The sequence below is a fragment of the Pseudorasbora parva genome, chromosome 23 (genome assembly GCF_024679245.1).
Source record: "Pseudorasbora parva isolate DD20220531a chromosome 23, ASM2467924v1, whole genome shotgun sequence".
In the NCBI taxonomy this organism is placed as follows: domain Eukaryota; kingdom Metazoa; phylum Chordata; class Actinopteri; order Cypriniformes; family Gobionidae; genus Pseudorasbora; species Pseudorasbora parva.
In genome coordinates this window covers 18832330-18976508 of record NC_090194.1, presented here as the reverse complement: position 1 = coordinate 18976508, position 144179 = coordinate 18832330, and the positions used below count along the sequence as shown (strand labels likewise).

The 144179-nt window shown below is 44.2% G+C and overlaps 2 protein-coding genes and 1 long non-coding RNA gene across 4 annotated transcripts; 1 reads left to right on the top strand and 2 right to left on the bottom strand.

Annotated features, from left to right (window-relative positions):
• Positions 1-31057: 31057 nt before the first annotated feature.
• LOC137062308 (interferon-induced protein 44-like) lies at positions 31058-91408 on the bottom strand. 2 transcript variants are annotated; one of them, XM_067433171.1, is made up of 8 exons: positions 91277-91408; positions 89664-89796; positions 89505-89538; positions 53364-53571; positions 52903-53049; positions 52626-52797; positions 31936-32036; positions 31058-31832 (listed from the first exon to the last, which is right to left on the bottom strand). In XM_067433171.1, exons 2-8 carry the CDS (start codon positions 89725-89727, stop codon positions 31662-31664), a joined length of 897 nt encoding a protein of 298 aa, XP_067289272.1. In that variant the 5' UTR covers positions 89728-89796; positions 91277-91408; the 3' UTR covers positions 31058-31661. The 2 variants fall into 2 exon arrangements, with proteins under 2 accessions (XP_067289272.1, XP_067289273.1); XM_067433172.1 differs by having other exon boundaries at positions 53532-53571.
• LOC137062309 (uncharacterized) lies at positions 45313-46107 on the bottom strand. The gene is made up of 4 exons (XR_010901222.1): positions 45990-46107; positions 45718-45877; positions 45486-45621; positions 45313-45403 (listed from the first exon to the last, which is right to left on the bottom strand). It is a non-coding gene; the product is annotated as an uncharacterized lncRNA (long non-coding RNA).
• Positions 91409-124226: 32818 nt separating the features above from the next.
• On the top strand, positions 124227-126140 carry LOC137061895 (uncharacterized). Its single transcript, XM_067432558.1, has 5 exons — positions 124227-124278; positions 124426-124571; positions 124792-124887; positions 125103-125247; positions 125678-126140. Exons 1-5 carry the CDS (start codon positions 124269-124271, stop codon positions 125917-125919), a joined length of 639 nt encoding a protein of 212 aa, XP_067288659.1. The 5' UTR covers positions 124227-124268; the 3' UTR covers positions 125920-126140.
• Positions 126141-144179: the final 18039 nt, after the last annotated feature.

Below are 144179 nucleotides of genomic sequence, written 5' to 3'. Positions count from 1 at the left end.
GCAAATTTGGACAAATATAGATTTAGCTGCCGAGTGATAGACAGCGCGGATCGTCACGGCAACCCAGCGCGCGTCGCTCTGTGCTTCAGATGCGCGGTCGAGACTAGCCTCCAACCCCTTCGATTTTACCCCGATCTAGAATTACACATCTCTGTCGCATCTCATGTTGGGTGGTTCACGTTCTCTTATCACGTCGGCGCGTTGTTCATCTTGCCAAACAGCGTGCATATTTGGACAAATATAGTTTTATCACGTTTGCTAAATATTTCGTCATGCAGAATAACATTTATTTTCATTTCTCACTGAATTATGCTGGTTTGAACTTTGAAGAGCTGAATGATTTGCGATCTCCGCTGCACGCCACTCATAGCTCTCTCATTCGCTGTACTCATCCCTCATTTAATCTCACTGTGGTAAACAATGGCAACGGGAACCAAGAACATGTCTCAGAACCGCTGTAACTGCTGCTGTTGGTATCGCTGCTGTTGGTATGCACCTAATGACACTCCCCTATTTATGCGAACATTCCCTCTTTCCACACAATACCATCCCACCTTTTCACAGTCGACCACTCCCCTTTTAACAAGCTTTTTAAAATCGAAGGTGTGAAAAAACACCGCTGCAGCAGGGGGGTTTCATGACCCTTTAAGTATATAGTGACTAATTACGTGCTTAGTGATATTAAATGTGCTTTATTTGTATTATAAGTATATTTTATTTGTATTATAAGTATACTTTATTCGTGTTATAGTACACTTTATTTATATTATAAGTACACTTTGTTATAGCATACTTTATTTGTGTTTTAATAAATTACAAATTAATTACCAGTATATTCAGAACACACAAGCAATATACTATGAACATAATATATATTTTATTTACCTTGACTCATTCAAATGACTAAAAATATACACTTTGTAGTCAATAACAATACAATGTGTTATTTTTTAGCTATACATTGTACAATATACTTTGAATTACATAATGTCACACAATATAGTATTTTAAATGTGCTACATTACATTTTAATGAATTACTTACTGACTTACTTTCCCAATGTTGAATGCATTTGTTTTCAAGGACATTACAATAAATTAAATCAAATCTAACACACATAACTAATCGCCGTGGTACAACGAGCACACTCGGGCCCTTAAAACAGCAGCCAGAAAAATGGAGCGCAGCTGGAAGAAAACAAAACTAGAGGTTTTTCGCAATTTGTGGAAAGAGAGCATGATTGCATACAGAAAGGCCATAAAAACTGCTAGATCTGCTTATTTCTCATCTCTTTTAGAAGAAAACAAACACAACCCTAAGTATTTATTCGATACAGTGGCTAAATTATCAAAAAATAAAGCTTCAGCTTCTGATGTTTGTAAACAACACAGCAGTAATGACTTTATGAACTTCTTTACTAGTAAGATTGATAATATTAGGAATAAAATTATAACCATGCAGCCGTCTATTACAGTATCACTTCAGACAGAGCACTGCAGGGTCACTGAGGAAAAATTACACTCATTCACTGCTATAGGAGGAGAAGAACTGGCTAAACTTGTAAAATCATCAAAATCAACAACATGTATGCTTGACCCTATACCGACTAGGCTATTAAAAGAGATACTTCCAGAGGTCATAGAGCCTATGCTTAATATCATTAATTCATCTTTGACATTAGGATATGTACCGAAAACTTTTAAGTTGGCTATAATTAAACCACTTATTAAAAAAACACAACTTGATCCTAAAGAATTAGTCAATTACAGGCCAATCTCGAATCTACCGTTTCTATCAAAAATACTAGAAAAGGCCGTGTCTTCACAATTATGTTCTTTTTTAGAAAGAAATGGTATATGTGAGGATTTCCAGTCAGGATTTAGACCGTATCATAGCACTGAGACTGCTCTAATTAGAGTTACAAATGATTTACTCTTATCATCTGATCGTGGTTGTATCTCTCTATTAGTGTTACTCGATCTTAGCGCTGCATTTGATACTATCGATCACAATATTCTTCTGAATAGAATCGAAAATTATGTTGGCGTTAGTGGAACTGCTTTGGCATGGTTTAAATCGTACTTATCTGACCGTTATCAGTTTGTAGCAGTAAATGAAGAGATGTCACACCGATCACAAGTTCAGTATGGGGTACCGCAAGGCTCAGTGTTAGGACCGTTGCTTTTCACCCTGTATATGCTACCACTGGGAGATATCATTAGGAAACATGGCGTTAGTTTTCATTGTTATGCTGACGATACTCAGCTCTATATTTCCTCACGCCCGGATGAAACCTACCAATTCACAAGATTAACAGAATGCATAGCTGATATAAAAAATTGGATGAATAGTAATTTTCTGCAACTTAATTCAGATAAAACTGAATTTTTAATTATTGGACAGAAAAGCTCCACAAGTGGTAACCGAGAATACTGTCTAACACTTGATGAGTGCTCTGTCAAGCCCTCGTCGTCAGTGAGGAACCTGGGTGTGCTCTTTGATACCAATCTTTCATTTGAAAGCCACGTTTCTAGCATCTGTAAAACCGCATTCTATCATCTTAAAAATATATCTAAATTACGGCACATGCTTTCAATGCAAAATGCTGAACAGTTAGTACATGCGTTCATGAGCTCAAGGCTAGATTATTGTAATGCTCTACTGGGTGGTTGCCCTGCTCGCTTAATAAACAAACTCCAGCTAGTCCAAAATGCAGCAGCTAGAGTTCTTACTAGAACCAGGAAGTATGATCATATTAGTCCAGTTCTGTCAACACTGCACTGGCTCCCTATTAAACATCGCATACATTTTAAAATCTTGCTTATTACTTACAAAGCACTAAATAGTTTAGCTCCCCGGTACTTAAGCGAGCTCTTAACGCATTATACCCCATCACGTCGATTGCGGTCTCAAAACTCTGGCCAGTTGATAATACCTAGAATATCTAAATCAACTGCAGGCGGTCGATCATTTTCCTATTTAGCTCCTAAATTGTGGAATAGTCTTCCTAGCATTGTTCGGGAAGCAGACACACTCTGTCAGTTTAAATCTAGACTAAAAACACATCTCTTTACTATGGCATACACATAGAACATTTTTAACTTTCATTATTCAGATCAATTGACTGATTGTTAGGCTGCATTAACTAGGTCAGCCGGAACCGGGAACACTTCCCATAACACCTGATGTACTAGTTACATCATAAAAAGAGTGACATCTACGCTAATGTTAGTCTCTCTGTTTATCCCGAGGTTTATCCCGGATCTGGGCCCTGTCCGGATCGGATGGTGGACCTGCCTGGACATGACCAACGCATCCTGGAGTGTCTGCTGAGCCGTGTCAAATGGTGTCTCCTCCGAATTTGCCTCACTGGCACGACATGCTCAAAACCCGTCTTCGGCGCAATAATTCCGATCTTTCATGTATTCATACTCTTGTGTAATTGACGCCCCATCCTAAATAAATCTGTCTCTTCCGTGATACCCTGAAAATTTTGAATAATCCGATCTAATATGATTTCCGACCTGTAAGGTTGCCAGAATAATAATCTTACACGGTGTGTTAATAGGCCAGAGGAGAACTGGCACCCCGACTGAGTCTGGTTTCTCCCAAGGTTTATTTTTCTCCATCATGCCCCGATGGAGTTTTGGTTCCTTGCCACTGTCGCCTTTGGCTTGGCTTGCTCAGTTGGGGACACTAAAAATATGATTAAAGTTATTCAACTTATTATACAAATAAAATATATGAATTAGGTCTTATTTAATTCTATAAACTATAATACTGATCTGCCAACATTGTCGCTATATGATAAATTAAAATAAGCTGATAACATCACTGTTTTCTCCAGTACGGCTGTACAGCCAAATCTAATTTTGTCGCAATATTACCCTGTTTGACACTGTGAAGCTGCTTTGACACAATCGTGATTGTAAAAGCGCTATATAAATAAAGTTGATTGATTGATTGAACTAATGAAGAGACATTTCATTAAACAAGCCCAACGATTTTTATAAATGGTTTCACATGGTTTCAGCAAAGCTAAACAAAATTACCTTACTATGTTATTCATTAAATTAACACCGGAAGATGTTGGAAAACATATAATTGAACTAGTTCCACTGACCATCTCTATACATAAATATAAATTACACATTATATTCAATTTTCTGGTGAGCTGCTCATTACACTTGCGTCTGATGGCCGCTTACACATAATCTGGGACAGTTGACAGCAAACACTCGTGAAGAACGCAATCTGTTAACAGAATATACAAGAGATAAAGTCAGGTGCATGTTCATTCAACTTTTTATTCACGTTTAGAGACATTACATATTAACTTACTTAGCTCCAAACAGAAGGACTTTTTCAGGTGCTTTTCGGGATCCCGTAACGTTTGGCCATTTTATTCCAAAACAGTTTATCGTCACCATCAAGGTCAGGCAGCGATGTGACGTAATTGAACTGGTCCGAAGAATGAGGAATGTATGTTTCCGCTCTCAGTGTTTTATTAAATAAATAATGTAACGCAACATTGTACTTCACCTGCAAGGCTGCAAACCTCCCGCGAGTGAGCATCATATACAGACGAGTACCGTCAGCAGCTCTACCTCTGATTGGCTGCAGACATTGGGCAACACAATCTGATTGGTCACAGATCAATGAAGAGACATTTGAATTCCGATAAGAAACAACTAGCCTATTTAACTCATATTTTCTTGCGTTGTATTTTAAGTGTGCTGTTGGATTCTTCTTTGCCAGTGTAAACTTATTAAACATATTTATACTTAAATCACAACTAAAGTAGGGCTTATAGCATACACTGCATATATTTAAAAATGGGGCGTTTAGTCCATATAATAATTTACTTATTTAATAATAATGTATTATCACTTATTTATTCATGATTAAGCTTGAACAGTTAAGCATGAATAAATATTCTTAAACAGTATTTATAACTTTTTATACAGCTTAATGATATTAATTATGTATTTTTAAAATATGCTTTTAGTGCATTGTTAACAATGCCAATTTTGAGCATAAGTTTAAAATATATAAAAAAAATATTTTAAAGTAATGTTCAGATAAGTACACTTTACAAAAGTACACTGAACGTCCCCGGTTACGTATGTAACCTTAGTTCCCTGAGAACAGGGAACGAGACGCTGCGTCAGCTGACGCTACGGGGAACGCCTTCAGCGTGACAGGTGTCTGAAATCGCTATCAAATCACAATCCTACTGACCGTCGGCAGCTGGTGATGTCATCACCGTGCGACCAGGAAGTATAAAAAGGCACCGTGCCAACATGACAACATCCGCTTCGTCTGAAGGGACTGTGGGCAGGCACACCTTGAAGCATGGCCATGTGACGCAGCGTCTCGTTCCCTGTTCTCAGGGAACTAAGGTTACATACGTAACCGGGGACGTTCCCTTTCGAAAGGGAACTCGCGCTGCGTCAGCTGACACTACGGGGAACGATATACCCACGCCGCCATGCTGAGGGGAGTGCACGCCCCTTACTAGCAGTGAGAACTGCCTGGACGAGTGTTCGCGGAAAGTCTGAACCACTCCCCCTCTAGCCACACAGGCTGCCAGTGACATCATTCCCTACGGTCATAGCCCAAGCTATATGCCTAAGAGAGAACCTAAACAAGTTTTAACTGAGGTTTCCTACTCTCGGCTTGCTCGAGGGCCTGGGACCCACTACTTTCGAAGGAAGGAGTCCCTTAAGAGAATGTGGCTAGGGGACCCGAGGGCGCCACCAGCCGTCACTAATTCGGGAAAAACCTTCACTGAATGCCACCAGGGAGGCCTCACCTGGCATCACTTCTGTGGGACACCCCAGCTTGGCCAACCCTGTCTGTCAAAACAGAGTCTCCGGACATCGCTCTTACTTATGAGCATCCAGACTGAGGGACTGCAAACTGGCAATGTCCTCCTCAGACCGGAACTCGGAGACGGGAATCCTGGAGAGCAGTACTCAGCTTAGTGCTTCTTACCCTTGCCATCGAGGGGAGTCTCTTCTGCTCGATCCTAGGATCTACTGAGCACATTTATTACAGGGGTGCTCAGGAGGCCTAAAAAAGGCCTATGGACTGATCTACCCGGGAGGCCCCGAGGGGGGCCTGCCCGTCTGATCAGACTCAAGCGGCCGTAAGCTCGCAGACGACCCTCAATGAGGGGAGCTCTTTAGCCAGCTTGGTAGGTAAACCATGCTGTAGGCTAGCCAGTCCCTGTCCTGAAGGGACTGCGCAGCAGAAACGGAGTCTCGTTGTGCTAGGGCACGAGCCCGCCACTGAGTTATACCGGCCCAGGCCGGGACCCAATGGCAGGCAGCCGCTAGCTGTCAGCCCAAAGCCAGTTCTACCTTCCCGCTTAGGGGAACCGTTTCCCCTCCAGGGAGGCCAGGAGGCGCCTCTACCTGGCAACGTTAGTGCTAGCTGTTAAGAGCCGCAGGAAGGTGGCTTTACTGGTTCCTCAGGGGCTCATGAGGCTATAACGCCAGAAGCCACCTATGCTAATGGCTAGCTTGTCACCGAGACCTGGTCCGGGAATCCCCTCCCAAAAAGGCCCGAAGAGGCCTGACAGTCCGATACACTGGCCTACCGAGCGTCCCAGCTCGGGGGCTCACCCTCAGGCGGCCTAGAGCGGCCTACTTCCTGCCAGCCAACGAGCAAACTGTCGGGAGCTGTTGTGTTCCCGGGGCTCGCCTCCAGGGAGGCCTGTTTGATGCCTACGTACAGTCCGGTCTTTTTTTAGGGCGGCCTGGAGAGGCCTATTGCCGAATGGCAGTTCCCTATTAGATTGTTGACAGACGTTGCTTATCCGATGGCAAATCCCACCGGAAACCCCGCAGGGCCGGGAAACGACCATAGGACGGCCTGAAGCGGCCCGTCCCTGATAGCAGACCATGCTAGCCGCCTGGCTAGCACCCACGCACACTGTTGCAAGACCTGGGAACCGGGGCTCACCCTACAGGAGGCCTAAAGCGGCCTAGATCCTGCCAACCAATGGTCGGAACCCTAGGTCACCCCCTCAGGGGAAGCCATGTGAGGCGTGCTGAAACTCAGCGAGCCCTCAAAGTCGGGCTGACAGTGGCTATCTGCTGGCTGATAAGGACTGGGTATCCAGTCACTACCTGGGGACTCATCCCCAGGGCGGCCGTTAGGGGCCTACTTATGACGAGGTTTCAGCCGACATCGTTGGGGGACGGGAACTCACCCGCAGGGAGGCCTACTGAGGCCTACCACCTGACCCAGAGTTAACTGCCCAGACTGCCTCGGCTGGCGTCTCCCGCCAGCCAGCCTTCTATAGTCGGTCCGCCCCAGCGGCCCATAGCAGCCTTCTGCGACGGCGCAGTCTCTCAGGCAGCGCCTACCAGCGTGGACCTAAAACACAATGCCCACAGCAGTGCTCTCAGCATAAAACGCCTTGAACCCTCTAAAGCGAGGGGAGTACAACTTACGCCACCTGCCTCCAGGGCGGCCGTCTGGTCGTCCAGCGGTCCGCCGTCCGCGCAAGGGCGTCAGCCGTGACAGTGTTTCGACTCCAGGGGAGCATCCTACCAACCGATGCTTTCAGATGGTTGCGAAGTACAGCTCGACCCGAGCCTAAAAGGTGAAGCAGAAGACACAGAGCAAAAAGTGAAAGATATTGAACACACACAACCGGCCATTTCCTGAACCAAGCCGGGGGGCCGCCCAGAAGTGGCGGCCGCACTAGCTCTGGGGGGCGGGGCTAGCAAAACCAGTCTAACTGCGCACCGCAAAGAGACGCCTACCCCGTCCCCACGACCACTGGCTGAGTCGCGATTCATTCTGCTATACACCTTTTTGCATTAATAACAACCCCCAAATGCAGAAGGGGGGTGGGCATTGGCCGGACGACCCTACTGCGGGGAGGCCGGGTAGGGATACAAAGCTCCTGCGGGGATACCGACAGGAGCCCGGGGCAACTGCCAGGGCGATATGCCACCGCGAGACGCCACCGTCATCCCATCAACAGCCTAGGCCAACTTGATGCACTTAGCATCGGTCTGATAACCCCACAACAACGGCCCTAAAAAGGACTGGGACAGACCTTACTGCAGTTCATGCGCTAGCCTAACCTCACAAATTCATCTAGGTATTTCACTAGCAGAGGTGCCACCGCTACCCAGAGGTGGCTACAGCTAAAAAAGTTCGCCAGGAGAACATACGTCAGTTTATATCGCCACTGCATGCCCGCGGCATGTGCGGTGGCCTCAACTGCTCATATTACACATATCCAGAAGAGAAAACAGCCTTATAAACTACTGTTGCTACACTAGCAAACATAAGCCTACATAAACACACTGTGTTTATACAAACATCGTTCTAGCCACCTTTACTGGGGAACTACAGGCCCACTTCTCCAACTGTTACACTTTTCTTCATCTTTTGTAGACAAAATATCCCTCAGGGAAGCATAGAGTCCAAACATACGGCATTGAAAAGAAGAATGTTTGCCCTAAAAGGGGACTCACCCGCTGTCTTCAGTGCCTCATCGCTTCATGTAACATGCATGCTTCGGCGCACTAACCTGAGGGTGGGGCGCTTTATTCTCACATGTAAGGCCGAGGAGGCGGCCGCGAAATCCCGCTTTTCCCAGAGACGATGCACTGTGTGCGGGCAGAGCACACACCGGCCTGGCAGGCTTTCGTCAGCGTCTCACCTCCGCTCATCATCAGCCCGCGTGGCCTGGTGTAAAGCGCGCCCGGGGAGAAAAAAGAAAAAAAACAGAACAACAAAGGAGGGGACACAACATCACTTCCGTGCCCTCGGGGGCGGAGACTCACCACCTCGCTTTGGGCGCTGGAAGCGGTTCTTCTCCCCGATGTCCCTCCTCCTGTTGCGGGTGTCCCGCCTCTTCCACGTCCTACTCCTCCACGGAGGGGGCGCACGAGAGGCCACGCTACTGCGTTGGCCCATTTTTTTTTTTTTTTTGATGATCCTCGGATCTTGATGGGCCAGGGACACCCTCCTGCCTGGGCGCCGCCCCAGACCTCAGCGAAATACACGTTCTATACGCCGCTGAGCGCGCCCTCGCCTCTCTGAACTTTCCCACCACCGCCTCGACGGAGGTGCCGAAAAGCCCAGAGGGCGAGACCGGGGCATCGAGGAGAAAAGCCTTTTCTTTCACCCCGATGCCCACCAAGTTTAGCCACATATGCTTCTCCGTGGCGACCATAGCCGCCATCGACCGTCCGATGGCGACTGCTATGTGTTTGGCCGCCTGGAGAGAGAGATCCGTGGTGCGCCACTCAGCCATCGCATCAGGGGGTAGGCCCTCCCCCCGATCGAGGTCCCTCAGCAGGCCAGCTTGATAAACCTGCAACAAGGCCGCCGCCACCTGACCCGCCGATGTGTATGCCCTGCCATTAAGACGTGAAGTCGTCTTTAATGGTTTCGATGGCAGGGCTGGAGCTTCACATCCAGCAGCTCCCCATACATGGGGCAGGATGGCTGGGAGGATTTGGCCTCAGCCTCGGCCCATCCTCTGATCGACTGGAAAAGCACGGGCTGACGAAGAGGAGGAGTCTACATCAGACTCCTCCTCCGTCCGCCTGCTCTCGCGACCTGGCTGATCGTCCATGAGCACTGTGTTCCCCAGACGATGAGCCAGATCCATCTGGGAGCCCCAGGACAAACGGCGCCGCTCAGCCTCGGCATGAGCGGGACCGCTCCCAGATGCTGGCTCTTCTTCCCTCGAGAAGAAGGCCAAGCGAGAGCGGAGCGTCCTCAGTCGGAAAAACGCTCGCAGTTTGCGCAGGAAGCCCCCTTGAGAACCTCCCGCGCGTGCTCTTCCCCCAGGCAGAGCACACAAAGGGTGTGCGTGTCCCCACGCGTGAGAAACCTGGGACACGGATCAGCGCACTTCCTGTACGCTCCCTTGGATTTACGTGTGCACTTCGGAAAGACTTTCTAGCGAACCAGACAAAACAGTCCCTGAAGACGAAAGGATGTTGTCATGTTGGCACGGTGCCTTTTTATACTTCCTGGTCGCACGGTGATGACATCACCAGCTGCCGACGGTCAGTAGGATTGTGATTTGATAGCGATTTCAGACTCCTGTCACGCTGAAGGCGTTCCCCATAGCGTCAGCTGACGCAGCGCGAGTTCCCTTTCGAAAGGGAACTTTCATTTAAAGTATATTTTTCTAAAATATATTTTTAGAAAATATACTAAAATACAATTATTTTAAAGTGTGTTAAAAGTTGTATTGTGAAATATGATGCTAATATATTTTTTATATATTTAGAAATTGTACATTTTTGTAAGTATATTTCTAATATACTATCGGAAAAGAGAATATATTTGAAATACAATAAAGCATACTTTTTTTTTCACTAGGGGTTCTTCAGCTCCGCCGACTCCAATGGCTCGAAGGGGGCCTCAGCCAGCCCTCTGAGAACCACTGCTAGATCCCAGGTTGGAACTCTGGACCGAGCCACAGGCCTCATCCTCTGAGCCCCATGAAGGAACTGTACAACCAGCTGGTGCCTACCCAAAGGCCCATCACCCATAGGAGTGTGGAAAGCTGCAATGGCAGCTACATACATCTTGAGTGTGGACGGGGTTAGACCGGCTGAGAAGCGATCTTGGAGGAACTCCAGCACTGAAGCCACTGGGCAGTTAACTGGGTCAACCTCACGTTCCCTGCACCAAGTGGAAAATACATTCCACTTGAGGCTGTACAGTCTCCTCGTAGACGGAGCCGTGGAACTGAGTAAGGTCTCTACCACCTCTGCTGACAGGCCAGTCTCTAGGTACCTGTCCCCTTCAGGGGCCAGACCCAAAGTTTCCAAATCTCCGGCCGGGGGTGAAATATTGTGCCCGCCGCCTGAGACAGGAGATCCCTCCTCAGAGGAATCTGCCACGGATGACCTGCCAGCAGAGCTATGATATCGGAGAACCAAACTCGAGTTGGCCAACGTGGTGCCACCAGAAGTAGGCTGACCCCCTGTCGACGAATAACAGAATAACAGAATAACAGAGCAATCGGGGGAATGCGTACAGACCCAGCCTTGGCCACGTCTGAACCATGGCATCCAACCCCAGCGGGGCTGGATACGTGAGGGAAAACCACAGTGGACAGTGGGACGTCTCTTGAGACGCAAACAGGTCCACTTCCACTGGGCCGAACCTCTCGCACATGGCCTCCACCACCTCAGGGTGGAGTCGCCACTCCCCGGGCCTCAGCCCCTGCCTTGACAGGATGTCTGCTCCCTGATTTTGGACCCCCGGGACGTACATTGCCCTGATGGACAACAGTTTCCCTTGGGACCACAGGAGGATTAGATGCGCCAATCTGCACAGAGGACGCGACCTCAACCCTCCCTGATGATTGAGGTACGCTACGACAGCCATATTGTCTGTCCGTACCAGGACATGTTGGCCGCGGAGCTCTGGAAAAAAGCTCCTGAAAGCTTTGTAGACCGCCATCATCTCCAGGCAATTTATGTCCCAGGAGGAATGATGGCCCTCCCGCGGGGCCCTTCGCAAAGCGGCTGTCCATGACTGCGTCCCAACCAGTGAGGGAGGCATCTGTTGAAACGGACTTCCGGCAACAGGACGCTCCCAACACTGGCCCCTGGGACAGAAACCAAGGTTTCTTCCATATGCCTAGGGAACGAAGGCATCTGCACGTTACCCTGATCATACGGAAGGGATTCCCCTTCGGGGAAAACCCCTTGGTCTTCAGCCACCACTGTAGGGGTCTCATGTGGAGCAGGCCGAATGGAATCACGCTGGACACTGCTGCCCTTAGACCCAGGAGTCTCTGGAACTGCTTAACAGTGAGGCTGCAGCCTAGCTTTACTCTGGAGACCTCCGCCAGTATGGACTTGATACGTGCGGGGAACTTTGTGTCCGCATCGTTGTCAAGTCCCAAAGGGAAGAACACGATATTGGTACGCTTCGCCACCGAAAGCGAACCTCAGGCCTCCTGTGTGCAGGAAGGATGGAGATATGGAATATGCGTCTTTAGATACATTGTGACGAACCAGTCCTCGAACTGGTTCTGACTCACGATGGGATACCCAGATAGCAGACAAACAGTGAATCAGCGTTAAATCAATGTTAATGCATCAACTAATATATCATTGAATCAATGTTGAGATGTCAATGTTGAGAATGTTGATTTTTCATCAGGTTTGCACCCTGAAATAATGTTATTTCAACGATGAAAATTAGATCAAGATGGGCTTAAAATCAATAGTTTTCCAACTAAAATTAAACCACTTATTTAAGTGAATCAATGTTGAATCAATGATAATGCATCAATCAAAATATCATTGAATCAGTATTGAAATATAACATTGATTTTTCATCAGGTTTGCACCGTGAAATAATGTTATTTCAACGATGAAAAATAGATCAATCTTGCTTTATTTACAGCAGGATTCTATGCCAGTTAATTTGTCTCTTTTTTTTATTCATTTTAATCAGAGACCATGTGTGGCTGCAGTCGAGATGATTTTGCATCAAAAAGTCACTCAAAGTAAACGGCATCCTTCAGTTTACATGCAAATGTCTTTATTTATGCCCCCACAGTTACAACAGGAAATCTCACATTGACTTAAAACAATTACATCTGAATTTATAACACAAATGAGAAGAGCCTGGAAAAACATGACAACTTGCATCTGCAAAATGGAAGTAAATACAAACGTAAACTTGCCAATAAATACAGAAATGAGAGAGTACAACTGTAAGAAAGAAGGTAGAAGGGTTTCCACCATGAGCAATGCCCCGAAGCCTTTCAGGGGTGTAACAGAGCCAGTTCTGCACCGTCCCAGCAAAGATGCCTCTTTTTATCAGCATTCACGGCATCTAAACAACAAGAAGTTAGTAAATATTTGGAAATGTGATTAATTATACATTACAAATATAGCCTACTACAAAATGAAGTGAAACTTGAAATTTTATCAAAATCTTGATATCCCAGTTAAAACACGGTAACATTAAATTCAGGACTATTTAATGCATTTTAGTATAGACTTTAAAGGACCTGCAGACGCACAATGAATGAAAAAGCAAAGTGACTATATTCAATGTCATGTTCAATCAATGTCACCATGCTATCTGGGTAGTGAGCATCTTGAACCTGAATCTCCTCAGAGAATGGATAAAGTACCTCCGATTTAATAATAGACGCACCCCTCCATCCTCTTTGGAAACCATGAAGTAGCGACCGTAAAGCCGGACTCCCTGTCTGGCGAAGGGATACACTATAGCCTCCTTTACCATCAGGGAGCTCACTTCCTGTTCTATAACCTGCCACTGGGCTGGGCACACCACTATTCAGACCACATCGATGAACCTCAGTGGTGGAACGCTGAACTGCAGTCTGTACCCTTTGCCCACGGTACACAGGGCCCCAGCAGATATATTCGGGAGCATAACCATGCGCCCAGATATTCTACTAGGGGAACCAGCCTCTCAAGGCTGGTCTCTGGTACCCACCGAAACTCCTGCCCGACTCCCTGAAGTGGCCACCCGGCAGAGCTTAGTCGGGAAGGATTTTTGGTGTGTGAACGCGTTTGCTGCCCAGATGCAGTCTTTCTAGGGTGGCAAGAGCAGCATGCATTCGCTGAAAGTCAATGTGGCCCGAACGTCGTAGACGGCGGTTTGCAGCGTCGACTTCCAGAAAACTCCACAGAGGAGGCAACCTCAATCGCTCCCCGGGAGAGGGGGCTGGCCAGCAGGCCACTAGGTTGGGCACACCACTATTCAGACCACACCGATGAACCTCGGTATTGGAACAATGAACTGCAGTCTGTACCCTTTGCCCACGGTACACAGGGCCCAAGCCGATATATTGGGGAGGATAACTATGCGCCGAGATATTCTACTAGGGGAACCAGCCTCTCAAGGCTGGTCTCTGGTACCCACCGAGCCTTCTGCCCGACCCCCTGAAGCGGCCACCTGGCAGAGATTAGTCGGGGAGGATTTTCGGTGTGCTAATACGTTTGTTGCCCAGCTGCCGTTTTTTTTTTTTTTTTTGAGGCAGCTGGAGCAGCATGGGTGCAGCGTTTGCTGGAAATCAATGTGGCCCGAGTGTCGCAGACGGCGGATCGCAGCATCGACTTCCAAAAGACTCCACAGGGGAGGCGACCTCGATCGCTCCCCGGGAGAGGGGGCTTCATCTGACTCGACAGGGCCGCTTAGGGTGGCCACTGTGAATCCTTAGATGAGAAAGCCTAGTGAACACAATTTGGATGATAGGCTGATAATCTAACTCCTCAAAGTTAGATAAATCCCATTTAATTCCTCAGAATTCAATGCCACCATAACCAACCCTCAAGTGAACATGGTCTAAATGATAGGCTGAATAGACATATCTAACTCCTTAAAGTCAGATAATGTTTAATTTAAATTCCTCAGAATTAAATGCAGCCCTTACCACCAGACGATAGTGTTTAAATGAACCTTCGATGCGATTTGTTTAAATTAACCAAAGATTCGATTCGTTTCCAACATATTTGGCTTTCATCCCTCGATATGAAAGACCACAGACGCGAACACTTGAAAACGCACGTTTCTGTACGATGCGAGATATTTTTCGACGACCACAGCCAGCACCTCAGGAGCTGACTGCATGCCTCGCGCCAAACAGTATCACATGTACACAGACCGCGAGTGTTCACTCTTGTTGCAGACCCGTAATCCACGCGCTGCCTCGGCAATGCAAGATTGAGCCTTGCATTATGAGGTGGCGAGCTCTCGTTTACTTCACTCCATCGACGCTGAGCACATCTAATTCCTCGGAATCAGATTGCTCAAGCATCTGGTTCTCCATCCCGGGGAAGAGCCGCATCGCAGGCTTCCGCACAGGAACGGAGAACACCGGGTTACTACAGGCAGCCCCCTCAGGGACTGCCCGAGCACCCTATTTTATGAATGAAGCAGTGTGTTTGGTGCTTTAACGTCACCCGCCTCGATGCTGAGCACATCTAATCCCTCAGAATCAGATGGCTCAAGCATCGGACCCTCCAACCCGGGGGAAGATGCCACCAAGTGGGCTTCCACACGGGGAGGAAGATCGTCGGAACTGTCAGAGGAGGATTGGGAAAGTGCTGCAGCAGTCCCAAAACACTCTGTGAGTCCCGCTGTGAACCCCATGATCTGCGACGCCGAGCCGCCTCAGCGACCACGGGTCCAGAACCATGGGGCTCACGAGGCTGGCCGGCCTCATCGAACACGGCCAGCCGAGAGCAGAGCAGCCTGAGTGTCAGCCTCTCGTAATGCTCACAGGCGGCTCCCTCGAGAGCCGCCCGAGAATGCTGAACATCCAAACACTGCACACAAGCAGGTGTGTATCCGAGCCTGAAATGTAGCGGGGACACGGATGCAAACACTGCCTAAACCACTGCCTAAACTCTCTTTCCATATTTATTACTTTTTTATCTGGACAGACAACAGTAAATAGACAGACAATCACAGAGAGTGCTATGCTGAAGAGCAATAACTGCCGCCATTATGCGCTGGCTCCCCTTTTATACTTCCGGTTATGCCATCACCATGACGTCATCACGCACAGCAATTGGATTGGACTAGTGTCTATTCAGACTTCAGATTCGCTGATGCTTAGGGAGCATCCCCAAATTTGTCGTTCCGACGCAGTGGGAGTTCCCTCGATAAGGGAACTAAACAGATCACATCAGTTTGTTAACATCAAATTACAATATCTACGATTGCACAATTTCAGTGAATTTATACCATTTTGTTAATAATATTATGTTTCAAAATGTTCAATATTTGTAATATAATATTTAAGTATGCATTTATGCAGGCCAAATGTTCTAAATGAGGGTTAAAGAGTTTTACAAATGTGTATTGAGAATAATACACATTGTTGTATTTTCCATCTCTCTTGTACTGTGGAATTTACAGTATAATGTCTACAGTCAAGATAATGTTATTTGATTATTTTATCAAATAAAATAATTGAAATGCATCAGTATATTTTATTGATGTTTCCAGATGCAGTGTTCATATATTTAACATATGGAAGTAATGATCTTTAGGCCTAATTGATGTTATGTTAACAAATGTGTTACAGAAGTCCCGCACACGGCACGCCTGAGGAAGTTCGAAAGATTGTAACGTTGCAATGAAAAAATAAATCATTTTTAATTGCAAGTTGATAGTGTGCAGGACTTCTCTTTTTCATTTGTTGATAATTTGATTTTTTTTGTGCTGCTCTCCTACGCACCTATCACACACAGGTGTGCAACGTTTATGTAATTAACAAATGTGTTACAGTCACCTGTTTTGTAAATGCAGGTCGGGTCTTTTCGTAATGGGGAAAACTCTGTTTGTTGATCAGTGAGGAGTGTGATACCCTAGATGGCGAGCCACCCAACTAGATTTCTTGGAGTCTCTGTGAACTTGAACTTGAAAACCTGAGAAATATTATGCGGTAGGACTGTTACCAACCAGGGATTTAACAGTCATCGGAGAGCACTTTTTGACACTTCACTACGTTTCAGAGTCTGCCGAAATGGTTGCTGATACACGTACACTGATAAACGCATGCACGCACAAACACTTGTTTAAAAAAGGGGTTTTGTTAATTTTATTTGTAAGCTGACTACATTGTATTGTGACTTTGTACGGTATATTTTTCTCTACTAAAGTTACATTGAAACTGTTACTGTGGTTCCGTACATTAATCTAGACTGGCATCCAGGCTAACAATAAGCCACAACTGAATGTGACCAAAAGTGCATTTCTAAATACTTTGCAGCTTTGTGATGTACTGATTTGAAGATGGAGGTAATTCACTCTGAGCCTAATTCTGTTATTGTCAGTGGGTTGAGCGGCACTAAAGTCGATGAGGAGGTTTTTGAGCATCTCAGGCAGTTTGGATCAATTTCAAGTTCAATTGTGATAACATCTAAATTCAGAATATAGTAATCAAGTCATCATAGAATATACATATGGTGACGCAGTCGAATCCCTTGAGCATAGCTTGCCTTTAGATAGGCCATGCATTGATAATCCTAACGTAATTCACCACATTGCAAACCTATCCAATGTCTACAGTAGCGAGAAAAATTCATCGGCCACAAATTCTTTCCTTTCCGAGGATGTCGCTTGGTAGAATCACAGATTCTATCGGGAAGTGTGAGTCCTCTATAGGATCAAAGATAGTTGAAGGATTCGTTCAATCCTCACCACTCAAAGAGACAGTTGAAATGTCTTCACCAGCTCATGAACCTCTGAACTCTGCAGGTTCAGCACGAGAACCTGACTATTGCCCTGAGCCAAACTCATCCCCTTATGAACAGTCGCATGTGGAGCCAAAAGTTCAGTTTTCATCTGCAGAGAGGACTGTGCATTCTTTTCAGTCATTCCCTGACCATTTGAGTGCACCTGAAGTGCAGTGTGTAGTTGTAGAACATATAGTGAAGAGCACGGAGATAGCTACACAGCTTAAGTCTGCTGTCCGGCTAAAGCCCTTCTATGGTAGAGTTACCTGCCCTAACCACGAAATTGATTATGATGCGTGGCGCAGCAGGAGTTTTACATGACTGATGCCAGTCTATCAGATGTGATGCTGGTGAGAAGGATTGTACCCCCTGCAGCTAATGTGGTCAAACCACTAGGCCTCAAAGCTACTCCAAAGGCTTACCTGGATTTGCTTGACTCAGCTTATGCAACGATTGAGGATGGGGTTGAGCTTTTCGTAAAGTTCCTAAAAACCAGAATTTCGGTGAAAAACCATCTAGTTATCTGCAGCGTCTACAAATAGCTCTAAACACCGTCTTGAACCGTCCCAGGCAGTGATGCAGAAAGACAGCTCCTAAAACAATTGTGTAGGGGATGCTGGAACAATAATATAATCGCCACACTGCAGCTTGAGCAAAAGAAGGATAACCCCCCTACCTTTACCCAGCTCCTGTTGTTGCTTAGGACAGAAGAAGACAGAATAACAGCTAAAGACAGCAGGATGAAGCAGCATCTGGGACTTGCGAAACACTGTCCAATGCTCAAGTCACATTCACTTCAGAAGCAGATTGTTTTGATGTGAGTAAGCCAGATGATAGTTTTTCTTCAACAGCAAAAACAGATCCAAAAACAAATAGCTAATCTTTAAGCCCAGCTTGCAGCTCTCACCACATCTATAAGAGAAGTGTCAGGAAAGGTTAAACTGACAAAGGAGAAGAAACCTAAATCAAGCAAGAATCCTACACCCAATAAACAAGCAACTGTCGGATTAAGCAAAAGACCAAAGCCTTGGTATTGCTTCCAGTGTGGTGAGGATGGTCATATTACTAATGGCTGTGATAATCCCCGCAACCCAGCACTCGTTTCAGCAAAAAGAAAAGAGCTGCAGAAAAAACGACCAGTCTGGGAGAAGGAAGTACATGTGGCTAAACAGAAATCATTCTCTCCTTTTAACTAGGAGAAGTTCTTGTCGAGAAGTTCTTGACAGGAACTTGACCAAAGACAGCTCCAATCAAAAGCTTAAAGTTAATGTAGTACTTAATGAGCATCATGTTCTTCACACTGTACTACAAAAAGGATTGATCAGAAGTAAAGTCACAGCAAATGTGAAACTGGAAGGAGTTGACTGCAACATTTCTACGTTTCGTCATTCTACGATCAGCATCTCTCAGAACATTCTATTAAGCCTGTGAGTGAAGTTCTGGAAATTGAAGGAGTCAACGGGCAAAATGTTCCTTATACTGGTTATGTGCAGGTCAATATCCAGTTCCCTAAAGAGTTTGTAAGCTCAGAACCTCAGATGAATACGTTGGCTTTGATTGTACCAGATACACGATCCAATGGCAGTGTACCGGTTATAATAGGAAAAAAACACTCTTGATTCCCTATATAACCAGCAATGTAATATGAACTCTCCCAGAAGCACTCCCTTTTATGGCTATGTTCAAATTCTTAAAACTCTACAGTTGAGGCATCAACAAATCTCAAGTGGTAAAATTGGAATAGCAAGGCTAAAGATCCATGAACCAAATGTTGTTCCTGCTGGTCAGAAAGTGATCCTGGAGGGCTGTGTAAACAGAAAAACTGCCAGTTATGAACTGGTTGCATTAATTGAGTGGCCAACAATGTCATTCTTACCTGGTGGAATTTTCATTGAAAGCTGTTTAATTTCCTTACCTGAGACATTTCCTTTTAAAATTCCTGTTTATGTAAGAAACGAAACAGACCTTGACATAACCATCCCTATTAACTGTGTTATTGCTGAATTGACTGTACCACAAAACCTAATCCAGAATATCGACCCTTTTCAAGAGAAGACAGCCACTTGCAATTCAAGCCAGCAAAACATTGACATGGATGTAAATTTGAAGTTTGACTTTGGAAATTCTCTTTCAGAGGAGTGGAGGACAAGGATAACTGCCAAACTAAACAGTTATTTTGATGTTTTTGCACAACATGACCTGGATTATGGTCATGCGACAAAGGTCACGCATTGGATCAGACCGTCCGAGAATCCGAGTCTCCATTTTCATCACCTATCGTGGTGGTAAGTAAAAAAGAATGATGATGTGAGGCTATGTGCTGATTATAGGACGCTTAATTTACAAACAATTAAGGATGCCCATGCATTGCCTAACCTTAAATAATCTTTCTCTGCACTCAATGGGTCTCAGTAGTTCTCGGTGATGGATCTCAAGTCAGGATTTTACCAGATAGAAATGGAGAAGAGTGACAAACAAAAAACGTCTCAGGTTACAACTGTACCCTTGGTTCCCTGAGAACAGGGAACGAGATGCTGCGTCAGCTGACACTACGAGGTAGCGCCTTCAGTGTGACAGGTGTCTGAAATCGCTATCAAATCACAATCCTACTGTCCGGCGGCAGCCAGTAAAGTCATCACCATGCGACCAGTAAGTATAAAAGGGTGCCGTGCAAACATGACGCTATCCACCAAGGGACTGTTGGCAGGCAAGCCTTGAAGCATGGCACCATGACGCAGTGTCTCATTCCCTTTCAAAAGGGAACTCGTGCTGCATCAGCTGATGCTATGGGAAACGATATACCAGGTCTCTCAGGTGAAAATTTGATCACCTCAGCATTCCCTACGGTCATAGCCCAAGTTATATGCCTAAAATCACAAAATAAAGTCACACACAAAATAAAAATAATAAACGCAAGTCAAATGTTTAAACAAGTTTAAAATTATATTGCCTAAACTGAATCACGAATTCAAAATTATCTGAATCGCACACAAAATCATGTTTTCTGCTCTTATTTTCGTTTTAAGTGTCACAGACTGACTGTGACTCCAGACATTTATAATGAAGGGACTGAACATGGGTATGTGCATACACCGGACTGTTTCCACCATTACACATACACACAAACTAAATGGCGGCTAAATATACAAGCTTATGTTGTGTGTTTGTAAGCTAATGTTGGTTTTGTAATATCCCTTATTCGTCCCAAGTTATCACTTTCCTTGTTTTGTTTGTTTAATGCTGAAATTTTTTGAAATGTTTAATGTGCAGTGATGCATGCTATTATAATATCATTACACACAAAAAAAGAACAACATACTTTACAACATAAGAGTTTATTTAATTTAATTCAGTATCAGTTTAACTTCAATACATTTCAAACTGCAACACATACCTTCGGGTGCTACCTCTCACTTGCCAAACCAGAACACATGGAAAGTAGCCATTTTTAAGCTAGCATTTGCTCATCAAAGGTTACTTCATCTAGTTCTGACCTCATGGGGGAGTGAGAGAACCTGGGATGTAAGTGTTTTCTTATATGTTTTGTCTTTATTGTTTTAAGCTCTGTACATGTTAGTAGATGTAAATAATATATGTTGTAAAGTTGAAATGTTGTGAAGGTTTTTTTGTTTATGTCTTGTCATCTGTTTGTAACCTATAGGTTTTCCCCTAAAATAGTATGCTCCAGAAATAGGAGGAGCCAAAGCCTATAAAAGAGGCAGCCATTGTAGGGAAAAAGAAAATAGTGTGGAGAGATTAAAATGCGTTTGTATTTTTGGGCCTGTACATTGGCATAGCTAGTGGTGGCGAAATGAAGCTTTGAAGCATTCCAGCCTGATGTGTTGAAAAGTGGTTCATTTCTTGAGGCTTCGAATGCACACTAGACACCTGCTGGTCAATGCAAAAATTGATTTATATATATATATATATATATATATATATATATATATATATATATATATATATGACCCACCCACTTTTTACGACCAACGATGTTGTACCACTCACTTTTATCGTCTCTAAATCACTACATGTCTGTTTAACTACCCCTAACCAAAAAAAAACACTTATTATTAAACACATGTTAGATGCTTTATTTCCACTTTTCTAATATTTTCTCCATTCTTATTAAAAACAAATGCCTTTCCGATCTGTTATGTGAAAAGGGAGTAGAACAAGTGTGGCTACAGGCGGATTAGAACCCCTGATTATTTTGCGTCAGATCTTTTTGTCATGCATTTTACCGCTACACTACAGTCACAGTTAAAAATTTGGTGATTTCCGTAATTTTGTCTGCTCCAATCAGTCGTTTAGTAAACGGCAGTATATTTGTATTTAATGTAAATATGGTGTCAAACGTTAAACGGTAGTAAAAAATAAATTAAATTTGGCTGGCTTCTCAGCCCAACAACTATAAAAAGTGTTCACTTAAACCTATTTAAACCTTTAAATAAAAGGGTTGTTGAGCTGTTTACACTGTTATACAATAAACGAGTATGCACAGTGACAGGAAATAAAAATGAACACAAAAAGTGAGAAAAGAGTGAGAAAATTAAGTGAAACCAAATTTTTAATTTTGACAAAATTTTAATTTTGATATACACATTTAAGGCTACATTAATATTCCAGTTTCTTATTATGCACTGAAATTACATATAGTCATTACTCAAAAATTCATTACAAAAATTATATGAATTTGTGAAATTTGTTTGTGAAATTTTTATTCATGGAAAGCCCCTTGAGATGCAACATCTCGTTTTCAAGGGGGACCAAGAACATACAACAGATACAGTACACTCAATACAATACAAAACAAACAAAACATTACAAGACAAATCTGCTCAAAAATCCCCCCTACCCTCCCGGAACCATTTCAGAGTCTGCAGGGGAGTTTAGGATTTTGATTGTGGATTTTTGTTAATTTTTCCCTGTAATGCAATGTTTTAATGACAGAGAATCAGTACTTGCTCCACCAGTGGTATTAGAGAATGCGTTATAGAGGCTACTCGTAAACAACAGCTTGTTGGACTGAGCAGCCAGCCAAGCATCGGTAAGCACCCAGTCGTGATCACGTTCATTTGACTGCTTTAATTGAGAGAACCCCCCTAAAACATCTATCATACAAAAGATTAGATTCCTAAGATTATATTCATAACAGTAAAATAATGTATTTCCTTGCCGATACAGTGATAGAGAGCGTGTTATACTCATAGCTCGAGTCTACAGCAGCTGGCTGAACTGAGCGGTGTGAGTGGCTTTGTGACATCAACTTCCCTCTTCGATTGATTGGTTACGGGATGAGCTGTCCATCTAGAACTAGTGGACCAATGGTGATGCTAAGACCCGCCCCTGATATACATGAAACTCAAACTGCAACATTTGGAAACGCAAGCACAGAATGTGGAAACAAGAGAAAAGGAGAAAAGGCACACAATTTTTTTTTAAAATAAGAGCAGAAAACTTGATTTTGTGTGCGATTCAGATCATTTTGAATTCATGATTCAGTTTTGAGACAGAAGGTTGAAGATCCAAACGCAGTATTTATTGAAGGGTAATCCAAAGTCGTAGTCCATAAAACACGCAAATGTCATACACATGCAAGCAGTCCGAAAAGGCAAACAAAACAGAAGGAACAGGCAAAAGGGTAATCCACAGAGAAGGCAAGAAATCAAAGACCAAGATACATGAAAACAGGGAAACGCTCAGAAATGAAAGCTCTAGCATAAGTTCTGCTGGGAAGACTCAATTACTACGTCACTTAATGCCTTCACTCTAATCCAATGATATTCTCATGCTCACGGTATAAAGGCTCTGTACTTACACATGTTTGAGTTCGCAGATACTGAAGTGACGATTCGTCTTGCTCGCCTGCAAATCGTCACGTCCACTGACACGCCGCGTTCGTCATTTTCCTGTTACTGACGACGAAGTTTGCCACTTCCTCCCATCCACATGCGCAGCTCGCACATTCAGTGCCGCGGGTTGACCGGAAAAAGGGCCTTCGGAGGACATTATCAAGCCATGAATGCTTACCGGTATCCCATCAGCCGAAGTTATCCAGCGCGTACCTACTGCACCTGGCCTTAATACTCTGACTAATCCACCAGAACCTGCTTCTCACAGCCAGTAACCGCTCCTTCACCCGGCAGACGCAACAAGTCGGCAGGAAGAGAAAGTCTACGCACCACCCTCAAGCTTCTACTTCACTGGATTTATCCGAGCCCGCCGGAGTTTAAACCACACCGCGTATTAATTCCCCCAACAAGCGGCGGAAATGCATATGACCAACCGGGAATATTTAGTTCTGTTCCTCTCAATTCCGATTCGTTTAACTCTGCGGTGGCCGATTTAATCTAAGATCAACACGGCAATCCCCCTCCTTACATTCGACACGGTGCATCGAGCGTTTAAACGCGAAAGGCGAAGCTTATTTACGGGTATGTCCCTCCTAGACTAATGTACTCAGATGGAGGGCCAACATGGCGATTACGTAATTATGCATTTACAATGGCATTTTATAAACTTACAAGAATACCTTATTACTTGAATAAGTAAATATGCATCATCGAGCACATATTCTGAAGAACTAAGCTAGAGATAAGAATAATTATAAAAGTTACACAGCTTGTAGCTTTAATGCTTAATTCTCCAAGACATCCAAAGCCTCTTTCAAGCAGTCAAGACCCTGGAATCAAAGACGTCGAGTTTGAACATTCTTTTAATAACTCCGAGCTCGGTCCCAGCCACTAACGTATTGCAACCCACCAGCTTCCTCCCCCAGCCATCGGATTAAGCATTACATTGGACGTGCCTTCTACTTCAGCCATCTAAACGTTCTTCAACCGGAGGAGTCAACATTTCAGGATGCTTTGCCACACCCGAAACTCCTCCTTTTAACTTTCTTCAGCTCAGCTCAGTCTCCGGTAGGCATCTTGTCTCCAGCTGCAGTGTCCCCTCTTATTAGATTGAACATTGTCTAAGGTAAGGATATTAACTTGGCTTCACTTCTGCTTCCATCGGCTGCCGTTGACAGAAAATGGTAGAACGTGGTGACGTGGCAGTGCTTCTCATAATTTACGATCCCAGATAACCGGAATAGTTAAGTCGGCGATTCGCCATCGCATTCAGCTTTACATAGCCACATTGGGCCAGGTTCCTGATCGGAGGGAAGAGTTAGATCTGAATTAGCTTTAATGGCTGACTCTAACCGAAGGTACAGGAGAAACTTGTTCTACGAATATCACAAACCTTCTCAGCCAAATCTACTCCTCTCGCTCTACAACTCCAGTTTAGTCTGGTCCGTTACCGTCACGGAATTGCTCGTTCGCCTTTCGGTGGTTCAATAAAAAAAAAAAAAAAAAAAACTGGCATGTTCCATTCACAGTGCTCATCATCATGACATCAAGCAGGCTAGTCAGATGCAAGGCCGTCCAAGGAGCTGAACACATTAAGCTTGTTCATACTTTGCTGGCTTCGCAGCGTGAGCCTCCGAGACTGCGCGCGCTCCTCCCCAATCGGACGAGACGTTACTTGACGCGCTCGCCGTCGTGCTATTCTTAAAACGACTGAGGGTGAATCCGAGTACTTGTCTATAAACCACCAGGAAACGTCGAGAAGAGTGGGCTAAGGTACACAGGTGATGACAATTATTTAGTTATACTTGATATTATTACTTGTGACGCGAACAAAATATGTAAGCAACTACAAAAAATAAAATAAAAAAAATAAAACAGCTTCACTCCGCGGTGACCGCTCTCCACTGAATATAAACCATGCTTAGATTCCTAAACAGAGCAGTAAAATGCTACACGCAGTCAATTAGCAATGCTTTCCTTGTGCTATCTTAACGAATCCGTTCGTCTTTTCATAAAGAAAATTGACCACATTTGCAGTTTTGCAACTTCCTCACCCGAATTGGTCTGCTCTCGCTCTACGACATTTACCCCATAGCCGTCGCTAGCACGATCTGGGGCCATTCATAGTCTCGTCCACGCATCTCGATGTTCTGCGAAAACAATGCACGGTTGCCCTCACTAACAAGGCAGATCATCTCGCCTTTCCAGTAAGCTTTAGTGAGACGGTTTATCTGGCAATCCGTCGTCGTAATCCTAACATTGAAAATCGAAATATATTCATGGCACTGCCATGTTATTGCTGATGCGCTCTATCGATCGATTCCAGTTAGACGGAATCTAAAACTACCTAATCCGTTCCCAACACCCTGTCCTCTCCTAGCAGAGATTAATTAAATTAAACGATATGCTACTTCGGCTAGACAATATGTCTTAAGGTGTCGCTCCTACAACTTCAAGCTTACATGTCCGCATTTCCAGCTTTTCTATGTTCTGTTTAGCCTTCCAAATTCCAGTATTTCCCATTTTAATTTCGTCCGTGTTCCTTTCTCGTTCCAAAAAAAAAAAAAAAAAAAAAAAACAACTTCCATCCGCCGGCTCCTCGCAGGTATTCAATTCTAAGCAAAAATAAATAATCCTAATTTTCCAATTCTCTTCTCCGAACTTCATTCGTTTACTCCTTAAGGCCTAGCTAAATCCTCTATTAAACAGATCGATAAATGTCTGCCCATTACTCTGCCGTCGTTGCATAAATTCCGTCCGCAACGGTTCCTTTCCCTTAACATCAATATCTTGCTAGTAGCAGTGTACTAGCTGCTTTTTACGGTTCATGCGTCCAGGTGAATTCTCTTATGATCCTAATATTTTCGATCCTTCTCGCGGCATTTCCTTTTCTGATATTGTTTCTCTCCCAATTGCTTCACTCTAATTCTTTAACATTCAAAACGACGCTCAAGCTCCGGCGTCACCTTATCTTTCCCTTAAATCAATAATAATTTTTGCCATTTACATCTATGGTTAAAATTCTTAAAATCCGCCCTAAAACTTATAACGTTGCCCCTCTCATCATTTTACCTAACGGTGCACCTCTTTCAAAGGCTGGTCAGAACCATTTAAACTCTGTCGTTAAAAGCTGTAGTCTATCCCCCTCTCTCTACACCGGCCCTCATTCAGAATTGGGGCAGCTACTACAGCAGCTGAACGAGGAATCCCCATGTCAGCCATCAAGCATCTGGGTAGGTGATCTTCCTCGGCCTTCAAATCATACAGAAGATCAGATCCTATCACCATTCTTCAAGCTCAGCAAGCTCTACAGTACTATAAGGTAAATTTCTATGCAACTACTGGTGGTGGTGTCGTTATTATTCATCCCGTTATATTACTCTAGCCAGCACTCCTCAACGACTCTCTAGTCATCTAATGTGTGGCCTAACGGCTCTGTTCAATGTGGCCTTGTCTCTATGTGGCTGTAGCAGCCGTTGTGCCTTCGTTACATGTTCGTTTATATAAAGTAAATAAATAAGTAAATAAATTAAAATAAATAAATAATAATAATAATAATAAAATAAAAATAATAAAAATAAATATAAATAAATATAAATAAATAAATAAATAAAAATAAATTAATAAATAAATTCATATATTTAATGCGATATTCACGTTATATGTGGTCTACTGTGACCGTGTAGCCTAATGTGGCCTTGTCTCGTGGTCTTGTGGCCTTCATGGCATCGTTAAATGTGGCCTAGCGGCTTTTGTCTCGTTGGCCTCATTCAGTGTGGCTTAGTAGCCTCGTGGCCCAGTAAAGAAAAGGGGCCTAGTCTCTATGTCAGTCTCATGGTACATATTGCCTCGTGCCACGTCCGGCCTTCATGACCATGTTCTGTGTGGCTTAAAAGCCGTCGTCTGTACGTCTTGTCTAAATGTGGAATCATGGCCGAGGAAACGGTCTATGTTCTGTGTGGTCTACTGTGACCGTGTAGCCTAATGTGGCCTTGTCTCATGGTCTTGTGGCCTTCATGGCATGGTTAAATGTGGCCTAGTAGCCTTGTCTTAAGTATGTCTGTCTATGTGTGGCATTAGTGGCCTTGTGGCCACGTGGGCCTCGTGTTTATGTGGGGCTTGGCGCCTTGTGGCATATGTTTGCCTCGTCCATCAAAAAGATGCCTAATCGGCCAGTGGCCCTCTGGGGCATATGTTCAATGTGGCTTAGATGACGGTGTTTTGCGTGGTCTGTCTATGTGTTGCCCTAGTGGCTCAGTCTCGTCCTTAAAAGATGCCAAGTTGGCCAGTCGCCCCTCGGGGCATAGGTTATGTGTGGTCTTAGACCCGTAGCATTTTGCTTTATTAAGGAAGCTCCTGTTTTCATCTAGCCAAGTGGCTTCGTTCATGTACTGTCCAGTCCACCTCGTCTCTATGTGGCATTAGCAGCCATTGTGGCTTAGACGCCTCGTCTCTGTGGTCTGTTGAGGCCGTGTGGCTCATCAGAGCCTCGTCTCTGTGGTCTATAAAGGCTATGTGGTCCAATGAGGCCAGAATTTGTGTTGTACGGCCCTAGGTGGCCTGCTATATGTGGTCCAATGTGACCTGTTTATTACTTTTGCCAAAGCGGCTGTTCAAATGGTCCAATGAGGCCTTGTCTCTGTGTTTGTGGTCCAATGCGGCCTGTTTATTATTTTTGCCAAAGCGGCAGTACAGATGGTCCAATGAGGCCTCATCTCTGTGTTCAATGGTCCAATGAGGCCTTGTTCTGTGTTTTCCTAGGAGTGAACTGGCAAATTTAAAAAAAAAAAAAAAAAAAAAAAAAAAAAAAAAAAAATGCAGCTTGTCTGCGTGGTGAAATGCGGCCCGTTTATTATTTTGCCAAAACGGCTGTACAGATGGTCCAATGAGGCCTCATCTCTGTGTTCAAATGTTCCAATGAGGCCTTGTGTTCAAATGGTCCAATGAGGCCTTGTCTTTGTGTTTTCCTAGGAGTAACTGGTAAATGTTATATAATAATAATAATAATAAAAAAAAAAAAATGCAGCTCGTCTGCGTGGTGAAATGAGGCCTGATTATTATTCCGCCAAGGTGGCCGTTCGGATGATCCAGTAAGACCTTGTCTCTGCGTTCCTATGAGTGAACTGGCAAACGTCTTATATGTATAAAAAAAAAATAAAAAAAAAAAATAAAAACATTCTAAGCCATAGGCATGCTGTATCTTTTCTCCTTTTACTTCTATTATATAATAACTTCATTCTCTATTTCAGGAATCCCAAGATTTTAGACCGGTGGGTATAATCATTTACCAACTTTTGGGGGTTGGCGGGCCCCGTCCCGGTGGATTTACACTCCACCCATTTTTGGGGGTCGGCTGCGCCCCTGCCCTCGTCTTCAGGCAGGAATTGCAGATCCGAGACCCTCGGATTATGCTCTTCGGACGGGGCCTACGCCAAAATGACTCTGTACACTATCAGCTTGCTGAGCTGTTAATAAATGCACTATTGTTAATATATTTCTCCCCGAGTCTTTCTGGTAGAAATGAAAGCTCTAGCATAAATTCTGCTGGGAAGACTCAATTACTACGTCACTTAATGCCTTCACTCTAATCCAATGATATTCTCATGCTCACGGTATAAAGGCTCTGTACTTACACATGTTTGAGTTCACAGATAATGAGGTGACGATTACCCCCATCCTCCCCACCACCACCAGGATGACCCTGTCCATACCCTACCGGGGGGTCGGCTGCGCCCCTGCCCTCGTCTTCAGGCAGGAATTGCAGATCCGAGACCCTCGGATTATGCTCTTCGGACGGGGCCTACGCCAAAATGACTCTGTACACTATCAGCTTGCTGAGCTGTTAATGAATGCACTATTGTTAATATATTTCTCCCCGAGTCTTTCTGGTAGAAATGCAGTTGTGACACTAAAGAAGACGTCGCAATGAATGACAGAGTGAACAAGGTATATATAGGCAGAGGTAATGAGGTGATGAGACACAGGTGTAAACAGTGAGTGCTAATGAGTCCAAGGATTATGGGTAATGTAGTTTGTGATGGAGTGACAGTCCGGGGTTGAGTGCCCTCTGGTGGTGATCAGGGGCACTCACACTGGTGAATTGTGACATAGCCCCCCCCCTCAAAGGAGCGGCTTCCAGATGCTCCTAAAATTGTCCAGGAGGGAGGTGGAGGCGGACCTGGGGGCGGGATGGAGGGCCAGGGCCATGTAGTGGAAGACAGCCTGGAGATTCAGGCAGAGCAGGAGGCCAGAATGGAGCTGGCTGGGCAGATGACCAGGGTGGCGCAGATCGGAGCGGAGCCGGCGGTCTTGAAGACCCCCACGGTGGAGCAGACGACTTCCACAGCAAGGCAGACGGTCTTGAAGACCCCCAAGGTGGAGCAGACGACCACCACAGCAGCGCAGGTGAGGTTGAGGACCCCCACGGCGGGGCAGGCAGAGCAGGTGGTCCAGCCAGAGTCCCCTCTGGACTCGGGGCAGGAGGCGGAGCCCTCTCTGGACTGGGCGCACGGGGCTCCGGAAGGTCTGCTGAGACGGCACGAGGCTCCGGAAGGTCTGCTGAGACGGCACGAGGCTCCGGAAGGTCTGCTGAGACGGCACGAGGCTCCGGAAGGTCTGCTGAGACGGCACGAGGCTCCGGAAGGTCTGCTGAGACGGCACGAGGCTCCGGAAGGTCTGCTGAGACGGCGCGAGGCTCCGGAAGGTCTGCTGAGACGGCGCGAGGCTCCGGAAGGTCTGCTGAGACGGCGCGAGGCTCCGGAAGGTCTGGTGAGACGGCGCGAGGCTCCGGAAGGTCTGCTGAGATGGCACAAGGCTCCGGAAGTCTCCGGAAGGTCTGCTGAGATGGCACGAGGCTCCGGAAGGTCTGGTGAGACGACACGAGGCTCTGGAAGGTCTGCTGAGACGACACGACACATGATCTAGGGATGCCACTTGCACGCACTGACATCAGCGATGAGTCCTCCAGGCTGGATGCCAGTCTCACTTGCATTGGGACCACCTTACTGGTTTCATGTGTGCCGTTTATGACAACCCGGAACTCTGCATTGATGTCCATGATGACTGAAGGTTCTGGAGTGGTGTCCATCTTGTCCAAAGACACAGCTTCGGCTGCCATTTTGTCAGGGGACACTGGCTCGGCGGCCATCTTGTCAGAGGACACAGGCTCAGCAGCCATCTTGTCCAAAGACACAGGTTCGGTGGCCATTTTGTCAGAGGACACTGGTTCGGCGGCCATCTTGCCCGAGGACACAGGCACGGCAGGTGCAGTGGAATTGTCAAAATCCTTCTCCATGACACCCACTGTGAAAGCAGAGCCGCTTACCTGAAGGGCATAATCAAGGAACTCACTCAGGGACCCTCGAGGACCATCACGGACGAGTTTGCTTTGTAACTGTTTGTTGAGTCCATGGCCAAAAAAGTCAATCAACATAAAGTCCAGGAGGTTGGTGAAGTTTTCAGTGTTCAGAAAGTCTATGATGTGGTCCTCGAGTGATTGAGTTCCCTGGCATAGATGGACGAGACATACTGCTGGATCCATGTGGGCGAAGTCTTCTGTATTGATACTGCTCTGAGACAGAAGGTTGAAGATCCAAATGCAGTATTTATTGAAGGGTAATCCAAAGTCGTAGTCCATAAAACACCCAAATGTCATACACAGGAAAGCAGTCCAAAAAGGCAAACAAAACAGAAGGAACAGGCAAAAGGCTAATCCCCAGAGAAGGCAAGAAATCAAAGACCAAGATACATGAAAACAGGGAAATGCTCAGAAATGCAGTTGTGACACTAAAGAAGACTTCGCAATGAATGACAGAGTGAACAAGGTATATATAGGCAGAGGTAATGAGGTCATGAGACACAGGTGTAAACAGCGAGTGCTAATGAGTCCAAGGATTATGGGTAATGTAGATTGTGATGGAGTGACAGTCCGGGGTGGAGTGCCCTCTGGTGGTGATCACGGGCACTCACACTGGTGAATTGTGACAGTCAGAGTGGCGTAGTCGGTTTCTTTAAAGTTGCATTATCCCAATCTAAGTAATTGTGCCCTTAGTGCTCCTACCCATAGTTTCCCCTACTACCACACTTGTATATCAATAACAACTCAAGTAATTCACTTAGAACAAACAGCATGCAAGCAGAACCTCTGAGATATAGGGAGAAACAAACACTTGTATTTATTTTAGCATTTCAAGGTTACACAAGCATGCACTTATTATAATAGTTATCATTATATCATATGCTCTTATGGAACTAATTGAATATCTTTAATGGCAAATAACTGGTACTTGTCCAGTATTTGAGTATTTCTACTATTGTATTAATGTCCTTAAAGCTGAATCTGCCGTATATATTAAAATAATTGTACTTTTTTTAACTTAATTGCAATATACAGTGAAGCATATTTTCAGTAATGATGAACAGTATTACCTGCAAAGAACCTGACAAACATTTCTGTGCATGTGCAAAATGCCTTGAAAGACTTGATTACATACATGTAAAGTGCTCATTTATTCATAAATGCATGCATATGCTTATTGAGTTGACTGCATTCCCAGTATGTATAAACTTTGCATTAGTTGGAAGCAGCATCTCTCAGTCTATTATTAGCAAGGTTCACAATTTGATCTAATGCCTTCAGAATGAGAACGTCAACATCATCATTTATGTTGATCTCATCATTGTAGTTCTTCACTGGAAAGATGTGGTTCACTGGCACACCGATCTTGTTACTACACATTTGCACCTGAAAAAAATAATAATATTATGATTCAACAAATATCAGGAAAATCCTATATTGAAAAATGTCACTTCCACAAAGTAAATCACATATAGCACGTTCAATTCACCTTCTCATTGATCTTCCTGCTGTTGTAGATCTTCTTTAGGTCTTTTTTCACCAGTGGACATGCTTCATCCACTTTAGTCATGATGATCACTTGAGGAATCCCTACAATGATAGTATTAGTGGTTTATTTTTTTATTTTTTTAGAAAATATGATATATAATAAATATTTTCCATTGTTTACAAATTATACAGGACCAATTATTCTGGGAAGGTATCAATTAAGTTCCAATCTATTTAGCATAATGTTTCTTTTACATCCAGCGATCAGTACAGCCCCTTTTTCATATTTGCTGTCCAGTATAAATATAATTTCTTGTTTATAATTAAGCTATTGGAAAATAATTTTGTTATTTTAGGAAAAAAAAAACAAAAAAAACTACTAATGTAAACCTTCCTAATGACACAATTGGACAACTTTGTGTTTGGAGGACATGAGCAGTGCTCAGAAATGTCATTTTCCTGAGGAACATGTATTGGAGAGTGGAATTTGCATGCCGAGCCACTTCCCTGAATAGGTATATAAGATTACGGCACACTTCCACCCATTCAGGTCTATTCTGAGGAGCTGAGATGCTGTCCTGGCCATTCAGGGTTGTAGCAGGGTTGTACCATTTGTCAGTTGACATAATGTCTCCATTCCCTCCATCAAGGAACAAGGGTTACATCAGTAACCAAGAGGTTCCCCATCTGTCAGTCACTATGACATTATGTCGACTGACAAATGGGGTCCCTATGGCACCACAACCAATGAACTGTGTTACATACCTAGTCCACTATAGAGGCCACAATCATAGAGACGAGCATCTGGAAATAAACATATGTGGGGCGGTGCTACATATGGAAAGATATGCAGTAGGTCCTGCTTAGACAGGGGTGGTACTACCAAAGAGACGCAGAGATGGAGCAGAGCAGAATCTGCCCATGGAAAGACACAGGTTCCAAGTGGGGAAAATGACCTGATGATCAAAGGCCCATGCCCACCTTTGAACAGAATGGTGCTGATAGTAGTGAGAAACAGTTCCTGGTGCTTCACGTCTTATTGCCTGTATCTGCTTTTGTCACTTTTGTTTTGTCAGTTTTTTTGTTTGTTTGTTGTTGTTTTTTTTTTGTTTGTTTGTTTTTTGTTTTTTTTTTTGGGGGGGGGGGGTCGACAGCTTATAAAAACTTTGTTGTGTTTTTTAGCTTGTTTGTTGTACATCTTGTCACATATAAGCTTTTAGACATTGTTCTAAAACAATACACAGTCAATGGAGACCGTTGGATTGTTTTCCACCCCGGTGTGGGCATGGCCTGAATGCACTCTTTCTCTATGGTCAAACAAACAAACAAACAAACAAACAAACAAATAAATACATAAATAAATAAATAAATAAATAAATACATTAATAAATAAATAATATGTTACAATATGGAATTAATTGACCAGCAGCCATATCATCCCTGTAGTTCAAGACTGGTTTCCCACTGAAGCTCCCTTCTTTCAATCCCTTCTATCCTCATTCGATCTCAAACTCCTTACTACCTCACACACCCACAAATCTGGCAACCAACTTGACCTCGTCTACATACGCAACTGCACTACAGAAAACATTTTGTTCAAACCCTTACACTTCTCTGATCATTACTTCATCACATTTAATCTACATCTTACTACTCATACACTTACACTTCCTCTACCCGTTAGTTACAGACGAAACCTGCGTTCTCTTTCTCCCTCTCACCTCTCCTCCGTTGTGTCATCCTCTCTTCCGTCACCTACACAATTCTCCTCTATGGATGTCAACTCTGCAACAGACACTTTATGTTCCACTTTAACCTCTTGTCTAGATAGTATCTGCCCTCTGTCTTCTAGGCCAGCTCGCGCTACTCCCTCTAACCCTTGGTCATCTGATGTTCTTCGTGAACACCTGACCAAACGTAGGGCAGCAGAGAGAAAATGGCGCAAATCAAACGACCCATCTGACTTCAGTAAGTATAAATCTCTGCTCATTTCCTTCTCACAGGCCATCCATACAGCTAAATCCTCATATTTCCACAACAAAATCAACAGCACCTCAGACACACGCACACTTTTCAGAGCTTTCAACTCTCTGCTCTGTCCCCCTCCACCAACTCCCACCACCTCTCTATCTGCAGACGATCTTGCCCATTTTTTCACAGATAAAACCACACTCATCAGCTGTCAGTTCACACTTCCACACACACACAATTTTAAATCGGCCACATCCACAGCCAAACATCTTCTCTCCTCCTTCTCTTCACTCACTGAGGATGAAGTATCTAAACTTCTCCTCTCCAGCCATCCCACTACCTGCCCTCTAGATCCCATCCCCTCACATCTCATACAAGCCCCCCTACACACTTACCAGCACTCACACACATCATCAACACAACTCTCTGCACGGCATCTTCCCTACCACATTCAAGCAGGCTCGGGTAACCCAGCTGCTTAAAAAACCCACATTAGACACATCACTTGTAGAGAATTACAGACCTGTTTCTCTCCTACCAATCATTGCGAAAACACTTGAAAGAGTTGTGTTCAACCAGGTCTCATCTTTCCTCTCACAGTCTAATCAACTGGATGTAAACCAGTCATGTTTTAAAAAGGGCCACTCAACTGAGACTCACTAGTCTCATAAAAGGGACACCCTAATCTCACTACGAAAACGAATAAAGAAAAACAACCCGATTGCCCTCCGAGAGGCGGGGTGGAAGAAGGGCAAAAATGGACGGATTTCCCGGAAACGACTGGAACGGACACGGACAAAGGTTCTAGGATCATGAGAAGATGCAGGTGTGGGTGGGAAAAAGTGACCACCTTCAGAGGGTTGCGGATCCACCAGGGAAGGAAGAAGTGTGAAGAGGGGGGCCAACAGCAACATTGCACTGCAACCGCAGGTCAGACAAGAGGAACCCAAGGCCAGGTCGCAAACCACAGTGCCGAGGGATCCACCGTTGCTGTTGAAAGGCAAGTGGAGGACACAGGAGGGCCCGCGATGGATGCCAATGCCTCTGAGAGTGGCACTGATGAAGACACACACAGAACACAAAGCAACCCCAACAACCGCAAGCAAAGCCATAGGACAGAGAGGAGAGAACCCGGAAGGAGACAGATGGTGAAATGGCCAAAAGCCAACGAAGGCGTGGTCTGGCAGAAGCTGGACAGGGACCTCAGCCTTATCCTGGAGCACTCATTGCGTGGCCAAGTGGAAACCAAGCTGAACCGTATCGGAGACATCCTGTATGATGAATGCATAGGCATCTTCGGAGCAACTGCTGGAAAGCGGAGAGCTTGTCCAGTGCAGAAGGGGAGGAGGGAGAGGGAGATCGAGCAGTTGGTGAAGAGGCGGCGCCAGCTCCGAAAACAGTGGAGGAAGGCAAGCAGAGAGGAGAAGGAGGGCCTGAAACCACTGTGGGACGAGGTGAGAAAAGAGCTTGCCGGCCTACGGAGGGCAGAGCGCATCCGCAAGCGCAGAAGGCGGAAGGAGAAAGAGAGGAGTAACTTCTTTAAAAATCCCTTCAAGCATGCCAGACAGCTGCTAGAGGATAAGAGAAGCGGAAAGCTTGAGATCACCAAATCTGAGCTGGAGAGCTACATAAAGGAGCAGTACAGTGACCCAGCGAAGTCAACTCCGCTGGGATCCCCTGGGTATGTCCCTCGCCCAGCTCCTCCAACCTCCCTCTTTGATGCTGCCCTCCCCAAACTCAGCGAGGTAACAGAGGTGGTCCGGAAGGCAAGATCAGCCTCAGCCCCAGGCCCGAACGGGATACCTTACAAGCTTTACAAGTACTGCCCAGGGGTCTTGAGACACCTCTGGAATCTGCTGAGAGTGGCCTGGAAAAACCAAGTTATCCCGTCAGAGTGGCAGAGAGCTGTCACAGTTTTCATTCCAAAGGAGCAGAACTCCAGAACGATCGGCCAGTTTAGGAGTATCGCCCTCCTGAATGTCGAAGGGAAGATTTTCTTCTCCATCCTGGCCAAGAGGTTGACCAGCTACCTCACAGGAAATGGGTACATCGATACCAGCTGCCAGAAGGCAGGTGTGCCAGGCTTCCCAGGGTGCGTGGAACACTCTGCAGTAATATGGGAGCAGATCCAAAGGGCGAAAAGAGAGAGAGGTGACCTGCACGTAGTGTGGCTTGACCTTGCTAACGCATATGGGTCAGTCCCTCACCAACTCATCGAGTTCGCCTTGGACTTCTTCCATGTCCCAATCGGTATAAGAGCCTTGGTGGCCAAGTACTTTGGAGACCTCCAGATGTGCTGCACCCACCAGGACTTCACAACAGGCTGGCAACAGCTGGAAGTAGGCATTGCCATGGGATGCTCAATCTCGCCCATCTTGTTCGTCACAGCCTTCGAGATCATCCTCATAGGGGCTAGGAAGATGGTCGGAGGAGTGAAACTGCCATCAGGAATAAGGCTACCAGCAGTTAGAGGTTACATGGATGATATCACCACCATGCTCCGGACAGCAGCATGTACAACAAGACTGCTGAAGAGGATCGACGAGCTTGTGGGCTGGGCGAGGATGAAGATCAAACCACCCAAGTCACGCAGTTTGTCGATCAGGAAGGGAGTCAGAAATGACGACACCATCTTTGTCGCAGGTGGTGAGAATATCCCACTGCTGGCAGATCAACCGGTTCGTAGCCTGGGTCGTACCTATACAGCAGAGCTCTCAGACAGGCAGATGGGGGAGACAGTGAGGAAGCAGCTCGCAGATGGCCTGTTCAAGATCAACCAAAGCCAACTCCCCGGAAAGTACAAAGTTTGGTGTTACCAGACAATACTGTACCAAAGGGTGATGTGGCCACTGAAGATGAGCGAAATCCCCTCGTCAGTGGTAAACAAGATGGACGGGCTGGCAAACTCGTTTATCAGGAAGTGGCTGGGACTACCAAGATGCTTCTCGGAGGTAGGCCTCTTCGGGAGGAACACGCTACAGCTACCACTTCGATCCATCATCGTGGGATACAAGCAAGAGAAGGCTCGACTGGTGCTGGAGCTGAGGGAAACCACTGACCAGCTGGTGAGAGCAGCGGGCACCCAGATAAGAACGGGAAGAAAGTGGAAAGCCCAAGAAGAGGTCGATGTGGCAATCGGCAGGTTGAAGCACCGCGAGGTGGTCGGCAGAGTCCAGGAGGGCCGGGCAGGCCTTGGGAGGGGCGATTTTCCCTTGTTCTGGTCAAAGGCTTCCAAAGAAGACCGAAAAGCCATGGTGGTGGCGGAAGTGGCAAAAGCAGAGCACGAACGCCTTAACATCAAAGCGGTGTCCCAGGGCCAACAAGGACGTTGGACGGCATGGGAAGGTCTTATTGACAGGTCCATGTCATGGTCCGACCTATGGAAGATCCCCCAAGCTAGGCTCAGCTTCCTGATCAGAGCAACTTATGACTCCTTGCCTTGTCCCCGAAACCTCCACCAATGGTTTGGTGCCGAAGAGACCTGTTCCCTTTGTAACACCAGCAACACAAGCCTCCAGCACATTCTGTCGGGCTGCACAACAGCATTGTCCCAAGGCCGCTACAGGTGGCGACATGACCAAGTACTGAAGAAGCTGGCAGAGGTGGTAGAGTCATGCAGAAAGGAGGCAAACAGCAGACCTTCCGCTCATGGACGACATTCCATCCAGTTCGCGAGGGCTGGAGAGAGTGTCAGACCCTCCCGCCAGAGAGATATAGCAAGGCTCCTCTCACCGGGATGTGAGTGGACCATGAGGGTCGACTTGGGAAAGCAGCTCCAGTTCCCCAGGGAGATAGTGGAAACATCCCTGCGGCCAGACCTCGTCATGTGGTCAGAAGCTTGCAAGACCGTCTTCCTGGTGGAACTTACTGTACCATGGGAGGGAGGTGTGGAGGCTGCGTATGAACGGAAGCGAGCCAAGTACTCGGATCTGGCGACAGAGTGCAGGGAGGCGGGCTGGAAAGCCATTATCTGCCCTGTGGAGGTGGGGTGTAGGGGCTTTGTAGGTTCCTCATCCGCTCGCCTACTCCGCGACATGGGATGCACAGGAGCGAGACATCGGAAAGCCATGAAAGAGTTGGCAGAGGAGGCGGAGAAAGGCAGCTTTTGGCTGTGGCTAAGGAGGAAGGAGAAGGTTTGGGGGGCAAACACCTAGGGCATCAGCAGGGGGTGGCAGGGAGAGATCCCTGCCATCGCTCCGCCACCACGAGACGTACTGGGGTTAAAGGAGCGAAACGTCGATGAGTGGTGGTCCCCAGCTGATGACCCGTTCAGGCTCACGGAAGTGTTCAGTGTGGTGTCACGGCACACCAGTTCAAAAGGCACTGGAGGAGGTGCGTCAGGCAGTGATGTCCAGCAGGAAAACCATCACCTGTATCTTGATATACAGACGACATTATTGTCAGTTACTGAAGCCCTGCGGCTGGCTAAAGCTGCATCCAAATCATCAGTCCTCATCCTCCTTGATCTATCTGCTGGCTTTGACACTGTGAATCATCAGATTGTTCTGTCCACCCTCTCATCACTGGGCATCACAGGAACTCCGCTCCACTTGTTTGAGTCCTATCTCACAGGTAGGTCTTTTAAGGTTGCCTGGAGAGGAGAGGTATCCAAAACACATCAACTGACCACGGGGGTTCCTCAGGGCTCAGTGCTTGGACAGCTCCTCTTCTCCATTTTCACTACATCATTGGGACCCATCATTCAGGCACATGGCCTCTCATATTATTGCTATGCTGATCACACACAGCTCTACCTCTCATTTCAACCCGATGATCCCACAGTAGCTGCACGAATCTTAAACTGTCTGGCGGACATCTCGGCATGGATGAAAAAAACATCACCTGCAGCTCAATCTAGCAAAGACTGAGCTGCTTGTTTTCCCTGCTAATCCCACCATACAACACGATTTTACCATCCAGCTAGGTTCATCTTTGATTACTCCTTCAGGGTCGGTCAGAAATCTTGGAGTAATCTTTGATGACCAGCTGTCCTTCAAAGACCACATCTCAAAGATAGCTCGGTCATGCAGGTTTGCATTGCACAACATCAGGAATATCAGACCGTTCCTTACAGACACAGCTTCTTGTCCAAGCCCTGGTCATTTCTAGACTTGACTATTGCAATGAGCTTCTGGCTGGACTTCCATCTTGTGCAATCAAACCGCTGCAACTGATCCAGAACGCTGCGGCACGTCTTGTATTCAATGAGCCCAAAATGGCTCATGTCACACCTCTATTCATCTCTCTGCATTGGCTACCACTCGCTGCCCAGATCAAATTCAAAGCCCTGACTCTTGCTTATGGATCTTCCACAAGCTCAGCACCCGCATACTTCGACTCACTCCTACGAGTCTACACCCCCACCAGAAGCCTTCGCTCAGCTAATGAAAACTCATAAAAACTCATCTCTTCCATGAGCACTTAATCTTAAATTTAAAAAAAAACAAACAAAACAAAAAAAAACTTTCCTCCTCTATTTCTCCTTTCTTTCATTTCTGGTTTTTGCAACTCTGAGCGGTATACAAATCTTGGTATTTAGGGCACTTTTTGTGTTTCTTTGCCTCTTCTTGACGGATCCCTTCCTGTTCTCCTGAGTTGTAAGCCGCTTTGGATAAAAGCGTCTGCTAAATGCATAAATGTAAATGTAATTGAAGCTAAGCAGGTTTGAGCCTGGTCAGTACATGGATGGGAAAACTAGGTAGCTGCTGGTAGAGGTGTTAGTGAGGCCAGCAGGGGGCACTCACCCTGTGATATGTGTGGGTCTTAACACCCCAGTATAGTGATGGGGACACTATACTGTCAAAAAGGACTGTCCTTTGAATGAGATGTTAAACCGAGGTCCTGACTTTCTGTGGTCATTAAAAATCCCAGGATGTCCTTCGGAAAAGAGTAGGGGTGTAACCCCGGCATCCTGGCCTAATGTGCCCATTGGCCTCTGTCCATCATGGCCTCCTAATCATCCCCCTATCCTGACTGGCTTCATCACTCGGCCTTCTCTCCACCAATCAGTTGGTGTGTGGTGGGCATTCTGGCACAAAATGGCTGCCATCGCATCATTCAGGTGGATGCTGCACATTGGTGGTGGTTGAGGAGATCACCATCCTCCCCGTAAAGCGCTTTGAGGACCCAGAAAAGCTCTATATAAATGTAACAAATTATTAAATTAATTGTGCAGGGCTTTCACTGTGAGGTTGAGTTACCAACTAATGAGCGTGTGTGTGTGTGTGTGTGTGTGTGTGAGAGAGAGAGAGAGAGAGAGAGAGAGAGAGAGAGAGAGAGAGAGAGAGAGAGAGAGAGAGAGAACACACACAATGCTTATATCTGATGTGTTTACGTAAATACTCAACTTGGCATTTGGATAAATCTGTGTTTTTTCAACCAAAGACAAAGTCTACAATGCTTGTCTGTGTTGCGCTGCGTGTAGCATCCTGTCAGTAGAATTCAGTTCTATTTTGCGACTTATGGCTCTTTTAATATTTATTTTCAATATAAAGCACATCCTGCTCTTTTCTTTCTCATTCATTCAAGTTTCGTTTTTAACAACTTTATACAGTAGCGTCAAGGATGGAGCCTGAGTTCTCAACCAAGCAGCTGGAGAGAAAGCTGATCAATACCAGCTTTAATGCTTGCATAATATGTCAGAAAACAGACAGTGATGCTGGTGCTCTTCAGAAACGGACAAAAACTGACGTATGTAACCTCTGTTCCCTGAGAACAGGGAACAAGACACTGCGTCAAGAACGCATTATGGGGAACGCCTCCAGCGTTACCGGGGTCTGAACTACTATCGAATCACGTCAGTCCTATTGACCGGCAACAGCCTATGATATCATTAATGTGCCAACAGGAAGTTTATAAGGGCGCCTTGCAAATATGACCCCATTGCTGCGTCCCAATTCGCCTACTTATACTACGTCCTAAAAGTATGTACTCTTTTTGTGAAGAAAAGGTATATACTTTTGAGTGTGTAGCAGAAAAGTATGCAAGCTTCGGGACATACTACTTCGCCATCTTTAACGGACTCTGTCGCTTAGTTACGTGCATCCTGTCACCGCTTATCTGCCCTGTCAATCATCATCAGATTTGTCACAGATCAAATCCTCCACATTCAGTTTAATCTCCTACTGTATCGGAGAGAAATGTAGCCACTCGTTGATCTGCCATGTGTGGGTCTTTGTGGGTCAGAGACTCTCCTCATGTGTTTGCAGTTTAAATATAATGATGCATTTAAAAGTTAATGGCCAAACATGTTATTAAAAAAGTTCACAATGCTGCTGCAGGTGAAATATAATGTGGACAACACTGAATAAATATATTTTTGTCAGGTTAAATATTGATAGTTGGTCACTCAAACCCCTTTATCTAAACTTCTCTACTTAACCGTCGAACTCGCACATCCGTCATGTTTGTAGTTTTTTAATGCTTTTTATCTGCGTTTGTAGTTCTAATTGAATCCTTGTCCAACTCGCAATGGGTTGTGGGCAGTATCAGCCGTTAGAGTGCCCATCAATCCATACTTCGAATTTGGACCGAAAATAGTAAACCATCCGGGAATCTTTGGAATACTCTTTTCAACATACTATGATTTGGGACATACTAATTTTATTTTCGAATACTATTTAGGATGGATAGTATGCAAATTGGGACATAGGGCATCTTTTCATCTGAAGAGACTGGCAGGCAGCCCCAAAAGGCATGGGAACGAGATGCAGTGTCTCATTCCCTGCTTTCAGGGAACAGAGTTTACATACGTAACCCGAGACATTGCCTTTCGAAAGGGAACTCACAATGTGTCAAGTACGCATTATGGGGAACGATATACCCATTTCGCCATGCTGAGGGGAGTGCATGCCCAATGGTAGTGACAACTGTCAGGACAAGCTATTTCAACTGAAATGCCTGAACCAACCCAAACCCGGGACAGATGGAGACTGGAAACTAGTTGGTTTGGGGTGCCATGTCCTCTGCTGGTGTTGGTCCACATGTGACCTGTTTGTGTAGGTCTAGTATCTCCTTCACTCCCCTAAAAGGTATGTTTTGTTAACTTTGAGGTTCATAGATGAATTTGAATTATGAATTTGGAATGTGGCTGTTTGTGGGATATTAACTAAATTTGTGGTTTTAATGTGGTTGTCTGTGTAATCTTAGATTTAGATTTTACCGTGGATACGCTTAAACCGTGTCGCTCTTGGTTCTGTCGCAACCTAGTGTCCGCTGGTGCAATTTTATAATTAATCTATGGCTGTGTCCGAAACATGGAAAATGCTGCCTTCGGAGGACACATTTGAAGGCAGGGAGGAATCAAGCAACGTCCGAATCTATTGTTTGCTTCACTTCCTGTCTCCTGAGATACCTTGATCTTATTGATTTTTGAAGGCAGCATACATGTATCCTTCACTGCCTTTGATATCCCACAATCCTGTGCTTTCCATTCAGTGACAGTTAAGCTGGGAAAAAAAAGATGCCGTCCGAATGTTGCTTTTGCTGGTCAGTTTGTGTAAATGTATGTTTTTGACCAATATTACTTCTGATGTCATTTCTAGCGAGAAATTACTAATGTTGTAATTAAAAATGTGTTTAGTTCTCACCAAAGCTCTCTCTATTTTGCTGTAGATCATTAAAGTGTTACACTACCTTAGAAGTCTGTCCGAAATTACTTTCATGAGGTGCCTTCATGCACAAAACACTGCCTTACAAGTCATTGTCTTTTAGCGCAGCCACATAAAGGGATACATATATATATAGACTGCCGTTAATTCATTTAATTATTAACACATTACAGCTGTTGTATGTATTTCCCCTTGTCGTTGTTTGTCCTGGATATGTGTTGGTTCTCGTTCTTACTCTCGCGTGACTTCCGTCGGGAGCGTCAGGGAATCCCCAGTGACGCCATAGGTCCTGACGGCTAATGTGGCACATCAGATAAAAGAAGCCGGCTTACCGGCGCTCGAGAGAGGACGCTCTGAGGAATAGTGGATTACGCGATCGATCGATCACTACACAAGAGTTTGGTTATCACCGTCTGTGGATGTTTATCTCCCTAAGAAAAAAAGAGTGGACTATTTCTTGTTGGGGATCCATCACAGGATAACTGTTCTTCATCGAGCTCCCGGACTATAAAACTGTATCGGTGAGACCGATTCGACACACACACACACACACACACACACACACACACACACACACACACACACACACACACACACACACACACACACACACACAGGACTTGGACTGAATTTTCTATACATTTTTTCCTACCATTTTTAATATTGTATATATATATATATATATATATATATATATAATATATATTTATATATATATTTGTTTATTGGGTTTGGGGTTGCTGATTCAATACACTTTGGTTTATTAACTTAAAGTGGTTGTTGTGATAAGTTTATTTGAGCACCTTTTAAAAAAAAGGGTTAACGAACTGTGATAGTTGTGTAAACTGCCTTTATCAGGCTGAGTGTTACATATTGGTGGCCCGTACGGGGACTTTCCTTATTAAGGTGTTTGAATTAGTTTTTTTTGTTGTTTTTGTTTTTTCAACCGGAATTATGGATGAGGTAAATAGGGATGCAGTTGTTCAAGTTCAGATAGAGAATACTGATAACTCGGTGACGCCAGTAAATGTTCAAGATGATGTAGAACAAAATGAGACAGATTTTACTGCAGGCCCGTTTGTGACCCGGCGTAATCCAACTGCAGAAATAACTTCTATGATTAGTTCACTGTACCTGTCTGACTCTGAACAGTCTGATGATGATGATGATGATGATATTGAGGGTCATATGAGGAATGCTGATGTAGTACAATCAATACACACAGATCTGGCACAATGTAAAGTGGATTTATTGGCTCTGAATCAAAAGGTACACACCTTAGAAAATGATTTTAAACAGTCAATGGACAGTACATTGAACAGAGAAACCAGTTTCAGGGAGGCCGTGGATTCTAGCTTGGCAGGTTTGGAGGACTATTTTTTAAAGTCGCTAGAAAAAGTAGAAAAAGCAGTCACAAACTGTTTTCTCAGGCGAGACCATAAATGGGAAAGTCAAATGAGGAAGTTGAGACTAACTAGCACTCCCACACTCTCCAGGTTGCAGGCCTTCACCCCTGAGGCCTCTCGGGTGGCTTCGGTCTGACATCCCCCAACCCCAGCTCCTGTATCTAGGCAGCGAATTCCCACGGTTAATGATACATATGACATTCAACCTACTGTGCATTCTAAAACTCCTAATGTGTTTACCTCTGCAGTAGGGGCTGGTACATCCTCATTCTACGCTCGACCTCCCATCCGCCTGGAGTTCCCGTCCTTTGGAGACTCCTGTGAAACAGCGGAGGTGCTTAACTTCCTTGAACAATGTGAGAACTTCCTAGAGATCAGGCCACTTCCTGGTGTCGAGCTCATTGGAACCTTAAGCACAGTCTTGAAGGGACCAGCTCTGAGCTGGTGGAAGGCAGAGAAGTCAAAGATAACAGATTGGAAATCCTTCAAAAAGGCATTCATGGCTGCTTTCCTCGCAGATGATTACCTCTCTGAAGTGGAGGAAAAACTGAGGACTCTGGTTCAGCAGCCACAACAACGCCTGAGGGACTTTGCTTACGACTACAGAGCTCTCTGTCTGAAGTGGAAGCCTGAGATATCTGAGGAGGAACTGGTGAACCGAATACTAAACAACATCAACCCCAGGGTCGCAGGATGTCTAAGGGGAATGGTGAATTCAGTGGAACAAATGGTGAAGGTTGGCTCAAGGGTGGAAAAGGACTGCATGGGAGCCAAGGACTATTGGCAAAAAGTCGGCTCTCAGTGCAGCAAAGAAAAGGCCTACAAGAAATCTGGAGAACGTACCTTCAACAAAAACCTGGCAGGAGTAACTCTGGCACAACACCATCCGGGGTCATCACTCCTTGTGGTGCCTGTAAAGGTGAATGGTAAAGAAGTGAATGCTGTATTGGACACAGGAAGCACTTATACCTTAATGCAAGAAAACCTGTTGAATCAGTTGAAGGCAGAGAAGCCAGTGACAATTAACTCCAGCCCTCAGCGATTTATTATGGCGGATGGAACCATTCATCAGTCCAGAGACCTGCAAAAGTTTAGGTTTCAATGGCATGACCACGAGTGTAGTATGGATACTTATATCCTGAAAAACACTCACCTCGCCTTTCCTCTTATTGCGTGTCTAGATTTCCTGAGGGTCACAGGAGCAGTCTTGGAGGTGTGACACTGTAGGTATGGGTTAAAATCTGAAAAAGGATACACATACTACCCTTTCTTGCCATCACTGATACCAACAGGCGCAGCGACCCCGGCAGAACAAGCTCATGCTCTTACGGCTGCAACGCTGAACCTATATTACGCCTTACCACCAACTGGCAGGTTTTCCGAACTCCCGAACCTCAACACAGAGATCAGCCAGTGGGACTCCGACAATCCGGAAGAGATGGCAAAATTGATCTCCACCTGGCCATTCACCACCTCTAACACCCTGGGTAAAACATCAGTGGTACAACACAAGATTATGGTAACCGAAGATATACCCATCAAATCACAGGCATATAGAGTGTCACCTCTAAAGAAGCAGGTCATAGAGGAGCAGGTGGATCAGATGCTGCGGGACAGCATCATTGAGCCCTCCTTCTCTCCTTGGTCTTCTCCGGTGGTTCTGGTCCCCAAACCGGACGGTGCATATCGTTTCTGTGTGGACTATAGAAAGCTTAACAGCAAGACCGTACCGGATGCTTACCCAATGCCTTTGATTCACGACATTCTGGAATCGCTAGAAGGGGCCTCCTGGTTTACCTCCTTAGATCTGCAGTCTGGGTACTGGCAGGTGGAGATGGAGGAGTTGAGCAAGGAGAAGACGGCTTTTATCACCACCAAAGGGTTATACCAATTCAAGTCCATGCCCTATGGACTCAGAAATGCCGCGGCCACCGTCCAGCGTTTGATGGAGAGTGTGCTAGCAGAGTTGATAGGGAAAATCTGCTTTGTATATATTGACGATATAATCATCTATTCAAAGTCTCAAGAGCACCACATTCAAGACATTAACTCTGTTTTCAGAAACGTACCCAAGCCAATTTGACGTTGAACATGAAGAAATGCCACTTCTTCAAGCGCCAGCTCAAATTTCTGGGCCATATAGTCTCTGAGAGGGGGGTGGAGATTGACAGAGAGAAGACCAGAGCAGTGGCTGAATATACGCCACCACAAGATCTCAAGAGCTTGCAAAGGTTTCTGGGCCTGGCGGGGTGGTATCATAAGTTCATACCCCATTTCGCAGACATATCCGCCCCATTGAACCATCTAAAAAAGAAAGGAGTAAAGTGGGACTGGACTACAGAGTGTCAGGCTAGTATGGATGGTTTGAAACAAGCACTACAGAATGCACCCATCTTAATTCAACCTGACCTCAACAAAACCTTCCAGGTTCACACGGACGCGAGTGATGTAGGACTGGGCGCTATACTCACGCAACACTCTGAGGAAGGAGAACAAGTGGTGGCTTATGCATCACGGACCTTAACAGGAGCAGAGAAAAATTACAGCACTTCTGAAAAGGAATGTCTAGCAGTGGTGTGGGCGGTGGAGAAGTGGAGGCATTACCTGGAGGGATGGCCTTTTGAGGTTTTCACTGACCACGCAGCTCTCACATGGGCATTCAACTGCCCTAAAACCTCCTCTCGACTCACTCGCTGGACACTCCGCCTGCAACAATTCAACTTTCAGGTTCACTATAGAAAGGGCTGCCTCAACATGGGACCTGACGCTCTATCCCGGGTTCAGGAGCCGTTTTCTACAGATGATGCCCCATGTCTACACAACATTCGACCACATTACCACACTCTCTGGAAGAAATAGCTCAAGCTCAACGGGTGGACGATACTATTACTCACCTGCAGTCTGGCCTCAACCCTCGGTCTGCCAAGGAACAGCCCATCACCTTTGAAGACCACCAGGGGGTGTTGTACCGCAAAGTTCCTTTAAGAACTAAGGGAGAGAAGTTCCAGTTGGTAGTACCCCAATCATTAACCACTGACTTCATGCATTATTACCATGATAACCCCCTAGGTGGCCATCTGGGACAGTTGAAAACCCTGCTGAAAATCCTAGATGTGGCATGGTGGCCCTCCGTCAGGAAGGATGTGTGGCAGTACGTCAAAGGCTGTGAGGTATGCCAGAAATATAAACCCTGTAACACAAAACCGTCTGGATTTATGCAAAGTTCACCGATCACAGAACCAGGTTACATGCTCGGGGTGGACCTAATGGGACCCTTTCCCCGCAGTAAAAAACAGAACACCTACCTCCTGGTCATTGTGGATTATTTCACTAAGTGGGTGGAAATGTTTCCATTGAGAGATGGATAGACCCAGAAGTTAGTGAAAATACTCCGAGAGTAGATATTTACCCGATGGGGGGTGCCCAAATATCTGGTGTCTGATCGGGGTCCCCAATTCACTTCTAGTCTGCTGGGGGATCTGTGCAAGACATGGGGATGCGTTCAAAAACTCACCACGAGCTATCATCCCCAATCAAATCTCACTGAAAGATTCAACCGGACCATAAAGACAATGATTGCGGCTTATGTGGGTCAACAACATCAGACCTGGGACCAGTGGCTGCCCGAGTTCCGCTATGCCATCAACAATGCCCAACAGGAAACCACAGGAAGGACACCTGCGGAGCTTATGATGGGCAGGCAAATTCGGGGACCACTGGAACGCCTAATCCATCGGCCACCGTCGCCAGATCAAGCTGCATATTCCCTGGTGGAACGACAAAACATCATGGTGGAGGAGGTGAAGAATAGAATGAGGATGTGCCAAGCCAAACAAGCTAGGTATTATAATTACAGTAGAAAAATGCGCAGTTTCAAACGGGTGACCTAGTTTGGATTAAAACTCATCCTCTCTCTAGTTCATCGAATAGGTTCTCTGCCAAGCTAGCGCCCAAGTGGGAGGGTCCAGCTGAAATAAAAAGTAAAACGGGGCCAATAAATTACACTGTGTGCTGGGGCAACCCACCTAGAATCGATGTATTAAATGTGGTAAACCTGAAGCGTTATTACGGACGTTCTCCTCCGATGCCGCTGGCTGGGGGAGGGGATATACGTAGCGCAGCCACATAAAGGGATACATATATATATAGACTGCCGTTAATTCATTTAATTATTAACACATAACAGCTGTTGTATGTATTTCCCCTTGTCGTTGTTTGTCCCGGATATGTGTTGGTTCTCGTTCTTACTCTCGCGTGACTTCCGTCAGGAGCGTCAGGGAATCCCCAGCACATCAGATAAAAGAAGCCGGCTTACCGGCGTTCGAGAGAGGACGCTCTCAGGAATAGTGGATTACGCGATCAATCGATCACTACACAAGAGTTTGGTTATCACCGTCTGTGGATGTTTATCTCTCTAAGAAAAAAAGAGTGGACTATTTCTTGTTGGGGATCCATCACAGGATAACTCTTCTTCATCGAGCTCCCGGACTATAAAACTGTACCGGTGAGACCGATTTGACACACACACACACACACACACACACACACACACACACACACACACACACACACACACACACACACACACACACACACACAGGACTTGGACTGAATTTTCTATAAATTTTTTCCTACCATTGTTAATATTGTATATATATATATTTGTTTATTGGGTTTGGGGTTGCTGATTCAATACACTTTGGTTTATTAACTAAGTGGTTGTTGTGATTAGTTTATTTGAGCACCTTTTAAAAAAAAGGGTTAACGAACCGTGATAGTTGTGTAAACTGCCTTTATCAGGCTGAGTGTTACAGTCTGATAAGGCAACAAGGCAACGAGTCAGCTGCCTAGGTTTTTGGACGCAGCCTATGTCTGTGTAACTTTGTACCTTGTTCAGTATGTGTGTATATCTGAGTGAAATTGAAGTGTACTTGATTTGTTCATTTTATTAGTTTTGTGTTTTTAGAAGTTTTTATTTTTATTTTTTTGTTTATCTCTTTTTGTTTTGGTTGGTTGTGTCTCATTTCCTTACTTGATTTCACTTTGATACTGCTCAGTTAAGGAGCAGAGAATTTCTGGGGGGACATTTTTGGTTTTGTTATTGGTGTATGGTGTTGAGTGGGTTTAAAGAATTATATTTTTCTTTTTGTGGTTCATTGTTTGGGTGGTTTGAAGGGGCTATTTGTTTTTTGTTTTTTATAATTTGTTTGTATATTTATTTATCATTATTGTTGTTACTTTGGTTATTTGTATGTTTGGCCAGTGTAAGGGTGGCCGATTAATGTGATCTGATTAACCAAAGCCCATTGGGTTGATGTAATCACAAGGCTGGTATTATCATCCTCATACGTGAAGTGTTTGGTTAAAGCCAATGAATGTTGCTTTGGCTTACGCCTACTGAGTAAAATTAAGTGTAAAGTGTTGAGCTCAATGTGGTTTTATAAATTGAGAAATAAATTGATTTGTGGTATTTTCGCTGCTCGTCCTATTTCATTCAGTTGAAAAGCCTGTAATTGGGGAGGCGTGAAATTGGGAGGGTCCTTAGTACGGGCCTTATTAGTGTAGGTTGATCGGGCCACGATCACACTTGTAAGCTTCATTTAAAGCTAAAAAAGTCTATCCACTTGTTAAGTCGTGACATAAAGAACGCCATTTCTGGGTCCAAGCCTCAACTCATTTCACTTGAAAATGCCATTGACGGCCGTTTATGAGCATGGTTTACTCATATTAAACATCAAACATTAATAAAAATAAAAAGTTATACATTTTAAATACTTAGTCTACGCAACATTCTTTGTGCTCACAATGCTTGCAGCTTCAAATCTACACCTACATAAGATGGCCTCAAACAAAGTTAAAGTAATGAGAGCATTCCCTCAAGAAGATTTAGCAAAGAAACTGAATTTCATACTTAAATTCTGTTGCTGAATATCAGTCAGGCAAATCTCACCCATGATGCCCATATTTACATTCATGGCAGAGGTTTCAGCTATTGCAAATGCACGTCCATTAATACCTGTACCAACTAAATTCAAACAATCTACTCATCCTAACTCCAGCAACACTTCACACACAAAAAACTGGTACGCTTCCACCTCCAAATGTTAACTTTAATGAAAAGGACCTCTACATCTGCCAGGGGAGAGTTTAGAGTTTACCCAACATCTTTTGGCATCGATGGAGGAGGAAGTATCTAAACACTCGCAAAAAATGGCAAAGAGATGAACGTAACCTTCAACATGGACATGTAGTCCTGCTCTAGGAACGTCAAGTTAAAAGAAATGACTGGCCCATGGGCATTATACTAAAGAGTTTCTCAGGAAATGATGGAAGAGTCAGAATAAAGGACGGAACACCAAGGGTCTTCTTATGTCCAATCTCAGACACTGTTCTTCTCTTGCCTTCAGATATAGATGATCACATGTCAGTTCAGTTATGACATCCTACAGATGTCAGGCGGGGAGTGTTCTGGATCATCTATTTAGTGTTTTCTGTTGATTCCAATGCCTAGTCATGTAGCTTTCTTTTAAAAATGGTTGCCATAGTAACATTCCAAAACAGTTAAATTCAGTTAATTGCGTCAGTAAAAGTTAGTTCAACACAGAAGAAACTTGTAGGGCTGGTCGATTCCGAAATTTCTGGAATCAATTCCGATTCCAATTCCTGTTTACGGAATCGACGGAGTCAATTCCAAGAATCGATTCCGCACTGTTGTTTTCGATTCCTTTTAGATTCTTCTTTTTTTAACAAAATCGATGGAGGAACCTAGTTCCGGAGTGACCGCAGGATATAAAGATGTAGAAAGTATCCTTCTCCGAAACTTTATTTGTAAAATGATGATACATTTCCATAACTCTGATGAATTTTAAATGATGGATTCTCCTGAAATGGCCCATATAGCCCAGAAGTAAATGCGATTTAGCCTAATAAATAAAAAGGATAGCACATTATTCATGGATGTGAATTTATTGCATATTTAAAACTACATGACATGTCTAAAATGCATGTGCACAGTTAAGTTAAATGACTACGTTCAAATAAGTGCTTTTGCACAGAATGCACAAGGCAAAATAACCACAATATTAACAAAAACAATAATATAAGAGTGCGCAGTTTATTTGTCAATCAGATGCGCGAGCTAGTTGCGTTCATTATTATAGACTATATATATACTATATACTATATATATTAGACTCGGTCATTAAGCTGTACTCTAGTCTAGGCGCATTTTCTTTTAGTTATCAATAGATTAAAGAAAATAAATGAAAATAGAAATTTAAAATAAGACCCTCACATCTGCATCTGTAAGCAGCGCTCAAAACCTACCGTGACAACAGAACCATTTCACAATTTAAAACTATGGAGTTTTTGTGTGCAAAATGTAGCAAACTTGTCCACGATGCAGGATCACAGAAGGAAACAATGACTATAAACACTATTAAACTAAGTGAATGAAAGGTATAGTAATAATCAGCGATATGCATTCACGTATGGCTTGATTTGAACGTTTCATACCATAAAAATAAGTAGTTAGAATTATGTTCTAGTGACGTCCTCACGCAATGACGCAAAAAAAAAAAAAACGCTGAATTGCTTTATTTTTATCTCGTTATTTGAAACTACCTGTTTAAAAGAACCTTTTGCAAAAATTAAATAGACTTCCAATCATTATTAGTAATTGAGAGACAAGTGAATAAAGTGGAGTCGATTCCTCGCGATGGAATCGACTCTCAATTCCCAACGCCTTGGAATCGAGGAATCGATTCTTTTTGGAATCGATTCCCAGCCCTAGAAACTTGAAGCAGCCATTCATCTTATTACCCTCTGTAGAAAGCATTGTCTTCTCACTCTTTTTCAACATATTCATCGTGGTGTGGAATAAAGCAGCATTCTCCCACGTTACTACGTGTTGAAGTAGTTTATCTATCTGTCTAACTTTGGGAAGAGAGATGCCAATATGAGGGCCATGTCATTTGGCCATGTTACAATGTTCCCCTCACATTGTTACAATGTTCCCCACCTACTGGGCATGTCACATTTCACTTGCATTCTTTCGGGGTAAATAAAAAAGTATAACCACATAAATGAAGTGTGTGAAATTAATGTGGGGGAAAAAAATATTCTGAACCCCAAGTGGATTTACACAAACTGAGACAATCAAAAAGCATTAGGTTGTGCCCTGCTCTTCCCTAAAATTGTATTGAAGTTCTGAGCCTGTTGATCTCCAACTAGAAGTGAAATCATAACAGAGCCATTAATTTTGGTTGAATTTTTTTTTTTTTTTTTTTCTGTAGAATGAGTATACTGTTTGGTGAAATAAATGGCTGATATCATAACTTGGGGAAATAGTTGATTGCCAATGAAGTAAAGATGAAAATATTTGGAAAATATTGGTTCCTAGAGTCAAAGTTAACAGAAAAAACACAAATAAAAAATATGGCAGACCTTGTCAGGTTCAACACATTTTTGAGACCAAAATTGTATGGCTGCTTTTTCTGCAGAGAGAGGATTTCTGTTGATGAGTCTAATTTAGTTTTATTGATCTTTTGTTGGTAAAGGGTGAGAGACCTGGCTCTCATGAGCCACATTGTGAGCCATAGGTTCTCGACCACTGATCTAACCAAACTTGTCAAGTGTAAACACACTAATACACTCTAGTGTCTTAATTTGAAAACTAAAATCCCATATTTAAAGTTCAGTCTCACTTTTATCTGTAATTCTTCTGCGGATTATAAGTAATTTATCAGCAAGTCGTTCATCCAAGCAATCGATTGTAGTTGCATCCACAATGTAAACCAGGCAGAAAGCCTGGTCAGAGAGCAAAGGGTCACTGATGTAATCTTCACTCCTATGACTGAGTGGCTCCTCTGGGTCGAACTAAGATTTAAAATGAAGAAAAATTATGTGAAAATGTCAGGATTACTGTACAAATACAAACTATTTTGACAATGTTTAAGTTTTACAATAATTGTGGCGTATTACTTCGTAGTCAGTCTTGACATGTCCATAAACAGCATTGATGATATCTTCTGGCAGACACCCAGCCATTAAAGTAGGTTGCAAACCCATTGTGTCAATCAAGGAAAAAGGCAAATAACCATTTGCATTTATGAAGCGGTGTATTGTGAGCTACAAAACAATATAAAAAAGGAAGAAATCATAAATACCGTAGTTTTCAATTGATAAATATAAACACAGCCCAAATGCTCATACTGTTGTAACAGTGTGGTTTTATCAATTGCATAACAAAGGAGTTTCAAGAAAATAAAGTTTAATCAATCAAAGTCAACAGAATGAAACATCACCGTGACAACTATGATTGAACTATGATTCAAGATTTTTAGTTTAAAAATGTAGAAAACTGGATTCTTGGAAGAAAAAGAAAATAATTCTTAATGCAAGTGCTGTATGTGCAATATTATATTTAAAAAAAATATACTTACTTTTTTAGTAAAACTTTGACTACATGGGCAATCACATGAATCAACTAGTGCAGTACTTGTAATGCGTCCTTGGATGGTGTTGTTGACAGAATTAATAAAACTGGACTTCCCTGCTCCAATTTGTCCAACAACAAGGATCCTGATGTGCTGTACATCTGGATTACTCACAGACAACTCTTCTAGCCGTTTCTTCAGCACTTCTTTTTGTCTGTACCAATACAAGAAACATTTTTTTTTTTACTTAAATTGAATTGTCATGTCACACATTCAAGTCTTACCTTGATTTAGATATTTTTTTATCTTGTTATTTTGAGATATTAAGTCGTTATTTCAACATAATATCTTGTTATGTTTTAATACACACACTGAAAAAATAAAACCCTTGGATCAACTTAAAAAAAAAAATAGAAGTAATCGATCACACAACATATTTTACATTGACTCAAGTAAATAATTGAATTTAGTTTAATTTGAAAAGTTTAAATCCATGCAACCACTTTTTAAAGGTTGATGGATCAAACTAACAGATCATTATTTTATGTTGGAATAAACTAATTATTTAAATTCAAACAAAGTAAAATTCATAGGCCAGAGTAAATTAATTATTTTAGGTTGTCTCAAATTAAGATGTCATTATTTAAAATGTATAATCAAAAAAATAACTTTTAAAAGATTTTGATCAATGACTATCATAACACTTTCCTATAGAACACATTTATATTTATTGTTCTATAAATATGTTCACATGTATGAAGATTAACAGTCTGCTTCACACAAAAATACAAATTTGTTACAAATAATCAAATCACCACTTGATGACATCACATTAGTAGTAATATTAAAGGGTCATGAAACCCCAAAACACTTTTTTGAGATATAAACAGATATGTATAGGTTGCACCTTGCACATCATTGAAAAAACTAAAGGTACTCATTATTCTAATTTATAAGTGAAACATATTTATTTTTGCATTTTTCAGAGCAATTTCTGTCTTCCGGTTTGAAAACTTTAGTCTGAGCAACGTCACGGTGTGGCAAGGGGGGCGTGGTTCAGCGAGGTCTGCAGCGGGAGAGAGGGCCGCGGGACGAGCGGTAAGTGAGTGGGTTGGACGCAGATTAATAACACCTGTCTCTTGTTCCAGTATTGAGCGCGGAGAGGGGATAAAACGCCAGCGGAACCAGAGGACAGGGAGAGAGAGAGAGACGGACGGTTGATGCCCGAACAGAGACTGAGAAACCGGAAGCCGGAAGTGCCGACCCGGAAGTGATCGCTATTGTTTTGAGTTTGCAAGAATCTCCACACTACTGAGTGTGCCTTGAATATTGAGAGAATAAATAAAGAAGCATCAACCGTCCAGCCGACCCCCGTGTCCTCTTCCTTCCCCACATTACGAACTTTATTACACTGGTGCTGAAACCCGGGAAGGAAGTAGGACCGTGCCGCCGCCATGCAAACGCCCTCCGCCACACCATTTGCGGACATCATCAACTCCCTCGGGGTCCTCCACCAAGACCAACATCAGGCGATGCTGGACCTTCGGGCGGACCAGGAGCGCCGCTTCGCGGCGATAGTCCAAGGCCAGCAAGAGGACCGCGAGCGGTTCCGGAGCTGGATGGATCGGGAGGTTCGCGCTGAGGCCGCCGGGCTGGCCAGCGCACCGGTTCACGTGCACCTCCACAAGATGGCGCCGGAAGACGACCCGGAGGCCTTCATCGATCTATTCCAGAAGGCCGCGGAGGCCTGCGGGTGGCCCTGGGCACAGTGGCCGGTGCGCCTCATCCCGCTACTATCCGGAGAAGCCCAGGCAGCCGCGCAACAACTACCGGTCGCGAACCTCCTACAATACGATGACCTCAAGCGGGCCATCCTCCAGCGGGTCGGCCAGACCCCGGAGCAACACCGGCAGCGGATCCGCTCCATGGAGTGGGGTGAGGCCGGCCGACCCTTCGCGATGGCCCAACAGCTCCGGGACGCCTGCCGCAGATGGCTCTTGGCCGGCGGAAGCGACGTGGACCATATTGTCGATCTGGTGGTGCTGGAGCAGTTCACCGCTCGGCTCCCAAGGAAGACCGCCGAGTGGGTCCAGTGCCACCGGCCCACGTCGCTGGAGACGGCCATCAACTTGGCGGAGGACCACCCGGTGGCGTGCCCGGGGGTCGGCGAGCCCCCACTAACCTCTCACTCTCTCTCTCCCCCCTCTCTCTCTCCCTCTCGCCCTTTCCCTATCTCCAGGTCCCGCCCTCCAGGCCTTCCTCGCGTCCCCCCCAGAGGCCGGGGTGGGATGGGCCTAGGACCGTCCGGGAGTTCGCAGGCTCCGCCCAGGGGGGCGGGGCCGCTGGGGGCTGGTGGTGACAATGGCTCTGGTTCCGCCCCCTCCCCGCGCTCATTCTCCAACCCACTCCCCGCCACAGGGACGGCAGGTAGGCCTGGGCTGGCCTGCTGGCGGTGCGGTGATCCGGATCATTTTGTGGACCGATGTCCGATGATGGACATTGGAACAATGATCCGGATCCCGAACATCCAGCGGACCACCCCCGATCAAGAAGGAGAGTACCAAATTCCTGTGAGTATCAAGGGGGGTACATATCAGGCCTTGGTGGATTCAGGATGTAACCAAACCTCGATCCATCAAAGCCTGATGCAGCCTGGGGCATTGGATACAAGCCGCATGGTTAAGGTGCGGTGTGTGCACGGGGATGTGGTGGAATATCCGGTTGTCCCGGTCACGATACAGTTTCGGGGGAAAAAGCATAATGTAGAGGTCGCGGTTAGTCCACACCTCCGGCATCTGCTAATTCTGGGGACGAATTGGCCCGCCTTTCCGGCTTTATTGGGGTCGTTATGCGCGGATGCCGCTTGGGAGAAAAAGGCGAGGAGGGGGGGGGGGGGGCGCGAGTGCAGCTTGGGGAGACTGAGACGGGACCCTTGGGGACAGCTGCAGAGGAACCGAGCGGGATCGAAAGACTGATTCTCTCGGACCGCGATGACTTTCCTCTGGAGCAGTCACAAGATGAGACCCTCAAAAATGCCTTCCAGCAGGTCCGATCGATTGACGGTCAGTCTCTCCAACCTGCCTTGCCTGTCTCGTATCCGTATTTTGCCATAATAAAGGATCGGTTGTATCGAGTGACCCAAGACACTCAGACAAAGGTAGAAACAAACCAGTTGTTAGTACCAAAGAGCCGCCGGGAAATGCTTTTCCAGGCGGCTCACTCTAATCTAATGGCGGGCCACCTGGGACAGGCGGCCACGCTGAATCGCCTCATGACCCGATTTTTTTGGCCAGGCATTCATGACAATGTGCGCAGGTGGTGCGCGTCTTGTCCGGAATGTCAGTTGGTGAATCCACTGGCCGCCCCAAAAGTGCCATTGCGCCCCCTTCCATTAATGCAGGTCCCCTTCGAGAGAATTGCGATGGACCTCATCGGGCCATTAGAGCGATCCGCACCTGGGCATCGTTTTGCGTTAGTCATCGTGGACTACGCAACACGATATCCGGAAGCAGTGGCTCTCCGCAACATCTCCGCGAAGAGTGTTGCGGACGCACTGTTTCGATTAATCTCCCGAGTGGGGATTCCGAAAGAAATCCTCACTGATCAAGGCACGGCGTTTATGTCACGCACGTTACGCGAACTCTACGGATTATTGGGCATTAAATCCATTCGAACAAGCGTCTATCACCCACAAACAGACGGCTTGGTCGAACGATTTAATCGCACTCTTAAATCCATGATCCGGAAGTTCGTACAGGAAGACGCCAAGAATTGGGATCGGTGGTTAGAACCCCTCTTATTTGCCGTGCGGGAGGTTCCACAAGCCTCCACGGGGTTTTCCCCCTTTGAGCTTCTCTACGGACGACAGCCCCGGGGGGTGCTGGACGTCCTGCGAGAAACTTGGGAGGAGTGACCTTCTTTGGCCAAGAACGAAATTCAGTATGTGCTGGACTTGCGAACAAAACTCCACACACTGGGGCGGCTATCCAGGGAGAATTTGTTACAAGCCCAGGACCGCCAAAGCCGGTCATATAACAGGGGTACGAAGCTACGCAAATTCACACCGGGAGAGAAAGTGCTCGTTCTACTCCCTACGTCGAGCTCGAAATTAATGTCAAAGTGGCAGGGGCCGTTTGAGGTCGCACGACAGGTAGGAGAGCTCGATTATGAAGTGATACGATCCGATAGGAAAGGGTAACGTCAAATATATCACCTCAACCTGCTCAAGAAATGGAATGAGGTGGAATCAGTGTTGTTGGCAACGGTGATCGGGGGAGAGGATGATCTCGGGCCAGAGGCGAGCATTAAAGCACAATCGGTTGCGCTGGCCCCTGGTGGGGATCACCTCTCACCGTTCCAACTCACTGATTTATCAAAATTACAGGCGGAGTTCGCTGACGTGTTCTCGCCCCTACCGGGACGTACCGACTTGATTCAGCACCATATCGAGACCGAGCCGGGCGTGGTAGTTCGCAGCCGGCCGTATCGTTTACCTGAACGCAAGAAAAAGGTAGTTCAGGAAAAATTAGGGGCAATGCTCGACATGGGAGTAATCGAGGAGTCCAACAGTGACTGGTTGAGCCCGATAGTTTTGGTCCCCAAAACCGACGGCTCGGTCAGGTTCTGTGTGGACTACCGCAAGGTGAACGCAGTGTCGAAATTCGACGCGTATCCAATGCCGCGGGTTGACGAGTTGCTTGATCGGTTGGGCACGGCTCGATTTTATTCGACACTGGACTTAACAAAGGGCTATTGGCAGATCCCCTTGTCTCCACTGTCCAAAGAAAAGACAGCTTTCACCACGCCGTTTGGATTACACCAATTTGTCACGCTTCCTTTCGGCTTGTTCGGGGCGCCCGCAACCTTCCAGCGACTCATGGATAGGATTTTGCGTCCCCATGCTGCATATGCTGCTGCGTATTTGGATGACATCGTGATTTATAGTCACGATTGGCAGCGGCATATGCAGCATGTGAGGGCGGTCCTGAGGTCGCTGAGGGGAGCGGGGCTCACGGCCAACCCAAAGAAGTGTGCGATTGGGCGGGTAGAAGTAAGGTATCTGGGCTTCCACTTGGGTCATGGACAGGTGCGTCCCCAAATTGATAAGACTGCCGCAATTGCAACCTGTCCGAGGCCCAAGACCAAAAAGGAGGTAAGACAGTTCTTGGGGCTGGCGGGATTTTACAGGCGGTTTATACCAAATTATTCGGACCTCACCAGCCCTTTGACTGATCTTACTAGAAAGGGGCTACCAGATACGGTCCAGTGGACGGAGCCGTGTCAACAGGCTTTTACCCGAGTTAAGGCTGCTCTATGTGGCGGGCCGCTTTTACACTCCCCTGACTTTTCTCTCCCTTTCTTGTTGCAGACTGACGTGTCGGACAGGGGGCTGGGCGCAGTCCTGGCCCAGGAGGTGGAGGGGGGAGAGCGGCCGGTGCTGTACATTAGCCGTAAGCTCTCCAAGAGGGAAGCTAAGTACAGCACCATAGAGAAGGAGTGTCTGGCCATCAGGTGGGCCGTTCTCACCCTCCGCTACTACCTCCTGGGGCAGGAGTTTACCCTCTGTTCGGACCACGCTCCTCTCCAATGGCTCCACCGCATGAAGGATACCAACGCGCGGATCACCCGTTGGTATCTAGCTCTTCAGCCGTTTAAATTCAAGGTGGTCCGCAGGCCGGGTGCTCAGATGGCTGTGGCCGATTTCCTCTCCAGAAATGGGCGGTGGGGGTATGTGGCAAGGGGGGCGTGGTTCAGCAAGGTCTGCAGCGGGAGAGAGGGCCGCGGGACGAGCGGTAAGTGAGTGGGTTGGACGCAGATTAATAACACCTGTCTCTTGTTCCAGTAATGAGCGCGGAGAGGGGATAAAACGGCAGCGGAACCAGAGGACAGGGAGAGAGAGAGAGACGGACGGTTGATGCCCGAATAGAGACTGAGAAACCGGAAGCCGGAAGTGCCGACCCCGAAGTGATCGCTATTGTTTTGAGTTTGCAAGAATCTCCACACTACTGAGTGTGCCTTGAATATTGAGAGAATAAATAAAGAAGCATCAACCGTCCAGCCGACCCCCGTGTCCTCTTCCTTCCTCACATTACGAACTTTATTACACACGGAATCTGACGTCAGCGCGGGCTTTTCGGTCCATGTATGGGCTGGTGGGGACATGCTGTGAGCGATTCTCGATATATATTCATGACATAAAGCTCATTCAGTCCAATCCCTGCGCTGTAGTATGCATAGAAGATAATTTAGGTAATATACATGAGACAGTCCAACGTGATCTCATGAAAATACGTGAGTATTTTTACGTAAAGTGTGATTCTACTACATGTACATTTACTAACGTTTTCACACACAATAAAACGTACAATACTGACTTATTAACAGCACTAATATGTACAATATTGACGTATTGACAGCACTAAAATGTAAATTATCAACGTATCTAAGTGTGAACGTGTAAGCAGCCAGCCACCGGCTCCCATAAATCGTGGCATTAATATTGTTTATTTTATATCCAATAGTCACATCAATACATGTTTTCAGTCACATTTATTAAATGCATTTTACTAAGTTAATCAACCTAATATAAAATAACATAAATATAAAATAACATTTTGCTCTCGTGACTTCTGCTACAAACTCATTTCGGATGACTAGATAATGTTAAAAGAAGACTGAATTTTAAAACCGTCAGATGAATAACATTCTTGCCAACCATTTTGTAGTATTTAGCTTGTTGTTTGCTGTGAGACAAAAAAAGGCATTTTCTCCTATTCAGCAACTGGCGATCACAAGATACACCAAAACACAACATCAATTCACAAAACACAACACTTTATTCGTTTGCTGTAATCCAAATCGTTAGAATCCATATGTTTGGGAGAAACAAATCCAAATTGAGCCCGGTGATCTTCATCTCCATTAGCCTTCCATTAATCTTCATCTCCTCTCAGTAGCGCGACGGTAAACATCAAATCTCGCGCTCGTTATGAATTCAAATTTAAAAAGCGCACCCTCATGAAGCGTTACGACATGATTTACGGCAGTGGCATCGAACGCTCATTGGCTCTCGCCTGCTTCGTCACAGATTTTGACATGCCGTGTTTCAGTCGATTTGTATTTGAAATGGGAAACGCGCAACTTCATGGAGAGAAGCCGGATTAAAATTTTCATTGATTACTAGCTAACATTCTGCTCTGTACCTCATACAAAACTATTAACGTTATATACCACCAGAGAGGACTGCGACTGCAACACATCTTCATTTGAACTACTTTTGGTACCGCTTTTGACATTTTTGCAATAAATAAATTATTGTGATTACAATGGTCTGTCTGTTATGCTTTGATTTATAACAGTACGTTGTTTTAATAAATGCTAATGGGTAGGTTTAAGTGTAGGATTAGCCGTTCAAAATATTTTTTTAATGCTATATTGTTATCAAAATCGTCATTTTCCAACGTTTTACCTTTTATTTTCTTAATATTCTGTATTAAATTGGTAGGTTTAGGTTTGGGGTAGTGTTAAGGGATCGTACATTAATCAATAAAATGGTCAAAGGGAAATTATATAGATATCTTTATGATATAACAAAAAAAAAAATGTTTTTACCAGTATAAAGTTTTGTATTCTTAACAAAAAAGATTTCATGATGGATTCGTAAATATTTTACGTTTTTTAGCTGTAAAAATGTAATAATACTACGTTTAAATGTTGCAAATACGTCTATATTTTACATTTTAGCACTTCTCCAAACGTACTAAGACGTACGTTTAGTCTCTTTGAAAGTAACGTATTAATACCTACGTATTAACGATGAGACCAGGCTGGACAGTCACTTCTGTCAGGCTCATCATCTTCCATCATTATTGTATGTTAGGGAAGTTTTGAAAGCAGCGTACGAAAAGTCAAGGAGGAAAGTGAGGCGTTGTGCTGATACGAAGTAACGTGGGCGCCGAGCGAGCTGTAACCGGGCGCCGTCTGTGGAAGTCTTTGCTACCAAAGGGTCGGTAAAGTAAAACTAACCTGAGGAATCGCACGCCGAACCTGCAAGCGTTGACCATCTCATTTATGTCAGGAGTGTAAAATAACCGATCTAATGAACAATATTTTTGATGAAATAACAAGAATCAAAAGCCACCTTTTCGTTTTATTTGTGGTCATAGACATGCACTAAACCACATGTGTTCGGGCTCTTAGTGAAACAGCGTGCTGCATGTTTGGACAAATATAGATTTAGCTGCCGAGTGATAGATAGCGCGGATCATCACGGCAACCGAGCGCGTCGCTCTGTGCTTCAGATGCGCGGTCAAGACTATGAAACCTCAAACCCCTTCGGTTTTACATATCTAGAATTATGCTGCCTTCACGTGCCATCGGAAAATGTATCATTCCGACTTCTGAAGTCGTGATTACGAAATCATTGCCTTCAAGTATCAAAATGTGAGAGCGTTCATGTGCAATTTTTATCTAGGAAACTCATATTTACGATAATTCCGAGAGCACGTGAAGGCAGAATTACACCTCTATCGCATTGCAAGCATGTTCGTGAGTGGTTCATGTTCTCTTAGTCTTATCACGTCGGCGCATTGTTCATCTTGCCAAACAGCGTGCATATTTGGACAAATATAGTTTAATTATCACGTTTGCAAAATATTTTGTCATACAGAATAACATTTAGTTTCATTTCTCACTGAATGCTGATTTGAATAGCTGAAAAACTTGCGATCTCTGCTGCACGCCACTTAATGTCTCAGAGCTCTCTTATTCGCTGCACTCATCCCTCATTTAATCTCACTGTTGTAAACAATGCCAACGGGAACCAAGAACATGTCTCAGAACCGCTGTAACTGCTGCTGTTGGTAGCGCTAATCTTAATGCACTCCCCTATTTATGCAAACCATTCCCTCTTTCCACACAATACCCATCCCACCTTTTCAGTCGACCACTTCCCTTTTAACAAGTCTTTTCAAATCGAAGGTGTGAAAAAACACTGCTGAAAGAGGGGGGGGGGGGGGGGGTTTCATGACCCTTTAAATTAGGAATGTTTGTCCTGACAACACATTTCACCATAAAACATCCTAAAACACAATTAAAATGTTAAGATACAACTGTATCTCATGTTTATAAATGTATATGATAATGAACAGTCTCTTTCAGCTGAACACCAGAGGCAAATCTTGGAACTGCTCCTCAGACAGTGAACAGTGGACACTGTATCAATTTCTGATATAGAGCTGTAAGCTCTACATTTAAAGGGTTAGTTCACCCAAAAATGAAAATTCTGTCATTAATCACTTATCCTCACGTTGTTCGACACTCGTGACACCTCTGTTCATCTTTGGAACACAATTAAAGATATTTTAGTTGAAATCCGATAGCTCAGAAAGGCCTTAATTGACACCATGTCATTTCCTCTCTCAAGACCCATAAAGGTACTACAGATGTCGTTACAAAGCCCATCTCACTACAGTGGCTCTATAATCATTTTATGAAGTGACGAGAATAGTTTTTGTGCCCAAAAAAACTGAAATAATAACTTAGTGATGACCGATTTCAAAGCACAGCTTCCTGAAGCTTCAGAGCTTTATGAATCAGCGTATTGATGAATTGAATTGATACATTGAGTCATAGTGATTTGAAGCTTCTTGAAATCTGCCCATTATTACGTTATTTAGTTTTTTTTGCGCACAAAAACTATTCTGTGTCTTCATAAATGATTGAAGAGCCGCTGTAGTGAGATGGGCTTTGTAACGACGTCTTTAGTGCCTTTATGGGTCTTGAGAGAGGAAATGACATTGGTGGCAATAAAGGCCTTTCTGAGCCATCGGATTTCAACAAAAATATCTTCATCTGTGTCTGAAGATGAACGGAGGTCTTAAGGGTGTCCAACTACATGAAGGTGAGGAATTAATGACAGAATATTCGTTTTTGGGCGAACTAACCCTTTAAATATAACCTATTTGTATGCAATATAGCAAGCAGGTTCAGAACCTCTGATCCTTCAATGACAATTTTAATGTCTTTTGGTGGATGGAGAGGATCCTCTTTCCCAGTGATAAAGATCGCCATGGTTGTTTGCTCTAGTTCTTCAACCTCATTTTCCTGCATAAAAAAGAAAGAGAAAATAAGTACATTAAAGTTTCAGAAATCTCCCATTTTCAGCTCTTACACACTCTAAACTGAACTTGAATAGGCGTGTGACGAGTGAGACCAAAGCGAGGCCGGTGAGTAATTGGATGATCAGTGCCAACTGCACGTCACACTGGTCTCAGATCTCTCAAGGAGGAGTGAAGGGAGAATAAAAGGAGGAGCGACGACAGTGAAGGAAGAGAGGACCAGGCCTGGATTTTTACATTGCATATAGGTGTTAAGTCATTTGCAAATGGATTCCTTTGGACACACTTGTTTTGACAGTGTTCCAGGGAAGACAAGGAAAAAAGATTGTTTTGGTACGCCTGGACATGGTCTAAGTGTTCACAGCTCAAAATTCAGCATCAAAGATTTCTTTTAAATAGTGTTAAAATCTCATCTTGTGAGCTGAGTTTCTCGTCACACCCCTATTTATTAAAAGTGGCTAGGAAAACCTAGACTATGACCATGTTAGTCTGTAGGTGTTAATTGTCTGAGCAAGTGAGAGAGATGCCCTTACCTGGTATTCTTTAAAAAGGTGCTCAAAAGGTTCGCTGAGGTAGATCAGAGATTTGAGGATGCATTCTCTTCTGATGGTGATGTCTGCAGTCTGAGTAAGAACAGTAACTATTAATTAAAATTACACATTTACAAAAAAAAAAAAAAAAAAAAAAAAAACACTTTTCAGCCATGGATTCTACTGATTATCAAATTCATAGATACCTCATCTAAAACCTGCAAGGTCCTGTTGGTCTTCTCTTTCACAACTCCTCCCTTACTCCTGATGACCTTCGACAGTTTGGTGGAGAGCTTGTCCAACTGCGCCAATAACTTTTTCTCCAAAGGAACTGTTGTAATTCGCATTAACTCAGCATTGATCTTAAAAGTAGAGCATACAGAAATAAGTTTAGAAGATGGTGAACACAAAACAGAACCGTACTAAATTACAACAACAACAACTCATTAGCGAATCAACAGTTAGGTCTAAAAATGTGGAATGCCAGGGTATGGCAACTGCCATACATAAACGCCGCCCGAGTAGTTGTGTGCCCAGTCTATTCTCTGCTACACCGACCTAAAACATTCACTTTAATAAAATCATCATCAAAGTAGTCCATATGTGACATCGGTTAGTTAATTAGAATCTCGTGAAGCATCGAAAATACATTTTGGTCCAAATATCACAAAAACTATGACTTTATTCAGCATTGTCTTCTCTTCCGTGTTCCTCAAAAAAGATAAAAAAGATGAATTGATTCAGTGAATCGATCACTGATTCAGATCGCCAGTTTCATGCCATTTCAGCAGTTTGGATCATGTGTCAAACTCCCAAACTGCTGAAATGACGTGACATTGGCGATCCAAATCATTGATCCATTCACTGACTCATGAACCGTTTGAATCTTTTTTGAGGAACACTTAAGAGAAGACAATGCTGAATAAAGTCATAGTTTTTGATATTTTTGGACCAAAATGTATTTTCGATGCTTCAAAAGATTCTAATCAACCAACTGATGTCACACATGGACTACTTTGATTATGTTTTTATTAGCTTTCTGGACATGGACAGTAAAGTGGGCATTGACTGCATGTGCTCTGGGACTAAAATATAAATTATCTTAAACTGTGGGTGAAGATGAATGGAGGTCTTACGGGTGAGGAACAACATTAGGGTGAGGAGTTAATGACATAAATTTATTTTTGGGTGAACTAACCCTTTAAGGCATGTCTGTGGGATACAGAACTTTCGAAATGTATTTTTAATCACACTAATTTGCTACAGCTCAAACGTTTGGGATCCATACTTTAAGAGCTGGAATATAGTGTGGCCCCTTTAAGAGCTGCGCATTTCACTATTGAACTGCCGATATTGTGTGTGTGTGTGGAACTGTGCCGCGATTCACGCAAACAGTGCAAGAAACACAGACTCGGGAACGCTCTTGTTCAGAAAAGTAACCTGCTTGTTCGTTTTAGCCAATTGTAATGCATTTAGGTTAATACTGTAAGCGGTATTATGTAAATCATGTTAATGATTTACCTCAGATATGAGCGAGAGTGAGCTTCAGCACGCTCGGACTGCAGAGAGAGAATGTGCTCAGCGAAAAAACACTTTTCTTTTGAACTGGAGTCTAATAAAAGTTAAGCAGAAAATATTGTAGCTTATGTAGGCTAACTGCACTTGTTTCGAGTAATGTTAACTCGAGTTGTTAACTCTTTTCTTTCCCTTGACATGGTCAATGCCACCACAAAATGCATTTAACGTTAAATATTTTGCATGCATTTCCGTTATTAATCACCCATCCAATGGGGGCTAAAATAACGGAACGTTATAGTTTGAATGAAGATTACGAACATTAGCGCTGCGCTGAAACACAGCGCTGAAATTACGGCCAGAATCAAGGACCGTCAGATATACTTGAGGTAAAAACGTTAACGGTAGACAAAGTTGATCTTACCTTATCAATGTTCCTCTTCCTCGTAGTTCTGTCTCGGAGCCTGGCTGGATGGGTCTGATGTCCGTTCCGTTGAAATGTACCGTCACGGTCGCCGCTCAAGTTTGTGCTGTGTTCATCTTAGACAGTTCTCTGACTTTTTTTTTGAACCACAGAGAGTGGGATCTCCAACTCAACAATGCGCATTTGCAAACCCTGCTTAAACTAATAAAAATGCTCTGATCAAATTAATAAATTCAGGTTAATGTCCCGATGCCCATTTATATTGTATCAATGTAAAAAAATGGATTGAACCATAAATCTAAACTAAAATGTTTACTTGACATGAAAAAGTTAACAATTTTAAGCTATTTCAAGAAAATACACATTAAACGAACAACACTAATGTTAGACTTTTTTCAGTGCACTAGAACGTACAATATTGACGTATTGACAGCATTAAAATGTAAATTATTTACGTATCCATGGGAATGTGTAGCAGCATGGTACTGCAACACATCGTCAGCTGAACTACTTTTGGTAGATCTTTTAACATTTTCGAGAAAATAAATAAATACATTATTGTGATTGCACTTGTCTGTCCATCATGCTTTTATTTTTAACAGTATATAGTTTTAAGGAATGATTATGGGTAGGTTTAGGGATAGGTGTAGGATAAGCGACTCAAAAACATTGTATTAAATGTATATTGTTACTAAAATTGACACATTTCTGTCCATTACGTTTTATTCTTTGGATATTCTGTATAAAATGGGCATGGTTAGGTTAGGGGATCTTACATTTATCAAATGGTAAAAGGGAAATGATACAGATATTTAAATGAAAGATTTGTTAATATTTAAAAACATTTTAGCTGTAAAAACGTAATAATGCTACGTTTAAATGTCGCCAAAAAATGCCCATAATTTACATTTCAGCACCTATCCAACCGTACAATAACATACGTTTTGTGTCTTTAAAAGTTATGTATTAATACCTATTAACAATAAGACCAGGTTTTGTTTTTGTTTTTTCAAATAATATCTCGTTATTTCAACATTACTTGTTGTGTCCCCTTATTATGTTGAAATAATATATCTAAATAGCCAGTTATTATGACAAAATAACGAGGTATGTTAAAATAATTACTTAATATCTCTAAATAATGAGATCTTATGTCGCAATAATTATATTCATTATTTAGTCTCGACTCTCGAGGCAATCTTGAGGCAGATTGGCTGATTCAACGCATGCACTTGATTCTTGTCTGCACGCTTGTGTCTGCCACATGGTTTGAATTTGGAGCTCCGCATAGTTATGACTCAAATTTTCTTTTTTTTTTCTTTTATCAACTATAAACTATCCCTATATAGCGGGTGACCATGTCCTCGAAAGTATTCTATATCTGAAACAATCAAATTGCTTTGATATCACTACTTATAGCCACATTTCCAAACATCCGCTACTAGCCTTAGCCCACTAGCATCACCAGCGTGGTCTCACATATGGCTTGCTTTGTTTACACTCGTAAAACTCAGGAAATCACTGTATATCTGTTCTAATCGCAAATGCATTGGACGTATGTCTAACTTTGAGTGCAGGTGAGGACACTTTTGAGCTGCATTCAGGCCTTGGAGAAACAGATCCACAACCTCCTAGATAGACAGGCCGATCTGAGAGACACACTATATAACTCAGCTAAAAGTAAGGTGCGCAGTCACTGTTTTCCTGGTGCTTGTGTACTCGATGTAGCACAAGATGCTATGCACTTTATGACTAGCAAGTCAAATTACACATGAAAGTCCTTGTTCTGTAGTGATTGTATAAAAACTGTGTAAATAATAATAATAAGATCATTATTAAACCAGACAAACAAATTTTCAAAAATTAGGTCTCCTTAACATTAGATCACTCATACCTAAAGCAGTTATTGTAAATAAAATGACCGCAGATAATAGCTTGGATGTACTCTGTCTGACTGAAACCTGGCTTAAACCTAATGACTATTTTGGACTTAATCTACTCCACCAGGCAACTGTTATATGTACGAGCCCCTTCTGATTGGTTGTGGTGGTGGTGTTGCAACTATCTATAGAGATATTCTTAATGTTACTCAGAAAAACAAGACAAAGGGTCAATTCGTTTGAAGTACTTGTGGTAAATATTACACTCTCAGATATAAGTAAAAAAAGTCCCTAATATCTTTTGCTTTGGCTACCATATATATATAGACCGTCAGGGCCCTATGTTGATTTCTTAAAATAATTTGTGGATAATCTCTCAGACCTATTGGTCACTGTGGATAAGTCACTGATTTTCAGTGATTTGAACATTTAAAGCTCTAAAACAAGGGTGCTCATCCAGTTGATCATGGTTGACCAGTCGATCGCAGACTGCTTTCCAGTCGATCGCGTGAGTAAATTGAACTCTGGTTTACTCCTTCTCTCTCTTCAGCATTCCCACATCCCAGACCTCAAATACATCAAATATTAACCTTTATAGACATAGTATTTCTTGAGTAAAGAAAACGTCCCCGGTTACGTATGTAACCTTAGTTCCCTGAGAACAGGGAACGAGACGCTGCGTCAGCTGACGCTACGGGGAACGCTTTCAGTGTGACAGGTGTCTGAAATCGCTATCAAATCACAATCCTACTGACCATAGGCAGCTGGTGATGTCATCACCGTGCAACCAGGAAGTATAAAAAGGCACTGTGCCAACATGACAACATCCGCTTCGTCTGAAGGGACTGTGGGCAGGCACACCTTGAAGCATGGCCATGTGACGCAGCGTCTCATTCCCTGTTCTCAGGGAACTAAGGTTACATACGTAACCGGGGACGTTCCCTTTCGAAAGGGAACTCGCGCTGCGTCAGCTGACGCTACGGGGAACGATATACCCACGCCGCCATGCTGAGGGGAGTGCACGCCCCTTACTGGCAGTGAGAACTGCCTGGACGAGTGTTCGCGGAAAGTCTGAACCACTCCCCCTCTAGCCACACAGGCTGCCAGTGACATCATTCCCTACGGTCATAGCCCAAGCTATATGCCTAAGAGAGACATATAAACAAGTTTTAACTGAGGTTTCCTACTCTCGGCTTGCTCGAGGGCCTGGGACCTACTACTTTCGAAGGAAGGAGTCCCTTAAGGGAATGTGGCTAGGGGACCCGAGGGCGCCACCAGCCGTCACTAGTTCGGGAAAAACCTTCACCGAATGCCACCAGGGAGGCCTCACCTGGCATCACTTCTGTGGGACACCCCAGCTTGGCCAACCCTGTCTGTCAAAACAGAGCCTCCGGACATCGCTCTTACTTATGAGCATCCAGACTGAGGGACTGCAAACTGGTAATGTCCTCCTCAGACCGGAACTCGGAGACGGGAATCCTGGAGAGCAGTACTCAGCTTAGTGCTTCTTACCCTTGCCATCGAGGGGAGTCTCTTCTGCTCGATCCTAGGATCTACTGAACACATTTATTACAGGGGTGCTCAGGAGGCCTAAAAAAGGCCTATGGACTGATCTACCCGGGAGGCCCCGAGGGGGGCCTGCCCGTCTGATCAGACTCAAGCGGCCGTAAGCTCGCAGACGACCCTCAATGAGGGGAGCTCTTAAGCCAGCTTGGTAGGTAAACCATGCTGTAGGCTAGCCAGTCCCTGTCCTGAAGGGACTGCGCAGCAGAAACGGAGTCTCGTTGTGCTAGGGCACGAGCCCACCACTGAGTTATACCGGCCCAGGCCGGGACCCAACGGCAGGCAGCCGCTAGCTGTCAGCCCAAAACCAGTTCTACGTTCCCGCTTAGGGGAACCGTTTCCCCTCCAGGGAGGCCATGAGGCGCCTCCACCCAGCACCGTTAGTGTTAGCTGTTTGCTGTTAGCTGTTAAGAGCCGCAGGAAGGTGGCTTTACTGGTTCCTCAGGGGGCTCATGAGGCTATAACGCCAGAAGCCACCCACACTAATGGCTAGCTTGTCACCGATACCTTGGTCCGGGAATCCTCTCCCAAAAAGGCCCAAAGAGGCCTGACAGCATAATACACTGGCCTAACGAGCGTCCCAGCTCGGGGCTCACCCTCAGGCGGCCTGCAGGCAGGTGGCTTTACTGGTTCCTCAGGGGGCTCATGAGGCTATAGCGCCAGAAGCCACCCATGCTAATAGCTAGCTTGTCACCAAGACCTGGTCCGGGAATCCCTCCCAAAAAGGCCCAAAAAGGCCTGACAGCATAATACACTGGCCTACCGAGCGTCCCAGCTCGGGGGCTCACCCTCAGGCGGCCTAGAACGGCCTACTTCCTGCCAGCCAACGTGCAAACTGTTGGGAGCTGTTGTGTTCCCGGGGCTCGCCTCCAGGGAGGCCTGTTTGATGCCTACATACAGTCCGGTCTTTTAGGGCGGCCCGGAGAGGCCTATTGCCGAATGGCAGTTCCCCATTAGATTGGTGACATACGGTGCTTAACCGATGGCAAATCCCACCGGAAACCCCGCAGGGCCGGGAAACGACCATAGGACGGCCTGAAGCGGCCCGTCCCTGATAGCAGACTATGCTAGCCGCCTGGCTAGCACCCACGCACACTATTGCAAGACCTGGGAACCGGGGCTCACCCTACAGGAGGCCTAAAGCGGCCTAGATCCTGTCAACCAATGGTCGGAACCCTAGGTCACTCCCTCAGGGGACGCCATGTGAGGCGTGCTGAAACTCAGCGAGCCCTTAAAGTCGGGCTGACAGTGGCTGTCTGCTGGCTGATGAGGACTGGGTATCCAGTCACTACCTGGGGACTCATCCCCAGGGAGGCCGTTAGGGGCCTACTTATGACGAGGTTTCTACTGCAGCCGACATCGTTGGGGAGAACCCTCCCCGCTCACATGGGCCACGATGTCGGAACTCACCCGCAGGGAGGCCTACTGAGGCCTACCACCTGACCCAGAGTTAACTGCCCGGACTGCCTCGGCTGGCGTCTCCCGCCAGCCAGCCTTCTATAGTCGGTCCGCCCCAGCGGCCCATAGCAGCCTTCTGCGACGGCGCAGTCTCTCAGGCAGCGCCTACCAGCGTGGACCTAAAACACAATGCCCACAGCAGTGCACTCAGCATAAAGCGCCTTGAACCCTCTAAAGCGAGGGGAGTACAACTTACGCCACCTGCCTCCAGGGCGGCCGTCTGGTCGTCCAGCGGTCCGCCGTCCGCGCAGGGGCATCAGCCGTGACAGTGTTTCGACTCCAGGGGAGCATCCTACCAACCGATGCTTTCAGATGGTTGCGAAGTACAGCTCGACCCGAGCCTAAAAGGTGAAGCAGAAGACACAGAGCAAAAAGTGAAAGATATTGAACACACACATAACCGGCCATTTCCTGAACCAAGCCGGGGGGCCGCCCAGAAGTGGCGGCCGCACTAGCTCTGGGGGGAGGGGCTAGCAAAACCAGTCTAACTGCGCACCGCGAAGAGACGCCTACCCCGTCCCCACGACCACTGGCTGAGTCGCGATTCATTCTGCTAAACACCTTTATGCATTAATAATCCCCAAATGCAGAAGGGGGGTGGGCATTGGCCGGACGACCCTACTGCGGGGAGGCCGGGTAGGGATATAAAGCTCCTGCGGGACTACCGACAGGAGCCCGGGGCAACTGCCAGGGCGATATGCCACCGCGAGACGCCACTGTCATCCCATCAACAGCCTAGGCCAACTTGATGCACTAGCATCGGTCTGATAATCCCACACACAACGGCCCTAAACAGGGCTGGGACAGACCTTACTGTAGTTCATGCGCTAGCCTAACCTCACAAATTCATCTAGATATTTCACTAGCAGAGGTGGCTACAGCTAAAAACGTTCGCCAGGAGAACATACGTCAGTTTATATCGCCGCTACATGCCCGTGGCATGTGCGGTGGCCTCAACTGCTCATATTACACATATCCAGAAGAGAAACAGCCTTATAAACTACTGTTGCTACACTAGCAAACATACAGCCTACATAAACACACTGTGTTTATACAAAACATCGTTCTAGCCACCTTTACCGGGGAACTACAGGCCCACTGTTACACTTTTCTTCATCTTTTGTAGACAAAATATCCCTCAGGGAAGCATAGAGTCCAAACATACGGCATTAAAAAGAAGAATGTTTGCCCTAAAAGGGGACTCACCCGCTGTCTTCAGTGCCTCATCGCTTCATGTAACATGCATGCGCACTAACCTGAGGGTGGGGCACTTCATTCTCAAACAAGGCCGATTTTGGAGGCGGCCGCGAAATCCCGCTATTCCCAGAGACGATGCACTGTGTGCGGGCAGAGCACACACCGGCCTGGCAGGCCGTCAGAGTCTCACATCCGCTCATCATCGGCCCGCGCGGCCTGGTGTGAAGCGCGCCCGGGGAGAGAAAAGAAACACAGCAGAAAAACAAAGGAGGGGACACATTTACATCACTTCCGCGCCCTCGGGGGCGGAGACTCACCACCCCGCTTCCGGCGCTGGAAGCGGCTCTTCTCCCCGATGTCCCTCCTCCTGTTGCGGGTGTCCCGCCTCTCCTGCGTCCTACTCCTCCACGGAGGGGGCGCCCGAGAGGCTACGCTCCTGCGTTGGCCCAATCGATGATCCTCGGACCTCGAAGGGCCAGGGACACCCTCCTGCCTGGGCCCCGCCCCGGACCTCAGCGGAATACACGTTCTATATGCCGCTGAGTGTGCCCTCGCCTCTCTGAACTTTCCCACCACCGCCTCGACAGAGGTGCGGCGCAACTCAGCCATCGCATCAGGGGGTAGGCCCTCCCCCTGATCGAGGTCCCTCAGCAGATCGGCCTGATAGGCCTGCAACACTGCCATTGTGTGCAAGGCCGCCGCCGCCTGACCCGCCGACGTGTATGCCCTGCCGGGCAGGAGCTCTTAGTGTCGATGGCCGCCCAGGCGCGAGATAGTTCGCGAACGTCTCGTCGATGGGCGGCATCGACACATACCCTGCCTCGGCCAATCCCTCGACATCAGCGAAGTTAAACCGCTGATGCCGATGGATTCGCGCCGAGTAGGGTTTCTTCCATGCCCCCACGACCTGCTCGTGAAGGTCGGGGAGGAATGGAAGGCTCCCAGGAGCTGGGCGGCTATGGTCGGGGAGAAACCGATCGCCCAATCTGTCTGGGCGGGCGGCCTCTCCCCTGGCTCTCTGCCACGGCAGCTGAAGTCTCAGCGCCGCGCGCCCCATTACATCGTACAGCTCCCCATACACGGGGCAGGATGGCTGGGAGGATTCAGCCTCAGCTTCATTTTCCCCCTCATCCACAGCCATCCTCTGATCGACCGGAAGAGCATGGGCTGACGACGAGGAGGAGTCTCCATCCGACTCCTCCTCCGTCAGCCTGCTCTCGCGACCTGGCTGATCATCCGCGAGAACTGTACTCTCCAGACCATGAGCCAGGTCCATCTGGGAGCCCCAGGACAGACGGCGCCGCTCAGCCTCAGCTTGAGTGGGACCGCTCCCAGATGCTGGCTCTTCTTCCCTCGAGAAGAAGGCCAGGCGAGAGCGGAGCGTCCTCAACGGAAAACGCTCGCAGTTCGCGCAGGAGGCCCCCTCGAGAACCTCCCGCGCGTGCTCTTCCCCCAGGCAGAGCACACAAAGGGTGTGTGTGTCCTCAGGCGTAAGAAACCTGGGACACAGATCAGCGCCCTTCCTGTACGCTCCCTTAACCTTGCGTGTGCACTTCATTTTACGACTTTCCAGCGAACCAGACAAAACAGTCCCTGATGACGAAAGGATGTTGTCATGTTGGCACGGTGCCTTTTTATACTTCCTGGTCGCACGGTGATGACATCACCAGCTGCCGACGGTCAGTAGGATTGTGATTTGATAGCGATTTCAGACACCTGTCACGCTGAAGGCGTTCCCCGTAGCGTCAGCTGACGCAGCGCGAGTTCCCTTTCGAAAGGGAACTATATTTATAATAAAAATTAAAAAAAAAAAAAATTTCTTTATTTACCCTTACAAGATCACTGGTTATGTTCAGCTCTGTGCTGTGCTGTGTGTTTGTGCCATAGGAGGAGGGACGGAGCGATGAGCTGTGAGGATTTACTTGACAATCCAATCGAGTAACGAGATTTAACATAAGCTCTTTTAATGCTTTTCATTGGTTAAACATTTTTAAAATCCACTGACAGACATAGAGTGACCAGTAGCATTGCTTTATTACGAACTAATCATTTAAAAAACATGATTGTATATTCATAAATAATTGATAAGTAATATGCTAACATTTTATGAATGTTAAATTATAAATTATTAAACAAATTCTTAAAAATGCAGTTTTAGCATCCCGCATGAGTGTGCTTTTGAACACAGACCAACTTATACTGATCATTTATATTTGTCAAAATTGTTTTAATATCATCTCAATAAACAATGGCTAATTATGACCAGATGTGTTCTGTAGGCTTAATATAGCTTATCTATGCAATAGTTTGTTAAGCCTTTTCTGTAAACTATTTTAAGTATAATAACAGGAATATTGAATCATCATCGTGTTGACTGTCATATAACGCGATGCCACAGCAGAGGGAGGGAAGAGTTTACATGAACTTGAATTTATCGACTTCCAATATTTATCTGTACCTCACATTAAACTGAAAAAGCTTACGATAACTGTCTGTAAAGGCTTGAAATTTCATGTACATATCCATGTCATCTCACAGTGCCATCGTTAATAATCCGAAGCAGAAACATAATGAGAGATTGCCAGCGTCTGTCCTTATACAAACCCGATTCCAAAAAAGTTGGGACACTGTACAAAAACGGAAAAAGGAATGCAATATTTTTTCAAATCTCATAAACAGTATATATTATTCACAATAGAATATAGATAACATATCTAAGGTTGAAAGTGAGACATTTTGAAATGTCATGGCAAATATTGGTTCATTTTGGACTTCATGAGAGCTACATATTCCAAAAAAGTTGGGACAGGTAGCAATAAGAGACCGGAAAAGTTAAATGTGCATATAAGGAACAGCTGGAGGACCAATTTGCAACTTATTAGGTCAATTGGCAACATGATCGGGTATAAAAAGAGCCTCTCAGTGTGGCAGTGTCTCTCAGAAGTCAAGATGGGCAGAGGATCACCAATTTCCCGCAATGCTGTGGCGAAAAATATTGGAGGAATATCAGAATGGAATTTCTCAGAGAAAAATTGCAAAGAGTTTAAAGTTATCATCATCTGCAGTGCATAATATCATCCAAAGATTCAGAGAATCTGGAAAAAATCTCTGTATGTAGGGTCAAGGAACGGTAAACAATCATACTGCAGCTAACACATCTGGAAAGGCACCATCAATGCTGAAAGGTATATCCAAGTTCTAGAACAACATATGCTCCCATCCAGATGTCATTTCTTTTAGGGAGGACCTTGCATGTCATTTCTTTTAGGGAGGACCTTGCATTTTCCAACATGACAATGTCAGACCACATACTGCATCAATTACAAAATCATGGCTGCATAGAAGAAGGATCCGGGTACTGAAATGGCCAGTCTGCAGTCCAGATCTTTCACCCATAGAAAACATTTGGCACATCATAAAGAGGAAAATGCGACAAAGAAGACTTAAGACAGTTGAGCAACTAGAAGCAACATTTTCTTAGTTTAAAGTTTTGATTTGTCATCAGTGTTGTATTCTGAATAAAATATTGAAATTTGAAACTTCCACATCATTGCATTCTGTTTTATGCAAATTCCTCAGACCCATGTGTAGTGATTTTTACTTTTGTCCACCCAAGGACACTAAGTAAGAGAGTGATTGGTACTCACGTCACCGCTGACGTTGTGAATTTGGATCGCACGTCGCTTAAGGTGTGGTTATGAGTACATCAGATGACCACCTTTCCCCCTGTTAGTTTGGGACACTAGTCAAGGCCTTTTACCTTGGCTGTATGAGAACACTCCGCACAGGAGGCTGCCCAGTCATTTATAATGAATGTAAAGGGGGGAGAGTTGTTCAGCTGATTTATCTGAAAGATTGGTGAGATTTCTAACTTGTAGAGCCTTTTCTGCTTTATCAGCACAAGGAAGACACAATTGTAATAAAATAGATTTTATTAACAAAAGATAAACAGAAAAATTAACACAACTACTAAATGAATACAATGAATGATAAAGGAATAAAGTGCGTAAAATACATAAAATACATGTGAGTAAGTTAAGTGTGGCTATAGAAGAGCTACGTTATCTTATGGAAAGATAAACTGTTGTTTCTCTGAAATTAAGGTGAAGAACCTTATTATGCATTAAACAAATAAACAAAAGATTATTTGTTATTAACTAGCATCAGTTATATTACTTGTAATGTAAATTACAAAATCATATACTGATAATATACAACAATGCCAAGGTCTCTAGAAAGAGGTTTGGTTAAGTGATATTTACGTTCCCCGTGGTTGAGTAAGCAGTCCGATGGTGATGACTTCTTCCAATGGTTTTGCTGGGAGACAGTGCATTGAAGAAAGGAGCTGGAATCTGTTTCAACAGCCTTGAACACGAAGATCTGTGGGATGCTGATCTCCTGGGGCACCAAAGGGTCCTAAAATCTGGAACACGCAGATGAGGCCCTGAAGTAGGTGCAGAAGGTCCTTAATCTGGAACACGCAGACGAAGGAACCTTGAAGTGAAGGTTTGCTCTCCTGAGCTTAACCTTGTTGCAAATGTCTCTCTGTGTCTTCTGCCTCTTTGGACCAGACACTCAGAAGTTTGTCAATCTGCTCTGGTCTCATTAGCATGGAGACTCTGGACCTGCTGCAGTCGTCTGGCTGGACTAAAACTCTGAACGTAGTGTTGGTTAATGTCTCTTTCCTCACCGGCTGGAGGCTCAGAACGTTGTCGTATCTGTTGCTGCCTCACAAGCTGTAGATTCAGATCCTTGGATCTTGTGTTGTCTCTCTGGTTAAACCAGAGGCTCAGAACTTGGTTGCTCTGTCACAGTCTAATCCTCAGCGGACAGACTCAGAACTTGGTGAACTGTTTGTCTCTCGCATGGAGACTCAGAACCTGATTGCTCTGTCACAGTCTAATCCTCAGTGGACAGACTCAGAACTTGGTGAACTGTTTGTCTCTCACATGGAGGAGACTCAGAACAAGGAGTGTCTATTGAAAGGGTACCTTTACCCTTTTCCGAATAGGAGGAGATTGCAATTTGGCGCTTCTCCATTCCAGTGTTGCAATTGGCTGCCGGCATCAGAAAGGGCACACTGTGTGGCCCACCCTTCTTTCCCCTGTGGAACTCATTTGCATACTGTACACAGTTAGACGTCTTTAAAGGGTCTTTAAAGTTCACCAATGCATTTCTCACTTTCCAAACCACCACCAGAATACCCTTGGCAATATACTAAACAAATAGACACCAAACATGATGGAAAAAGATTGAACTGTCATGTGTTCATTCATTTGTTCATTAACAGCTGCATTTGTGGAAGATGTTGCATTACAAATAGCTGTCACTGAGAATACTTATTTCTCTGAGTAAGTATGAGATGGATGTGTGTAGTTTACATCAGTTGTAAGGTTTCCAAACATAGTTGTGAATGGATTTGGATGGATCAGTTTTGGTTTTTCTTTGTTTCACCCACTACTGCTGAGGTCCTGAGGAATGTTTATGGCCGTCACAAATCAGGACATTAGGGAGCCGTCTCTAGGTGGCTGAAGGGCAGAAACTGCATGTGGACCAATGAGAAGTCCTGTCCTTCCTGGGCTTGGTACTAGAGGTCTTCTTCTTGCCCTCAAAGAGGTGTCTGGATGTTGTCCAAGCATCTTTATCTGATGGGTTGGACATCTTGTTTGTGCTAGTCCAACAAGATCCAATCAAAATGGAGCAAACCTTTGAAAAAGAGGGGCCCGGCCATAAACTGGGCCCTGGAATTCTGCTGTCCACTACACATGGCATTTAATTGGCTCATTTTGTAAGAAATCAAAGGTGATAGGCTTCTAAGCGCAACCCTCATTTGTCATTCACTGACTTAACTTGGAGTGACTGAGAAGAGTTGATGCAGAAAAGTTATTTTTATGATCTCTAGACTAGATTACTGAAATGCATTACTGGCTGGCTGTCCTGCATCCTCAATAAACAATACAATCTTACTAGGTCAATGATATATATGATCACATAAAACCAAATTTATAATCTCTACACTGGTTACTTATTAAGTTCCTTATCCATTATAAAGTAATGCTACTGACCGGTGGCTCCCTCAAGCGGAGGAGCCACCGCAGGCCGCCAGGGGACGGCGAGGAAGAGCCTCTCGGATGGTGAGGACCGAGCGGCAGTGTGTCTGGGAACCGGACCAGATTTTAATTTTTTTTTCCTCTCTCCATTCTCTCATCCGGTCGTTAGGTCTCCATCTCCCGCTTCTCTCATCTCGTCTCATCTGTCCATACCCCAGACGCGTGAGATTTGGACGGGGGACGGGGTAGGCGCCGTCTCGGGGTGATGGGGGTATGTCGCGAGGTGAACGAGCGAGAGACATGGGAGGAGCGAGTGAGACCGGGAACGTAATTGCGAAAGAGCGTCACACCAGTCTCGAGTCATCTCATGAGGGAGCTCGGAGGCATATAAGGACGATCGACACCAGTCAAGGACCAGAGAGGACCAGGCCTGGAATTTATGTTATGTTTTGTTTACGTTTTGTTGTGTGTGTGCGGACAGTCGTTCGTGAAGGGCTGCCCGCCGTTTACTTTCGTTTTGTTTATTTATTTTGAATGAAAGTTTGTTGAATGTTCGCCGGTTCCGCCTCCTTCCTTCCATCAAAAAACCTCGTTACTACAACATCAGATGGCGCAGCTGTGCATCAACATACACCCATGCTCGATTTTCTATTTACCCTAATCATTGTTAACAACATGTATTTTTATTTCACTTAGCCCATTGTCTGTGCCTTAATTTTGTTTATTAATAATACATTGTTAGCTAACTGTGTCCTTTGTATGTGTACATATCCAAAAAAATATAACTTGGACACAGTCTCCTCTGAAAAATCACTTTAAATTGTAATGTAGACACATGCATTTTCTGTAAAGCTGCTTTGAAACGATATGTATTGTGAAAAGTGCTAAAAATATAAATGTTAAATTAATCAAATATTATGTTGAAATAATGATACTGTCAAAATAACGAGTTATGTCGAAATAATGACTTGATATATCAAAATAACATGATATGCCTAAATAATTATTAATGGCATAAGTTTTATTTTTTCCCACACACCATACTTCCGCAGAAATAGAAAAATATATCTGACATCTTAAAAACATAATTTTGATACAGATACAAATCCTAAATAGTGTTGTTTCTATTAGTCACTGCCTAGCAAGTAATCAATGTGTTTTCACCATCTCGGTTAACTATAGACCCAATATAGTCTGGCTATGAGTAACCCACTCATTTTGCTAAAATAACTTGTGAGATGTGTTTGGGTTAACTTTTTTGACATGTTCATGTTCTAGATGACCAGTCTATTTGGGCTATGGTTAGACATCTATTAAATAGTCACTGACTCTTAAATATTCACATACATTTTCACTGACAATATCTATATTCCAGCAGCGAGTTGACACAGCAAAGCATTCCAGAGACCCTCTCTCCGAACCCTGAAATTGTAATAAAAATGACTCAATGAAACCAAATGGCTGGGAAAGACACAGTGTCTGCCTCATCTCAAACCAAGACCCCCGTAAGGAACTCTCCAACATGAAACCAAGTGTTATTTAGAAACAATGGTGCGCCCGGACATCAAACAGAGTCTCTTTGCCTACCCCCTCCTTGTTGGTCTACACCATCCAGAGCAGGGGTCTCAAACTCGCGGCCCTTGGGCAACATGGCCCCCTAATTGATATCAAAATTTAGTGTTAGTGCGGCCCGCGCGTTGTTCTTAAAAGCACCTTGTTGCTGAGTCGTTGCGTATGCCACGCTTGCTGATTCGCTTCGTGTGTGTTAATGTGTGAGTTACGTCTGCCATGCCTCATGCAGTATGATTGGTTGACACCGCATGATTGACAGGAACAGAATTTAAGGCTGATCAGACAGTCGAAATGAATGTGGTCTAACAGCACTCAGATGGCCAATTAAATCAAATTTCTGTACTTAGATCGCTATTGTGAGTAGGACTATTTATTCTTTCTCTCATCCTACTGCTCTTTTGCCAGTTCCGAAATGTAATTTATAAGCTGGTAACGGAGGCTTGAGCAGTTGATAGCATTCTACTGCAGTTATTAGAAAGAGACTCTAAACAGCGCTGTTATTACCTCGCTAGTGAAAAAATGTCTCTAAACAGCGCTGTTATTACCCCGCTAGTGAAAAAAATGTCACCTGTAGCCTTTAAGTTGCTTTATGTTGTTTTTTTTAGTCCTGTAATTTCCGTTATTACAGTTATTGTCTTGGTTACGTATGTAACCCTCATTCCCTGAAGGAGGGAACGGAGACGTACGTCGGAACTGACCAACGAATTGGGATCTGATCTCAGAGACCAATCTACTTAGAGAATTTAAAAACGAGCCAATCAGAGATTAGGTATTAGGTATAAATAGGAAGTGGAATGGCAGATCAATGCTTTTTTCCGCTGAGGAGCCGACTAGTGACTGGGCTCCTAGTGGAAGCACAGCACCTGGCGACGGGACGTACGTCTCCGTTCCCTCCTTCAGGAAACAAGGGTTACACATGTAACTGAGACGTTACCTTTCAGTCGGTCACGTTCGATGTACGTCGGAACTGACCGACAAATTGGGATCCCTACCAAAACGCCAGGAGGCTGGCACTTCCAGCGTCCTGCTTGAGCGCACTGTACTGTCTAGTATGGTATGGAAGTCAGGGCTACAAGCAGGGAGGTCAGTCACTGCTGTTTCTACGAGACCCACTCAGTGTGACTACTGAACGTTGGTAAAGCGTGCCCCTCTCGGGAGATGGTACGCTGCGGAGCCATGTCCTTCAGGAAAGGCTTGGTGGCAGAATACACATAAGGACTAACCTGGCAGGGTAGTGCAACATATGGCAGTCTCTGGGGTGGTTCCAACCTAATTGTAGGGGGGAAAGAACACGCCCAGAGACGACAGAGCGGGCTCTGTCAAGGGAAAAACACGGGGCTAGCTGAGTAGGGTAGCGGGTACCGTGGAAGAATACGCATATGGGGTTGCCGTGAGGGAACCACTACATATGGAACTCAGCCTACTTCCACGTTCCACAAGCATATGGGTGCAGGCCTAGCGTCAGACGGTCCGAAACGTCTGACACCGTGGGGGTGACGGAGGAGCTCGACAGGGTTAGCTGTTTTTGGGGAACATAACTGGAGACAAAAAACTCAAGTATCCGGCCCAGAGGGCAGGAGTGGCGTTGCAAGCCGACACTTTAGAACGGGCACTTAGCGCTACTGGCCACTAGGGGGGAGAATGCGGGAATATACTGGCTCTACACTGAGGCTATAGAATCTAGCGAACATGTTAGGTGTCGCCCAGCCCGCAGCTCTACATATGTCTGTCAGCGAGGCGCCTTGAGCCAGCGCCCAGGAGGAAGCTACACTCCTTGTTGAGTGTGCTCGCAACCCGAACGGGCAAGGTACGTCTTGGGACTGGTAAGCCAAGACAATAGCATCCACTATCCAGTGGGCTTACCTCTGCTTAAAGACAGCCTTTCCCTTCTGCTGGCCTCCGTAACAGATGAAGAGTTGCTCTGAGGTCCGAAAGCTTTGGGTCCGGTCAATATAAGCGTGAAGAGCCCGAACCGGACACAACAAAGCCAGGGCTGGGTCTGCCTCCTCCAAAGGCAGCGCTTGCAGGCTCACTACCTGATCCCAGCAGGGAGTGGTAGGAACCTTGGGCACGTATCCGGGCCGGGGTCTCAGGACAAAGTGAGAGTTACCAGGCCTGAATTCTAGGCACGATTCGTTGACCAAAAGATCATGCAGGTCCCCTATCCTCTTAATGGAGGCCAATACGGTAGGGAGCAGTGTCTTCATTGACAACATTTTAAGCTCAATTGACTCCAAAGGCTCGAAGGGAGGGATCTCTAGTGCCCTGAGCACTAGAGCTAAGTCCCAAGAGGGTATCCAGTTTGGGCGAGAAAGATTTAGTCTCCTCACACCTCTGAGGAACCTGACGACTAGGTCGTGCTTTCCCACGGATTTACCTTCAACTGCGTTGTGGTACGCCACTATTGCGGCGACATACACTTTGAGGGTGGAGGGAGATAGCCTTCGCTCCACCCAATCTTGCAGGAAGGAAAGCACAACGCTAATCGAACGACTTCGGGGGTCTTCCCGACAGGAAGAGCACCACTCAACGAACAGGTTCCACTTCAGAGCATAGGGGCGCCTCATAGAGGGGGCTCTAGCTGAAGAGATGGTATCTACAACTGCTTGAGGTAGTCCATCTAAAACCTCCGCGTTCCGTCCAGGGACCAGACATGAAGATTCCAGAGGCCTGGACGCGGGTGCCATAGAGTGCCCCGTCCCTGAGAAAGAAGGTCCTTCCTCAGGGGAATGGGCCAAGGAGGGGCTGTCCCGAGGAGAGTTAGTTTTCTCTCGGGTGACCCCAAGGCCCAACAGGCTGAGGTGACTGAGCACCATGTCCCTGTGTTCGCACAACTGCTCCCGAGACTGGGCGAGAATGAGCCAGCCGTCGAGATAGTTGAGGATGCGAACGCCGCGTTCTCTGAGCGCAACAATGGCTGCCTCCGCAATTTTTGTAAAGACGCAAAGCGTAGGAACGGTCTGTGTCCTTCAGGTCGATCGCTGCGAACCGATCTTGGGGACGGATGCATTCGAAAATGCATTTCTGCGTTAACATCCTGAACGGTAGCTTGTATAGGGCTAGATTCAGGATGCGCAGGTTCAAGACTGATAGTGACCCACCCCCTTTTTTGGGTACAATGAATTAGGGACTGTAGAACCCTGTCTTCATATCTGCTAAAGGAACTGGCTCGATCGCTTCCTTTGCCAGTAGGACCTGGATCTCTGACCGCAAGACATGAGCATCGCTGCTTCGCACAGAGGTGAAGAGGATGCACTTGTACTTGGGTGGCAGGCGGCCGAACTGAATCGCATAGCTGAGTCTGATGGTACGGATGAGCCAACGAGACGGCCTGGGAAGCTGTAACCAGGCTCCCAGGGACCGCACAAGCGGGACCAATGGCACCACAGACATACCCGGGGTGGGGCAGCAAAATAGAGTGCTCTGGCTCAACGGAGGTGGCCTGGAGTGTTGTCTGACTACTCCAGAGTGGGGCAGAGTGTGGGTGAGAAGGCCCGGGGGTGTACTCGAAGCCCACTCTGCTGCCCCCTGGCGAGGGGAGGGGAGGGGAGGGAGGGAGAGACAAGGCCCGGAGACGTCGTAAACTGCCAACCTGGCCCTCTTAGGGCTCAGAGAGATAAGAAACTGCTCTTTTTGTGAAAAAGTGGGTACCGCCAAACTCTGGAGAGCTGGCGGCAGAGTTGTAATCACACCAGTCAGGGCCCCCGGTCCTCCTCTGGGGGGTGGGGGAGGGATGCGGACATCATCTCCCTCAGAGAAGCTAGTGTTCTCCCTGGGCTGCCCGTCTCAGGGTCGCTTCCCCTTGTGCTTGCCTGCCGGTTTAGCGTCTTGAGCGGGTTCGGCGCCACCCTTGCATCTGGCACCCTGCTTTGCTGGTGGTGGCTGCTGCTTTGGCTTGCCAGGTGCGGAGGCGGACGCTGGGGGACGCCCTCGGCGATGAGCAGACGGTGGTGCTGCAGCCGGGCGACGAGGTGGAGGCAGCAGCGGGTCACCGGGGCAGGATATTCTTGATAGCCTCTGTCTGCCTCTGGGCCACCGAGAACTGCTGGGCAAAGTTCTCGATGGCGTCGCCGAAGAGGCCCGCCTGACAGATTGGGGCATTAAGGAATCGCACCTTGTCTGCATCTCGCATATCTGTCAGGTTCCTGGACCACAAGCGTGGCCATCGGCCGACCCAGGGAGCGTGCAGTTACTTTTGTCGCTCTAAGGGCGAGGTCCGTCACCGCACACAGTTCCTTCAAAATGCCCTGGTCAAAACTACCCTCGTACAGTTCCATGAGCGGTTTGGCCTGGTAGACCTGCAGGAGTGCCATGGCATGCAATGCTGATGTGGCTTCTCCACAGGCTGTGTAAGCCTTCCACATTATACTGGACGAGAACTTAGACGCCCGGGAGGGGAGACGCGGGGCACCCCGCCAGTCTGCAGCGGTCTTGGGATACAGGTGCATCACCACCAACTGCTCAACTGGGGGAATCCCACGTAACCCTGCACAGCACCACCATTGAGGGTAGTGAGGACGGAGGAGTCTGTCGATCGCAGACGAGCGCTGTAGGGAGCCGCCCACGACTTTGAGATCTCCTGATGCACTTCCAGGAAGAAAGGCACCGGGGCGGGGCGCTGAGAACCAGCACGGGCTGTCCCGAGAAACCAATCATCCGACCGCAAAGGTTCTGGACACGGTGGAGGGTTCCACTCGAGCCAGACACTTGCGGCGGCCCGGGTAAGCATAGCTGTAATCTCTGGGTCCGACTTGGACAACGCTGTCACACCCGAAGGGGGCAATACAGCCGCAGCCGAATCCTCATCCTCAGAGCCCATTAGCTTGTCCCCCGATGCTGCGACCAGCATCCTGTCTTCCGCCGGAGCCCCAAAAGTGACGGCTGGCGCTCCACATGGGAGGTGAACATGCCCTTCCGGAAGCTCCACTGGCACAGTGGAGGGGGGAGGGGCCCGAGGAGCCATCTGACCCATCGGGTTTGCCCTGACCGTCACCCTCAGGTCCCCACCCAGGTCATCAGCCAAAGTAGCAGCCCTCTGCTTTGTAGCGGGAAGGCCGCTAGATCGAGGGGATGCGCAAGGGTGCTCCACCTGCTTTGAGGTATTGGAGTCTGGACCTAAGCACTGCGATGGTCATATTCCCGCAGTGGGAACATGACTCATTGACGAACGCTGCCTCAGCGTGCTGAACGTCCAAACATGCGAGACAACGAACGTGACCGTCAAGCGGGACAAGAATCGACCGCACCCAGAAACACACGGTTTGAATGACATCTTGAAAAAGACGCAGGGTCAAATCGTGTTGCTCTTTTAGAATGGAAAAACTGCTCTTTTAGCGTGCTGAAACACTCAGGGAGATGACCGCGGCTACACACAGTCCGGAAGTGCAAGCCTGTGTGAGCACTCAATACAAAGGGAAAACGCCCAGCGAACCAACAAGCTCTTTTAGTGTTTTGTAAGTCGATCTCTCGCTGACGCACTGTCACACCCGCACTGGCAGTTCTCCTTCTCTCACAAGACTCTTTTCACACACTCCTCATAGACACAGTAAACACTGTTTGGCACCGAAGTAGAAAGCATTGATCTGCCATTCCACTTCCTATTTATACCCGCGCTACGGGGCGGAGCATGGAATGCACGGATCACATGCCAATCTCCGATTAGCTCGTTTTTACATACTCGAAGTAGATTGGTCTCTGAGATCAGATCCCAATTCGTCGGTCAGTTCCGATGTGACATTCCACATTGAATGTGACCGACTGAAAGGGAACTATGATATGGAACTGTAAAGTGGTCAAGAGAGCTGCCTGGAACTATGTTCACTGTGCGTTTCCCAGAAAAATATTTGCACACCTCAGAAGGTTCATCAGCCAATAAGATTCAAGCATTCAACGGCCGTAGTATAAACATAGTAGTATTACATATTGAATATGATTATTCACTTTTGGGACTAATAATATATTTAACAAATATTGTTTGCAAATATTCCCAAAAAGATTATTTCCCAGAATTTTGTTTCCTGTTCTGTTTTACCTGGTTACAGCCTTGCTTTGAATTAGTCTATTATTTTAAATAAAATTAATAAATACAATTAAATCATTCATTATTTCATTATTACACAATGATTTAATTTCTATAGGCTATATTTAAAAAAAAAAAATGAGACGGCAAGATAACTATGTTCATGAATCATGTTCATGTTATGTTCATGTTCAGATGGAAAGTTCAAATTTAAAGGAACAGTTCATGTTCAGAAGACACATTCATGTTGAAGAACTGTTAATAATAAAGTTTGATTATACCCGCCCACAACAATATCTGATCGGCCGGAGACGCCCTCGATGGCGGACTTTGAGGATTTAAAACACAGGACAAACAAGATGTGTTTATGTGCTTATACTGACTGCCATTTTTTTGCGGTGACTTCTGCTTGGTCGCGCAGGCTTTTCCAGCTCCCTGCCTGCACGACCAAGCAGAAGTCACCGCAAAAAAATGGCAGTCAGTATAAGCACATAAACACATCTTGTTTGTCCTGTGTTTATGTGCTTATACTGACTGCCATTTTTTTGCGGTGACTTCTGCTTGGTCGCGCAGGCTTTTCCAGCTCCCTGCCTGCACGCTTCACTGTCCTCCGAGCTACCCAGAGCTCTTCACCACGCTTCAAAGCTCCCACACGATTGCGCACACCAGGGACATGAATGGCCCGAAGAGACCTCAGACACTTCTGACTACAGAGGAGGAGATGGCGGGCAACATGCAATGGCAGCATAGAATACCCTGATGGTTTGCTGTACACAATGGTTGCAGTGTGGTCCGTATGGACCAATACATCTTTGCCCCATATCCGGCCTTTGAGGTGACTCATAGCACGAAATACTGCTAACAACTCGAGGCAATTGATGTGCCAATGCAGGTCCGGGTCCGTCCAAACCCCTGACACTGCATGCCCGTTGTAAGTGGCACCCCGTCCCATGGTGGAGGCATCTGTGAAAATCACAGCATGCCACGACACCTGTTCTAGAGGCACTCCGGCCTGAAGGAACAAGGGGTCTAACCACGGGCTGAAGGTACAGCAGCAGGCCAGTATAATGCTCACCTGCTGAGTGCTGTGTTGCCACACCCATCTCAGGACTCAGCCATGAAGCCAATGCTAATGCAGTCTCATATGAAGCAAGCCGAGCGGTGTTACTGCCGCCAGTGAGGGAATGGGTGAAAGTGAGCAGCTGGTGCCGTTTCAGTGGAACCACCATCCTGCCTTTATTCAGGCAGTTCAGCATCGACTGGACGCGCTCCTCCGTGAGGCGCACAGTCCGTACCACCGAATCCAACTCCATACAGAGAAAAGAGATCCTCTGCACGGGGGCAAGTTTGCTCTTTTCCCAGTTGACCCGAACACCCAACTGGCTGAGGTGTATGAGAACCAGGTTCCTGTGTTGGCACAACTGCTCCTGGGACTGTGCTATGAGGAGTCTTTATAAAGACACAGGGGGACAGAGCCAGCCTAAAGGGAAGGACTTTGCTCAAACGCAAAGTGCAGCAATGCGCATCCTTCAGGTTGATCGCTGCAAACCAATTTTGGAGACGGATGCACTCAAAAATGTGTTTCTGCGTGAGCATCTTGAATGGTACCCTGTGAAAACTACAATTCAGTACTCGCAGACCCAAGCTCTGCCGTAACTCACCCTTTTTTTGGGGTACAATGAAGTACGTGCTGTAGAAGCCTGTCTTCATATCGGCTGGAGGGACCGGATCTATCGTGTCCTTTGCCAGTAAATGGTAAATGGACTGCATTTATATAGCGCTTTTATCCAAAGCGCTTTACATTTTTGCCTCACATTCACCCATTCATACACCGACGGCGATGTCAGCCATGTAAGGCGCCATCCAGCTCATCGGGAGCAGCTGGGGTTAGGTGTCTTGCTCATGGACACTTCGACACTTGGTCAGGTGGAACCGGGGATTGAACCACCAACCTTCTGGTTTGTAGACAACCTACATGAACCACTGAACCACTGCCGCCCACTGCCGCTGCCAGTAGGACTGCGATCTCCATACGCAGGACATGGGCATCTGCCGCCTCACAGAAGTGTGGCAGAGGCCCATGAACCTGGGGGTGGGGGGTCCAAATGAGCCAGCGAGACTGACTGGGGAGCTCGAACCAGACTCGCAGAAGCTGAACAAGCAGGGCCATAGGGACCAACGGCATACCCACAGTGGGGCAGCGAGGTGGAATGCAGGCACCAGCCTGGGGCGACGGTCTCGTGGAGGCGGCCCACAGTGAGGTGTAAGTGTGCTGTGCAACGCATACCTGATTCCACGGGTGGGCAGAGGAGAGGAAAGAAGAGGAAGATGAATGTGGTCTGGCGTTTAACCGGCCACAACTCTCCGAACCCCTGATGACCCAGAGATAGAGGAACTGCTTATTTTTCTTGAGAGAGAGAATTTGGGTACCACTGGTTGTGACACCAGCGGCAGAACAGAATTTAGACTCAAAACATTCTCTGCACGGCCCTCCTTCAGAGAAAAAGCAGTCCTGCCTATCTCCAGGTCACCAGTCTCAGAGGTGATTTTTCACCAACCGCTAAAACAGCAGTAGAGACGGGTGGTGTCGTCTTCCTGCAGCGGACACAGTAGAGCGGACACAGTAGAGCAGACTGTGCCGAGGTTTTTTTTTTTTTTTTTTTTGCAGGGGGCAACGGCCTTGCTCAGACTGAGGGGCGGCCCACGTGGCACTCTGATGGTACATCAGGGGATGCTCTTGATTGCCTCAGCCCGCTACTGACTGCTAAGAACTGCTGGGCTCAGTGCTCTACAGTGCCACTGAAATAGCCACCTTGTGAGATGGGAGCATAGTGAAAGTGTACTTGACGACCACTCGCACCTCAGCAAGGCAAGCCAGGGGGCATTTCTGGACAACAGAGGTGGACATCATCTGGCCGAGGGCCTGCGCTGTGACTTGATCATGGTTAGTCAATATGCGCAGCTCAACCCTGTCTCAGAACTACCCTTGTGCATTTAGAGTGCAGGGTGGAGGTGGTCTGCACACAGCCACCCCATCGTTGAGGGTAGTGAGGGAGGAAAAACTTATGCAGTTTTGGCCCCTTCGGCATTACATATCCAAAGTAGTTCCATACTGACAAGTTTTACATGCACATCTGGGAATCACCTCCACCACTCGGCTCCGAAGCAAAAGGATGATTTGATGGAAGCACCTGTGCCTCATTTATACCCGTGCTGCGTGGCATGAGCAGCTGGTGCATTGTGCATTGGTTCGTTTAGTTACAATTATAGTAGATTGGCTCAAGCGAGATTTCTATTCATCGGTACTTCGACGTGGCATCAAGAGTGACCGACTGAATGGGAGCTAAAATGTCTATTGATTAGGTGCGGCTTAGTGGTTCATGTAGATTGTCTACAAACCGGAAGATTGGTGGTTCAATCCCCGGTTCCACCTGACCAAGGGTGAATAAGTGAGTGAATAGGTGAAAGTGAGGCAACATGTAAAGCGCTATATAAATCAACATGTAAAGCGCTATTTAAATGGAGTCCATTTACCCTAAAATGATGCATTCATTATTATTGCTATTACTTTATGTATGTTGTTATTTATTTATATATATTTCATATTAAAAATGTTTTGTTATGAAAGTTATATAGCAACACTCATTTTATAAATATAAAATACTTACTAATGAGATTTGCTCTAAATAATATCTTCTAGATTACATTTTACATTTATTTGCCCTTTAATCTGAATTCCATGTCTATTCATAGAAATAAGACAGCAGACAAATAAATAATCAACATTATTTTCTAAAGAGCATAATGTAGGGTAAACCTACCCCCAGACAATTCTTCTCCATGGGGTTTCCAGTTCTATATAAAGTATATTGAAAGAAAACACAGTTTATATAACAATCTATTGTATGTGTGCTCTGTCAGAATACAAATCATAATAATGAAAACATGAACAAGAGTTGTAAATCATTGCCTATCTCTACCTTGTCTTGGTGGTGGATCTGGTTTAGATGGTGTTGGATCCGGTCGTGATGCACTGCCTCCCATTCTTTGGCTATTTCTTAGAAGAATGATCACTTAACGTTTGTTCAGTCAGTCTGCAGCCCAGTGTGAAAGCTTAAAGGGGGGGTTAAAAACTCAGTTTCAGTCAATCTCATGTCAATCTTGAGCACCTATCTCCGAAAAGTATTTAGTTTTATCATATTTATAAAAGAAATATGGGCTGTACCAAGTCTTTCCGGAAAAAAAACGAGCGCCTGGAGGCGTATCGTGTGGGCGAAGCTAAAGAATGACGAATGCGCAAAGCGGTGACATCCTCAAGCGTAGAGAAACCCTTGCTATCGATCTCAGCTAATAGATATGATCCAGAATCATATTCGGAGGCTGAAATATAAACAGCTACAGCAGGACGTCCGTCTCTGTGGTATGTACTGTATTTAGTGGCCTGTCAACATTTGTGTGTCTTTACTCGCAGTTTATGAGGTTTTGCACGTCATACTAGTGTAACGTTATACATAGAACAGCAATGAAGTCCGTTAGCGCATTTGAATGACGAAGCACGCGATCGTGTCGTTTACTGATGTTTACTCACGCGACGATAAGCAACAGCACAGACATTTGAAGCAGTTTTACTCACCGGCTGCTTCCAAAGCAGGACCGAACCTTTATCGCTGGGACTGCTCCGTCAAAAACACACTTCTTGGAGTGTGGAGATCCACTTTGCGATGCGACTGAAGCGATGTTGCGAAGCTTCCCGTCATTTCTGCAATCAAATCGGTTCAAATGCAGCGCTGCCTTCCCGGAAGTAGTTTAATGTCAAAGTGGAGGAATGAAGTGGAGCGCGCAACGGACTATAACCAACATAAGTGTTCACGGACGACTGGATCTGCAGCTTGAGAGAGTGTTTATGGGCGTGCATTTCCTCTCTCGCTCTAGTCACGCGCGTGCGCACCCTACCGGGAGAAGAGCCCGTACGGCCCATACAAGGACCGGTCTATTAACGTCAAGCTGAGCCATACTCGAAAAAGACTCCGAAACTTGTGAGAAACCAGAAGGAGTATTTTTAACACAGAAACACTCCATCAAACGTCCAACATTAATTTTTGAAACTTTGTCTATGTTTAGGATGGGAATCCAAGTCTTTAACAGTGTAAAAAGCTCAGTATGCATGAAACAGCATTTCACCCCCCCCCCCCCCCCCCCCTAAACCACAGTACCCCTTTATATAAGCTACTGTTCCTTTTTCACTTTTACTTTCAATTTTACAAAGAATACTGGGAACAGTATTTTTTTAAATCATATCAAATTAAATGTCGGATACACATCATCAGTACAAAGTAAAATATGTATAATCCTAACAGGATGCAGAAAGTGAATCCTTTAAATCCATTAAAGACCTGCAAGATGACAGGGCGTATGTTAACTGAGTAACAGAGAGAAACAGCGTAGTGCGCACACTCTCTCTGTCTTCAGAAGCAGCACCGTCTTAGCATATTTCACTCACATTTTACGTTAGTGTTAGTCAAAATCAAAAGGTCGGAAGACCGAATCAATGTCAGACCATTTTTCCTTGAATTTTGACTCTTCTCTGACTCACCAGTTTGAATCTGCTCTCCTCGCCCCTTCTACGCCAGTCTGTTCAGCCACACTTTCTCTGCCTGCATTTCCAGGAATTAGAAACTGAAAGTGATTTGGAAGTGCTGTGTCATTCCAGGGAGAGGGGGCCAAGATAGCAAAGGCACAAACCTACAGAATAAAAAGGTTTGTGTGATTATTTATATATTTAATATCTGATACTGTATATATACACAGATTGGAGACCAAAAAAAGAAAGAAAAAAAAAGATGTATTTTTATGGTAAGGTGTTGGGTCACCACGATGTCACTAAAACAGCTTAAAGGAATACCACTTTTTTTGAAAATAGGTTCATTTTCCAAGTCCCTTTGAGTTAAACGTTTAAAGTTAAAGTTTTGTATCTGGTATCTGGTGCTAGCACTTTTAGCATAGCTTAACATACATCATTGAATCATATTAGACCATCAGCAACAGTGCTCAAAAAATGACCAAAGACTTAATATTTTTCCTATTTAAAACTTGACTCTTCTATAGTTACATCATTTACTAAGACCAACGAAAAATTTTAAGTTGCTATTTTTTTAGACCGTCATAGCTAGGAACTATTTTCTCATTCCTGCATAGGAACTTTGTGGCCGTCATAGGTGCAGCGGCGCAATGATATTACACAGCGCCGGAAAATAAGCAAACTTCCGTTGTAACCATGGAGACGTTTGTGAGAGATGATTCAGAAGATATTTACTTTGGTGCAAATCCCGAACCGTGGCTACATGAACCGGAATAACAATTAAACTGATGACAAGCTTTTGAAATGTGGAAGAGAAAGTGTGGCTGAACAGACTGGGGCAGAAAGGATGAGGAGAGCAGATTCAAACTGGTGAGTCAGAAAAGAGTCAAAATTCAAGGAAAAATGGTCTGACATGGATTCGGTCTTCCGACCTTTTGATTTTGACTAACATTAACCTGTTAAGCTGACTTCCAAATTTTGAAAAAATCCTAAGAAATGTATACTCAGACTAAAACAAATACAGTTTGTGAATCCTTTGCACTAAAAGCATAATTATGGTCTCATTTGAAAGCAGACACCTAGCAGTTTACTGTAAAGTCAAAATGATAATATTTTTATAATCAAAAAAAGCTATAATAAGCTTCAAAGTTTTGTAAAGTTATTAGAAATTTATTTGTATGAAATATCTTTATGAAAATAAAATTGAAGTGGGCCTTGGAGAAATCTAGAAATGCACTACAGCTAAAGCCACAAGTCTGACCATGTTATATTTCAGATCTGAAGATGATCAGTCTAAAACTCTGAATTTTATTAAACGTTTTACAAGATCGTTTCATGTGATTTTATTTTGAGATATCTCTGAAATATCAACTGATGTTTATTGCCACATCTTCTCAACTTTCATTCGCTATATTGCCTCTATTGTTTAGAGGTGCAAACTGCCCCATTCAGTTTGTCTCCCCGGCACACATTCACACTTCTGCGGACTGGTTATGGCTCCAATTATTATTCTTTTGTCTGCATTATAATTACTAACGATTCTCTATTCAAACTGTTCTATTCAAACCTCATTTCTAAATCAAACCTCTCACTTTACCCTCACTGAGACTCTATTGAATGCATTTCGTCCAAATAAGCATTTCAGTAGTTTTACATTTAGAAAATATTCATAAAAATAAGTATTTACTCAGTGGCAGGTGCATCTAGGGCAAGCTAGCATGTTAGCTTAGCACACCAGCAAAACAACAATTTATACGATTAAAATCATGTTTTATTCAAAACTTGCTTTATATCACTTAATAATTTATATGTAGAGTATTTTATATAACAATATGTGATCTCATATAGCTTCGGGTCAAACAATCTGACAGAAAATATACAATGCTAAAAGCTATGTGGAATAGCATTGCCTTATAAATATCATCTATTATGAAACCACCCAACATGGCATAAAGAACACAGACCAACCATATATTGCCGCGATTGTGTGTTTATTGTCTTAAAACGTGTCTATCTGCATAAAATAGCGATATAACGATCTCTGGAAGCTGTTTTGGAAATGTCAGATACTTCCTGAATGTCACATGTGCTGCGTCCCAATTCGCCTACTTATACTACGTCCTAAAAGTATGTACTCTTTTTGTGAAGAAAAAGTATATACTTTTGAGTGTGTAGCAGAAAAGTATGCAAGCTTCGGGACATACTACTTCGCCATCTTTAACGGACTCTGTCGCTTAGTTACGTGCATCCCGTCACCGTTTATCTGCCCTGTCAATCATCGTCAGATTCGTCACAGTTCAAATCCTTCACATTCAGTTTAATCTCCTACCGTATCGGAGAGAAATGTAGCCGCTCGTTGATCTGCCATTTGTGGGTCTTTAATGCAGAGACTCTCCTCATGTGTTTGCAGTTTGAATATAATGATGCATTTAAAAGTTAATGGCCAAAAATGTCATTACAAAAGTTCACAATGCTGCTGCAGGTGAAACATAATGTAGACAACACTGAATAAATATATTTTTGTCAGGTTAAATATTGATAGGGTCACTCAAACCCCTTTATCCAAACTTCTCTACTTAACCATCGAACTCGCACATCCGTCATGTTTGTAGTTTTTTAACGCTTTTTATCCGCGTTTGTAGTTCTAATCGAATCCTCGTCCAACTCGCAATGGGTTGTGGGCAATATCAGCCGTTAGAGTGCCCATCGATCCATACTGTGAATTCGGACCGGAAATAGTAAACCATCCGGGAATCTTTGGAATACTCTTTTCAACATACTACGATTTGGGACATACTAATTCTATTTTCGTATACTATTTAGGATGGATAGTATGCGAATTGGGACGCAGGGTTGGTGCGTCTGTTCTTCATCTATGCATATGGGAGTGAATTTTCAGTAGTACAGCTTTCCAGCGCCCTCCGGCTGCCAGAATGAATTGAAAACACAGCATATCACAGTATACTGCGCTCATAATCATACATCCGCGGATTTTGGATAAAGATTTAATAAATAATATTCTCTGTATAGAAATTTGACTCAAACATGTGAGAATCTATCAATATTTCTCCACATCTGCACACATTTGAAGTAAAAGCCCAGAGGGAAGTTGTTTTGTCGAGTGTCTTCATGACCACAGAGGAGTATTTTATGAATGGGAGCAAATGACGCGCATATTACAATCAAAAGGTAGCGACGCCCAAGATCCAAATCCGGGCTCATATTTATTTATCAAGCTTTTTAAAGTGCTATTTTAGTCTTAAGTGCTGAGAATTTAAGTATAAGTATTAGAGTTCAATATCTTTCACTTTTTGCTCTGTCTTCTGCTTCACCTTTTTAGGGCTCGGGTCGAGCTGTACTTCGCAACCTTCGGAAACCATGGGTTGGTAGGATGCTCCCCTGGAGCCGAAACACTGTCATGGCTGACGCCCTTGCGTGGACGGCGGACCGCTGGACGACCAGACGGCCGCCCTGGAGGCAGGTGGTGTAAGTTGTACTCCTCTCGCTTCAGAGGGTCCAAGGCGTTTTATGCTGAGTGCACTGCTGTGGGCATTGTGTTTTAGGTCCACGCTGGTAGGCGCTGCCCGGGAGACGGCGCCGTCACAGAAGGCTGCTACGGGCCGCTGGGACGGACCATCTACAGAAGGCCGACTGGCGGGGAGACGACAAAGGGCAGCGGTGTTTGTTTACTGCAGTTCGGAAAAGATCCGCATCGCAAATGAACATGCGTTCATATGCGTGTGCACAAGATGAAATGTGCATTTTCCAGCAGAAATATCTGTGTGTATACCAGACCGACAGAACAATATATGGGCGTGAATTTTTTACTAGTAACAATGTCTTTTTGATATCAGGGATTACATGTTCACTTGTACAAAAGTGAATTCTTGATATCAACAATGATGTCCTCACTCAGAGATTTGTGATATTTGAATCACTAGTTCACTAGTTAAATATTACAAGAGCCAAGTAGTATAAATAGCATACATAGTATTTTATATTAGAAAATGTATAAAAGGATATCTGAGGGATCCAGTTTGAATGGGTCTGATGCAGCTTATAAAATGTGTTATCTATAATTTGCAGGTGCTATGCTTAAGGTAATGCACATCTCTACTTTGGTTCATTTGGTCCGAACCAAGGGCAAACAATTATACATTGTTGCATTTTTCAGCTTTTTTGGTTCCTTTTCACACCACACTGATTGCTTTGGTCCGAACCAGTTGAAACGAACCAAAACGCAGGCACATGGCAACATCCACATCACTCAATGGCCATGGTGTACTTCCTAAACTGCTTTTCGATTGGTCAGAATTTACTGACCAATGAGGCAAAGCCAGCAAACTATAATAACACTATGGAGAGACGACTGTGCGGGCCAGTTTTGTCCCTGGCCATAATCTACACTGTGTGTATTCACCACAGTATGCAAACAATACATTTCTATAATGAAGCGCAGATGCGACGTGAAAACAACATTCTAATGCACTGCAGACGGCGAGCGCGCATCGCTCGTCACTTCAAGCGGAGGCATGCATTAATTATTCTTAACTGACATGCTCATCTTCCCGAAAATATTTCCAACAATCCAAACATGTTTATCTTTTCACATTTTAAATGAAAGATAAACATGTTTTCAAACAATTCCAAACATGTTTATCTTTTCACATTTTAAATGAAAGATAAACGTCCCTGGTTACGAATGTAACCTTAGTTCCCTGAGAACAGGGAACGAGACGCTGCGTCAGCTGACGCTATGGGGAACGCCTCCAGCGTGACCGGTGTCTGAGCTACTATCAAACCACAGCAATCCTATTGACCGGCGACAGCCTATGATGTCATCAAGGTGCGACCAGGAAGTATATAAGGGCGCCTTGCAAACATGACACCAGCTTCTTCGTCTGAAGGGACTGTTCGCAGGCAGGCCCCGAGGCATGGCAAAAGTGACGCAGCGTCTCGTTCCCTGTTCTCAGGGAACTAAGGTTACATTCGTAACCAGGGACGTTCCCTTTCGAAAGGGAACTCGAGCTGCGTCAGCTGACGCTATGGGGAACGATATACCCACGCCGCCATGCCGAGGGGAGTGCATGCCTACTGGCAGTGACAACTGTCAGGACAAGCAAATTCAACTGAAAAGCCTGAACCACTCCCCCTCTGGTCACATTAGGCTGTCAGTGACAGCATTCCCTACGGTCATAGCCCGAGCTGTGGCCTTGGGGCACCTTCATGTACCCTACCCCGGCCGCTCAAAGGCCTGGAACCAACCTGTTCGACAGAAGGGGTTCCTTTAAGGGAATGTGGCTAGGGGACCCGAGGGCGCCCCAGCCAGTCACTATTCGGGAAGAACTTCACCGAATGCCACCAGGGAGGCTTGACCTGGCGTCACTATGCAGGACGCTTCCGTCTGCCAGCCCAGTCTGTTAACAACAGAGCCTCTGGAAACTCGCCTCTGGAGAGGCATCAAGCTGAGGGACTGCGAACTGGCAGTGTCCGCCTCAGGCCGGAACTCAGAGACGGGCTATCCTGGAGAACAGCGCTCATCGTAGTGCTTTCCCACCCTTGCTAGCGAGGGGAGTCAGCTGCTCGATCCTAGGATCTACCGAGCACATACATTACAGGGGTGCTCAGGAGGCCTGAGAAGGCCTACAGGCTGATCTCACAGGGAGGCCCCGAGGGGCCTACGACCAACTGACCAGGCCCAGGCGGCCGTAAGCTCACAGACAACCCTCCTAAGAGGGGAGCTCTTAAGCCTGCCTGGTAGGTACCATGCTGTAGGCAACCTATGCAAGTCCCTGTCCTGTAAGGACCGCATAGCAGCAGTGTAAACTCGTCGTGCTAGAGTATGCGCCCGCCATCAGGTGCTGCCGGCTAGGACCGAAGCCTGATGGCAGGAACCACTAGCTGTCAGCTTGAGCCAGTTATGTGTCTCCGTCCAAGGAACTCATTCCCCCTGGGAGGCCCCGCAGGGCCTACTACTTGCCAGGCTACTCGTAGCCGGCACTGAGACCAGGGAACGACCTCAGGGAGGCCTGGTGAGACCTGCTACCTGATAGCAGATCATGCTAGCCGCCCTGGCTAGCAACCATGCTCACTGTCATAGGAACCGGGAACCGGGGCTCACCCTCCGGGAGGCCTAGCGAGGCCTAATCCCTGTCACCCAGTGGCCGAGGCCCTGGACCACCCCCTCAGGGGAAGCCAGATGAGGCCTGCTGCAACCCAGCAGGCCCTCCGGGAGGCCTGGTGAGGCCTGCTACCTGCCATCTGGTGACTGGAGCCCAGGAACTGTTATCCAGCGCTAGTTCCCTGGAGTACCCCCTCAGGGGAAGCCAGATGAGGCCTGCTGCATCCCAGCAGGCCCTCAGGGAGGCCCCGCGAGGCCTACTACCTATCATCCATTGACTGAAGCCCAGGAACGACCCCTTGGGGGAAGCCAGACGAGGCTTACTGCTACCACAGCAGGCCCTCAGGGAGGCCTGGTGAGGCCTACTACCTGCCGTCTAACACCTGAAGCACGGGAATACCCCCTCAAGGGAAGCCCGGCAAGGCCTGCTGCACCCCAGCAGGCCCTCAGGGAGGCCTAGGGAGGCCTACTAACTGGGCTTGTAGCCATGCCAGCGACGAATGCTCGCTGGCAGGTCGGATGAATGCTGGCCGCTCCAAGTCGGGCTGACAGTGGCTGTCTGCTTGGCTGACGAAGACCTAGACATCCAGTTACCACCTGGGGAATCACCCCAGGGAGGCCATGATGGTCCTGCTTGTCGACGAGGTACTGCTGAAGCCGACATCGTCGGGGATATTCCTCCCAGGCGCACATTGGCCCGATGTCGCGACTCACCCGCAAGGAGGCCTGCTGAGGCCTCCTGCTCAGAGTCCACTGCCAGGACTGCCCAAGCTGGCTGCTCACAGCCAGCTGGTAGCCCATGCCCCTCCCGGGGCTGGCTTCATCCCGGAGGCTCACGGGGTCCTCCATGCGATGACGCAGTCCCATCCGGCAGTGCCTACAGACATAGCCTAAACACATTGCCAAAAGCAGTGTACTCAGCAGAAAGTACCTAGACCCTCAAAGCGAGGGGAGTACAACTTACGTCACCTGCGTCAGGGCGGCCGCTCTTCCTTCATGCAGCGGCCTACCGTTCACGCTAGGGCGTCAGCCATGGCAATGCTTCGGCTTCCAGGGGAGCATCCGACCGAACCATTACGAAGCACGCAGGTTGCGAGTGCAGCTCAACCCGAGCCCTAAAAGGTGGAGCAGAAGACACAGAGCAGAGGGCAAAAAATATTCACAAATATGCTACCCACCAGCCCAACATCCTCCAGGATGGGGCCAGGGGCCGCCAGAAGGTGGCAGCCACAACAAGCTCTGGAAAGCGGGGTTTTTGCAAAACTAGCCCACCTGCGTACAAGCGTGGGACGCCAAACCCCGCCCCACGACCACTGGCTAAGTCGCTGTTCATTCTGCTTCACACCAACCTGCATTACTAAAAACCCCAAAACGCAGAGAAGGGGGCGGGCCTTGGCCGGACGACTCTAATGTAAGAGGAGGCTGACTAGGGATGCGAAAGAAAATGCCCTGCAATATTCAAACCGAGGGCCTCGGGCGATAATTACTTTCCTTCTTTGGAAAGAAATGCCCCCCATCCCGCAAAAGCCTAGGCCAACCGATGCAGTGGCCCGGAGAGGGCCAGCCTACATAAGAGTATTATACGCTGCTCGGGGGAGCGAAAAAACCTCAATAATACTCCGTCCAAGCCCTGCGAGGCTAGACATAAATCTGTAGTTCGTGCTTAAGCCTAAACTCACCCTCCCGTCTATGAAATTCCACGAGGGGCAACGTTGACCGCTTTACCCTGGGGTGGCTAAGAGCTTCCTGTTTGACTAGGAGAGCACACTCGCCTAAAACAACAGCCCATTCCTACAAGAATGAGCGGTTGCCTCAATACTGCTTCATCACACAGAGAGAAGGCAAAAAAAAAAAAACTGTTCGCACAGCTGTACATACAATGGCGGCTATTCTCTCCTAGCAAAGCTAGCTCTAGACATACCACATAACGGCATCTAAAAAATCGTTCTAGCCACCGGACAGGGGAACTACAGGGCCCTATGGTGTCCTCCATCGATACCGTGATCCCCAAACCCTTGGCGGGGAGCATGAAGTCTCACACAACATAAATAATAAATGTTTCCCTCGCAAGGGGGACTTACCAGCTCGCCTCCTGCGCGACGATATCCACACATAAGTTTTACTCACAGTATGCATGTTTAGGAGCGCAACCGCCTGAGGGTGCGCTTCTCACAGCCCAGCCAGGCGGGGTCTAGAGGATCATCGTCACGGCCCCCCTCAGGGCCGGATGTAAGAAGCGCCTGGGGAGAAAATGAAGAAGAGCAGTAAATGAGATGTAATTCTTAACTCACCCACCTAAGGGAGGGATATTTCATTCACGCCAACAGCTTTGTGATACTATTCCTCTTATGTGGGAGTCCGCCTCTTTGCGCCCCGCCCTTAACCGCGGGGAGCATGAGAGGCGATGTTGGCACTCAGGCCCCGTCACTGGTCCGTATACCGTGACGCCTCCCGCCTGCCTGGGACCCGGATCTCAGCGGTGTGCGGGTCCTCGGACACCACCACCCGCGCTTCTGTGACACTGGCCCTCAGGCCCTGCTATCGCTGATATGGCGCACAGCTGCGCCGCGGGTCAGGGTATTTTCCCTGATTGAGATCCCTCAGCAGGTCTTCCCAGTACACTTGCAACACCGACACGGCGTAAAAGTAGCACCAGGCTGACCCGCTGCCGTGTATGCCCCGCCATCTAAACTTCTTGAAACATAGTTGAAAGAAGCTCAGATGGCAGGGTTGGAGCTAGAACACATACCCATATCCACCCATCCTCCAAACATCAGCATTTAACACCCGCTGATGTCCGTGAATACACTGAATATGGGTTCTTCCATACCCTCACGATCTCAGTCAGGAGATCAGGAAGGAATGGAAAAGCTCAACTGAGCCGACGGTTTTATGGCCGGGGAGAAATCGATCGTTCCGTTTAAACGAGCGATCTCTCCTTTAATGCGCCCACATGACGGCCGCAGCCTGCATGCAGCGCGCTCATAACAGCCATCGGCTCAGCATACACAGTCAGGATGGCTGAGAAATTAATTTCCCTTCTCACCAGCCATCCCTACGAGCATTCGTGATTAGTCTCGTCTGTCGCTAGATCGCCGGAGGGAAACATCCCCTCGCGGCGATCGGCGACCCCATCCGAGGGACTGTGACGTGCATCCGCACTCAGCCTCAGCGTGAGCGGGGATCACATCACTAATCTCAGAGGCAAAAACGCTCTTCCCTCAGGAAGAGCGCTAGACGAGAACGGAGCGATCTCGGATTAAAAACTTTGCTCACATTACACACAATCGAACAAATGACTCCACAAGAGCTTGACTGTGCATGCTCTTAATCCCAGGCAGAAAATAAATGAATCTGGATTACCTTTGACTTGAAGCATTCAGACAAAAACAGTCCCTGAAGACGAAAATGCTGGTGTCATGTTTGCAAGGCGCCCTTATATACTTCCTGGTCGCACCTTGATGACATCATAGGCTGTCGCCGGTCAATAGGATTGCTGTGGTTTGATAGTAGCTCAGACACCGGTCACGCTGGAGGCGTTCCCCATAGCGTCAGCTGACGCAGCTCGAGTTCCCTTTCGAAAGGGAACATGTTTTCATCCATGTCATTTTTTTTTTAAACTAGTGTGCTGTTAAATGACCTGCCTATATATAGCCTAGATTTTTTAAATATATAATCAGCCACCATGGATTCCAAAAGAAAACCATCATGGCAGGAGTAAGAAGCGATCGCTACTGCTTGCTGAATTACTCGAACAGTGTTTTATTATTTTTTATTTATAAAACCCAACATTAACCAGCGCTGAAAAAGATGATGTCTGCTCTGTCCAAACGATACTGTTTGATTAACTATTTGTCGTCAAACATTTCGAACACATTCTCCCTCTATTGAAAGATTTGCGCACGTCTCTGTCTCCTCAGCACCATCACAAGCCCCTACTGGCAACTCCTAACCACTTGAGAGACCTCTCGAGCTGTCTTAAATAACTGGGAGAGTAAGAGTGATTCTTAGCTTTAAGAAATTTGATAACTTGCTTTTATACTTAAGTTTGAAAGTAGGAGTAAATTTCATGAATTCTCAGCACTTAAGACTAAAACAGCACTTTGAGAAGCTTGATAAATACGGGCCCTTATTGATAGCCATGGTTTATTAGGGTAACGTTTTCTTTTCCATGCATGACGATGTCAGCTTTCAGAAGCTCTCGTGCAGTAGCTCCGTTCTTGTCAATCTTTAGCTCCGTCCTAAAAACGGCCTCCAGCTGCTGGGTTTTTTTCCGGAAGGACTCTGTACAGCCTATCTTTCTTTTATAAATATAATAAAACTAAAGACTTTTTGGAGATAAGAAGGATGCAATACTACTCTATAGGTACTCAAGATTGACTCAAGATTGGGAGAATGTGTTCGAAATGTTTGACGAAGAGCAGTTAATCAAACGGTATCGTTTGGACAGAGCAGGTATCATCTTTTTCAGCGCTGGTTAATGTTGGGCTTTATAATAATAATATTTTTTTTAAAAAAAACATGCTGTTTGACTAATTCAGCAAGCAGTAGCAATCACTTCTTCCTCCTGCCAGTTTGGTTTTCTTTTGGAATCCATGGTGGCTGATTATATAAAAAAATCTAGGATATATATAGGCAGGTCAGTTAAAAGCACACCAATTTAGAAATTGTAATTAAAACATGGATGAAAACATTATCTTTAATTTAAAATGTGTATTTTATAATGTATTCTCTTGAAAACTCTTTATTGTCAAATGTGTGTTGAATGTGTGTTGAATGTTCCTCTTAGGAATTTCACAATTCAATGTGAATTTATTTGAGAATATTCTTAAATATGGACATCTATTCAGTGATTGGCTCATGCCTACGACATCATCCAAAATCCCGTTTTTGGCACAGCAAAGTGCGTGAATTGACTCTAAGACTGACACTTAAGATTTAGTCCTACTCTATACTTAAAGTATGATTGGGACACTTGATAATTAACTTTTAAGCGCAGCTTTGAGCCAAGAGTTATTTTTACTCTTAAGTCAACTCTTAGCAGTGTTCTTGTGAGTAATTCTAGATGTTTGATAAATACGGGCCCTGGTGACTGTGAATGTCATAGCATAAAACTCACATACTTTTCATATTGATCAAACCAATCCATCTCAGGCCCAGTCAAGCACATTGCACAGCATACAACCATTCTGCCACTGGGTCAAAAAAACAAAAGAAAAGGTGTGCACATCAAGTACAATCTTACACAACTCGGGTTTTTAGTGTTTTTTTTCTTGTTATATTGTTTAAAATTGATTGATTCAGGAATACTTAGAAGGTTGATGTCTAACTTTAAAAAAATGAATGAGGAGGAGGGTAGTGAATGACGTCCCAGGTCGCTAAAGACCCGAGTTATCCATTTAAAGGGTTACTTCAGTGATTAGCATATGGCTTTCCATCAGTAGAAACCCTGAAGTATATTTGAATGATCCTGCTCAGCGCATTCATCACAATGAATGTTATCTGACTCTTGCTGCATTTGTGCCGTGACACTCCCTCAGTGGCTAAATCACATTATATTGAACAGACACCTTCAGTTTTTAATTGTAGTATCTGTTCTCCAACTCAGTCACAGTGATTCAGTAGCGGTGGCTTTGGGAGTGGCCTCACTGGGCAGCGAAGCAATTGCATTCTGGGAATTGTTGTCTTTTGAGTGTTTCACCCCCCCTTTAAACAAGGATGATTTAATCCAGCCGGAATAAAAAGAGTGGCATCTACACTAATGTTAGTTTCTCGGTTTATCCTGAGGTTAACTGCAGGGAGGGTGCATCGGAGGGTGGACCTGCGCCCATACAGGACCAGCGTATCCTGGAGTGTCTGCTGAGACCGTGTCCATTAGTGTCTCCTCTGAATTTGCCTCACAGGTATGTCATTCTCAATAATCCCGTCTCCGGAGCGATGAATGAATGAGGCATTTATATAGCGCTTTCAAATGTACTACTGTACACCCAAAGCGCTTCACACTCATGTCAGGGGTCTCTCCTCAACCACCACCAGTGACCGGACCGATGACTCCGATCTTTCAAGTATTCATCCTCTTGTGTAATCGACGTGCCATCCTAAACAAACCCATCTCTTGTGTGATACCCAGAAACTTTAAATATTACAATCTAATATGATTTCTGACCTGTAAGGTGGCCAGAATAATAATCATACACTGTTTGTTAATAGGCCAGAGGCCTATTAACAGGCACCCCGACTGAGTCTGTTCCCTTTCGGGGAACTCAAGCTGCGTCGAAACGCTGTGAGAACGCCTCTGCGTTAATGCGTCGTGAAGCGCGTGTAGAACCATTCCATCGGAAGATCGATCGATCGTCGGCGTGATGACGTCATCGACCGGAAGCTATAAAGCGTCTGTGAAAACAAACAGGAACTAGCTTCTGTGCCTTCAGCAAGCAATATGTGTGAACCTGTCTGTCTATTTGGTGTTTTTGTCTGTCTATTTAGAAGATTTTTCCACCCTTTTGTTAAATATACCCTTATATTAACAAAAAAAAAGAGAAAATAAAAGATTGAAAATGGCGAGTGAAAGCAGTCAGTTTAAGAGGTGTGTTCATCCCTGCCCACGCTACATCACGGGTGGGGAAACACACGCTCTTTGTGTTGCCTAATTGGGAGCGCAGCATGCCCAGGCAGCCCTCGAGGGGGCTGCTTGCGAGCACTGTGAAAGGCTACCGTTAAGAATGCTGCGCTCCCGCCGGGCACTCTTTGAGGAGGGTGCCTCGGCTCGTGTTCCCCGCGGCTCTGGTCCCGCTGCTGCCGAGGCAGAGCGGAGGCTGCAGTCGTGGGGTTCACAATTGGACGTTGCAGAGGGGTTAGAGACGGGTGCTGCCTTATCTCTGCCCTCACCTGCACCGTCCAGCGGCTCTTCTCGGGGCTTGGAAGCACGCATTGCGGTTTCTTCCCCCCCGAGAGAGTCGCCGGTGCTCCAACTATCCAGCTCCGAGGAGGTGGACGTTGAGAGCATTGTGACTGAAGGTTCGCCACTTCAGTCCCCTGCGAGTGAGGAGCTCGTTTAGGTTCTGACGGGAGCAGTGGCCAGATTAAACATCGACTGGCCCACTGAAAGATCAGAGGCAGGAAGAAAGCGTACTAGCAAGCTAGATGAAAGATTCCTGCCTTCTCGCCCTTCAGAGCCTCAGCGCCGGGGCCTGCCGTTCTTCCAAGATTTGCACACCGAGGTGGCAAGATCATGGAAGAGACCGGCATCATATAGAGTGTTCAGCCCGCAGACTTCGGTCTATAGTAACATCGCCCGGGCTGAAACAATATGGTTATGGGGCGATGCCAAATGTGAAAGAGACACTTGCGAGCCATCTCTCGCCTTCCTCGGCATCGTCACTGAAGGCCCTGACTTTGCCCATCAGACCCTTAAAGACAACGTCGGCACTGGTGGGCAAACCGTTCTCTGCAGCAGGTCAGGCTGCCGCATGCCTGCATACGATGGCAATTATGCGGACGTTTCAGGCAGACCTGCTCAGGGACCTTGATGGACGTAATGAAGTGGGGGGGAGAAATAATAAACGAGCTTAGAACATCCGCTGATCTCGCTCTCCGGGCCACCAAGGAGACGGCCAGATGTGTGGCCACGGAGAGGCATTTATGGCTCAACCCCACAGAGATAAAGGAGAGGGAGAAAAGCTTCTTGCTGGATGCGCCGCTGTCTCCTGGTGGCCTCTTCGGTGACACAGTGCACACTGTCACCGAGAGGTTCCAGGAGTCAAGGAAACAAGCTGCGGCGCTAAAGAAGTTTCTCCCTCTCCGGGTCCAGGTCCCTGGGGCTGCTGCTGAAAAGCAGCCCAAGCCGAGTACGAGCTCCGATCACAGGGCACAGCAAAAACAGAGCGTCGCCACCCGAACTCCCCCTCAGCGCGGGGACGAGGGGCGGCGCTCTCAGGCGAGGCCTTCGAGGGGCAGGGCTGATCTGAGGACAGTCCTGATCGCTAATAAGGCCTCGTCTGAGGGTGGTTCCCCCCGTAGGGAAACGGTGTTTACCCCTGCCAACGGTACCCATTTCCCTGCGGCGCCCTCTAGGGGCCGCACTGCCAACCCCGCCGCAACGCCGGGGCAGTCAGTCGGTCTCCGCGGGACACCCGAGGGTGGTCCGTGCCCCCCTCGGGGGGCTCCCGAGCAGTCAAGTCAGTTGTTCCCTGCCGGTCCGCCGCTTCAGGGCGCTGTACTTGCTGTTCAAAGTACACCAGAGGTCAGCCTCGAGAGGCTGGTTCCCTTAGTAGATTTTCTAGACGAGTGGAAACGTCTGTCAAATATATCTCGTTGGGTCCTGCAGACAATCGAAAGGGGCTACGCCATTCAATTCAAAAGGCGGCCACCTCCCTTCAGCCTAGTCCTACCCACAGAGGTGGGCCCGGAGCAGGCTCTGGTAATGGCACAGGAAGTAGAGACACTCCTGCGAAAGGGGGCTATAGAGAGGGTTCCTCCTCCCGGCAGGGAGTCTGGGTTTTACAGCCGTTACTTCATCGTGCCAAAGAAGGATGGGGGCTTACGCCCGATATTAGATCTGCGTCTATTAAATCGCTCAGTGGCCAAGCTCAAGTTCAAGATGCTCACACTCAGACAGATTGTATCGCAGATCAAATCGGAGGATTGGTTTGTCACCATAGACCTCAAAGATGCGTATTTTCATGTCTCCATCCTTCCTCATCACAGGAAGTTTCTGAGGTTTGCCTTCGGGGGAGAGGCATACCAATATCGAGTACTTCCCTTCGGTCTAGCACTGTCACCCCGCACATTCATCCACATGTGTGGATGCAGCTCTGGCGCCGTTGCGTCTGCAGGGCATCCGCGTACTGAATTATATCGACGACTGGCTAATTCTAGCGCATACGGAACAGATGGCGGTTCAGCATCGAGATGCTGTTCTCGCACACATGTCGAAATTGGGGTTGAGGCTGAACGCCAAGAAGAGTGTGCTTTCTCCGGCTCAGAGAACCACTTTTCTAGGTGTGAACTGGGATTCGGTAATTATGCGGGCGCAATTATCGCCAACACGCATAACATCGATCCTGGCCGCAGTCAAAGAACCGAAGCTAGACCGGGCCGTCACTGTGAAGCAGTTCCAGAAACTGTTAGGTCTCATGGCAGCAGCGTCCAATGTGATACTTTTTGGCCTACTGAACATGAGGCCGCTACAGTGGTGGCTCAGAACAAAAGGGTTCTCCCCGAGGGGAAACCCGCTCCGCACGGTCAAAGTCACGCGGCAATGCCTACGTGCTCTGGTCATGTGGAAAAACCCGGGGTTTCTATCCCAGGGTCCCGTGTTGGGGGCTCATGTTCGTCGCGTAACGCTAACGACAGACGCCTCTCTCACGGGTTGGGGTGCGACCATGAGTGGCCGTTCATCCCAGGGTCTATGGCAGGAACACCAGCGGCACTGGCACATAAATCGGCTAGAGATGCTCGCTGTGTTTCTTGCATTGAAACAGTTTCTGCCCGACCTCAGGGGCCATCATGCATTAGTCAGGACAGACAACACATCGGTGGTCGCCTACATAAATCATCAGGGGGGTTTGAGGTCCCGTCCTTTGTACAAATTGGCACGTCGGATCATCCTGTGGGCCCAGGGGAAACTGCTATCCATCAGAGTAGTCTATATCTCAGGGGTCCTAAATCAGGAAGCGGACATCCTGTCGAGGCAGGGACCGAGGCCCGGGGAATGGAGACTCCACCCCGAGGTGGGGAAGCTTCTATGGCAAAAGTATGGGAAAGCGGAGATAGACCTATTTGCTTCGGCAGAGAATTCTCACTGTCCTCAGTGGTTCTCTCTGTCGCATCCAGCCCCGCTGGGGTTGGATGCCATGGTACAGGAGTGGCCAAGGCTGCCCCTGTACACCTTTCCCCCGATTGTCTTGCTTCCAGGAGTTCTGGAGAGGGTACGCCGGGACGGGGCCCAGGTACTTCTAGTGGCTCTGTTCTGGCCGACCAGAGTATGGTTTTTGGACCTGATATCTCTCCTGGAAGGCTCTCCGATGGAGATTCCGACCAGGAGGGATCTCCTCTCTCAGGCGGGCGGGAGATTCCTGCACCCTCGCCCAGAGTTGTGGAAACTGTGGGCCTGGCCTCTGAGGGGGCCAGGCTCATAGAGGAGGGTCTCTCGGCCGAGGTCGTTGAGACCATCTTTCACTCCAGACCTCCATCCACGAGGAAGCTGTACGCTTTGAAATGGAAACTTTTCTCAGCATGGTGCAGAGAACGCCAGTGGGACCCAATTAACTGCCCGGTTGGTACAGTGCTGGAGTTTCTGCAGGCAAGGTTCTCGGCAGGGTTGACCCCCTCCACAATAAAGGTGTACGTGCCGGCCCTGGCTGCCTTCCACGTCCCTTTAGGTGGAGTGTCTTTGGGAAGACACCCTCTAATTACACGATTCCTCCGTGGTACCTTAAGATTGAGGCCGGTTATGCACTTGAGGGTCCCGGCATGGAACTTGGCCATTGTTTTACGGGGCTTATCTGAGCCTCCGTTTGAACCCTTAGAGGAGGTTTCAGAAAAGTTCCTCACCCTAAAGACTATCTTCCTTTTGGCCATTTCATCCCTAAAGAGAATAGGAGATATTCAGTCCCTGTCAGTAGGGCCCTCATGCCTAGAGTTTGCGCCTGGTATGGTAAAGGCTTTTCTGCATCCCAGACCAGGTTACATCCCCAAGGTTCCTACGAGCCCATGGGGCCCTATCACTCTACAAGCCTTCTGTCCTCCTCCTTTTTTGTCAGACCAGGAAAGATTAAATCTGCTGTGCCCTGTCAGGGCGTTAGATACTTATGTCCACAGAGCTGCCCTGTGGAGAAAGACTGATCAACTGTTCGTCTGTTTCGGAGCCCAGAAAAAGGGGGCTCCAGTATCTAAGCAGAGAATGAGCAAGTGGGTGGTCGAGGCCATCTCACTTGCAGCCGTCTCCACTGGCTGTCCGGGCGCACTCTACCAGGGGTATGGCTGCTTCTAAAGCACTTTTGTCGGGGGCTTCCCTCCAAGCCATTTGTAATGCGGCAGGCTGGTCGTCACCGCTGACTTTCGTCAGATTCTACGAGTTAGATTTGGCATCTACAGTTGGGGCGCAGGTACTCTCGTAGTCGTGTGCGCTACGGCTTCACACATACGAGGCACTTGGTCCCATGGCGATGTGGGTATAAGCTTTCTCACAGCGTTTCGACGCAGCATCTCGTTCCCTCAGGGAACTAGGGTTACATACGTAACCGAGACGGTTTCTCCCAAGGTTTATTTTTCTCCATCATGCCCTGATGGAGTTTTGGTTCTCATAGCCTTTATCTTGGCTTGCTCAGTTCGGGACACTAAAATTAAGATCTAAGTTATTCAACTATATATACAAATAAAATAAATTATTTATGTCTTATTTGATTCTATAAACTATAAAACTGATCTGCCAACATTGTCGCTCTATGATATATATATAAAAAAAATGAGCTGATAACATCACTGTTTTTCTCCGGAGAGACTGTACAACCAAATAAAATTTTGTTGCAATATTGTCCTGTTTGGCACTGTGAAGCTGCTTTGAAGCAATCGCCATTGTAAAAGCGCTAAATAAATACATTTGATTGAAAGTTGATTGATATTGTTACTTTTTTTTAATTCTTGATCTGTTCTGAATACCGTTAAATTTAAAGGATTTAAAGGAAAGAAATATTGTCTTGAGTTTAAATATTTCATTAGCTCTTACGCAAAGCTTCCATGAAGAAAAATAGTTCAAAACTGCAATAAGCCTTTATCTATTGCTTAAGATTTGTTTTTACCATAGGCTATATGTTGAAAATGAATGCTGAAAGGGTAAGTTCACCCCAAAATGAAACTAAGCACATGATTTACTCACCCTCAAGTCATCATAGGTGTATATGACATTCGTCTTTCAGACGAATACAGTTGGAGTTATATGGCTAATGTTAATCCAAGCAGTATTTGTAGCTGTTTTTGAAGTCCATAAAAAATGCAGCTGTCAGTCAAAAACGTGCTCCACACGGCACAGATGGGTTAATAGAGGCCTTCTGATTCAAATCGATACATTTGTGTAAGAAAAATATCCATATTTAAAACTTTATAAAGTGAACCCTTGAAGCCTTCCATTGTAACCCATGCCAGTTAAGTGTTTAACAGCCACAAGATGGAATCAGAGAGTCATTAGCCCTATTCGGACTGGATTAGTTTAACATGGGGACGTGGGCGTAAAATAATTATTACCAGAGGTTCTCTGTGATTTTAGTCCCGTCCGAATGTGCCATCTCGGTAATCATTACGGACAATGTCAGTAAAGATTACTGAGACTTTTACCTTCTGTAAAAAGGTCCGGATAAATTACCTCAGGTAATACTAATCCCGTTCGAATAGACCTGCTGTAAAAATGTATGGCAAAATTCCGTCATTGCCTGTTTAAAAGTTAAAAAAAAGAGCACATTTTGCGACCTTGGAGGCGCTTGAAGCATTCGGTTGTGTTGTAGGTGGTGGGACAAATCTGTGAAAAAAGGTCCAGTATTTTCCGCATATCATTTAAAGCAAAAAGAAGATCAAAATCACTTAGATCAAAGGCACAACACATTTTAGCTCTAGGAAAGTGTCTATTACCAACATAATCCAATCAGAATCGTTAGACTGGACCTAACTGTTTATTAAAACACACATATATATGGGAGACGGAGTTCAGACTGGCGCTCAGGTTGTGTTTGCTCACGTTATAACAGTAACGTCATACGCACATGACGTCAAGGAGGTGCGTAAAGCGAGTTACTCCTCCACTTCTGCTAGTTTTACTGAGATGTCTTATCCCGTGCGAATTGGCCATTAATATTACAGACGTCCTGAGGTAAAATTACTTTACCCCCATGTCCCCATGTTAAACTAATCCAGTCCGAATAGGGCTATTGACAGTGTTAAGCATATTAGTAGTACAAGATAACTCGTAGGACCTGGATGAGCTGTGTTATTTAACTTTGGTGGTTGTTATCTAGGAATAACATACCACTGGAATGCCAATTAGAATCAAATTTTTCATATAGCCGTGTAATAATATGTAATATTAACTAGGTTAACCAGTTAATTAGTGTCCCATATATAGGTCAAGCTATCAAAAAGTGCAGAATCAATTTTGCGTTGCAAACGCATTAAGGCTCAAAAGTCATTGGCCCATTGCATATACATATTATTATGCATGACTTGACTTGTTTAAAAGTAAATGGTTGAAGGCCTTTATATTGGTTACGGCAACTAAAAAAAGGAAAAAAGAGGCTTGCTTTTAAAAAAGATCCTTTTCAGCAAAATCTGCTTAATTTAGTTTGCTAGTCAACACTAGATTTGTGACGCTGAAGGCACTTGACCGTGCTTAGGACCATGCTACGCCTTAGGATTGAGAATGTGTTGCCATTTGGCATGGACACTCTGCAACTTTTTGCCCCAAAGCTCACTTTAGACGAGCACTGCTCGCTGTCCAGGGTTAGGGGTTAGGGTTAACCATCCCAAAGCAGCCCAGTATACATTGATTCACATAAACATGTTCTGAAAACATTCAGTAAATGTGAAGGAAGTATCTAAATAGGACCAAAAAGTTTAATTATAGTCTTGTCTCCTAAAGGTCTTGCAAATGTTATGGGAATGTGTAAAGCAGTGGTTTTCAAACCTGTCCTTGAGGCACCCCAACCATGCACATTTTGGCCACGTCCGAAACCTGGAAAATGCTGCCTTCGGAGGACACATCTGAAGGCAGGAAGGCATCAAGCTGCCTGAATCTAATGTTTGCTTCACTTCCTGCCTCCTGAGATACCGTCATCTGATGGATTTTTGAAGGCAGCGTACATGTGTCCTTCGCTGCCTTTGATATCCCACAATCCTGTGCTTTCCATTCAGTGAAAGTTGAGCTGGGAAAAAAAGATAGCGTTCAGAAGTTGCGTTTGCGGGTCATTTTGTGTGTAAATGTACGATTTCTACCAACATATTACACTTCTGATGTCATTTCTAGTGAGAAATCACTACTGTGGTAATGAAATATGTGTTTAGGTCTCACCAAAGCTCTCTCTATTTTGCTGTAGATCATTAAAGGGTTACACTGCCTTAGAAGTCTGTCCGAAATTAGTTTCATGAGATGCCTTCATGCATAAAAAAAAGCTGCCTTACAAGTCATTGTCTGATGAGGCAGCGAGGCAACAAGTCAGCAGCCTAGGTTTTCGGACGCAGCCTTTGTATGTCTCCTTTATCAGACACACCCAATTTAGGTCTTGCAGTCACTCCTAACGAGCTGATGAGTTGAATCAGATGTGATAAATGAGGGAGATAAATGTGCAGTACTGGGATGCCTCCAGGACAGGTTTGAAAACCACTGGTGTTGGAATAACTCCACTTAACAAGATAATTTGCAGAGCAGTCCTGATTGAAACCTCCCCATCTGACTAACAGGGATCCATATGGGAATTCTGTTAAAGTCCCAAATGCAGTAGTTTTCAAACCTGCTCTGGAGGCACCTCAGCCCTGCACATTTTGTGTGTCTGCCACATTAACCACACCTGATTCAACTCATCATGAGAGAGAGAAGGATCCAAATGCATTCTTTGAAGGGGTAATTCATTCCTAGCAAGATACAATTAATATAAAAGCAAGAAAGGGCATCTCCTTCAAGGGAACTCAAGCTGCGTAGAGAACGTAAGCTATAGGAACGGCTATACCAACACCAACATAGTGACCAGTGCCTGCATAGTGTGAAATCAGGCAAGCACAACTAGGGCAACAGCACCTGGGACTCAGGGGTGAAGCCCAAAACTAGGTTGTAAACCTGGTGAATGTGAGCGGAATGGACTAGCCTGTCACATCACCCTCTTGTGGGGGTACCCTTATTAAGAGTCCAAAGCCTCCATCGTTCCACCACCGACATGTGCATGGAAAGCTGTTAAGGCTACCATGTAAACCCTTAGAATTGAATAATCCTGCGGAGAATCGATCCTGCACAACGTCCAGCACTAGACCAAAACGGCAGTTAAATGGATTCAGCTGATGATTTCCACCAGAAAGCTCTGGAGTGAAGCATGGTCACAACAACCTTAGTTGAAAGACCTGACTCTAGGAGCTGAGCCACCACGGTTGGAGGTAGCAGGAGCTGAATGAAGACTCAGGAGATAATAATCAAACATAAACTTTAACAAAAACTTTTCAAAGAACTAGGAAGAAACTAACTTTCCTAAATAGGAATCCAAATTAAAGTAACAGTGATTAGACAAAGACCAAAGATGAGGGTGTAACTTGAGTAGTGAAAAGAAACAAGATGATTAACAAGACACAGCTGAGACAAATTAAATAATGAGGGTAACCATGGGGACAACGAGTGGCAGGAAACTGAAGCCGGGTGCACACTGTGCGATTTTGGCCACGATTTGGCCGTCTGGGATAAATTTAGCAAATCCTAAAAGATTCCTCTGATCCTAGGCTAAAATCTGACGTCTTTGGTCGTTAGTTTGACATGTTCACCGGCAGCGGATTAATGAGCGCTGCAATCAAATTTTACCTCAGACGAAATTCTGGCAGTGTCAGAAGATTTGGCACACAATCCTGCAGTGTGACTTCTCCTACGACGACAGTCAAATATCTCCGTTTTTCAAGACAAACTACCAAAACGAGTGCTAGAGATTTCTTTGTAGCCAGCATTTCAGTCCCGCGTGTAGCGCAGCTCACTGTTACCGAACGCATCATTCATTGATGATATGAACTCCGGGTGAGTTTTCTTGCGCGCGTCCGTTTTTAGCGCGCCTTCACTATCGTGCAGTCTGACATTAATGTCAACTGAGATCTTACAGTGTGACATGGCGATCATGTTCGTACAGTTTGACAAGGGACATTCGAAAAGGATTTTGAAAAATCGCACAGTGTGCAGGACCCTTAAGACAAAGGAACACATGATAGGATCAAAACACAACTAAACAGACATGTGCAATATAAATTCAAATTTAACCTAAAGTGAGTAATGACTTAAATACTCAAGTGAGTTATTATCCTTATCCAAATCACCAAGTCAATGGGGTTAACCTTGAGAAACAGATTAATCCAATTAATTAATAAATAAGTGGTTTTGTGAAATAGATCTAATAATAAATTTAAAAGATCAGATTCAAAACAATTCATTAATCAATTGGAGATTGATTTTTCTCCTAAGAACTAATTGAATTGTTAAATAATTAGTTTCTTCTGATGGTCCTAAGGATATTGGCAGCCCTGTTTTAGGTACAGGTACATAACTACAAATATATGCGTTATGCATATTTATGTGCTATATGCATTAAACAGTCTGTGGATAGTCTCTGTGGTCAGAGACTATCCACACCAAAACTATCACCAGCTTCAACCACTGATGAGGGGAATCCATGGATTCCTGCTGCTCTAATTATGACCCTACCATCTGCATGTCTCTGCAGAATTTAAAATCATAAGACAAGGTGACATTTTTCCAATCTTCCACTATCCACTTGGGTGACACTATAGCCTCAGTTGACACAAGTGGAACACGAAATGATAAAATGGCTACAATCAAAATATTACTGGTTCTATTTATGCAGTATATGGAAAAGTATGTGGGGTACAGTATTTATGCAATATATTTGGAAATCGTTTTGTTATTTGTATACATTTTATTTTAACAGAGTGTTTTCCAGGTCATCCTTATTAAATTCCAAAAGGTGTTTTTTTTTTTCTTTCTCTTATGCCCATATTTTAACTAGAGGAATTGAAGTACTATGGGAAGCTGGATAATTTGCCTGTTGAATAGGATGTCTGAATCAAACAGCTGGTGCAGACAGCATGTCTCAGCTGATCAATGGACTGTCACATTAATTTCCTCTGCTGGTGTCTGGTCACTTTGACAAAAAGGCGTGCAAGTCACTTTGAGAGTAAATGTGAGTGAAAAAATTGGCACACAGAGGTTTCACACATAAGTGGTTGAAACCTAATTAACAAACATGTTTTACTAATGTTCTCGGAACGTTCAAAATATTCAGTTTTTTTTATTTATTTAATTTTAGTTTATATTTGTATCGTTTTCCAAACATTGTCAGAATGTTACTTTTGAATGTTATCTGAACATTCTGAAACAAGTAGTACGATTTTAAATAAATTATTTAAGAAAAATGTAAGACTTAGCTACCATACTTTGTGGACTGTACTCTTGTTCTTGTTCTTTGTGCTTGCATTTGGATTCTTGCTCCACCTCATGCCTACACTTTACACTTGTCAAAGATTACATTTGGATCAGATTCAGAATTTTGATTGAAATATGGATGGAAAAGATATAATAGATATCAGAGTTCATCAACACCCCCAAAGCTTGCAGAGTCCTATACCTCATCCTGGTCGACATTTTATCCAGTAATGTTAGGCAGTTTTGATTTATATGCTGTTTAATGTTGATGATGTTGTTATTTTACATATGCATGTTTATATATGATATTGTTTGTTTCTGCTTCTTCTCATGTGTTTTTTATCAGGAGATTCAGTACTCTTTCAGAAGATGCGTAATAGCACCCCATACCTTATAACAGACATTAAACACAGAAAGCCAGAAATTTTGTCAATGGCAGGGATGTGTTGTCACATAAATAACAGAAATTTCCATCAATGGCGGGAAAGGGTTAAATACTTAATAGGCCTACTTTAAACATTCTGGTTATTAACCTGTTAAGCTAAATCCCAACTTGTGAAAAAATCCTAAGAAATGCATACTCAGACTAAAACAAATGATGCACTAAAAGCATAATTATGGTCTCATTTGAAAGCAGACACTTGGCAGTTTACTGTAAAGTCAAAATGATATTTTTTTTATAATCAAAAATAGCTATAATAAGCTTCAAAGTTTTGTAAAGTTATTAGAAATGTATTTGTTTGAAATATCTTTATGAAAATAAAATTGAAGTTGGCCTTGGAGGAATCTAGAAATGCACTACAGCTAAACCCACAAGTCTGACCATATATTTCAGATCTGAAGATGATACGTCTAAAACTCACATTTTATTAAATGTTTTACATGATCGTTTCATGTGATTTTATTTTGAGATATCTCTAAAATATCAACTGATATTTTATAAAGATATAAATTATATATCTACAAACATGTCTGTGATTGGCTACATTACTCACCGAGGTGAAACCACGTTGAAAATGTAATCATTTGACGAGTACAAATACAGATACACACTGCATCTTTTGCTAGCTCATTTTCGCTAATGATATGCTATTACTACGAATTCTTACGGAGAATTACATATCCTAGACAATCAGTTATGGGCAGCGTTTCCCTCTTAAAGCAGAAGCAGCAGCAGGTTGGCTGTGGTTTGAGTGTGAAAATTACAAGCTATTATCAAGTCCGTCTCAAGCTCGGAACAGCGATGTCCATAGGGTCCGTGGACAAGCCTCCCCCTACCCACCTGGCGCCGGGCCTGGTTTTGTGTGTTTTTGCTGCATTCACGCTGTAAACCAGTGCTGCCTCTCAGTCTTTTTGCCACTCAGTAGGGCGTAATCGCAGTCGCTCCAGCTGACGGTGACGTCACGTGCATTCCCTCTATTCCGGTGAGGGTGTGGACAGTGATTGGGAGAGGGTGGAGCCTGCCATGCTTGTGACAACAAGTCAAATTCCATCACCAGATAACCAGGTCTGTTTTTAATGTCTCATATATTTTCTGCAAAGAGGTGCAAATGCTTAATTTGTTAATTAAAATAATAATAATAATAATAATAATAATAATAATAATAATAATAATAATAATAATAATAATAATAATAATAATAATTAGCCTGGATGCCAGCCGAGCTTAGCCTCGCCCACAACATTTTTAGGTCGGGCAGTTCGGTCTGGCCTTGCTCCATCCCTTACGAAAAAGAAGTTTATTCAAGTGTGCTATTAGTATACTTCTTTTAAACTAAAAATAAGAAAGTTTACTTCCAGTCTACTTTATATGTACTACTCAGATGTACTTCTCAGAAATATACTTCAAATTGCACTTAAGTATACTTGACTTATACTGACAGACAAGTCTAAGTATATTTGGCCTATGCTTGCTATATGAGATTTACTTAAAAGTATAAGTAAGTATTCTAAGTGTTATTGGCTTGTACTTGTGTTTACTATTTTGATTGAGTAGTTTATTACTTTTATACTTATTACTTTATTTCTTAATACTTTTTAACATAATATTACACAATGTCTTATAGACTAACATGTTCAAGTTTATATAGTAACAAGCTTTCAGGTGGAATAGCATAGAGTAAATAAAATAAACATGTAACAGAACATGAAATTGACACAGTGAAACTAACAGACACAGAAACATATTTTTTTAATGATTTTATTGGCAATTCTTCCAAGGTGTAAGAGTATTGTAACATAATTTACTCATACTAGCTTCTACAGGTCCTTCTCAAAAAATTAGCATATTCAGTTCATTATTTTCCATAATATAATGATAAAAATTAAACTTTCATATATTTTAGATTCATTGCACTCCAACTGAAATATTTCAGGTCTTTTATTGCTTTAATACTGATGATACCCAAAATTCCTATCTCAAAAAATTAGCATATCATGAAAAGGTTCTCTAAACGAGTTATTAACCTAATCATCTGAATCAACTAATGAACTCTAAACACCTGCAAAAGATTCCTGAGGCTTTTAAAAACTCCCAGCCTGGTTCATTACTCAAAACCGCAATCATGGGTAAGACTGCTGACTCGACTGCTGTCCAGAAGGCCATCATTGACACCCTCAAGCGAGAGGGTAAGACACAGAAAGACATTTCTGAACGAATAGGCTGTTCCCAGAGTGCTGTATCAAGGCACCTCAGTGGGAAGTCTGTGGGAAGGAAAAAGTGTGGTGAGTGTCACGAAAAGAGGTGACCGGTCCCTGAGGAAGATTGTGGAGAAGGACCGATTCCAGACCTTGGGGGACCTGCGGAAGCAGTGGACTGAGTCTGGAGTAGAAACATCCTGGAAAAGGATTACCGACCAAGTATTGAGTGCATAACAACAGAATTATTTGAAGGTTGCCTTTTTTGTATTAAAAACACTTTTCTTTTATTGGTCGGATGAAATATGCTATTTTTTTTTATTAGAAACCTGAAATATTTCATTTGGTGTGCAATGAATCTAAAATATATGAAAGTTAAATTTTTATCATTACATTATGGAAAATAATGAACTTATAGATAGTTATACAGGGAGATACATTTTTAAATCTCATTACAAATCATCAAGCCAAATAGAAAAATAAGCAAGCCTTTTTATGAAACAAATTATTGCCAATACAACACTAAAATACTATGAATAATATGACGAATGACTGCTTTTTTAGTCTCTTTCAAATAGATTTGGCAAAGGTGCAATGTATAAATTGTCAACTGTTTCAACAACAACACATTTCATTTTTATCATTTCAGGCAAGATGGCACTGATCTTTACATTCTTCCTAACCTCATGTACAAAAGTACTCTCTACATTTATTTGTGAATCCTTACATAAAGGCCTGCTAGATTTAATAAGTACCTCAACTAAAGCACAGCAATGTTTGGTACATGCACAATATGCAGGGCTTTGATGGGCACACATTTGTTTAAATATGACTAAGTCATTAATTAAACAGAATGTACCATCTTTCAAGTATGCAGCACTGTTATATCCTTTCTTGAGACGATCATATTTTTGAGTGTGATACAGAACTCCATTAAATGGAGTAGAACTCCACTAAATTTTCTAACTATTTGTGAAGGGACATTCTGTGTTCCATTAAAATACTTTAATAGAGTACCCATATTGGATTCAAATGGAAAGGCTGACGTAGCCCATAATGGTCCCCACTGTTTCACACTTTGTGCGATATGTGTGAGCAAGTGTATGTTAAACGTCATGTGGTCTTTCCCATATATTCTTTGAAATTCTATTACAAATTTTTTAAGAGCCAGTTCTGACAACAATACACTTCTAGTCTTGATCTTATCCTGGAGTAATGTATATATGCCAAACACCAATAGAAACAAATGATTCCAAAATCTGGCAGGGAGTATGCCTTTCAGTACAGGGAGGGCATAGAATAGGAGAAATGCTCGCCATTCTGAAGCTTTCCAGAACTTCCTTTCATTCACTGATCTTGGTGTCCTAGTTATCTCAACAGGAGGTTTTATTTTTAAAAGTCGCATATCAACCTCTTCTGTCTGTTTGCCAATGTACCAGGGGGATTCACTGTTTGCTGTATCAAACCACAATGTGGACAGTTGCCGAGTGACTCCAAGGCACACGTTGTGTTGATATTCAGGAATGAAACCATTTATCATTTGGAAATGACTAAGCTTCATTAAAGGAGATGGCCCTTTTACTCCAAATACTGGCTCATTATCTGAAGCTGACATTGCATGACTGAAATGATCTCTTTCATTTCGAAGTTTGGGTTCAGGTTGATCGTATGGATAGGATTTACCACCTTTGTGATAACAGAAGTCGCAACCATAAAAACCATTAAACTGCTTTGTGTTACGAAGCATTGGACGAGCCATTGAATCAGAGCTACACACCACCACAAACACTTTAGAAACATGCTGGTTTCCCTGTGCGTCTTTCCAGTCAATACCTTCAGTCTCTAATAATAAGGCTTCTTTAACAAATGGTGTTAGTAATGTTAGCATGGATGGTTTACTTGGCCCAAACCATAACGCTGACATCAAAATGTGACTTTTTCTCAATTCTGGTTCCAGTTCAATTACCTGACACTGAACTGGCCAAATGCTGCATTTAGAACTTTTGAATACTGGTGCGCCATCACAATTCCAAATTAGTGTCAAATCATCTTTTCCAAGAACTCCACTGTCACATAACATTTGATACTCTTCACCAGATTGTATGTCAGAGAGAACCCCACTTGTTCTAGTTTTTTCATTAAGATTTACACCATATTCTTGCAAAAGCTGCTGAATCTGTGCATACAGGGGCAAAACAAGAAAATAGAATCCATTCTTAAGGTTTGAATTGGCATCAAATTCTGAATTGCAAGTGTCACATTGAGAGGGACAGTCTCCTCTGACGCCTAGGTATTTTAAACAACTTTCACAATAGAAGTGTACTTCAAATTTAGAGGAACTTCCAAAATCTTTGTGGAAAAGGTAATGTGAAGATGGGATCAGACCTGGAAACATGATGTTAAACATTTCCAGTAAGTGAGTAAGTGCTTTGCCTGTTAAATTGTGTCGTAACATATAAGACATCAGCATTAATGCACTTTCTCCTTTTGAAAGAGGTGCACCAGGATACAAGGGCTTGTCACCAGTAATGGCTATATCTTCAATTCCCTACAGAGAGACAAAATATTTAAAAATGTGAGCAGCAGCAGAATGATCAGGAATATCAGTCCATCTTATTTTCTTTACCTTTCTTGGGTATATTTCCTAGAAATATTTACCCTCCATAATCACAAAATAGCTTCACTCTTTTCATTTTAAATCACTTTATCATATCCTAGCTGCAAACCAAAAATAACAGGGTATAAAAAATAAAAATAACAGGGTTTGGTACATTCTTGAATTGCCCAGGAATGATTTGTTTTTATGGTCTCAATATTGTCATTAGTTTATATTTGTGCTTTCATGGGTTGGTAATGCAGAATACTCTATTTGTGTCTGTCAATTCACTTCCGTATTTGGCCAAACAGGTCTACGTGAACTGTTACACTAACGAAAACACTGTGTCACAACGTACTACATACCACTGTTAATTCAGATGCGTTTTCTCCACTAGTACCCTCCATCAAGTCTTCTCTTTCCACATAATTTTCATCTTCAGAATCAAGCATGTTTCCTTCAGAATCTGACAGGTCTTCCTCATTCTACAGGTTGTAAATGAAAAAAATGAGATGAAAGGAAATATTATCAGTGAATGAAAAAGGTATTTAACCAAAGGAAAGATATGTGTGATATGTGTATAATTGTGTATTTACCTCTTGAATGTCAGCACAAAATAAACTGGTCCTGAAGGATCTGTCTTTGTCCACTTTGTCAGGGCCACTGCTGGACGCATTACTCAGGATGTCTTTAGTGTTTGTTTGGTCATCCCCATTGTCTTGATCATCCTCATCCTTTAAAAAAATGGGAAGGATGACATGTCAAGGAAATTCCTTATACTTTTAATAATATTTTGATAGTTTTAGCAATTTATAAAGTAGCCTAAAATAAATTAAAAAGTAAAAAGGGCCATGAATTCAGCCAAATACAAGACCAAAGAGGATAGATAACGTTTCTGAAATTAAATGAATTCTACATTATAATTGTTGCCAAATAATTATTAGAATCAGTGTTGTTGCACATCACATGGAGATTCCTTTGAAACAGTCACCTCCTACAGGGATATTGATTGTAACAGACAATCTATTTTTTGTGTAAATAGATTTGATGGTGCTGAATTTCATTAGATATCATAGCCTAGATGCAGGCAAATTCATTTTATTTTATGTTTGTGTTGCCCTTCCATTTCAAGTTATTGCATCCTTATGTGGAAACATAATTTGATGAGAACATACTCAATTTATTAGTATTTTTGAAATTCAATAAAAATTATGAATTAAGTAAGAAAGAAACCATTCTTCTTTGAGTTGGCTTTTCCCCCCAAAATGCAATCATTTTTCGTTCCCTCGTTTTATAAATCGTGCGCATGATTTAGCCTACTAGTTTTTTACTGCATGACATGTTGGGGGCTCCATGTAATACGGAGCCCCGCACGTCACCTATAGGAGAAAAAACAAAAAAACAATCCATGCCAACGGTTTTGCAATCTGTTCCCTCAGTTTATAAACCGTGATCAGGAATTCTTACCTCAAACTGTTACCTCGGTTTTCACAAAACGTACCCACGGATTGATAAACCGTACCCACGAATTTTGGATACCATCGGTTTTTAAATGCGTTCCCACAAATTCACAATCCGTGCGCATAGGTTTTTAAAAACTGTATTTGAGAATTTGTTTAGTCATTATTTTTATCTTTTAAAGTCCATTTTGGGCAAAAAGCATAGTATAATAAAATCACCGAAACAAGTCTTCATGTTAAAAAGGAATAGGCTAGTAGCCTACAAGCATTTCTAAAACTGTAAAAAACTTTTTATTTTATTTTTATAAAACATTCATGAATTATTTTATGATAAAAATCCTGTCTAGAGTGCACCCCTTTATAATCATAAAATAAAAATAATAGATAAGTGAATACATTTAAAAAAATACAATAAATAGCCTAATAATAATTAGTGTTGTTATTATAATTATTTGCATATTGCATTTAGGCTACATGCATTTAGAAGAAGAAAAGAGGAACAAAGAAATGAAAAGTCAGTCATAATACACAATGCCATTCAGGTTTATTAGGCAATAATAATAAAGTGCTCAGATTATTACAATTAAACAAGATTTTGACTTACAAAATTCTTATTAAATCATTGTAGGCTATTCCAGAGAATCACTGCAGTCAATATAATTTGATGAATAATACACAACAAAACAATACGGTTCGTTAACACCTGGGAGTTTGCTGTTCTTCTTCTTAAATGAATCCGTGAGTATTACCGGATTGTGAATTTGTGGGAACGGTTTATTAATCCGTGGGTAGGCTACGGTTTGTTAAACCGAGGGAACAGTTTAATATTCGGGATCGGATTGCAAAACCGTTGGCACGGATTGTTTTTTGTTTTTGTTTTTCTCCTATAGGTGACGTCCCGGGCTCCGTATTAAGGAGACCGGGACATCACCTAGGAGAAAGAAAAAAAAAAAACAATCCGTGCCAACGGTTTTGCAATCCGTTTTCTCAGTTTATAACCGTGATCACGAATTCTTAAACTGTTCCCTCGGTTTAACAAACCGTAGGCCTACCCAGGAATTTTCAGTCCGTGCGCTCAGATTTTGCTAACCGTATCCATACCCTCGGTTTTTAAATCCGTTCCCACAAATTCACAATCCGTGCGCAGTCTGCACACGCTTTCACAATCCTTAGGCCTAAGCATGGGTTTGTGAAAACAATAGGCTACTCACGGATTTGTACCCCGCCTCCAATCTTTGCGGCAGATTCAACCAGGCCACCTGGTGCGATGCAGGCTATTGTAAATAAATAATCTTTATTTATTGAATGAATTAAATTTATAAATTAATAGTAAATAAACATTTCTAAAACTGTAAATTTTTTATTAATTATTAATTATTTTAAGATAATTTGTTTTATGTGCACCCATTTATAATCATAAATTTAAAAATAAGCCTAATTGATAAATAAATACATTTAAAAAATAACAATAGGCTAAATAATAATAGTTGTTATTTATTTAAACATTCTACACAATGTCAACCAGGTTTATTATAGGCAATTAAGTGCGAAGATTATTACAATTAAACAAGATTTTGACGCACAAAATTCTTATTAAATCGTTGAATTCCAGAGAACCACTGCAGGTAATATAATTTGATGAATAATACACAATAAAACAATAAGATTCGTTAACACCTGGGATTTTACTGTTCTTAAATGAATCAGTAAGTAGCCAACAGTTTTTACAAACCCGTGTGTAGGGATTGTGAATTTGTGGGAACGGATTTAAAAACGAGGGTAGGCTATGGGTAGGATACGGTTTGCAAATCTGAGCGCACGGATTATAAATTCGTGGGTACGGTTTGCTAAACCGATGGAACAGTTTAAGAATTTGTGATCACGGTTTATAAACTGAGAGAACGGATTGAAAAAAAATATTTTTTTTTTTCTTCTATAGGTGACGTCCCGGGCTCCGCAATATTTTCATGAATCCGAAAATTTTCGTCAGAGCGGCTTTACGAACGATTTACACACAAATTATTTCTGCTGGTGTGAATGAGGCCCAATGATCCTGCTATTTACAGCCAAATAATAGATTACAAGATCCATATTGCTCACCCTTGAGGTTTATCCGAAAATTTTAAGACCTAATAGGTTCGATGTTTTCAGGGTGTAATTTGGGTGGGAAAGATTGTGTTACAAAAAAGGTAACGAGCAAACAGCTGAACTTTGTTTATTTTATTCGTATATTTTAAATTGAATTTCAAAAATACAATTCAATAGCCAGCCATATGTTCTCAAGACATTTAGGCCTAGCGAACAATGTTTGTGAACATGGAATGATCCTCTTCTCCATCTCCAGGGCAAACTATTTATTTATTTATTTATTTATTTATTTATTTATTTATTTATTTATTTATTTATTTATTTATTTATTTATTTATTTATTTATTTATTTATTTGTCGGTAGCCTTTATATTAACTTCGGATTTCATGTCGATGTTAAAAATAAAAATGACTTACCATAATGTCATTTTCAATCCATCTGAACCTGGTTCTCCTTGGAATTCTTTCCGAGTCATCTTCCAAGTATCTTTTGTAAGGTCCAGAACGCTTAGCCATTATTTATGTTGCAAGCACCTGCATCAACAAAAATGCATCTCCGATTTTTTTTAAAAATAATTTTGGAAGCGTCTACGGATATTTAGTCACGTGATCCGTTCGCGCACACCTGAATCTTAGCTCTTGCCTAATTAACACCAAGCAGTTGTCAGCAACAAACACCTCAAAGCAAAAAGAAAATAAAGATAAAACGTCTTTCCCTCACAGCAGTTAAACAATGGCATTTGCAATTTATTATTTCAAGGATCAGAGCGTGGAAGTTGGTAAAATTGACTGGATGAGTATTGAAGACCAGAAAAATTGTTCAAAAATTATAACACAATGTCCCACACTCGAGGAGGAAGATGGATGGATGAGTGTGAAGTGGGAAAAAGGCAGAAAAAAGAAAAAATTGTCCAGCCCTTTTTCCTGCAAAGGTTTTAATGTTTGGTGGTAAGTTTAATTTAATCTTTTAATTAAGTGTTGCATCACTAATCTTGATGGATTAGACATAAGTAAACAAGCAAAACATATCACAGACTGCCATGAACAGCTGAGAACCCAGTTTTTCACAATGTACACCCAACTTTATTTTGACAGACAACTACAGGGATCTCTGCCAGAAAAGGGAGCAATTCATAAAGGGTGAAGACATCTGGAAACAAACACTCAGGAGGAAGACAAAGCCAAACAGTTGGTTGATGGAGGATGTAGAAGAAGAGGAGAATGAACAGCCAAAAAAACAGGTATTTACATGGATAAAACCAGTATGGAGATAATGTGGAGATTCTGCAGCATCTGTATGTGAATCTAGGACAAATACAAATGTCCATTGCTACAATGAAGCAATATTACATTGCTTTATTGTAACACAAACATGCATTTCTGTAAAGCTGCTTTGGAATTATATTGTGAAAAGCACAATACAAATCAATTTGAATTTAATCCAAATTGTCATTTTGATAGCAAAAGTGTAAAAAGACATGTACCCCAAAAGAGGCAGCTGACCAAATGATTGAAAACCTGAAAAAGGACCTTATGGCAAAGCAAACTTCTTTACAGGTAAATTATTTTAAGATTTGGACATTTTAGGGAAACCCTTAAGAGTTAAACGTTGAAGTTAAATAAGTCATTTTGAGTCTAAGTAATTTTTAATGTAATAAAAATAATTGTAATTTTTAACTTTTATGTGACTTGCTGCATTACATCTTGTTTTACAGTCATTTTTTCTTTTTCTTTTCTTTTCTTTTCTTTTCTTTTTGCTCTTTGTGTTCCAGTCAACTATTGAAAATGAGTCATCATCAGATGAGGACATACTTGCCAGGAACTGGAGTAAGGTACAACAGCAAATGAAGGAACTTAAAAGAGAAAACAAGAGGCTAAAAGAAGACAACTTTAAACAGATACTTGATGCCATGAGAGGTAATTATATGAATTCAAAAAATAATAATAATCTGCCCTTTGAACACAAACACACAACTTGATTTTGCAAATGTGTGTTTACATTTTGTGCTCTACAGTAATGGCTAACAGAGCAAAACTACAGAAAGTGTGAGCTTACTTTACTAAACTTAATGAAAATGCAAATTTTCATTTTCTAAATAATTAAAAAGTAGTTGTGTATAGGGTTTAACTCAAATTAAACCATTTTAATATTATACAAAGCACAAATAAGTGTGTTGAATGGCAACAATTTAATCAGTCAATGAGTATTTATTTGGAATAATATTTAATTGGTTTAAAAAAAAAAAAACATTTTGTTGTGAGTAGTGATTTATTTTTGGGATTTGTGTCAACATGCAGTTATAAGGCCTTTTCCTTATAATCATTTATATACCCATTCTTTTAACAGAGCTTCCCACGGTAGTGACGCAGTTGAAAGAAGTGATTGGACAAATAACAGTTCAGACCGCACCTCATGCATCCACCTCTGCAACAGCTTCAACATCAGTAGACTCTGCATCTGTTTCTCCTCAAGTGTTGTCTGATGATATGGTAACTACCGTACATGCATATAAGTGTTACGGTCCATGTGGGAAAGTGATTATACAATGTCCCAGTAAATCAACTTGTCAGTATATAAACATTACCTGAAAAATCTGCATATTCAGTTGCATGGTGAATGTGCGTGATAAGTGATTATTATGAATATTGCCTGACCACAGGAAATAGAGGAAGCATTCCCATATTTCCCAATGAAATGTTCAATGCTGTGGAAAAGGAGTGTGGACAGGATTTAGACAGGATCTTACATTGCACAGGAGCATTCCGCACCCAGTTCATTTTATTGGGAAATGTCTCTCATATTTCCTATTTGGTTGGGGAATAATAACTTTGTTTTTTGCATTAATGCACAGATTATGAATAGATATATATCCCAGGGAATGTGTTTCATTATCATCTCATTAGATTAGTGTCTAACAACAATGTATAACCACTTGCAAACTGACAATTATTTTTCAGGTGTTTCTCATGCCAGGATGTAATGTCAAGGTCCCCAAGCGAAAGATTAACTCTCTGCGGATGGCAAATCCGTCAGTATACATCGGGGACCTTGCCGTACTTGTCTACGGAAGGGAAACCCTGTCTCATTCCAGCTTGACAGGAAGACAGTCAGGGGCACACAAAGATGTGGAATCAAAGCCACAGCTTGATAGCACAAAACTTGATGCTATATTTGGTGAGTGTATTTAATTTAAGGGAAATTTCATTTTAAAAGAAAATAAATTCCTATACATTTTTCATACATTTCTACTTTTCAAAATGATGTTCGACGTTGGAGGTGACATTGATTGTGTTAAATTACTGTCACCTCCAACATGGAACATTCAAAGCGTTTTGTGAATTTTTTTTATATGTGTAAAGTTAGACATTTAAAGGGAAATTTCAGCTGTCTGTTGGTAAATATAGAAAATATTGCATTAGTTTTCAGGAAATTGAATTGCATATCACTACATGCTACTTTGACTGTTTTATTGTGTTAATTCTGGATGATGAATTTTGGGTGACAAAAAAAGTTCTTTGTGTGTGTGTGTGTGTGTGTGTGTGTGTGTGTGTGTGTGTGTGTGTGTGTGTGTGTGTGTGTGTGTGTGTGTGTGTGTGTGTTTTAACTCACAGACCATGCTCTGTCAAAGTTCGCTGACATCACCATGCAAGATGTGAGACGCATCATAAGAAAAAAATGCAACAACGAAAGCTACATCAAGCAAGCTACTGCAAAGAAGGCCATCTGAATGGAGCATTTTGTTGTTATATATTTGAACAATTATTGTTTGGATTTGTGGTTTCTTTAGGAACTGGTCTCTCTTGTATGACCCTACCTTAAACATTGTGTTTACTGTTTTGTTTTGAACTGGAGAATAAATGTGAGTGTCGTTGTTATTTTAAGTTTATGTGGAATCCTATACAATAGATTTGTTTGAAATTATTGATTTTATAAAGATAACATGTTCATAATTCTGAGTATGTGAATTTTTGTGTAGTCCTCTGATAATGTACATAAGAATTTACTTATAATTTAAAGTGCAATTAAAGTTATATTAAAAGTATAATATTTAATACCTTAATAGGAACATAATAGTGTACTTAAAGTGCAAAACTAATAAATAATTAGTAAACTGATGTTAAATCCACTTAAAGAATAATTATAGTATAAAACTAATAAACTAGTAGTTTACTGAGAGTACACTAAAAGAGCAAAAATAATATATAATTAGTAAACTACAAGTATGACGTTGAGTTCACTTAAAGTAAACTTGCAGTATAAAACTACTGAACTAGTAGTTTACTGAGAGTACACTAAATGAGCAAAAATAATATATAATTAGTAAACTACAAGTATGACGTTGAGTTCACTTAAAGTAAACTTGCAGTATAAAACTACTGAACTAGTAGTTTACTGAGAGTACACTAAATGAGCAAAAATAATATATAATTAGTAAACTACAAGTATGACGTTGAGTTCACTTAAAGTAAACTTGCAGTATAAAACTACTGAACTAGTAGTTTACTGAGAGTACACTAAAAGAGCAAAAATAATATATCATTAGTAAACTACAAGTATGAGGTGGAGTTCACTTAAAGTAAACTTGCAGTATAAAACTACTGAACTAGTAGTTTACTGAGAGTACACTAAAAGAGCAAAAATAATATATCATTAGTAAACTACAAGTATGACGTTGAGTTCACTTAAAGTAAACTTGCAGCATAAAACTACTGAACTAGTAGTTTACTGAGAGTACACTAAAAGAGCAAAAATAATATATCATTAGTAAACTACAAGTATGACGTTGAGTTCACTTAAAGTAAACTTGCAGTATAAAACTACTGAACTAGTAGTTTACTGAGAGTACACTAAAAGAGCAAAAATAATATATCATTAGTAAACTACAAGTATGACGTTGAGGTCACTTAAAGTAAACTTGCAGTATAAAACTTCTGAACTAGTAGTTTACTGAGAGTACACTAAAAGAGCAAAAATAATATATCATTAGTAAACTACAAGTAGGACGTTGAGTTCACTTAAAGTAAACTTGCAGCATAAAACTACTAAACTAGTAGTTTACTGAGAGTATATGTCAAAGTGAACTTTCATAAACTAAAACATTGCTACAAGTATTACATTAGTAAATTACTAGTATACTCATAAGTTCACTTGCAGTACAAATGAGAAACAAAATTATGAACTAGTTGTGCACTTAACGTTTACTACTGTTATACTTATAGTACACTTAAACATATACTTTTGTATACTTCAAGTGGGCCAATTTAGTCCCAAGCGGTATTAAAATAGTACACTTACAAGTTTACTACTAGTAAATATTGACATAAGTATACTTACTACATAAAGTTTACTTATAAATATACTTGAACATTACTTAAGTATACTTCATAAAATTCACTTGAAGTATACTTTTTTTTCCGTAAGGGATAGAGGAGTAATTATCCCCGAACAGAAACTATTCGGACCAATGAAATCATCAGGGTGGGCTTTAGACGATGACGGACAGATGATAAAGAGTAACGTAATCATGCACGTCATCAAAGGGGCTTGGATTATATTTTTTCGAATCCTAAACGGAGAGCTTGTTTGTATATGCATTCACTTTCACAATTTCTCTCAGAAATTATGATCATGTTGGGTAAGTACTTTGTGTATCATTAAATTATTCTATTTTTTTTACAACACCGGCGTGTATTCCAGCCTGATTTCAGCGCACGTGCAGACAGGGTTGCCAAGTTTTTACACCAAAACCCGCTAACTACTAGCCCTAAACAATAGCTTCTCAGGAGTTTCTCCGGGGGGAAAATGGCGTTTGGGGGGAAAACGTCTCAGGTTACGTATGTAACCATGGCTCCCTGAGAGGGAACGAGACGCTGCGTCGAAACGCTAGGGGACGCCTCTGCGTACCATGTCATGAAGCACTTGTGTAATCAGTCCAATAGCGAGACGATACGTCACAGGCGGGTGACGTCATCGACCAGGAAGCTATAAAGCACACCTGGACCAAACAGTCACTAGCTTCTGGAAAAAGCCGAACAAGTCGATCACAGGCATGCCGGGAGTATGGCATAGCGACGCAGCGTCTCGTTCCCTCTCAGGGAACCATGGTTACATATGTTACCTGAGACGTTCCCTATCTCGAGGGAACTTCGAGCTGCGTCGAAACGCTAGGGGACCTCAATACCCACGCCGCCAGAGTCCCAAATGTCTGTATGTGTGAATCAACCCAGAAACACCCGGGACCCCGGTGTAAGGCTACATCTAGATTGTAGAACCTCACAAATGTATGCGGAGAGGACCACCCAGCCGCATCACATACCTCTGACAATGAAACTCCAGAAATAAGAGCCATAGAGGCAGCCATACTCCTAGTGGAGTGGGCGCGGACCCTCACTGGTGAAGGATGTCCGGCCGACTCATAAGCGAGCGAAATAGCCTCGACTATCCACTTGCTAAGCGTCTGCTTTGAAGCCGGTTTTCCCTTGCTCAGGGACCCAAAAACACACAAACAACTGTTCTGAGTTTCGCCACAGGGCAGCTCTGTGGACATATGCATCTAGGGCCCTGACCAGACATAGCAGATTTAGCTTCTCTTGGTCTTGACTAGTGAACGGAGGCGGACAGAAAGCCTGCAGCATTACTGGTCCCGGCACATTAGTCGGGACCTTGGGAGCATATCCTTCCCTCGGGAAGAGAAATACTTTTACCATTCCTGGTGCAAACTCCAGACAAGAGGGTGCCACTGCCTAAGTAGGCACCCTCGAGCGTGCCGCAGGTCTGAGCCTCAAAGTACCACGAAGGAAATGCATGACCCAAGGGTGTTTCCCCAATGATGCATTATCTAATGGAATATGATAAGCAGATATCGCCGACACATATACTTTCAGTGTCGACGGAGATAACCCTGCGGAGAATTTTTTTTGTAGGAACTCAAGAACTGAACCGAATGGGCAGTTAACAGGGTCCAAAGCCTGGTGCGTACACCAGGCGACAAAAACTCTCCATTTGAGTGCGTAAAGTCTCCTTGTGGATGGTGCTCTGGAGTGCAACATGGTCTCTATCACCTCAGTAGATAGACCCCGTGTTTATGAACTGGGCCCCCTCAGGGGCCAAGCCCACCGTTTCCACAGTTCCGGGTGCGGGTGCAGTACTGACCCCCCGGCCTGCGAAAGAAGATCTCTCCTGACTGGGATTTCCCAGGGAGGACCTTCTAGGAGAGACATAATGTCGGCGAGCCATACTTGGCCCGGCCAGAGCGGGGCTACCAATAAAAGCTGAACCCCGTCCCGGCGGACGCTCTCCAGCACTCCTGGGAGCAATGCCAGAGGGGGGAAGGCGTACAGACGCAGCCTCGGCCACGTCTGTACCATTGCGTCCAGCCCCAGCGGGGCTGGATGCGTGAGGGAGAAATATGCTGGACAGTGTGTCGTCTCTCGAGACGCAAACAGATCCACCTGGGCTCGCCCAAAGTGGATCCACAGCTCCTCCACCACCTCGGGTGGAGTCTCCATTCTCCCGGCATCACTCCCTGCCTCGACAGGGAGTCTGCCGCTACATTCAGGACCCCCGGGATGTACATCGCCCTGAGCGAGAGCATCTTGCCTTGGGCCCATGTTAGCATATGATGCGTCAGCTTCCACACCCGACGCGATCTCATCCCCCCCTGGTGATTTATATACGAGACCACCGAAGTGTTGTCTGACCGAACTAACACATGCCGGCCCTGCTGGTCTGAGAGGAAGTGTTTGATTTTATATGATTGAAACACAGCCATCAGCTCCAGCTGGTTTATGTGCCAGGAGAGCTGACGGTCGCTCAGACCTTGGGCCGAGCGGCCACTCATGACCGCTCCCCAGCCAGTTAGGGAGGCATCCGCCGTTAGCGTTACGCGACGACAAGGAGCCCCCAGAACTGGACCTTGGGACAGGAACCAAGGATCTTTTCACTTCACTAAGGCACGTAGGCAGCGCCGCGTGACCTTGATCAAGCGAAAAAGGGTTTCCCCTCGGGGAGAACCCCTTGGTCCTGAGCCACCACTGTAAGGGTCTCATGTACCGCAGGCCAAAAGGTACCCCGTTGGACGCTGCTGTCATCAGCCCTAACACTCTCTGAAAGTGTTTCACAGTGAGTGACTGACCTAGCTTTATCTGGTTCACGGTATCCAGGATCGTTTTTATCCTGGGAGGGGATAGCCGAGCCGACATTATTTTCGTGTCCCAGACTACCGCCAGAAAAGTAGTGCTCTGCAGCTTATAGGTGCCAGCACACTTTTCTTTCCGTTCAACCTTAGCCCCAACACTCTCCTATGGGCGAGAACAGCATCTCGATGCTGAACGCCCACTGTTTCGACTATGCTAACACCAGCCAATCGTCGATATAGTTGAGCACGCGAATGCCCTGGAGTCGCACCTGAGCCAGAGCTGCATTCACGCACTTGGTGAAAGTGTGGGGTGATTAAGCTAGGCAGAATGGCAGCACTCAATACTGGTAAGCTTCGCCCGCGAAAGCAAACCTGAAGACCTGTCTGTGCTGCGGAAGGATGGAGATGTGGAAGTATACATTTTTTTAGGTCTATTGTGACACACCAGTCCTCGGACCTGACGTGACACACGATCTGTTTTATCGTGAGCATTTTGTTTAGCTGATGCAGATCTAAAAATAGGCCTTAACCCTCCATCCTTCTTTGGAACTATGAAGTACCGGCTGTAAAAGCCCGACTCTCTGCAGAGGGGAGGGACCCGTGTATAGCCTCTTTTCGCAGAAGAGTCTGTACCTCTCGTTCCATGACCAGAGGCTGCTCGGGGGTTACTACCGTAGGAGTAACCCTGCTGAACACGGGTGGGTGTGACCCGAACCCTTTTTATAATGTGAGCAGGACCCATTCTGAGATATTCGGCAGAAGTTTCCACGCTGCCAGAAAATCTACTAAGGGAACCAGCCTCTCGAGGCTGGTCTCTGGATTTTCCTGGGTGGTCAGCCCGGTGTCCTGTAACGGATAACCGGCAGGTAGCAACCGAACTGACCGCCCCGGGGCCCTCACGAGAGGGCGCGAACATCCCCAAGCCGCTACGTTTCCGGGCGGACAAGGAGATATATGTTCGCCGGGGACCGCCGCGCCCTGAAGCTCCAACGGCGGCAGGGTTGGCAGCCCCTCGTAATCTCAAACATGCTGTCTGCTCGCCATTATATTGTTCCTTCTCTTTCTTATTTTATTTATTTATTTTTTGGCGAACTTCTTGACACTCGGCCGGCCAGTCTAAACTTAACCTGGACACAGCGCGAGTTACACCAATAGCACCTCTTTTTATGAGTGTGTGTGTGTCGTTTTCTTTTGGCAGATCATCATCAGCGCTAACAACATCCAGTTCCTCGGAGCTGGAGTGCTGCTGCGTTTGTGCCTCAGCGCGAGCGGAAGAAAACCGCAGAGCGTGCTTCCAACTCGCTAACTGAGGCATGAGATCCAGCGGGTAAAGGCAGAGATAGGGGATCACCCGTCTCTAACCCCGCCACTAGATCCAACTGCGATCCCCGAGGACGCGAGCCTTCGCTGCGCCTCGGCAACAGCGGGACCCGAGCCCTGAGGACCGCGAGCCAAAGCACTCTCCTCGAAGAGTGCCCGGCGTGATCTTAATATGCGCATTGGGAGTCTCTCGCAATGCTCGCAGCCGACCCCCTCGAGAGCTGACTGGGCATGCTCGAGCCCCAAACACATCACACATTAGGACGTGTGTATCCCCACCCGTGATGTAACGTGGGCAGGGAGGAACACAACACCTATACTGACTTGCCATATTTATTTCTTTCTTTCTTTTTTTGAACACACACACAATAAATGGACATACAATTCACACAGAGCGCTTGTGAAGACACAGAAGCTAGTGACTGTTTGGTCCAGGTGTGCTTTATAGCTTCCTGGTCGATGATGTCACCCGCCTGTGACGTATCGTCTCGCTATTGGACTGATTACACAAGTGCTTCATGACATGGTACGCAGAGGCGTCCCCTAGCGTTTCGACGCAGCTCGAAGTTCCCTCGAGATAGTGAAATGTGTGTTATTTTGGAAAGGTTGCCTGCTAAAATTTGCACTCATGGGTCTATATATCACATAATAGTCGCTTCAAGCCGCGGACATAGAAAACAACACTTGGGGGAAAAAACGCGGACTTGGCAACACAGTGCAGTTGAGCTCTGTCTGTTGACATTTGGCAATGCGTCGCTTCGTTGCTCTGACTGGTTGTAGCTCTATGCAATTGATGTCTTTCCTGGTTCGGTTGTAACACGCCCCATAATCACAGCCCAAATGGAGCAGTTTCAGACTCATATTCTGACTAGAATTGAGTATGACCACGTAAGGCTAAATAATAATAATAATAATAATAATAATAATAATAATAATAATAATAATAATAATATCACAAATAGAAAATTAAACAAGGACTGTACATGAGAAATGTCTTGGTTTTTGGAGGAGAGAGCTTTGAAAACAAGATTTTGACATGAAAGACATTCATTTATAAAATTGCAATCTGTCTGACTGATAGACAGCTAGTGCAGAAAAGGTGACTGCAGATATGGCATCCACAATTCTCGTCAATCCAACAGAGCTACACTTACTTGTCATCATCCTCATTATCACTGAGAGAAAAGTCAGTTGAGAGTAATGAATTGCTTCCTCAAGTCAGAAACAAAGAACATGCCATTTCAGTCAGAATGTGTTCAATCAATTGGGTTATTGATTAAAATGGAAAAATATGACAGCACTTTAAACTATGTTTATTGGATAGTAATTGCATTATCACTAAGAGTTCATTAAAATGTTTACAAATACATTAAGCCTATTCCCAAAGCTTAATAACTACTTAATATATATATATATATATATATATATATATATATATATATATATATATATATATATATATATATATATATATATATATATATATATATATATATATATATAAATATATGTATTACATATAAATATCACATTGTTAATAGTAAGGTTTATAGTAGGTTTTGGTGGAAGAATATATTTTTTAATATTTTCATTATTATTATTACATATTCTATAAAACATGGAAACCCAATGTGTGTGTTTGTGTGTGTGTCTATGTGTTTGCGTTTAAAGGTGTCATAAAATGAAAGCTTTAGCGTAAGTTCTGTCAGGAAGATTCAATTTTATGTCACGCGTCACATTCAGACCTAACCAATCACGTCCTAATTCACAGAGTGTAAAAGATAGTCAATTACACATGTCTGAGTTTGCAGATGCTGACGCCGATATTTACCTCCAACCTCACCAACACCATCAGGATGGTCCCCGGCTATAGCTCCCAGGGGTCGGCTGTGCCCCTGCCTTAAACTTAAGTCTGTTACCCTTGAAAAGAATGCTAAGGACGAGGCCTACACCAAATAAATCTAATTATCATACTTGCTGGACTATCAACAAACTTGTTACTTTTTCCAATTCATCTGGCTTCTGAATTTTTTTGGTAGAACAGGCTTTTTATATTTTTTTTCTAGTGCTGGGCAACGATTAAACTATTTAATAGCAATTAATCACATGATTTTCTGTGATTACTCGCAATTAATCGCAATATGCGCAAAATTCAATAATGAATACAAAAGTCTATATGAACAAAAGTGCAATAAAAGTGCAAACACTTTAAACAAATAAGGTTCAACAAACAAAATTGGTGGTATTTATAGATTGATTCTGTAGTAACACAGAATATGAAGGCCTACTTAAATCTATATATTGACAGGATGCTAAGGTATGTTCTGTTAGACACACACATAATCAATACGATCTGTAACAACGCAATACTAACATTTTACATACTAACATTACAAAGCTAACAGTTTAAGGAACACTAAAAATGAATGCAATTAATGTCTGATAAAGGTCGGTTAATTCATGTAATTTTCCAATTTTCTGCATGATCTAATATAGTGAGAATTATTTACTGTTAAAAAATTGCTAACAAAACAATATCTGTCAGACACAGACGAGGACATAGATGGTTAGTGCTAGTGCAAGGTTTATTAAACAGAGGTAATGGACACAGGGAATAATTAAGGTGAATCTTGACACAGAGACAATGGACGAGGATGGTGATCACAATGACGATGAAGATGAAGAGGATGAAGAAGACGATGAGGAAGACGAAGAAGGATAACGATCAGGCTTCAGGTAGGGACAGGTAGTCGTGGTGTTGATCGGTACTAGACCAGACGAGGACTGTGAGGATGAGGAGTGTCTTTATAGTGTTGCTGGTGATGGTGCACAGCTGACTAGTATTAGTGGTATGTGATAGTACCCCCTCCTCTACGGGTGGCTCCTGGGGGCTGGGACGGGCGGCGACGGGGTCTGCCACAGCCCGAGGAGCGGGTCGTTCAGGGTGGTCGTGATGGAACGCAGTCAGAAGGTTGGGGTCCAGTATGTCGTTCTTGGAGATCCAGCACCGCTCCTCAGGACCGTAGTCTTCCCAGTCCACCAGGTACTCCAGCCGAGACCCCCGTCGCCGCGAGTCAAGGATGGCTCTCACCCGGTTGACATTGGTTTGCGGGTGGTAACCGAAGGATAGGCTGACGGATACTCCTAAGAGACGGAAGAATGCAGCCCACCCACAAGAGATAAATTGGGGTCCTTGGTCGGATACGATGTCTTCCGGAAGCCTGAAGTGTCGGAAGACTTGAGAAAAGAGTGCCGCCGCGGTTTCCAACGCGGTAGGTAAGCCTTTGAAGGGGATTAACTTGCAAGACTTTGAGAATCGGTCAATGACTACTAGGACACAGGTGAATCCCTGGGAAGGAGGCAGGTCGGTCATGAAATCGATCCCCAGATGGCTCCAGGGACGTTCGGGGATCGGAAGGGGAACCAGTTTACCCTCGGGGAGTCTCCTAGGAGTATCCGCAATGGCGCAGACTGAACATCCCTTGACGAATCAGGAGACGTCCCGAGGCATGGCAGGCCACCAGTAGCGATCGCAGAGAGGGTCCTTCTACTGCCTGGGTGTCCAGAGCCCAGTGACGAATAAGCTAAGTCCAGAAGGGGCAGGCGATGGTGAGGTGGGACGTAAAGACTCCCTTCTGGACCTCCCGGCGGAGCAGGTTGCTGGGCGTTCTCCTGTTGAATCTGTTCGTGGAGGGCCCACTGGATCGGGCTGATGACCATGGCTGGAGGGAGGATGAGTTCAAGGTGCTCAGGTTCAGGGTCTGCTTGGTACAGGTGAGAGAGGGCATCCGCTCAGTTGTTTTGGTCCCCTGGACAGTACGTCACCTTAAAGTTGAATCGAGTGAAGAAGAGGGCCCAGCGGGCCTGACGATGATTCAAACGCTTGGCGTCACGAAGGTATTCTAGGTTATGATGATCGGTGATGACCTCGGTGAGTGTCCCCTGCTGCTGAGACAGAACCGCTCCGACCCCGGTAGAGGAGGCGTCCACCTCAACGACAAACGGAAGATGAGGGTTGGGGTGTACCAGGATCGGAGTGGACTGGAAGGCAATCTTCAGCTGCTGGAAAAATTTTGTGGCCGATGGAGTCCAGGACAGAGACTTGGGCCGGTTCTGGAGCAGAGAGGTGAGTGAGGAGCTGAGCAGACTGTAGTTCTTTATGAAGCGTCGGTAGAAGTTGGCGAATCCCAGGAAGCGTAGCAGCTCTTTGATGCTGTTAGGCAGAGGCCAGTGAGTGATGGTGTCCACCTTCCTCTGGTCCATCTTGACTCCGTGGTTGTCGATGATGTGCCCAAGAAACTGGACATTAGAGACATGGAACTCGCACTTCTCTAACTTGAGGTAGAGTTGATGGTCTCTGAGCTTTTGGAGAACTTGACAGACATGCCCTTCATGCTCCCTCAGGTCACTTGAATAGATGAGGATATCATCAATATAGATGATGACGAATTTGTTTAAGACTTCTCGGTATACCTCATTCATGTAATTCTGGAAGATTGAGGGTGAGTTGGACAGCCCATGAGGCATCACCCGGTATTCGTAGAGACCTGAGGGAGTGATGAAGGCTGTCTTCCACTCCTCTCATTTGCGGATGTAAATAAGGTTGTAGGCACTTCATAAATCTAGCTTGGAGAAGATCACGGCCCCACGTAGCTGTTCCAAGGCTGCGGGGACCAGAGGAAGGGGATAATTAAACTTGATGGTTTGAGAGTTGAGATGATGGTAGTCGATACACGGCCGCCAGCCTCAGTCCTTCTTGGCCACGAAGAAGAAGCTCGAAGCGGCAGGGGATGTTGATGGTCGGATGAACCCTTGTTGGAGCGCTTCTTGCATGTACTCATGCCCTTCTGTTCTGGAATGGACAGGGGATAGATGCAGCCCTTGGGTAGAGTAGCCCCATGCAGGAGGTCAATGGCACAGTCCCCTGGCCGTTGAGGTGGAAGCTTGTTGGCCAACCGCTTGCTGAAGAAATCCTGGAATGCCCTGTAAGCTGGAGGGATGGCCACATTGACTTGAGTATTGGGGCTCTCCACTGATGTGGATTGCAGAGGAATCCTGGTCGGGCCATGAGACTTGAGCAGACAGCTGAAGAAGAGACGGGTGACGGTGGTGCAGGTGACGGTGTGCTAGCTGGATTAGCTGCTGGAGTGTTGATGGAAGTGTCGTGACTCAGTAAGGACCATACTGCGTGAACCAGCGTGGTGAAGTGGTCGGCGGTGCGGCCCCCGTCTGTGTCCGGAGAGCTCTGCATGTGGTCGGGTCTTCTGTCAGACACAGACGAGGACACAGATGGTTAGTGCTAGTGCAAGGTTTATCAAACAGAGGTTACGGACACAGGGAATAATTAAGGTGAATCTTGACACAGAGACAATGGACGAGGATGGTGATCACAATGACGATGAAGATGAAGAGGATGAAGAAGAGGATGAGGAAGACGAAGAAGGATAACGATCAGGCTTCAGGTAGGGACAGGTAGTCGTGGTGTTGATCGGTACTAGACCAGACGAGGACTGTGAGGATGAGGAGTGTCTTTATAGTGTTGCTGGTGATGGTGCACAGGTGACTAGTATTCAGGTGATTGTGAACGAGGGAGTGTGGCGTGATTGTTCGTGTCAGAAGGCGGCTGTGCGGTCGTGCTAATTTTCTAATTATAGAAACAATGAATGAAGAGTTCAGTTTACTAGTTTATAAAATAAAAGTTTAGTTTACTAGTTTATTTTATATATATATATATATATATATATATATATATATATATATATATATATATATATATATATATATATATATATATATATATATATTAGGGGTGTAACGATACGCGTATTCGTATTGAACCGTTCGGTACGAGGCTTTCGGTTCGGTACGCGGTACGCATCATGTACTGAATGGTTCTTGGACTAATTAATTAGATTTGGAAAATATAAAAGTGTGTGAAATATAATAATATGCGTTCAACAAGGTAGCCCAATAACCAAAACGACATAACAGCCAATGCCCCTGACACCGCCGAAGTGAAAAAAAAAAAAAACACCAAATATGTTTTAGGCTGCTCAGTCAGGTGCTCGGTTACTCAGTAGGCTACGCGCTGAATGCTCGTGGCAAAATGGCTATTGCGTTTAACAAACCAGAAATAGAAGATCCTCCAATAACCAACAGGTCTGGTGTTTGGGTGAACTTTGGATTCTTTGTAAGCTATGATGGTGTTGGCAAGAGTGATGGATTCAAAAACAACGGTATGTCGCATTTGCTGATGGTACAGCAGCGGTAATAATTCATGTCATGTCAATCAACTCATTTTCGCCGACAACAAGACGATAAAAAGGAGAAACAGCCACAAACTATCCCACAAACTACCCCCGCAGCATTTAGACAGACATTTCCAACTTACTCAAATGGCAAAAGACATCACCGCGGCGAGTGGTCCATTTATAGCCTTATGAGCCTATTTATAGCGGATATGAGACTTCCGCCCGTTTCACACATACTCCGTCTGCAGTGCGTGTGCGGTGCGTGTTGCGTTGCGTGTGCGTTGCAGGAGCCCCACACCCTGTAGTCCTTTCACATATGCTGCGTTTGCAGTCCGCAACTGATCCGCTTTTACATACCACAAACACAGCATTTATTAATGATTTTTTTATTTAAAATCCAGAAGTTGTTACTGATCTTGGCTCATCAGAATTGCAATTCTCTTTGTTTAATCTTTCTGAGTAGACAGGTTAACGTAGGCTACAAGCCTACATTTAAACAACATTTTTTCAATTCATTAATTCATATTTATATATTACGTCTGCAGTGCGTGTGCGGTGCGTTTTTTCCCGTACCCATGTTAACGGATTACAGTTTTCACACTGCACGCGGATGCTGTCCGTCAGTCCGTTCCAGGAGCGTTGCGTCTGCAGCAGTGCACGGATCGTTTTCGTCCCGAGTCTATTTTTTGCTGCGCTGCACTGCTGCATTAAAGTGATAGAACATTGTTCGCATTAAAATAAACATGTACTGACGCGAAAATCTAGTAATTTCACCACAGATGCATATAATGTAAAATATACTCCTGTTTCAAAGTCAACACATGGCTTTTTTTCTCTCTAGTAAAGCAACAAAACGACACCTTACCTGGCATTTAGGTAAAAAAAAAAGTGCCATAATGTAGAGCACTCGTACTTTCTTGGAGGTGAAAAGCAAAGTTCTTTTTGACCTGCAGGATTTCTTTTAAAAGGGTGTAAAAACGAAAGATAAGACGAGAGTCGGCTGTTTTTGAATAGACTATTGTAAGTTTCTAATTTAAAATGTTTGTGATTTAAGGCTATAAACTATGTTTAAATGTTTTGCCACTTGTGTGAGCTAAATCTAAAGTATATAAATATGAATAAATGAATTTAATAAAATGTTGTTTAAATGTAGTAGGCTACGTAACCTGACTTCTATTAAAGAGTAAACAAAGATATTTGGAATTCTGACGAGGCATGTTCAGTAAAAACTTTTGGATTTTAAATAAAAAATAATGAATCAATGCTGTGTTTGTGGTATGCAACAGCGGATCAGTTGCGGACTGCAAACGCAGCATATGTGGAAGCACTATAGGGTGTGGGGCTCCTGCAACGCGCACCGCACACGCTAATGTAAAGAGCTAATGTCTTATTCCTGTAACTACACAGAAGATGGGTAAAGTATAGCTCCATCATTGTTCAATGTAAAAAAAAATAAAAAAAATCATACTTTGTTAGTTTTAATAAAAAAATAATAAAAAAAGGTAATTTATCTGCCAATTTTTTCTTTTTGCTGTATCTAAAACATACCGAACCGTACCGAACCGAACCGTGACACCAGTGTATCGTATCGAACCGAACCGTGAATTTTGTGAACCGTTACACCCCTAATATATATATATATATATATACACTGTAAACCCGGATAAGTAGAATCTACTTAAAAAAACCAAGGTAACTCGTTGCCTTAAATTTTTTAAGTAATGAAGCATTAGTTGAATAAGTGAAGTGGACTGCCTTCAATGTACTTAAGCCCATAATGGAATGGAATAGAAGATTTAAGTTGAATGTACTTATAACTGAGTTACAGTAACTGAAGATACTTAGTTTAAACAATCATCCATCTCATGGAAATTTGTATTAATATTTCCAAACTATTAATAACTGATTTGACAACCACAGCATTAGACTCTGCATGAGATCAGGGATTCTGCCAATACATGATGATGTTATCATTGTCAATGATTAAACAACATCACTTGATATTTTCTCTTGACTTTGTGTTCCTTCCCAAATGTGCCTCTCAAACACAAAGCAGCCAGAGAAACATTATATTATTATTATACAGTCAAGGGTCAAGAGCCCAACTAAAGCAAACACTTATCTCCATCATGGTGACTTCCAACGAAACTATTATTTTCATTAAAACAGAAATAAAGTCAGTCTGGTTAGTTATAAGTTAGTTCACATATTATTATTATGTTTAGTAACTTACGAATTTTTACTTACCGATTTTAAGATTGCACACAATGAACAAGTCTCCATCTTAATTTAAATCAGCAACAAGAAAAGGACCGCCTTTTGTAAATGTCCTCCAATCAGTGAGTTAGTCCTTGTTGCCAGACAGAACTCCTTGCATGGCCAATCACATCAAAGCAAAACCAGAGCGAGCTATTTTAATTAATTATGATTTTGAGTTCATTCAACTTGAAATCTTAAGTTTATTTATTTTGTAGGATAATAAGTTATACTAACTTATATTTTTTGAGTTTTTGGACTAAACTAGTAATATTTAGTCAAGATTACTTGATTTGTTTAAGTAAAGACAACATTAGGGTTTACAGTGTATATATATATAATATGTATGAAGCCATTAACTTTGTACATATGGATTTTGTGATTTTCTACCATTCTTCCCTGCAAATCCACTCAGTCTCTGTCAGGTTGGATGGGGACCATCGGTGGACAGCCATTTGCAGGACTCTAGAAAGATGTTTGATTGGGTTCAAGTCCAGGGTCTGGCTAAACCACTAGACATTCACAGAGTCATCCCTAAATCACACCTTTAATTGTCTTGGCTGTATGCTCAGGTTGTCCTGTTAGAAGGTGAACCTTTAGCCCAGCCTGAGGTCCTGAGCACTCTTAATCTGGTTTTCATCAAGGATATTGCTGTATTTTGTTGCATTAAGCTTTCCTAAAAATGTATTCTACCATGACCAGTCCTCCAGTCCTTGTTGCAAAAAACACCTCCACAGCACGATGTTGCCACTACCATGCTTCATCTTTGGGATAGTATTGCACTGGTATAGTATTATATAGTATAGTATAGTATTGATAGTATTGCAGTGGTGCCCGTATTCTTCCAGATATGATGCTTGAAACTGAGATTTATCAGACCAGAGAATCCACTTGTCTTCTTGATTTTCATTTGATTTTAGCTATTGGTCATCATTGCTATTGCTGGATACTTTAAGTTTATTTACTTTTTGTTTATTTATTTATTTGAACAAATCACACCCTGGCTTTAGTACTACTTAATCATTGTTTCAAATGGTAATGTCTGTAAAAGAACAATTTGATCCCACTTTAAATAAAAAAAAAACACCAACTCATTTTTATTTGAATGGAAATAGAACTGGATAGTACATGTAAAGGCTGAAATTACATCATGTCCCCATGTTAAACAATTACTATTCTATAGAGTTTATGTTATCCGCTTATAGGTTTATTTTTGCCAAAATGTTTCCAAAACATTGCTCACAGCCTGATGTGACTGAAAAAATGCAGATTGGTCCTAGGTTTGGGAAATCTCTTTGAAAGCTACTTGAAAAAGCTATTACTTTAGCAATTCCATTGTTAGTGGTGCATAAATTACACACTTCACATTTAAGTGGGGGATTATATGCATAAGAAAATCCTTTAAAAATCTAAAAAATCAATAACCTTCTGTAAACATTTGGGATTATCCTAATTGAATTTTTTCTTTCACAAACTTCATTGTTATGCATGAGCTGAAGCTGTAGCTTCTAAGACAAAAAGCGAAATCATGAAATATTTTTATTTTTTATTTTTTAAATGGTAAAACAATAAAACCCCAGAAGCACCCCAGACTCTCATGATTCATTCAACTGGTATATTTTAGTCGTATCATCATAGTTATCAGCTGCAACTTACTCCAGTCATCTGCATAAAGACCTGCACTTGCTGAAAAATAATTGAATCTAAACCCCACAGTGGTTTTAAAGAACCATATTAATCCTCATTATCTTAATGGTGCAGTACAACTACCTGCTGTGCACCCCAGGTTTAGAGTGGACCATATTTCTTTTTGCCATATCCAACAATCCAAAGATGTTAACCCAAGGTCAGTTAGTTATCTGTACGAATATTCAGAGTTATGGTCTATATTATAACACTTGTTATTAAATTAATGACAGTGTTTAGAAAGTAAATAACTACATTTTACGATATTACAGTTACTATATTTTTCAGCGTAACAGTAGCTTTGAGAATTGTCATTTGAATGTCCCTCCAAAACTCTCTTTCCCACTGTCACCCTTAAACGGAAGACTTAGGTTGAAGCTAATTTTGTGCTCACTCTCATGCTGTTCCAAACCTGTATGAGTTTCTTTGTTCTGCTGAACACAAAAGAAGATATTTGGAAAAATGTTTGTAACAAAGCATACAGAACAACCATTGACTACCATAGTAGGGAGAAAAAAAATACTATGGTTGTGAATGGTTGTTCTATCTGCTTTTTTACAAAAGTTTTTTCAAATATCTTCTTTTGTGTTCAGCAGAACAAATACATTCTTAAAACAACATGAGGAACAACATGAGTGTAAGTAAATGATGACAGAATTTTCATTTTTGGTGAACTATCCCTTTAAATTTATACTCTCTTTCCATTTAAGTTAAGGCCCTGTCCACACGAACACGGTATTTTCAAACCGCAGCGTTTTCTACGCGGTTTGGCTGTTCATCCACACACAAACGCTGTATCCGGTTACTGAAACCAGACTTTTTTGAAAACTCCGGCAAGGGTGAAGCTTTTTAGAAACTCCGGTTACATCATTGTCGTGTAGATGGTGAAACCGGAGATTTCGGCTTTTTAAGTTGAAGTGGTCGCCGTTCAATCCTTTGTTTGACGTCAGATTTTCCACGTTATCTCCTTTTGATTTACGTGATTCGAGTCTAAGCGGTGGACTTTACTAACTGCGCTTATCACATGGATAGCCTACCGATACATGTTCAGTTATTTCATTGTATTGCAGAACAAAGGTGCCAGAATGCAATAATGCAAAATAGTAAAGCAAGTGTGTGAAGCTATTACAGTCCACTTCGGCCCTGCGCCATACAGTTACCTGTCACTGAGTCCAAAGTAAAGGAACTTGTAGAAGTG

Bases quoted from the DNA above. Each gene is read 5' to 3' on its own strand.
- LOC137062308 (XM_067433171.1), bottom strand. From the start codon at position 89,727: ATGGGAGGCAGTGCATCACGACCGGATCCAACACCATCTAAACCAGAT. The intron at 89,539-89,663 runs GTAGAGATAGGC...TACTTTATATAG, and splicing joins AGATCCACCACCAAGACAAG to AACTGGAAACCCCATGGAGA. The intron at 53,050-53,363 runs GTAAGTATATTT...ATTGTTTTGTAG, and splicing joins GTCAAAGTTTTACTAAAAAA to CTCACAATACACCGCTTCAT.
- LOC137061895 (XM_067432558.1), top strand. The intron at 124,888-125,102 runs GTAAATTATTTT...TTTGTGTTCCAG, and splicing joins CAAAGCAAACTTCTTTACAG to TCAACTATTGAAAATGAGTC. The intron at 125,248-125,677 runs GTAATTATATGA...TTCTTTTAACAG, and splicing joins GATACTTGATGCCATGAGAG to AGCTTCCCACGGTAGTGACG.